General features: G+C 31.8%; 7 protein-coding genes and 4 long non-coding RNA genes across 11 annotated transcripts in view; 4 read left to right on the forward strand and 7 right to left on the reverse strand.

Moving 5' to 3' along the window:
* The window catches only part of LOC139504036 (uncharacterized), a 6,801-nt gene extending 3,487 nt beyond the window's left edge, over positions 1-3,314 (reverse strand). Inside the window, exon 1 of the mRNA XM_071294092.1 lies at positions 2,915-3,314. Within this exon, the coding sequence (XP_071150193.1) occupies positions 2,915-3,314 (400 nt within the window). The remainder of the gene's footprint in view (positions 1-2,914) is intronic.
* Positions 3,315-6,192: 2,878 nt separating this feature from the next.
* Positions 6,193-8,160, forward strand: LOC139504037 (uncharacterized). Its single transcript, XM_071294093.1, has one exon. The coding sequence runs from the start codon at positions 6,193-6,195 to the stop codon at positions 8,158-8,160; it is 1,968 nt and encodes a 655-aa protein (XP_071150194.1).
* Positions 8,161-17,500: 9,340 nt separating this feature from the next.
* Positions 17,501-58,923, forward strand: LOC139503607 (zinc metalloproteinase nas-13-like). Its single transcript, XM_071293416.1, has 15 exons — positions 17,501-17,664; positions 19,731-19,785; positions 20,093-20,198; positions 21,673-21,776; positions 22,541-22,661; positions 23,564-23,630; positions 24,434-24,637; positions 25,358-25,484; positions 52,713-52,889; positions 53,516-53,707; positions 54,267-54,419; positions 54,901-55,035; positions 56,063-56,188; positions 57,303-57,422; positions 58,674-58,923. The coding sequence occupies exons 1-14, from the start codon at positions 17,614-17,616 to the stop codon at positions 57,416-57,418; spliced, it is 1,734 nt and encodes a 577-aa protein (XP_071149517.1). The 5' UTR covers positions 17,501-17,613; the 3' UTR covers positions 57,419-57,422; positions 58,674-58,923.
* Positions 27,409-32,022, reverse strand: LOC139503608 (uncharacterized). Its single transcript, XR_011659142.1, has 3 exons — positions 31,918-32,022; positions 28,155-28,242; positions 27,409-27,521 (listed from the first exon to the last, which is right to left on the reverse strand). It is a non-coding gene; the product is annotated as an uncharacterized lncRNA (long non-coding RNA).
* A 1,266-nt stretch (positions 58,924-60,189) lies between the features above and the next one.
* On the reverse strand, positions 60,190-64,822 carry LOC139502453 (uncharacterized). The gene is made up of 3 exons (XR_011658849.1): positions 64,788-64,822; positions 62,076-62,195; positions 60,190-60,364 (listed from the first exon to the last, which is right to left on the reverse strand). It is a non-coding gene; the product is annotated as an uncharacterized lncRNA (long non-coding RNA).
* Positions 64,822-69,236, reverse strand: LOC139502454 (uncharacterized). Its single transcript, XR_011658850.1, has 3 exons — positions 66,989-69,236; positions 65,582-65,620; positions 64,822-64,916 (listed from the first exon to the last, which is right to left on the reverse strand). It is a non-coding gene; the product is annotated as an uncharacterized lncRNA (long non-coding RNA).
* Positions 69,237-75,580: 6,344 nt separating this feature from the next.
* Positions 75,581-83,102, reverse strand: LOC139504038 (uncharacterized). Its single transcript, XM_071294094.1, has 4 exons — positions 83,000-83,102; positions 81,880-82,112; positions 77,754-77,873; positions 75,581-75,687 (listed from the first exon to the last, which is right to left on the reverse strand). The coding sequence occupies exons 1-4, from the start codon at positions 83,100-83,102 to the stop codon at positions 75,601-75,603; spliced, it is 543 nt and encodes a 180-aa protein (XP_071150195.1). The 3' UTR covers positions 75,581-75,600.
* Positions 83,103-85,053: 1,951 nt separating this feature from the next.
* On the reverse strand, positions 85,054-92,070 carry LOC139502455 (uncharacterized). Its single transcript, XR_011658851.1, has 3 exons — positions 91,921-92,070; positions 87,557-87,626; positions 85,054-85,129 (listed from the first exon to the last, which is right to left on the reverse strand). It is a non-coding gene; the product is annotated as an uncharacterized lncRNA (long non-coding RNA).
* Positions 92,071-93,483: 1,413 nt separating this feature from the next.
* LOC139502456 (uncharacterized) lies at positions 93,484-102,879 on the reverse strand. The gene is made up of 7 exons (XM_071291931.1): positions 102,796-102,879; positions 101,468-101,522; positions 100,638-100,733; positions 99,496-99,537; positions 95,753-96,027; positions 95,083-95,205; positions 93,484-93,595 (listed from the first exon to the last, which is right to left on the reverse strand). The coding sequence occupies exons 1-7, from the start codon at positions 102,796-102,798 to the stop codon at positions 93,506-93,508; spliced, it is 684 nt and encodes a 227-aa protein (XP_071148032.1). The 5' UTR covers positions 102,799-102,879; the 3' UTR covers positions 93,484-93,505.
* Positions 102,880-123,276: 20,397 nt separating this feature from the next.
* On the forward strand, positions 123,277-126,140 carry LOC139502457 (BTB and MATH domain-containing protein 38-like). Its single transcript, XM_071291932.1, has 2 exons — positions 123,277-123,639; positions 124,914-126,140. Exons 1-2 carry the CDS (start codon positions 123,351-123,353, stop codon positions 125,153-125,155), a joined length of 531 nt encoding a protein of 176 aa, XP_071148033.1. The 5' UTR covers positions 123,277-123,350; the 3' UTR covers positions 125,156-126,140.
* Positions 126,141-130,021: 3,881 nt separating this feature from the next.
* LOC139504039 (BTB and MATH domain-containing protein 38-like) lies at positions 130,022-131,443 on the forward strand. The gene is made up of 2 exons (XM_071294095.1): positions 130,022-130,436; positions 130,992-131,443. Exons 1-2 carry the CDS (start codon positions 130,022-130,024, stop codon positions 131,441-131,443), a joined length of 867 nt encoding a protein of 288 aa, XP_071150196.1.
* Positions 131,444-144,179: the final 12,736 nt, after the last annotated feature.

Raw genomic sequence — 144,179 nt, forward strand, 5'->3', positions numbered from 1 at the left:
AGTGTGTTCAGACTTCTCTGACGACAGCAAACGTGATACAATTATCAATTTGAAATTTTGTTAACTGTGCATTTGCATTCAGGAATCGCAATCAAATTTATTCGTTCATAGTGTGTTAATTTACGTTTTTGATGAGTTAAGCCTTCCAATTGATATTTTATTGTTTGGTTTGCTATGTTCTGATGCTATGCTATTGTTTCAGAAAAGGGTGAAGGTTTGGTATCATTCAAACGTTTAATCCCGCTGCATATGTTTGCACCTCTCCTAAGTCAGGAATCTGTCTACAGTAGTTGTTGTTTGTTTATGTAATTTATACGTGTTTCTCGTTTCTCATCTTTTTATATAGATTTGGATTTGGATTAAGTGTGTGAATGGTTTTACACTAATTAATTTGGGAACCTTTATAGCTTTTTGTTTGGTATGAGCCAAGGCTCTGTGTTGAAGGCTGTACATTGACCTATAATGGTTTACTTTTATAAATTGTTATTTGGATGGAGAGTTGTCTCATTTGCACTCACATCACATCTTCCTATATCTATATAAATTAGAAAGATCATATAATAGGGAACAGACAGAATACGGACAACAGAAGCATAGACTGAAAAACATAATTAATATAGGTGGGTAAAAAAAAATTAATGATGCAAACACTTGTTATATTCCATACACATTAATGATCTGATTGCTTTGATAAACTTATTGATGGGATATAGAGATAGAGGATGTTTTTTTATAACTGAACTGAAGAAAGCACATGTAAATTCTGATCTGAGAGAAGGAAATCATAGATTTTTTTGTTGAAGGATTCTTGCCCTAAAATGCGAGTGTCAATGTTACCCCCCACCCCCCCCCCCCCCCCCCCCCCCCACCCCAATTGCTCATTGTCCCAGGTCAATAACTAAAAAATATTGTTTTTCTTTTATAATATGTTATAAATTGATATTTTAGCAAAATAGAGTTTGATTTCTTGCGATTATAACCCTTTTTTGTAATAACAAAAACAGTGCAATAATTTCTGAATTGACAGAATATTTACTTATTTATGAAAAGGAATAGTACTGTAAACACTTACTGGTGAAAGCTAAATTATCAGATTCTTCTGCCTTTGAAATTCCTGTTTCTGTTGTAAATAGTCTTTCTGAACTGTGGTAAAATTTTCCTAAAACATTATGAAAATAATGAAAACAAAAATATAAATTGTAAACTTATTTTTGTGGTTGTTATTTTTGTAAAGAATTATGCCCAAGCCAAGTGCTAGGGACTCTTTGGATGAACAGCAGTGGAAAAAACGCTATTTCTTTGCTTTTTGTGTGTTTTTTGGCTGTGCATGAACTAATTTTGTGTCAATGATGGATACATGTACCCCATATCCTTTGTTTTTATATAAATGTAACCAGGCATATTATAACTAGAAATCCACACAAAAAAATACCACAAAAATACTTAGGACAAAAAAAGGTCTAAACAAGAGGTGCACAATGACATTATAATAAAATTTCATAAATTCAATCAGCCTGTTCAGGAACTGCATAGTCGGAAAAAAAGGACAAACCTATTTTAAAACAGACAGTTCATTTATAAATATGTTTTGGTGTTTAGTATGATGTCAATTTTCAGTAACTAGTACACAACTTTTGAGGACCACCAAGTTCAGGATTTTCTCGCTGCGTAGAAGACCTATTGGTGACCTTTGGCTGTTGGTTGCTCTTTGGTTGGGTTATTGTCTCATTGACATATATTCCACATTTCCATACTAAATTTAAACCCCATCTCTATATATATATATTCTTGAATATGTACCTTGCCCACTTCAAGAAGTAAGGAGTACACTTAGGCACATTTATTTTTACTTCATCTACAAGCATGAACATACCAATATCGGTTATCAAAGCCTGCTTGCTGTCTTGAGATACAGGATACTTTCTGATGCACGAGTAACATATTCCTAAAAGAAAGAGAAATAATTTACAATGATGCATGTATATATGTATATTATAAATATTACACATAGTACCCAAAGATAAGTAGGTATTGCAGACAAAGAATTTTAATAAAAATGTAGTAATTCTAAAACAGATGTCCTCCACTTAGTACATGTACATGTAATTTAAACTTTAATAATAATTGTAGGCTGGAAAGACAAAATACAAACTTTGTCTCAAGTCATTTTTGAGTTAAAACAATTCATACCATAACATCATGTACAGTGACTAAAATTATTATTTTATATAGGGACCTTAAGCTTGTACATGTAGATCATGTACAAATGAAAAAATTTTGATAATTAAAATGTGTATTTACATTTTTCTAGTTCGACTCATAATATAGTCATATTTGTAAATTCAATATTTCTTAAAGTGCCCTGTGGAAGTCAAATCATGCTAAATGTGTGTAACATTTGGTAAACTTCTTTGTGATTGTTGACTAAATTTTGACAGGAAAATTTGATTCATATGGCAGATTTTGTTATCAATATTAATTGATGGCTTATAGAACTTTCATCACAGTTGTTGTGAGTCAGTTTTCAAATGATTCTGCTCTGACCAGTGCTCAGTCTATATAACACCTGCAGTGAGGTGATAGTTTCTGTTGATCTGTGTCAGTGTTATCATGTACATGTACATTTGTACCAATCTGTGTTGACATACATGACATATGCATAGTAATTATAGCCACACCCCTCCCCCCAAAAAAAAAATAATAAAAAACCCACCACCACCACAAACAAATTGTCTAAGAGTATCTCCCATATATTTTTTTACGCATGACATTGATGTTTTGTAAGAATTTTATTTCATCGAGTATTTCATATGAAGTGCATGTACATGTATAACACCCTCCCCCTCCCCCTTTTCCATACAAAGTTTTATCTAAAGAAATTTTATCACTTTTAAATCATACTAGAAATTTTTACCTGAACCAACTGGCAGAGATATTCTCTTTGTCATCCATAGCTCTTTGCATACTGATGCTGGTATGCCTCTGTTTGGTTTTGCAACACTCTGGTCTGGATGTGTAGGTGACTGACACTTTCTCGTTTGACGCCTCCAATATATTCCAAAATCATCCCTGTGTTTCGGGCATATGTAAATGTCACATGAAGAACAGTCTATTGAAAATATCCCACTTCTGTACAATATTAAAAGCCCTTCTGGTAGTTCATAGTCCGTGGAGTTACGTAAATGGGTACTTGTGGGTTTGTCACATTTGGTTATAGGGATACACGGGACATTTGAAGCATAATGTAATGATTGACCACATTCAGATTTATAAGCAAATGTACATTTCATTTCATTCTTTTTCTCATACTGCATAGTTATGCATTAATTACATATTTACAGATTGTCCATGAAATAATACAGCAGAAGATGTGGTTCCATTTTGTCTCCAATGTAAACATTAAAGAGTACAATCAGGGGAGGTAAATCAATCTTTTACTGGGGCACCATGAAGGTTTATTCTTATTTTTTGTACAGACAGAAATTAAAGAATAAGTTTGAAATTATAATTAAATCAAATATATCTACCAAATAAATATTTGAAATTAAAACTGTTATAAATTTCCTAATAAAAACTATAGTATATGAATATTGGATTAAGATAGGAAAAATATTTTGATAATTAAATTTATCTAAAACCCTTGAATTTCTCAATTTTGACTTTAAAAAAACAATATTGTGTTTAAAATTTTTTCCTTCAATTATTTCTATATACCACTAATTTTAAGATAAAATTGAGGAGTTCGTTGACAAGTAAATAGTATATTCTGCCTGGAATTCTTCTTTTTTTTTCGTTAAAATTTGTGATTTTTTGACATGCTCAAAATGTCATTAAAACTTATTTGCAAAGCAAAAGCTTAGAGATTCTGAAGATATCAACCTTATGAAACATAAAAAGCACAACAGAAACAAAATTCAAGTGTTATCTTGCAAATTGTTAACTTCTAAAAACAGTAAGCAGCTTCAACCTCTCTGTACCAATCATTTTCCAAAAGTTGGCATGATGCCAATTCATAACATTTGACGGTAAAAACCATTTTTATGCAGTTGAAAACATGTTTAACTTGCATTCTGTCAAAGAAAATTACTACATTTGCTATATAAATGACAAAAAAAACTATTACAAAGATGGCCATTTTTTCATTAGAAAATGCTTGTGCCAATGCTTGAATGTGTTCTAAAAATAGAATTGCTTATTTCTAAAAATAGAATCAAATATTTGCACTTTTGATGGTTTTCACAGAGTCCCTACATGGTAGCCTTCCAGATACATGTCACATAACATTATATTTCGAAACTAGCTTCCGGACGATTTCTGGCATATTGCATGGTTTTCTCATGGACAAGCTCTTAAGAAAAGCTATATTCCCATGAAAATCATAAATTCAGAATTCCCATATTCATGAATTTCTTTAAGGTAGCATATATCCTTCCAATATTTTGATTTAATGATTCCCGTACAATTCTTTACACTTTGGTCAGTAATTCGAATAGTTAACTCTTAAATCTTTAGAATTGCAACTTTAGAATAGGACGTATTTTGATCGGCCCTTGACTCGCTCTTAACATCCGTTCATTTGTCTAGTTAAACTCTTTTAAAAATATTATTAAATAAACAGCTGTATCATGTGTACATCAGAAAAATATTTTACTTTTTATTTCATTCTTTTCCCCAATACAAGTTAAGCTGATTAAACTGAAACTGAAATTTGATCTGAAGTCAGCCAAAAAAAGTATTGTACTTGGTGCCCGATTATATAAAAAAAAGAAAAACGAAGATTTCAAAGAAAGATTATAGAAAATTTCAGCATAAAGTACCAATGATATTTCGAGGAAATGGGGATAGTCAGAAAGTAAATAATAGAAATTATTTTCCTCATTGTTTTCCTGAAATTGCTAAATAAAATATAAAATCTCCTATTTTTGGTTTCGGTTTTAAAGTTTTAACTTCTTCAATTGTTTCATTGTTTAAAAGCACTTTCATTTATCTTCCTCATCTCGAAAGAAATACAAGGCTTTATTTAGTTTTATAAGTTCATGCATTTTTTTTCTTTTCTCTATCGATTTATGAATTTCGATCAGCGATATACTACTGTTGCCTTTATATATCATCGAATCACTTACTTTCAAAACATTGATACAATAGTTATTATATAGTTTGAGTGAAGTTGTTGTCTAAGGTTCAGTTGATTTTACGAATTATTTCAAACTGAAATAGACAATAATAAATAGGAAAATGGCATAGGAATACTCAAAGGTAAAACATTTATAAATAATTACTATTTTAATGTTAATACTTTAGACCAATGGCAGATAAATAGAAATTGCACATATTAGGAAACATATTATCGTAAAAAGGGAATAAAACAGTGAAGGCCTGACAATCCTGCTTCACTGATCTGGATCTATAACCTATGTGGAACGCTATCAATCTGTGTCAATCTACTGGATCCACTGATCTGGATCTATAACCTAAGTGGATCGCTATCAATCTGTGTCAATAAACTGGATCGATATTCATAAATTATAATTTACAATTTTTAATCCATACATAATTTTGGACTTTTAAAACGTCTCTGGACTTCTATTTTAAAACATGAATATGATTTTTTTCTACTGAAAATAATGCAAGAAACATTTTTTTGTTCTTATCTTTTGTTGATGTTTTTTTTTATTCTATTTTTTTTTTTATCTATTTGGGTTTGTTTTTTTTTGGGGGGGGGGGGGTGCTCTCATTCAGTCAGGTACATTACTTAAACAAGTTATTACTTTAAAGTGTAATATATTGAATTGCAACATTAACCATGACGGCAGGTGGTTTTGTAGATACTGTTTAACATTAGAATATTAACCTCAGGCAACCAAATAAAAAACAAGTAAAAAAGTTAAAAGTACGTAAATGAAAAACTATCTAGAGAGTGGACTGCTGAAAAAGTCCGCTCTTTGTGGTATCAAGCCACGATTTCAGATGAGTTTCAAGGCAGGAATGTGTCGAACAATTCATAGATAAAGTCGAAACTATACAAAGTTCAAAACAGGAAATCGCTTAGGTGGGAAATTTTTTGTCAGTTCCTTAACTAGTTAATGTACAAAGTAGATATATTTTTTTCTGGTATAACTTAATAAAGAGGTAACTCTCATCCTAACTAAATAGTGATTTCATTTGTAGACTGAAATGCAGAAAATTGTGAGTATGACTGCAGATAAATGTGAATCATTGCATTTTTACAAATATTTGTGTCAAAAGATTGGATCGGAGGAGGATGTGAGAAATAGAAGATTAGCTTACTGTATTTCTGACATATTAGAAATATCAGAGGATGGCAAAATATATAGCGGAAGTAAAGCTGAAGGACTTGATTTGAAAGGCAGTGATTTGGATGTTATGTTTATTGATACTAATTATAAGGTGTATGAATCAGAAACTGAAGTCATTTTGGATGGTCTGACAATTCCCTTAATTATGAATACCGAGGAGACCCAACCATGTTTTACACAATTACGTCTTCTAAATTTTCATCGACCGCATCAAAATTTCAAATACATGTGGCAAAAAAGTCACCTTGGATATATGCTTTCAAGTGAAGAGTATAAACAGGTCAATTTGCCGTTACTTCCTTCTTTATACAGATGGGGAAATAAATGGCGAATTCATGGTCCATGTTTATCAGATAATAATGAGCAACTAGATCTCGCACATTGTCTTAAATGTGACAAATGGATATTTAAAGCACAGCCATGGATTATAAGACCACGTAAAGCATGGCCTTTACCTGAAATAATTTCTAAAATAATATCTTTTGGAGTGCTGTTTGTTCCAATTGGCTGTAAAGGTTCTGTAAATGAAAATCTGGAATGGCGAATTTCATTTTCTGTTGCAGAAAAGCTTCTTATATTTTCTTTCAATCATACACAATTATTTTGTTATGCTCTGTTAAAAATCTTGCTGAAGGAAATAGTAGAGAAACATGAATATTTGAAGGGTTTATTGTGTTCATATTTCTTAAAAACATTGTTATTTTGGATTTCAGAAGAAACAGATCCAAATGTATGGCGACCAGATAATATCATACCATGTTTTATGGCATGTCTACAAAGATTAATGTACTGTGTAAGATATTCAATCTTGTTACATTATTTCATTCCTGACAATAACTTATTCTGCTCACGATTCAATGTTATAAACAAAGAAAAATTAGAAACCATACTTAAGAATTTATATGAACAAAGAATAAATTGTTTTGCTTCTTCTGAGACTTTGAAATATTATGAAAGACACACCTGCAATATCACTGAATCTTTCACAAGTGAAAATTTCATCAAAATTAGACGAAACGGACCGTCATTTTTAGGTTATGCAAACATGAAGATAGTACTATATCATTGTCTACATTATTCCAGAACTGACTCATCTAGAGATTTATTAGCTTTATATTTATCAAAAGCTTGTCAGTCTGCTCCAGATGCTTCAAAATATGGATGTAGCCCAGAAAACAAACAGCAATACTACAAGTACAAATATGATCGTAGCCATTTATTGATAGGTGTACATTCAGACGCAGTATCAGGATGGCTGACATTGGCTTCTTTCTTCTATGTTCATAAAAGATACGTTGACTCATTAAGGGTAATAAATTATGCATTGCAGAAATACACAGACGAGAAAATATTTACTGGATTAAGCACATTTTTGTTAACATTTATCCAAAAACAAAAGTATAAAATGAATCTGATGGACAAGGAGTACACACTTATTCAAAAACAAGTGCTGAATCTAATGAAGAAAGAAACAAATTATACAGTTTTAAAAGCTATAACAATTGAAGCTTTAATGTTTAACTCAGGGTCGTTAATAATTCCACAAGAATTACAACTAGTAGCCGAAGAACTTCATTTTTATCATCCCTTACCTTTTGCTTATTTCCTGAGCTTCTTATGTTATTATCAGCTACATGACAGTAAATCATGTAGACATTATTTACAACAACTTACATCTATAATTTCAATATGTTTTGATAGTACACCATTTGCCTTTTTGAGTACACCGATCATGTGTGGAATAGCTCACACGTTGATAGGTGAGACATACTTTGCTAAACAAATATTTCAATCAGTAATTGATAAAGCGCCAAGGTTATCTTGGTTATCTAGTGTTGTGTAACATTGAAAAGTCAATTTAGATGTAAACTTTCAATTGTATAGTTTCGTTTTTCAGAGAGTCTATTTAAATTATACATCATAAATCATGATCTCCTAACATCATAAATTATAGGAAGTATTCAGATTCCTGTGTATCATAATAATACATATTATAGGAAAGACTTTATAGTTGTTAATTTACTCTTATTATTAAATAAAGGCTATCTATAACACTGACAGTCCTTAACTAAAAATGCAAAAAGATGAATTGAGAAAACTGAAGGTTTATAGCTGGAAATTTCATATTAAACTTATTTTTGTTGTTGTTGTTGTTGTTGTAGAATTGATTCTTCGCCAATCTTGATAGAACTGGTCATTTACAAGAAGTTAAGGATTGCTCTTGTTTTTGACTTTTTGTCAGATATTAAAAATCCTTTGATGTATTGGTGTAGTAGCAATAGAAATTTTGTCCTTGTTATTTTTCATAGTTTTTGAAAGAAAAAAGGTACCAATGTCAAATGTATGAAAAATATAGAGAGGTTCATTTCCCGCCAAATTTTCATTCTCAAAAATATGGATACGGAACTTTCATTTTTTTTTTTTGCCTTTTAAGTTCTGTTTTATATACTATCAATTTATGACAGTCTTTTTTTAAGCTCGGTAATAACTGTTACCTTTTCACAGCAATTGTTTCTTTTTTATTGCTTTTTTGTAGGCCATTGTTCATATTAGTTATATAGCAGAAGCATGGTGTTTATAAGGTTTTTCAAATATACTATTCTTCCTTTTTCAACAGATAGGCCTCTGTTTAGTTAAAAATTATCAAACTTCTATTTATGTGTGATGTGTAAATAAGCAGGCTTTGCTGTTATTATAATAATCCTGCTCAAATTGGTCAGTGCTTTAGTTTGTAACCCCGATTTTGTTTTTTTTTCCATGGATTTATGAGTTTTGAACAGCGGTATAAACTGTTTACTACTTTTGCCTTTATTCGTTGGGAGGCATTATACGCAGTCTTTGCCGTAATAACTCAACTTTCGTCACCTGTGAAAGTTTAGAAATGTACTAGTTCATGTAGCAAATTACTATTTTTTAGAAGCATATCTATGTTGTAAATACCTAACCTACGTCATTTTTGAAATTTTAGAATTGTACAAGCGTTGTTGGGTTTTAATTGTGTACATTTAAAGATTGTTGTAGTTAAATTAGAATAGATTGATATGATTCATATTACAACACAAGCATACTGATGAAGCCGAAATATTTGCAAACACGATCTTCGTATATTACCATCTTATATAAGTACCGTTGTGCAAATCTTTAGACTTATATATATATTTGGCATAACTTTTTTCATTTGGCATATCTTTGTAATCTTTGCACCGTGTTTGGAAATTTTAAAATTGTATCAGCGTCTGTGGTGTTCACTTAAATTGTATAAATTTCCAGATTTAGAAAAAGTTTCTCAGTTTGAATATATTTACATGATTCGTTTGCCATCGTGCTATTATTGAAGAAGGATATCTGTTATCCGCAATATCTAATATTTGTTCATTTTTATAGTTATTCAATGGTGATGTTGTACCCTTTTTGACTTGTTATATATTATATTTTGTAGTGTGCAGAATCATATTACATGATCCATCGCCCTGTAAGAATGATCGTTGACTATTTATTCAGTCATTATATATATATATATATATATCCAGTGGACATGTATATTGTATGGTTTGTCACTTGTTTAGACTTGTTTGTAAAATATACTTATTTCTAGTGACTGTATAATGAAATGAATCATGATCCTATATCATATATAAAATTTGTTGAGTTAGATTGCTGACAAATAATAAATACATTGTGTATGAAAATAATAATATAACATCTACACACGCTTAAAAAAACACGTGTCTCATGTCTATCTCTAGATTCACCTTCCGTGACAAGGTAACACTACGACTATTGAAGTTATATTTTTATATAGCGGATGTGGTCGAGTGGTCTAGAGCGCTGGACATGAGGCTAAGCGAATGGTGCTGTAGTGTATCAAAGGTGTGAGTTCGAATCCCGCTGAGGGACGGACAAAAATTTGTCAGTATAAAATCTAACTCTAACACTGTTTGGTGTAATTTTCAGACTTATATATATATATATTCATTAAATAAAATAATAAAATAAGTAAAAAGACACATTAGTTATCCTGAAGAGTCCCAATGGAAGGATGAAATCGATAGAATGGAACTGTTAACTTTTTACTTATTTTATTATTTTATTTAATGAATATATATATCTGCACATGTGAAAATTATTTTTACGCCTCTCTCTCTCTATATATATATAACTCGTCTAAACATCAACCCAACAATGTTAGATCTGTAAATTTGCTTTCGCAAATTTTTGGTTCTTCCCTCGTCGGGATTCGAACCCATGCTACTGTGATATCGTGACATCAAATCGCCTGCACTGCAGCCGTCCCGCTAGACCACACGACCACCTGGTCTCTCATAAAAAGAGCTTTCGCTGGCCGTGTGTTACCTTTCCTCGTCAGTTTTAATCTAGCGGCGTACTACAGTACATGATATATAAGGCATGAAGATATTATTATATTATATATATACGAGTCTAAATTGAAAACTACGTTCAAACCTATGATTGCATTGGATAAAAACCGCAATTTTTATACGGGTGCATGTAAAACAAATTTCGTTGTAGAAGGGTCTAAATACAGCACAAACAACATTTTTCTAAAGACCAAAAAAGTGAAAAAGTATATTTAAACAAAACGCATTTGACTAACAGGTCGAACAACTGATGTTCTTTAACCTTGCTGACTGCCATTGGCGATTGCCAAATAAAATTGATCACTAGATGTAACAAAATGGATATATTTTATTACAAGTGTCTGATGCTAAGTACATATTTTTCCATATAGTGTTGATGTATGTGGGTATGGAAAAAAGGTAAAGTTGAATCTCTTTATTTAAAATAAATCAATTTAAATTGAAAAAAATCAAGAAAGAGCTCTAAGATTCATTTATGACGATTATGATAGTCCTTACGAAAAACTGCTAGAAAAATCTAAATTACCATCTTTAAAAATAAGAAGAATAAATACAATTGCAATAGAAACATTCAAAATAATTCACAAAATTAGTATGAGCTACCTTCATGATTTGATTGATATAAAAATTAACAAGTATGATTTAAGATCACAGGAAACAGCAGAACTAGAAGTTCGAACTACTAAGTATGGCTTAAGATCGTTTCGCTATAATGCTGCACACATCTGGAATCAGCTACCGAACCATTGTCGAATGGAAACATCTTTTAACCAATTCAAAAAATATGTACAAACATGGGAACTAAGTAACAGCTCAAGCCAGTGCATGCGTATAGTGTTTATGCCTGTTTCATTTTACTTTTATTTTTTGTGAGACTATATAATTTGTGCAATCTTGTTATTAACGTGTGCGATGTTTTAAGTGTACTATGTTTTTAACTTATATATGTCATTTGTGGTATCTTACTATGCATTATATGTTTAAAATTGTGTTGTTTTCATGACTTTTGTATGTGTGTATTGTATTTTGTTATTAAGTCGATTTGAATGAAAATGTGGGGTATATGTCAATGAGACAGCAATCTACCGGAACCTCCAACAAATATGACTTTCAATGGAAATGTGGAGTAAAGTCAATTAGTTATAAGTTAATGAGATAACAACTTCCAAAAACCTCATACCAATAAACATGATTAAGTTATGAATTGAAAAGTCGGCAACCAATATATTGATGCATGAAATTGTTTGGTGTGAACAAAAACATTACAGCAATCATGAATTTACCTGAACCTCCCTAAGCATACTACAAGTATTATGAGAAAAAAGGGTTATGTATGGTACGAATCAAATAGCCAACAACCTACAAAAAGTTTCTACAAATATGACTTTTAATGACGACGAGGATGTAAAACCACAAAAAAAACTTAAAGTCGAGGTAATTTCAAAATGGAAATGCTGGCTATACTTCAATTGGAAAACAACCTTCTTGAACAATCAACAAATACTGCAATGAAATCAGAATAGAAATATGAGGTATGATTATATGAAACAGTATACAAATAAGAACATGTGGTAGGATTGCCAACAAGAAAACTATCCACCAAAGTTCAAAGGAAGTGGATATAAGCAACCACATTATAAGCAACCATACGGTTTTCATCAATGTGGTCGGACATAAAAAGATATGAAAAATATGAAACTATTCAATTTAAAAAACAGCAACCTCCAACAAACTACAACTGATGGCGAAAAAAGGAACGGTGGTATGTAATCAATAAGAAAGCAAGCTACCAAAAACTAAAACTAGTATGACTAAAAAATAGTTTATGAGCCAGCAACCTACATTTTTTTAAATAAAATTTCTAAGATTCGAACCCATCTGTATACCACAAGTATCCAAAGTTCTCAATATGTAGCTTTAACATTTGGAAATACAATAATTGATCTGTAGTGAAATGGTGCATCTAATATTCTTGTTTATACGTTTTCAGGGGAAAAAAAGGCTTGAACGTAAAAAGGTGAACCCGATTTTCTTTTTGTTACGATTACTGCCTGTTTTTGTTGGTCCTCCTCTCTTCCCCTAAAATGAGAATCACATAAAATGCACATTAGTCTTGTATGATTTTTAATTTTAGTTTCTTGTGTATAATTCGGAGTTTAGTCTGACGTCCATTATCACTGAACAAGTAACTTATTTGTTTAGGGGCCAGCTGAAGGACTCCTCCGGGTGCTGGAGTTTCTCACAGCATTGAAGACCCATTGGTCGCCTTCGGCTGTTGTCTGCTGTGCCTCTATGATCGGGTTGTTGTCTCTTTGACACATTTCCCATTTCCATCTCATTTTATTTAAAAAGAATCAATCAGTATGATTCTTATATTAGTAGAAAATGGTTGGAATATCACAATTCATCATTATTTAAACAATTCTAAAACTGTTAAGAACAATCAGGGAGTTCAAGCTCGTGATCATGCATTGAATATCTTCTAGTTGAAGAGTTATAAAGAGGACACTGACATATAAAATGTTTTTCGCCTTCAACTTTATCTAAGGTGCATTTTTTACATAATCTTTGTGACTTATCTATATAGGTTTTAGCATATCTGTCTGTCTCTACTTTTAGGGGATGTGAACTTATTCTGATCTTGCACAGTGCTTGTCTACCTTTAAATTCTTTTAATTGCAGATATCTTTCTTTACCAAAAAAATGTTTAATTGAAAAATAGGTCAAGAGTTGACCTCTACCTGATTTAACAGTATTTTCTCTAAATTATTTCCAATGATTATCAGTCTATGGAAGAAGCGATTCGATAAAAACTTTTCTGATATCAATGCAACGAGCGATATTGTCTTATATCAACGAGTTGCATTGTTGGAAATTTCAGACGAATGTTAGCATTTGTACGAAGAAGGCAGATTTCTCGGTATAAAGTAATTACTCTTTTCTTAAAACAGGGTGACATTTAACACGACATACGTCTGCTGTATAATTTACATCAATTATTTTATTTAATAACAAGCAATGCAAGATGTATTGAACGAGAAAATTGAATTGTTGAATAAATGCAACATAAATGCACGATTTATCATTTGTAGATGTACACATTCAATAAATATCACGTAGCAAATTCAGTGGAATGCAATTGAGATGAATTCAATTATTTGCTAAGCCAAAATCACATAATTATATAAGATTTTGAAACCTTGTTCATAATTTATTTCAAGTACATATAACCAATAGTTTGAACGGAAGTACGGGATATATGAGTATCACGAGTGCATGAAAGTCTGTATGTGGTTGTTTTGTCTCACGCATTTAAACTACATCAACTTATTCAGTTGAATAGAAAATATATATACCACAATTCCTAAAAAGTTATAAAATCATAGAACAAATAAATTGAATTGGTGTACAGTTTCGTGTATCAAACAAATAGTGTACTCCGGTAAAATTGGCTACGTACATCATTGGCATTCAAACGGATTGTCATCTTATGGGAATAACGAAAAGATGTAAAACTGTCAAATTCGGCTGTCAAAGAAGGAACTATTATAATTAACCAGGAACATATATAATGATATACTGTTCCCAGAATTAACCAAGAGCAAAAATTGTCTAAAAGTAGACTGTTGAATGTCTGAAAGTACCTAGGGACCGGTCATTTTTTATCTGCAGGGGGTCGGCAAAAGTACGTGAGGTTAGAGGGGTTATGAAAAAATTGAATCTGATAGAGGGGGTCATTCTTTTTCAGGTTGTTCAAGTAGGGGGTCATGATTTTATTGGCAATTATGGATTCATTGATCACCATATACATGTACCATGGCCATAGACTATACATGACTGTATAGTTTTTGGACCCTTCGCAGCTAACTTGTCTCCTAGTTTGACTCTTTCACAAATATCAAACTGTCACTATCAGTGATCTAGCTAGACCTAGTCACTTTACTGTTTGACTAATTTTATTGTCAAATGACTAATGAATATTACCAAAAAATGTGCAAAATTGTTTTTCCTAGCCACGATGTTATAGGAATAGACTATATAAAGTTGGTTTCATAATCCTGACACCACCACAGCAAAAGTAGACGATGTGACACCATTTTTATTTTTCAAGATGAACTCATGTATTTTACAGACTGTTGTTTTAAGTGTACACAAAAATTATAGAGACATTTTCAAAGCATTTTCTTCTTATTTTTATTTCATATCTTAAATATACCTCATATAAATATAAATAGATATATGAATGATTTGTTCATTGTTGAAGACCCCCCATCTTCTGTCAGAGTAGAGAGCGACAATGTGGAAAAGAATCATTTATAATAACAGATTCTTGTTTAACGCGGAGTAACTCTGATCGTTCGATATTGTGAGCCAATTCACAGTTACTTTGTCCCCACTATCTCCAATGTAGCTGGTCTGTGTTTAAGAAATAAAAGACCCTAATCCGGACATTCTGATATTAACGGACTTAAATTTGGTAGGACAAAAATGCATCTCGATTATTATGGGGTGTACATTGCATGCTGCAAATAAAACGATTAACAGAGTGGGAAACAAATTGCCTTTATGATACATGAATCTACATGATACATATTATAAACGACAAACATTAAAAGACTATAGAAAGTAAGAACCAAAAACACTTAAAATATCAAAAATAAGAAGATGTTGTATAATTGCTAATGAGACAACTGTCCAAAAGAGACCAAACGGCACAAAAATCAACTACTATGTGTCACCGTATCGCCTTCAAAATGAGCGAAACTCATACAGCATAGTCAGCTATAAAAGTCCTCGAAATGACAAATGTAAAAAAAGCTGCATCAATCGGATACTTTGATGACTAACTATAATCCTTCTTATGTGGTATTAAATGCCATTTATGCTTTAAAGCAAAATATAGACATCTGTAGTCGAATCTATATAGTTGTAATTTATTTGAAAAAAAAGATCTGATTAAATTATCCACTGATGTGAGATATTTAAAAAAAAAAGATCTTTTTCCTGAGGCCACACATGTATATGACAGGCGTTGAACAAATTATCTAAATGTTCGTTTGAAAGGATAATTATTTGGAATGAGCAATTTAGGAAATTTTGGTAATGTTGAAGTACTGGACATTAAACGCAATTTGGAATAATTTAAAATTATTAACTTCATTAGACATGGGACATTTGATGGTAATTTAACTTTTAATTGCACGTACATAGCAGGTGCCCTGTCATACATGTTTTGACAACTGAGGTGCCAAAAAGGGGACGTTTCGTTTAATTGGTTTAAGTATTGGACATTTAAGTGACATTTACGATAAGTGCATGATAAATTTCATCCTACGTGCGACCTTTAGCGATAATCAAAGTTTTTAACTTGGTTCCCATTACGACCGTAAGGCTGACTTTTAATTTCATTGGTTTTAAGGGCTGAACATTAAGCGTAATTTTTCTCTTCCTACATGTAACCTGAGGAGGTAATCATATTTTAAATTGTCATTTCATCATTCATGATTGAGAAAGACAAGAGATGTGTTTCTTTGCGGTCGATTCAAGTACTAGATATTCATTTCATGTAACTAAACTTGGGGATATTTAAAAAAAACTAATTAATAAAATATCTGATATTCAACATTAATGAATTAAAATAGAAAAAAATGGGGACACTTTGGTTGTTTACAATACCGGAAATGCTGGGGTTTTATCAGCTAGACATCCAGATATTAACCGAATAACTGTTTGGTTTACTTAGATGTTACTATAGAAAGGAGGCAAATGACAATGACTAACCAGTAACACCGAAACACAAAGTCACTTCAGATGATCATGTTATCTACAGTTCAACCTGATGTGGCGTAAAATTAACATCGAAAACGAAAGGATACAAAAGACTATTAACAGAATTGAGATATGTTGACAGACTTATATAAAAATAAAAATAAAAGATGTGGTACAAAATGTATGATTGTCAATGAGACAATTTTCCACAAGAGACCAAAATGACACAGAAAGTAACAACTATAGGTCCCCGTACGGCCTTCAACAATGAGCAAAGCCTATACTGCAAAGTCAGATATAAAAGACCCCGAAATGACGATGTAAAACAATTCAAACAAAAAAACTAACGGCCTAAGTTATGTAGCATGAATCGGGAAGTTCGATACATACATACTGTTTGTTATGAGTCTTGATGACTTCATCGGTTTACATTATAGCGAACGCCAGGCTACAATGTATGTGACACACTTTGAACCTTACAATCAAACGTTTATAAGCCGATCGTCCGGGATGGTTTTTTTTCTCATTATTGAAGGCCGTACGGTTTCCTATAAATGCTTACGCCCACCTCTTATGAACTCGTGTGGATAGTTGTCGTATTGAAAATCATAACGAATTTTCATAAAGAAATGAAATGTCCTTAATTGCATGATCAGTTTTTGGAATCAGTTTCAATTCAGTGGCTGGTTTTAGGGGGAGGGTCAGAGGCCCCAGGGACCCCAGGGTATATGGTCCTCCTTCTTGAAATACATGTACGGTTAAGGCATCGAGTTTTTCCATCTGCGGATGTTGATTTTCTGTCACCCTTTCGAAATCATTTAATTTACATAAAACTATCATTTTTTTGCCTTTTTTTTCATAGCTACATGTACATGTATAAGCCTAGTGTGTTTTCTATCGAAAACGCATACTTCGATTGTACATACATGTAGTATATATATGTGGGAGTGTGTAATGTCACCCGGTGCTGTGATAATTTGTTTAGCCGTAACCTCGGGCATTAAGGATGATTACGATAATTGCCCCAATCTCAGTAGTTATCAAAGTATGGACTAGGTGATTAAAAGTATGAAGTAACCATTTGATCTCAACTTTAAAACCTATCATCATCATTGATCTCATCAGTTGAGAAAAAAGTGTCCGCGAGTATGCATGTTGAACGTGCGTGTGCGTTGATTCTGACCTTGGTGAATAGTTTGGTAAGATATTTTACTTATATATTTAATTCAATATTTTTTTTTATTTAAATTTTAAACTTATTTTTTATGACAGCTTTTACTTTGAACTGCTTTTTGATATATTTTTTTCTTTTTCTTTTTCTTTTTTCTTTTTATTGTTATTGTCCCTGAAAGAAAGTTTAATAGCTAAATGTAAAAAAAATACGAATGAAGGCAGGGGGAAATGGAGTATAAGGCACAGAAAACAAATTAATTGATTAAAGAAAACACTGTGTTCTTATTTTTTCTTCTTTCCGTTTTGGGTTTGGTTTTTGTTTTAATTAGTTTCGGTTTTCTTAATAGCTTAGTTTCTTTTTTTTTCTTTTTGTTTGTGGAGAAAGAGGTGGGGGTTAGGGCGGAGGGGGTTATATTCGTCAACTTGTTATAATTTCATTATTGCGTATGTTAGTTTGGTAATTTCATGATTTTTAAAACGTGACAACTCGAATGTGCCAGTTATACTACATACATTTCGATTTCTTGATTGGTTTATTATTAATATCCTGCGAAAAATATTTGATTCATGTACATTTAAATGACGAACCAATTTATGAAATATCTGTCACAATTAAACATCATAATAAGTCAACAAACGGAATTAGGATAGAGTCGTGCCACTCTGACGGGAAAGAGGTTCTAATTCATATACCCCGGGACCATATCTTTAAATTTATTAAAAACTTTTAAGACAAAGAGCGATTAATACATATTTTCTGGTAAGTTGTCTATTATGAAAAGTCGAGACTCACTGTGTACATTTTGTAAAATGCATCCGGAACTACATATATAGGTGTTCAAAAATGAAAGAAAAAAAATCTTTAATTTCTGCAAGTTTGTTTTTTTGCAATATACTAGACTTAAGTGTAAGCTTAGGTCTATGGCCTAAATTATAGTGTAAAGGAGTTGAAATCTATTTTTTTTTTCAATAAGCACGTTGAAGTTACAGCCATACATTGGTATCTTGCTTTGCGTGAAAAGATGGACGCACTTCACGCCTAAGTACATGTAATATAGTTGTAAAACCCGAAAATCGCATGTTTTAATACCAATGTAAAGAATTCTTTTGGTGACTTTTGGTGACCTTCTGCTGTTGTTTTTTTTATATGGTCGGGTTGTTGTCTCTTGGACACATTCCCCCTTTCCATTCTCAATTTTATTATTTGTGTTTCATTAAATTGATTGTGTGTTCGATGGTAATATAATGTCATAATCTTAATCGTTCTGAAGAAGATAGTATACATGGATACTATGCCGTGAGATTAATTTTCAAAGATTAGAAATCTTTTATCGCAAATTTATTTTTAAATTTAACAAAACAAAGAATTAAGATAACATAATAATGATTTAAACAGCAATGTTTTCTTCAATGATTTCGTTTTAAAATAGGGAAATTTTCAAAACGTGTTTTAACCTTTTTCATATATTCGTTGTATTTCATTCCAATATGTATACCGTAAGGTATTACCATTATTTTGTATAACTCTTATAAAGATACCTAATCAAAAACGACTGAACAAAACTTGTTAGTATACATGCATGTGTAGGTAATTACAGGATTTTTAAAACGTGACAACTAGAATGTGCCAGTTTCAATACATACATTTCGATTCATTGAATGTTTTTTCATTAATGTCCAGCGACAAATATTTGATACATGTACTGTAACATTTAAATGGCGAAACAATTTATGATGTATTTGTCACATTTAAACATCAAAATAAGTCAACGAACAGAATTAGGATAGAATCGTGTCACTCTAACGAGAAACAGGTACAAATTGATATATATATACTGAATTTGGAAATGAACATTTATTTTCGCGGTAATTCGGATTTATACCTATCGAGACTCGAGAATTTGTGATTAATTTTACAATATCCGGAAAATAATATTTCATTTTTTCTGGAATTAGGAATGATAATCCTCCTACCAATCGTCGTTTTTTTTATTGAGCTTAATGATCTTATCACATATATACAGTTGTACGTGTTGTAATAAGGGAAATTGTAAAAACTGTATTTTTTAATCTATTAATTAATTATTTACAGTTTGTTGTGTATGGACAAGATATTAATGATCTAATTGAGTCGGCAGCTAATTCAAGTAAGTTTGAATGTCCCTCTGGTATCTTTCGCCCCTCTTTTGTTTTCATCACATTCAGTATCAAATATTAAAAACAGAACAGAACTTATACGACGCTCATTTTTCTGATTCTCTCTTTACTAGACAACAAAGTTTTCAAGTAAAACTATAATTTGTTTGTTAATACCATTTTTATTCAATAAGTTTCTTGTATGCAATATATGGTAGCATAATTCAGAGATTTAACTTACATTTACTTAAATATTATGTTGCTACCTCCTAATCATGTAAAATTTTTGTAGTTAGTAGACCTGTGGTTTTGTTGTAGGTGACGAATTCAATTTCTTCTATGATGCTAGTGGTGAAAATACTGTTATAAAATATGAGTTAGATATCCTTGCCTATATCGATAAATGGAGTGAGGAGCAGGATATGTAAGTGTTGTAATCTTATAGTCATATGAAACCTCAAATTAAAAACAAAATGCATATGTTTTTTATAACTAAATGGATAGTTGTCATTATTATGTACATATACTTTTTTTTTTTTTTAAACAAAATGACCATTATACGATAGTTTTGCGTACGAAATGATTAAATCGTGCACAGGAGACTAAGTTTATGATATAAACATGCATTGGTTTAAGAATTGGATAAACATTATTTTTCACCAGTCACTCGTTTCATATGACATTAAGACATATTCCATTGTGTAGTGTAGTAAAATTTGTATGCATGCCCTTTTGTGTGCTGTTACACCATGATTGTCTAAGTTAAAAAGGGATGGAATGAGGAAGGTACTCTCTATAAAATATTTTATACAATGTATGCCTTCAAGTTGTCAAATAGCGACTTGGTACTAGTATTGGTGGTTTGGCGCCAGATAGTTCAACTACGCAACATGTAATAGAAAAACAAAGGATAAGGGTCAAATTTGCCATGACACAAAATCAGTAAATTCACAGCAACAAAACAAAAAAAAACACACACAGAAAGACAAAGAATGTTCGAAGTTTCAGCCTATGGGTCATTAGCTGTCATTTATTGCTGTTTTATGTCATATAATTGATTTTTTTTTGTACATAAATCAGGCCGTTACTTTTCTCGTTCTCCATTTTCGTTTGCTATGCGGTGTGGGTTTTCCCGTTCTTAAATGCCGTATGGAGACCCATATTAACCAACTTCTACGTAATTTTGGTATCTGTTTCTCGTTTTGTATATATGACCGTTGGTTCCCCTGTTTGAATGATTAAACACTAGTAACTATTGATATGACCCTAGGCTCCTTGTTTAAGACCGTACTCTGACCTATAATGGTTAAACGTTACTTTCACATAGTGTGATGGAAAGTTGTCTCATTGGCACTCACACCACGTCTTCTAATGTCTATTTACCCAGTCCACTCATATTCTCTTTTATTGCGATTGAATCATCCATTGAGTATTTCCTATTTAATAGTTGTTATCATCATGGATCGTCATATACCTGTGTACACATCAGTGTATACCCTTGTATATCTGCCATTTAAATTATGTAAAATGCTGCATAGAAAATTTTATACTAAAACCAATACAACATGTTTCAGAATAGTTTATGTATTTAAGTTTATTACAAACCAGGATATGAATGCTTTGAGAATCTAGCACAAATAAATGTACTTATACGTGTGAAATTCATTGGACATATTTACCTTAGCAGTGTTTGGCACAATTTTTTTGAATTTTGGGTCCTAAATGCTTTTCAACTTTGGCCTTATAACTGTTTTCATATGAGCGTCATTGATGAGTCTTGTGTAGACGAAACGTGTGTCTGGTGTATCACATTATAAGCCTGGTACCTTTGATAACTATTTCCAATGATATGTAAACTGATCTAATAATCCAAATTAAACAATCCTTGTTTCTTTAAGGATGGCAGCTGGAGGTAATTCAATAAAAAAGAGAAATGCTCTACGAAACACTAACCGTAGATGGACTTCAAATACAATTCCCTATGAAATAAATGGTTATTTTTGTAAGTATTTATGCATTATGAAATATCTAACCATTTTAGATACCTAATTAACTAGTAAATAAAAAATATATAAAAAATAAAACAACATTGCCTAATATTAAAGCCTGTTTATATCATTGCTATTTGCAATACATGTATATGCTGTTTTCTGTTCTTTGATGGGGTTGTTGTCTCTTTGACACATTCCCAATTTCCATTGTTAATTTTTATGTGATCTATACATGTAAGTGTGTGATTTAGAAACAGACGTTCCAAAGTAATTTCTATTTGTGCTATACAGAAACTCACAGTTTGCATGTTACGAAGAATCAAACTTCTGGATCCGCAAAATTCCATTATAAGTTGCTGTCATACACAATGAGATTAACATGTAAATGTCTCTTTTTAATTGCGATGTTCGATAAGAGATATATGATGTAAAATAACAAAAAGTAAAATCACATAAGTACCGAAATCATAGGAAAATTCGAAACGGAAAGTCCCTAATCAATTGGTAAAATCAAATGGCAAAATCATATGATAAAACACATCAAACGAATAGACAACAACTGTCACATTCCTGTCTTGGTACAGGCGTTTTCAAATGTAGAAAATGGTGGCTTGAAGCTGGTTTTATACCGCTAAACCTCTCACTTGTATGACAGTGGCATCAAATTCCCTTATATTAACAACGATGCGTGAACAAAACAGACATAATAGGTAAAATTGTTAAAATAGGGGTACAGAAGTCATTACTATGTCACAAAACATTATCAATATTTTAGCTTCCAATGACCGACGACAGATCACTGCTGCTATGAATGATTACAACACGTATACTTGTTTAAAATTTAGACCAGCAACCTATAACGACAGAAACAAAATCAGAATCCAAAATGGAGGAGGGTTTGTTATATTATTTTATTTATTAGATTTAGATACTCTTGTTATTCTATTTTTAAATTAGTTTCTGTTTTATACCAACATATTATACATAGAGCGTAGTTTAATATAAAGAATTACACCAAAAATGACAACTTTCTATTGACTAGAATAATTGCTTGAAATTGTGCATTCTCCACGGCTATTTGGAGCAGGGACTTTCTATACTAAGAAGAATAGTTATACTTAGTATAGAAAGTCCCTGTTTGGGGGCATCACCTTTGTTTCTCTTTTACCATTTAAACATACATAAGTATTCATTTTAAAGTACATACCTGCTTCTCTGTATATCTATGTCATGTTATGTTTTGTTGTTGTTGTTGTTAGTATTTAGGATTAAATGTGACATGTATTTGTTGTGTATATATATGTCATGTTATGTTTAATTTGTTGTTGTTGTTAGTATTTAGGATTAAATGTGACATGTATTTGTTGTGTATATATATGTCATGTTATGTTTTGTTGTTGTTGTTAGTATTTAGGATTAAATGTGACATGTATTTGTTGTGTATATCTATGTCATGTTATGTTTTGTTGTTGTTGTTAGTATTTAGGATTAAATGTGACATGTATTTGTTGAATTATGAAAACCTGGTATTTTTTTCCGATAAAAGAAAAACAAGGGATATTGAATGTCTATCAATGACTTAAAATCAGTACAGTACAGCAAAACAAAAATACCAAAAAAGCAAAGAAACGGCGCTTTTATTGCTGGTCTTCGTCTCAAAGCCACAATGAGGCTTTCAATAGTCATAATGAGGCTTTCAATAGTCACAATGAGGCTTTCAATAGTCACAATGAGGCTTTCAATAGTCACATACATTTAATATATCTACTGTATTATTAATTGTTTAGATTTTTTACAGCTGTTCGTCCTTTGTTGGCATGCAAGGAGGTGCACAAACTGTTTCATTAGCCTCCGGTTGTAGGATAGTAAGTTTATTTATTTCATTACTTCATATGATTTTTTTTTTAAACATTTGATTAATATTGTGTAGATATACATGTAAGCAAGAAAAAAAAATTGTGTTTTTAAATATTATCTTTATTAAATAACTTCACTTATTTTTATTGCTTCATACGTGATTTTTTTTTATTATTTGCTATAATATTGTGTAGATATAAGCAAGACAAACCATTTTTTGTGTTTTGAAATACTATCTTCATTAAATAACTTCACGTCTAGGATGAAGTTCCTCACTTTTTGGTCATTTGAATGGTACAATTATTTTAAAACCTTTATGTCCGTTCTTTTTCAATACATAATTTGTCATGAAAAATCCAATGCATGTGTTATATTAAAATTTTGTCTTTGGCAATTCATAATTTTACTATAACAACTGTTATAGTAAAACTATGAATTGCCAAAGATAGTAAAATTATGAATTGCCAAAGACAAAATTTTAATACAACACATGCATTGAATTTTTCAAAAAAAAACATAGGACAAATGTACAGTTTTTCAACGTATGTTTTAAAACGCAGGTACATGTAGAACAAAATAAAATTATTTTGTAACCTATATGTCTGTTATTTTTCGATATATAATTTGTAACAAAAAATCCCATGCGTGCGTTATAAACAAAGGACAAATGTACAGTTTTTCAGCGTACGTTTAAAAACATTAGAACAAAAACACCAAGACAACCGCTTAGTGGTTGATTCTTATCTTATTGACGGTGAATTATTATGGAAAATTATAATTCTTTTCTAGCGTTCTGAATTATTTATTTCAGAAACGTATTATAATACACGAGCTAGGTCATGCTGCAGGTTTCCACCACGAGCAGACGAGACCAGATCGGGATCAATATATATCTCTCAGACTAAACAACGTACCGCCTTCCGTCAGATATAACTTCCAAAAGTATACATGGAGCATTATTAACGCATACGATGTACCATACGATTATTACAGTGTAATGCATTATGGGAGAAAGGTATTTTTGTTTAAAAAATGATTTTTATGGTGTTGTGTTTTTAAATGATATAACTACGAATGTATCTATCAGATTTTAGAAAATTTTGAAAGTGGATGTAACAATTATAGGCAACCGTACGACCTCAAACAATTGACACCCCCTCGTCCCCCAGTTCAAATGAAGTGGAATTTACCAAAAATAGTCTAGACACTAATACAGCATTCAAAAATGCGTAAAATCAATATCGTATAGTCTGCTATAAGAGGTCCCGAGATGAAAATTTTGGAACGAGAAAACTAGCGGCCTAATCTATAGCAAAACAATCTAGATAACAAGTAAAACAGACATGAACCAACGACCACCTCTATATACTAATCGCTCTTTTTTTTACATAGTAAAGATTCGGTGACCTGTTGAGGACCGAGACTCGAACTATTAACGGTCACCAGCTTATACTGTAATGTCTTAACGGCCACTTAATAAAACTATTCGAAAGCGACTCTAACTACTCGGGTGAAATAAGACAGTTAGCGCGCAAATATTCAGGTAAAGTTAATTATAGAAACAAAGATCCAAAGACTTTTAAAATGTTTTATGCTAACAAACACATTGCAATAAAAATGGTCGATACTTTTTGTTTAAGAACTTAAATTAGGTGTGAAATCTAAGTATAAATGTTTATAGATTTAGTGAAAAAGCGAGCTTCTTATTCACTTTAAAAATGTTTATTCATTTCAGGCATTTTCACACAATGGATACGACACTATCATACCAAAAGATTCAAAATTTCTAAACGTTATTGGAAAAAGCCCTGGATTCAGTTTTAGTGACGTTAAACTGTTGAATATTATGTACAAATGTGGAGGTATGTCATTGAATAGTGATTCTGAAAACAAAATGTTGAAATTGAGAATGGAAATGGGGAATGTGTCAAAAGAGACAACAACCCGATCAAAGAGCAGATACCAACCGAAGATCACCGATGTAGTTTCATGTGTAGTATACATTTAACACTGTGCGGGACAAATTTGCCATTCCGGTATCGGCAAATCTGACTTTGTCGGTTTACAAGATATCAAAAAAAAAATTTGCCCAGTGATAGATTATTGAAAAATTAAAAAAATGCCATATGTCCCAACTTGTCACTGTTGTCACTCTTGTCACTGCAGCTGATTAAAAGTACATTTCCCATGGGAAATTTGATAATTCCCATGGGAATATTAGAATTTCCCATGGGAACATTGGAAGTTCCCATGGGAAAAATTACTTTTCCCATGGGAAGTTTAGAGTTCCCATAGGAACTTTAAAGTTCCCATGGGAAAAGATGAATACAAAAAGTTCCCATGGGAATTAATTCTTCCCATGGGAACAAATTTTCTTCCCATGGGAACAATTTTTCTTCCCATGGGAACAAATCTTCTTCCCATGGGAACAATTTTTCTTCCCATGGGAACAATTTTTTTTCACATAGGAACAATTTTTCTTCCCATGGGAACATACTATATTACAATACAAACATTATTTTCCATTTGAATTTTTTTCTTCAGAAAAATTACAATTTGTTGCAAATACTGGATATATGAGAATAAAAGAGAATATACTTCTGCCTTAGCTGGATGGAAAGCTGTAGGGCATAACACATTTTTGGAACCTTGTAAAACATCTCAGAAAAGCAGATTTGTCTCCGGGACAAGTTTGCAATTCCGCTGAGTGCAAAAGTTGTTCACCTTAATTTTTGGAGTTAAGTCAAAATGAAGTTGATAACTTGGTTGGTATTGGTTCCCTGATATTTGTCCTAAAATTGTTTGGCTCTAGCACCACTGTTATGCCCCTTTTTTCAACAATTTCCTTAGAGGAATAGTTGTTTTCCTCAAGGGAAATCAAATTTCCCTAAAGGAAAAAGATTTTTCCTCAAAGGGAAATTGTTTTTTCCTCAAGGGAAATTGTTTTTTCAAGGGAAAAAGATTTCCTTCAAGACAACAAATTTCCTCTAATGAAATCATTGTTCTTCAAATTTCCTCTAAAGAAATTTCTGAACATCAAATTTCCCTTATTTGTTCTTGTTAAACATTTCTTCGCTATACCATGTATACAAACAGTATGAATATAATTATTACAAGACTGTATAGTTGATGCAAATGATATTCAAAACTTTCATAAATGTTTGACTCAACATTTTAATGACATTGAAAATTGATAAAGTCTGACTGTTTAGATCTAGGTATTGTTCATACTTTTTATAAAATTTAACTATGATTTATAAAAAAAATTTGTAGCAAATGATTCTGTTTTCTTTGTAATTGTTTCAATGCAATACATTAATAAGCAACCAATTTGAACATGTTGAATGTCATACCATTTGTGGTGTTCTAAAGAATTTGTTTATATATTTGCAGATTAAATAATAAAATATACACTTTTTGTGTTATTTTAAATTAAAATTTTCTTCTGTTTCAGCTTGTGTACAGTTTTCAATCCACTACGTAAGAATTCAGTGAATACATTATTCCATTCACTTTATAACATTTTCCTTCAATTCTAAGAGAAAACATTTTTGCAAATTGTTCTTCGATGATCTTCTTCCGTATATTTGATATGAGGGAGCGATATAAATGAGTGGATAAAACTGGTGTTCCTTTGTTCTGCATTCTCCTTTCTTTCGAATAATATACATAATATGTTGTTGCTTTTATGCAATAGTGTTTTTGTGTATCTATGATAGAACTCCATTTTGTTTATATTGGCATTATCATTAATGATGAAATTTCCTGTTTCTTTTTTGCAGGAAAGCACACATTCCAGTTCAAATTAATCCAATTATGCACTTTGTAAATAAATTTCAACTTTAAGTTTCCTCTTCAGTAATGACCTATTGATCATGAAAACCAAGATGTCTGATCACCTATAAATACACAAAATAAACAAATAAAATGTTATAAATGGAGAGAGAAACAGCAATAAATGTTTTTCATATGTATCTTTCTTTATTAAAATTCATTAAGTAAACTTGAACCTTGCGAAAAATAATTAGCTGTGATGTAAGACTAGAAAGTATAAAACGCAAAATAAAGTAGTCGCGAAAAATTAGTTGATTTACATTAGTCCAGTCTGTGTTTGCAGGAAATTTACATCATAGGTTGCCATATTCCTATTGTGCCTGTCCAAAGTTCAGAGCCTGTAGTTTTTGTAAGTTTAGTCTGACACTAAAATTTAGTGGTTGTTGTTGTTGTTGTTTCATACCGGTTATATTCATTTTTTGTAATTTATTTTGTAATAAACTAGGCAATTAGTTTTACAGTTTGGACATGTTGGATTGTTTCAATTTTTCATATTTGGGTCTTTTATAGCTGCCTTCTTTGACTATAGGGTATGGATTTTCTCATTATTGAAGGTCGTCACAGGCCTACAATTGCTTTCTTAAAGCCATGATAGTTTTCATATTTTATAATATACCACATCTTTTAATTTTTATAGTAATCATGATTATCATCTTTCAAGTTCAACAACTTTAAAAAATAAATAAAAGTCGCCTTACCATTTAGGTTTAGTTTGCTTCTGCAAATTTTAAATTGCCTATCATTTCTGCTGTTTATAATTTCTCTGTATCTTCTATAGTTCTTGTCCTATACATAAAAGAGTAAAAGTTATTATTGAATGGCATCTTGCATCAATATTTTTTTTTGCTGTTTAATGTACATGATGTATATTAATGTGTGTTTAATAAGAAGAGTGCACACGCTGAAATGTCTCGCCTTCTTTTACTAATCATTGATAATATGTTGATAGTCCTAAGTATAAAGCTTTATCACAACTGTCACATAAACTTAACATTAACCAAGATAAATAAATAAAGACTAATGAACCATGAGAATGAGGTCAATGTCAGATGAACCATGCCAGGCAGACATATACAGCTAACAAGGCTTCAATTGCAATGCAACAATTATAGTTGACCTATTACTTATAGTTTAAGAAAAATAGACCAAATCACAAAAACACTGATCAATGAACCGTGAAAATGAGATCAAGGTCAAATAAAACCTGTGCCACTGACATATAGATAAAAAAATATTTCTATACACCAAATACAGTTGACCTATGGCTTATAGTATTTAATAGATAAAGACCAAAACTCAAAAACTTAATTTTGACCACTGAACCATGAAAATGAGGTCAAGGTCAGATGACATCATCCCACTAGACATGTACACCTTACAATCATTTCATACAACAAATATAGTAGACCTATTGCATAAAGTATGAGAAAAACAGACCAAAACACAAAAACTTAACTATAACCACTGAACCATGAAAATTGTCATAAATAGCATAGACACCTCTTAGTTTTGAGAACAACATGCGTTAATTGTGCAAGTATAATCATGATAATCATTGATAAATCATGCACAAGATTGACTTTTTTTAAAAAGCCTATATATTGAAATTTTCTGAAAATATTGCATGCATTTATTAATATGACCAATTTCAAGAAATGCGCAAAGATGTGAGATGATTTATATAATTGTAATTTCAGGAATTTACAGTAAAGGCTTTCATCCCCACTGCATTTGCACTTTTCCCACGTCAGGAGCCAGAAGTTATGGCCTTTGTGACCTTTGTATGATTTTTATTTTAGTTTCTTTTTTAATATCAAAGAGTTTAATATGACGTCCATTATCACTCAACTAGTATACATTTTTGTTTAATGGCAAGCTAAAGCATGCCTCACAGGCAGGGATCCAGGAGGGTCTGAGGGTTGGACATGTTGGAACCCCCCTTTCTACATTGTTCTTTATTGGACGATCAATGCATTTGAATTTTAAAATTAACACCATTCGAACGTAAATATATTTCAAAATTAAGATGCTGCAATGTACAATCCCAGTAGAGCTGGGAAGATGGTATAAGTCATTCCAAAAGAAGAAAGGACATGCAATCTGTGTTTAACTGCAATTGGCAATGAATTCCATTAATTTATTTGAATGCAATTCTTTATTAGTTAAAAAATATCAGAAATCAGCATATTCCAGAGTACTATGTGAAATATCAGAATTAAGCAAAAATGAAAGGACTAACTGTCATTGACAAATATTAACTTATTCTATATTCATTTCAAAGTTAACTAAAATATTATAATGTTAAAATATTATAATATAAAGTAATTTTCCATATTTTTTATTTCTAAGTTTTTTTGTTTTTTTTTAATTGTATGTGATTGTATTTTGTAATTTACCTCTTGTTTCACATGTCAATGTGACGGAGTGTTTTTCAAATAAAGCATATTGTATTGTATTGTATTGAATGGGGACATGTAGTTGGACCCCCCCCCCCCCCCCATTTGTCTTTGGTTAGGAACCCCTCCTCGGGTTGTGTGATTTTCTCGTTGCATTGAAGACCCATTGGTGCCTTTTGGCTGCTATCTGCTCTTTGGTCTTTTGATACATTCCCCATTTACATTTCGATTTTATATGCAGTTCTATTATAAATGTTAGACTTCTTGTTGATTTGGTTTCACATTTCGGCTTCGTCAGAGGAAAGCGTTCCAGAAATAAAAATAGCCTAGCAAAACGTCATAATTATTTGGACTAGATTTTCACCACCATCAACATTGTAAAGCTTGTCGTCTCACTGTGGAAGAAATAAGTTCGGCGCGTTTACAAAAATATAATTGTCTGTGCTGACAGTACGGGGCGCCGAATGGGACTCTTGTGGTTTTGTACAAAATTCAATTCTGTCATAACAAAATCATTTTTGTCTTACAAAACTATGTGCTACAGACTTGTTTTGTGAGAACTTCAATTTTGTGATGACAAAATTCATTTGTGTAGACAAAATTCATTTTTGTAGACAAAATTCATTTTTGTAGACAAAATTCATATTTGTCATGACAAAAGTCAATTTTGTCTAAAAGGTATGCAAATATAAACATATTTGCATACAAAATTGACTTTTGTTACCTGATATGGAAATTAAATCACAAAAGTTAATTGTGTGAGGTAAGATTCAATTTTGTGAGACAAAATTGACTTTTGTGAGACAAAATTAACTTTTGTGAGACAAAATTGACTTTTGTGAGACAAAATTGATTTTTGTGAGACAAAATTCAATTTTGTGAGACAAAATTCAATTTTGTCAATTTTGTTGAGACAAAAGTCAATTTTGTTAATTTTGTTGAGACAAAAGTCAATTCTGTCAATTTTGTTGAGACAAAAATCAATTTTGTTGAGACAAAAATCAATTTTGTTGAGACAAAAGTAAATTTTGTTAATTTTGTTGAGACAAAAGTCAATTTTGTTAATTTTGTTGAGACAAAAGTCAATTTTGTTAATTTTGTTGAGACAAAAGTCAATTTTGTCAATTTTGTTGAGACAAAAGTCAATTTTGTCAATTTTGTTGAGACAAAAGTCAATTTTGTGACGACAAAATTCATTTTTGTGACGACAAAATTCAATTTTGTAACAACAAAATTGACTTTTATGAGACAAAATTGACTTTCGTGAGACAAAATTGACTTTCGTGAGACAAAAATCTATTTTGTTGAGACAAAATTCAATTTTGTTGAGACAAAATTCAATTTTGTCAATTTTGTTGAGACAAAAGTCAATTTTGTCAATTTTGTTGAGACAAAAGTCAATTTTGTCTCACAAAAGTCAATTTTGTCAATTTGGTTGCGACAAAAGTCAATTTTGTCAATTTTGTTGAGACAAAAGTCAATTTTATCAATTTTGTTGAGACAAAAGTCAATTTTGTCTCACAAAAGTCAATTTTGTCAATTTGGTTGAGACAAAAGTCAATTTTGTCAATTTTGTTGAGACAAAAGTCAATTTTGTCAATTTTGTTGAGACAAAATTCAATTTTGTCAATTTTGTTGAGACAAAAGTCAATTTTGTCAATTTTGTTGAGACAAAAGTCAATTTTGTCAATTTTGTTGAGACAAAATTCATTTTTGTCAATTTTGTGTAACAAAAGTCGATTTTGTATGCAAATTAGTTCACAGAAACCAAACTAAACTAATTTGAATACAAAATTGACTTTTGTCGCCCAATTTTCAAATTAGGTAACAAAATTCAAGTCTGTGTAACAAAAATGAATTTTGTCATGACAAAAGTGACTTTTGTCCGCTGATAGATAATTTTGTATGACAAAATTTTAAATTTGTAGTATGATACAAATTTTGTTAAACTGAACTTATTTTTGTTGAACAAAAGTCACTTTTGTCCGTACAAAATTGAATTTTGAGTACAAAACCACAAGAGTCCCATTCGGCGCCCCGTAGACAGGGGAGTGTGTGTGCATACCATTATTTAAATTTTCTAAACCTTCTTTTTCAATATTTTGTGCATTTCTTGGTAATATACTGTCAGACCTCGAGTGCTGCTTTACAAAAACGATCAACTTACAAGTAATGTAGGGGAAGGAAACTAGCTAAAAAGACCAAAAATAAGCCACAACTAATGGGATCTCATTGGGGGTTCTGTTCACGGATCTCGCTTTATAGTTACTATTTATTTTTTTTAGATTCCCGCATCCCGCTTACACTATGTAAGTAAACAATTCTAATATTTTTGTAATTTCCTATGTCCCGCTAAACTTCATTTCCAGTTTTCACGGCACAATAATTTGACTATTAGTGACACTAAGTAGGCCTACTGTGGTATTTTCAGTGGGTATTTTACCAATAAGGCCATATATTTCGGTGTGTAGAAATACCGCAAAGGAATTCTTAATGGCGCTGACTAAGAAGAAAGTTTTTGCATTAAGGACACCAGAGACATATATACACATGTGTATATGTCTCTGAGGACACTAAAACGATGTTTTAAGATCACAGAGAATATGGATATATAGGAGGATATGATTAAATACCTCATATCTGTAAAGTTAGGTATCAATAGATATTGTAATTTCGGTTGTAATTTTGAAGTTAAATGACTTTTTAATCAACGCGTGCCACTCGGCACGTGACCAACGGCTTATTGCAAATTCACTAATCATCATGTTCAATCAACCTAATCCAATACACAATTGTCTTTTTATCGTCACTTATTGATTAATTAATGGTTGTTGTTGAATAAACCTAACGGTTTAGCGTGGTAAAATTTCAAGTTTATGAAAGAAAAATAAAAAAAAAAAATGAATTTTGTGTTTTAAAACTTTGCCTTTGTTATATTTTGTTTTTAAGGAAATTGCTATGCAAGTTTTTTTTTAAATTAAAGAAACCTATTTTGAGATACAAATTGAGACAAAAATGCTTTTGAGATTTCGTTTCCTTGTTAACAACACAAGAGTTTACATATATTATCATTATACCTTGAATGAGTGACATATGCATGAGAGTATGTGGTGTCCGTGGGTTTCTTCAAAATCCGATTACAGAAGTAATATAGAAAAACTCCAAGAGGTAAAATTATATTACGTTTTAAAAAGAGACTATAAATCATAACTGTCTCCTATGAACAATAACTTTAAAACTGATGTCAATGCTTTTTTTTAACAATTCATCTTTATTTCAACAATTGAAGATGAATACCATTTTATTTTATAATGTAATAAGCATCGTGATGTAAGAAATATAATTCACAATGTGTAGGCGCGAATCTAGAGCTTGAAGCGGAGGTTTGGGGGAGGGGGTACGTGATAAATGTTTAGAATACTAGATAAGTTTTCTTGTTATATAAAACCATATGTTTTTCAATAAATGGCAAACTTTTTGTTCATCCGGCATATGGTTACTCTAAATAAACTTTTGATTAGTTTAATTATTTGATTACAGATCGTATCTACCCGTTTTGCAATTGCTGTATCACCCTAAATGAGGCTAATAAAGATATGTATAATAAAATATAGAGGTAGCAGTCTTGGATTGTCTTAATTAAATCCTTTGATCCTCTAATTATCAAGTTATCCTCTGGCCAATGTAATTATGACTTGTGTATATTTAAAGAAGTTACTATATATATCTTTATTCTCATAAAGCAAATGCATTACATCGGTACAGAGATAACAAATACAACAATAAATATTTACAATATGTACAAAACAAGCGAGAGATGTTACAAAAGTTACAAGCCAGGAGTACAAGCACGGGCCGACAAACACAAGTATTTATATTTTCTATAAAAAAAACAAAGCTTCTTCAGAACTGGTTTTCTTGTACTTGACATAACTTCAGAGAATTTAACTGTATTTTGCCGTTTTGTAAAATATGCAGTTAAAAACTCTTTTCGTTTTTGATTGAAAAATTTGCATTCAAATATAAAATGATATTCGTCACCTATTTGTCGATTGTTACATAGACTGCAAAAGCGGTTTTCTCTGATTACGTTTTGCCATCTTCCTGTTTCAATCGGCAACTTAGTATTAGTCGTTTGAAACCGACAAAAAACAATAGCGTCTTTGAAGTCCAAAATATTAAAATATTCTTCAATTTCAAGTTTTTCTTAAAATTTTTGTAGTTTATACCTTTTGACGAATTTTGAATGAGGGAATTCCAGTTTTGAATATATTGATCTAGCAATCTCTGCTTTATGACAGTTTTTAACCATTCTTTATTAACAAAATTTTGTGACTCCCATATGTTTGAGAAACCACAATCTTGAAATATTTTTTGTATAAACAAGATCCATTTTATCTGGTTATTATGTAGCGACAACGTGTCACCCTATTCAATATATAGTAAAGATAACATTAAAAAATATTTTAAGATTTTCAAGCGGTGTGGTTGGGTGTCACGTTGACAGGGGGGGGGGGGGCTGGGTTCACCTTAATTATGATTAAAACATGTTTTTTGTACTGCCTCTAATCAACAGAAACTAAAATCTCATTAAAAATGAAAAATCAGAATATATTTTAATATAAAATTTGTAGAACAGAACTTAAGTATCCCATAAAACATAATGAATCATTATGTATACATGCAGAGACCAAAGCAGCAAAGATATAGTCAATAGAATCTATTTGCATTTGCCTATGTTCTATCCTTATAAAACCTTGCTGTGAGGCATGGTCCCGGACATCAGAAAAATGAATGAAGTATTGGCAACTGGACGTTAAGCAACCAAATATAAATCCTCACTTTTCCGTGAAGTGTTCACAATTATTTGTCTTTTTAAAATTAAAAGGATTAAAAATTCCCAAACTGAAAAGAGTTGAAAATACTTTATTACTTTAGAAGTAAAAATTATAACAGACAGAATAAATACGGCAGAAACAAACAAATAGGAAAAAAATAGAGAACAATTTAAAATACCATATATACATGTTTAAACAGTATACTAGCAGATTATGAACGGGTCAAGGTTGAGCGAACGTGAATTTCTACCTATTACACTAAAAAGGTGACAATCAATTTTTTTAGGCACGTGTGTCGAATACACATTCGATAACTTTCTAATTAAAAAAAGGTATAATTGTAAAATTTAAAATTATGAATTTTTAAAAAGTCTATTTTTATATGCCATGTCCTTTGTAACAGTTGTATCATTCCATCAGGTCCTTAGTGCACATTTTTGTTCTTAGTGCACTAAGGAGATCCTTTGCGGTATTACTACGGACCCCATATATTTGAAGCTGTTCAAAATACTGTACATTATAGGTACGTGTATCAGATTGAACAATAATTGTCATATATATAAAAAGAATAGGTAATCTGGTATGAAATATGTCCACTGGAACGACCGTGCAAGTGCTATATATATATTATAGCCAGTCAAGGTCGTTAAAAACTTCCATTTGTTGTTGTCCACTGAAAATAAGCTCTTGAATACACGAATCCCCGTTTTATTAATGCCAAATTTATTTGTTAGTATTTCTTATTCTTTTTCTTATGATTTTATCATATTTTTTTTGTGAAATTTTCTGTGTGGTTGAACATGAAATTGCCTCCGATGCTACAAAGAAAATTTGTTTAATGTCAAATGTTGCAATATATGCTAAGTATTACACGTGGACAGGATGTTCCCCAAAAAATAAGTTATACACACCCCAAGGGTACACGCTAGTGTCATATGGAAAATTACTGGGTCACCTGTAAGATGGTAATCAGCCATGCAACTAATCAGGTTACTTAACTGACCATGTCACTTCAATTTAAAGTTTATCGGTAGATCAAAATGATAAATTCGTTTTAATTAAGCATTTCAGATCTAAAGGATTTATCATTATAATGAAGTGAAATAATTAAACCATATCGTATTATTTTCAAAAGATTATTTATTTTCATATTTTTTTTATCTATGCCGGGAAAGAATTGAAAACTGTATTTATAATTTTTAAATTTATTTTATAAAAAAATCCGTGTAGGTCTCATGGAATGGAACCCACGCATTCCTACTTAAGATTTATAAAGGAGTAGGTTCGGTAAGACCCCATTTTCGGCCCCAAAATATAGCAGTTTTACTAAATTGTATAGTACTAGAACCGAACACCTGTTTTGGGATATATATACATAACGTGACGGTACCCAAATTGCACCTATTTTGACAGTTTTTTCAACTACGTATTTTTATGATCAAGACAAAAAAAATCATTTTGTGTTTATTTTGTAGCCGTATCCTTCTTTATTATATTGGTACACCAATTTGATTTTCAATCCATATGGAATCATAGAAAAATTAGTCTGAACTAACCTCCAAACCATCAATGATTCTGTTATGAGGAGTACCCAAATTGCATCCATGCTTAAATTCGCATCGTCAAAAGTCGAATAACAGAGCTTTTGTTTAATTTTTTCAAATATTTTGAACAATTGGATATTTTTCCATGCTTACTCTTCATTTTTTAAGAAATGGTTACTTGAAACATATTGTATTTGCTAATTTTAAACAGATAACGTTTTGATGACGTCGCATGGCGACGTTTCGGTACGTTTTGCTTTTTCAGAGCCAGTCTGTGATAAAACCATGCAAAATGGTCCAAATCCAAAATATTCCAATCAGACTGATATTTTGTATTTTAAATACCTTATATGTAATAACTATTTGTGCAAAATATTTTGAAAAAATATTCAGCCATTATTTGTGTATGCCGAACATTCGATAATTGTCTATTTCTGTACTGACAAATGGCCATTTCAAGCCTATTTTAGGGTATTTTGACCTGATTTTTTTTTTGTTTTGTAGAAAAAATACAGCTTAATGATAACAAATATCTTAAATAACAACTTAAAATGAAAGGAAATTATGATAATTCAAAAAGTTGTGAGATCTCTCAATACCCCTACTAACAGGTTGAAATTGCATGGTTTTGAAAAAGTGCCGATTCAGCAAAATTTGTATATTTTTAAAGGCTTGAATCATGTAAGATCATGTTTTATTTTCAATAAAATGTAATATTTCATGAAGCTTATATATTTATCTACAAAATGCAAGAAAATGGTGCTCGGCAAGTGATACCTTCTTACGAGAAAATAATAATTAAAGATAGGCGTGATGGCCATTTTGCCGATTTTTTGATTTTTTTATCTGTTTCATTAGAAACTTTTTAAAAGTATGTAATAGTCAAACTATAAGAAAAATAATGACTGAACTAATGTTTACTGGTTATATTAATTGAATAAACCAAGTTTAACTTAGTTTAAATTATAAAATATACTAAAGGAGTAAACCCGGGAAAACCGCTTTTTTGCATTTTTTGCCCCTAAACTGAGCATTTTTACCATATGTTTAAAATCTTAACTTATTCAAAAGTAAATTACTTTAGTAACTTAAAATGGGCTGTTTTATTTACAATACTATGCACACTCATCAGGTAATATCATCATGAGTTCTTCACAATTTTAGCATTTTATAATAGTCTAGTTTTTAGACGCTTTTTTGTCTAAATTCAAAGTGGCCACAATTGAGTTCAGTTTTAAATTTTTAAAACATGTTGTATTTGATAATGATTCATAAAACTGTTTAACATATAAGAGATAGAGACTCAACATGAATGCAACCCCTTGCAAGTTAGACAAAAATACTATCATAAAAGTACTAAAAATTCTAAGCACGTCTCCTTCAGATGAAATCGGGGTATTTTCTTTTCTAAATTAGTATGAAAATGTAGACAAAATTGTACAAACTGCGCAGCCTTGTACATGTACATCCATGTTATCTATTTCCAGAAAAGAGGAAGATTTAATAGTTTTGTGAATTTCATAGAATTGTGCCTCTTACCTAGAAAAGTGCTATATTTTGTATATTGTGATAAAGCTTTATGTCAAATATAAAGAGACTACTCTGAGTAGTTCCTGATAAAACTGGAACTGAAATTTTGTGACGCTGACATGAACCAGTTCGTTATCCCTATGTCAATTCTGGGAGAACAGTGGACATAGCAGTAATGTTAAGTTTCCTACTAGAATGTAATCTCTAGCAATTTGAGGCTTTGGGAATAAGACATGTAAAATACAGATGGCCTATTACTACCAGCTGAGACAAACACAAATATTTCAAATTGCAATAAAATTTATTTCATAACCACATGTAATAACCAGATACTCCGCAGGGTGCAGCTTTATACGACCGCAGAGGTCGAACCCTGAACAGTTGGGGCAAAGTATAGACACAACCTTTAAGCTTGATATAGCTCTGAATTTGGATTGTGATTAAATAGTTGACACAACAGAATGAGTGTGGTCTAAGAACTTAAACTTAAAAACTTTAAAAAATTTAATTTGACATTTACCTATTATGGTCCAATATCCAAAATCTAAATACATGGTTAGATTCAGCATATCATAGAACCCCAAGAATTCAATTTTTGATGCAATCAAATAATGTTCAATTTTAGACCCCATTAGACTTCAATGTGGACCAATTTGATAACCGGGCCCAAATATTAAAAATCTAAATACATGGTTAGATTCAACATATTGAAGAACCCCATTTATTCAATTTTGTTGAAATCAAACAAAGTTTAATTTTGGACCCCGATTTAGACCAACTTGAAAACTGGGCCCATAATAAAAAATCTTAGAACATTTTTAGATTCAGCATTATCAAAGAACCCCAAGAATTAAATTTTTGTTAAAATCAAAATAAGTTTTATTTTGGATCCTTTGGACCTTAATATAAACCAATTTGAAAACAGGACCAAAAATTAAGAATATAAATTCACTGTTAGATTTGGCATATCAAAGAACCCCAATAATTCATTTTTTTATGAAATCAAACAGTTTAATTTTGGACCTTTTTGGTCCCTAATGTTGGGACCAAAACTCCCAAAATCAATCCCAACCTTTCTTTTATGGTCATAAACCTTGTGTTTAAATTTCATAGATTTCTATTTACTTATACTAAAGTTATAGTGCGAAAACCAAATATCTTTGGATGACGAAGACGATGTCAACGGCAACGTCATACCAATATACGACCAACATTTTTCATTTTTTTGCGGTTGTATAAAAACAAATATACACAGATAAATGGTTAAACTGTTGAGCAGACATACAATTACCCGGGCACGTCCACTTGCATTTTTGTCCATCTGATGAGTTAAGCCTTTTTCAACTGATTTTTATAATTCGTTCTTATGTTTTACTGTTATACCACTGTCCTAGGTTAGGGGGAGGGTTGGGATCCCCCGCTAACATGTGTAACCCCGCTACATTATTTATGTATGTGCCTGTCCCAAGTCAGGAGCCTGTAATTCAGTGGTAGTCGTTTGTTTATGTGTAACATATTTGTTTTTCATTCATTTTTTATATACATAAGGCCTTTAGTTTTCTCATTTGAATTGTTTTACATTGTCTTATCGGGGCCTTTTATAGCTGACTATGCGGTATGGGCTTCGCTCATTGTTTAAGGCTGTACGGTGACCTTTAGTTGTTAATGTCTGTGTCATTTTGGTCTCTTGTGGACAGTTGTCTCATTGGCAATCATGCCACATCTTCTTTTTAATATTGTCATTAAATGGTAAGATTTTACTGTTTATATACATGTAATATTATGGTGGTCTACCGTAAAAAAAAAACCCCGTGCAAAATGGTCTAAATACAAGTGTTTAGTAATGAATGAACATGATGAAGGTATTAGCAAAAAAAGTAAGTTTGATAGATCTGAAAAAATTTAACATAATAAAGTCATCAATATCTATTTTAACTAAATATTAAAATTTTGCAGCATAAGAACTTTTTTGGATAAAAAAAAGCATTCTGTGAGTAATACATGACACTACATAGTCCCCAACCCGTTACAAATTCATTGTAATGGAACAAAATTTTAACTTGATCTATAATTTGTCATGGTGTAAACTACATAAAAAAATCGAGACAAAATCTTCAAGCAAAACAACAAAAAAACTTGTTGAATTCTGACTATCTAAGTGAATTTCCTATGTCCAAAGACCACAACTCTGCACACAAATATCAGACTGGAACAAACCTGAATCACTAAATACCAAAGAAAAGGAAAAACATTCAAAATGTCATTTTGTCTTTAAAAAAATGAGTTATTTCCGTTTGAACAGAAATCTTCTAATGAATAAGTATTTCATCAAAAATTTAATTCTAGAGAAAGGGCTTCAACTGAACAAAGAGAAAAGCTTAAAGCGTGAATAATGAATTCGACCTGTAACTTGTCATGATAAATCAATAAACCAAATATCAAATCAAAATCTACAAGCACACAAAGTCTTGATTTGCCGAAATGACAGATAGACAGACTGACAGACAGACAAACGCAGTGCAAACCTAAGTCCACTTAGACGTTAGCCGTTAGGGGACTTAAAATCAAAATCTCAAAGTATCAACAAACAGGAAAGAGATGTTCTTTGGAGGGGAAACATTCAAGATAATTTTGGAAAAGCTTTCGATTTTTGAAAAAGTAGGGTCACCTCAAATGTCTTTGTTTTATCTTTATTTAATCTGAGATATAAATCAAAAACTTTTATATGGCACATTATATATGCACATATAAACTTTTTTCGTAGATGAAAAAAAATGGCCACATTTTTTACATACGCTCTAATAGACACAGATTTCGAATCTAGACACTCAATGAGTTATTGCCCCTATAATTGGTTGCATTCCAATCAAAAGTTTCAAAGAGGAAGATTTTTTGAAGTACAAGTATGTTCACAACTCTTTTTCATATAACAAGCTTTTTAAAAGACTGTCATCAAATGAAAGTATATGAAAATCAGGTGCTCCGTAGGGCGCAGCTTTATACAACCGCGGTGGTTGGACCCTGAACAGTTGGGGCAAATTAAAGTTGGTCACAATGTTCAAGCTTGATGCTGTCTGAATTTGGATTGTGATTGCATTTTTGACAAAATAAAGGTTTTTGTTACAAAATAAATGTGGTCAAAGATCAACAAATCTATTGTACAATACTGTGCAATTGAAGATTTCTTCTTGAAAATTTTCAAAATTTGAAATTTGAAAAATTTTGAAAAAAAAAAGAAATCCCTTAATTTTTTTTTTACAACCCCCCCCCCCCCCCCCCATTTATTGATATCCCCTTTAAGGAATAACCCTTAAACACAATCCCATCCTTTCCTTAAGTATAGAACCTTGTAGTACAATTACAGAGAGATCCATATACTAAAACCCAAGTTATTCTTTAGAAACTAGAAACATGCTTCTTTTTGGCCCTTTTTGGCCCCTTATTCCTACATATTTTGGACAATTAATCCAAAACTAAATCACAGCCTCCCCTTTGTTATATGGAGCATTGTGGTACAATTTGAGAGAGATCAATACAATTACACACAAGTTATTGTCTTGAAACTAGAAAAATGCTTGTTTTTTGGCCCCTTTTTGGCCCTTAATTCCTAACTTTGAACCCATGACCCATTTAAATGAATCCAAACCTTCTACCTGTGGTTTTAAACATTGTGATACAATATCAGAGCAATTGAAATACTTATACACAAGTCATTATCCTTAAACTATAAAATGCTTGTTTTGGGCCCCTTCTGGGCCCTTAATTCCTAAACGGTTGGGACCATCATCCCCAAAATCGATCCAAACCTTCCTTTTGTGGTATTGAACCTTCTGAAAAAAAATCATAAAGATCTATACACTTAAACCAAAGTTATTGTGCGGAATATAAGTCTACTTTGGTCAGTTTTAGTTAAAATATTAAGGGGCAAAAACTATTACAATTGGTGCATTTTATAGATATTTGGGAGCATTTTTTTACCAATTTCCCAATATTTGCCAGGCTTAATTTTTTTACTTGTCTTAGAACTGATATGCACCTTTAAAAAAATCCTAAAAGTTGAAAAAAATAAATATGATCTTGAGAGAAAACACCTACTGAGTACATGTACTGCATGCAAGTTATCTAATACATCTGTTGCACGAACCTCTCTGGCAACCTGCCAAAAGGTAAAAAAAATGTCAAAATGCATTTTTTCTTTTTTTTTTATAATGTTCTTTGCAAAATATACCAAGATAATGCTATATTTAAGAGATATATCAATTATCCAGACCTTTAAAAAGTACCTAAATATGGTGATTTTTTTTGCATTTTTTTTTAATAATTCACAAATATGCAAATAAGGCTGTTAAATGAAAAATAGGGTGAATTTACAAAAAAAAAATTTTGTATCTTAACTCCTAAATACCCAAAGATTTTGGAAATATATATAATGTTGCCCAGTTATAACTACCAATTTGGACGAAATTTGAGATTTTGCATGGTTTTATGGCAGACTGGCTCTTCAGTAAACACTTCATCTGTTGATAAATACTGTGAACGTTTTTGTGTATATCAAAATATTTTTACCTATGTTGAACGACGTGCATAGTATAAAATCATAAAAATACAAATTGTTTAGTCTCTAGGAAATCTTGTAAGATTTCTGCTGCTATTTTTGCTAAATAGGTGCAATTTGGGTACTCGGTGCAATTTGGGTACCGTTACGTTATAGTTAATTTACCGTAAATAACTGCGAGAAAATGAATAATACACAAGTTGATAATTGTCTCTTCTCTGCTCATTAATTTGCATGCAATATTTTCTCTGATTTACTTGTGAGATCACCGACACTAATAATAATTACCTAAAAAAAATAGGGTGCTCCGTACTGGGAAGATCATATCGGATCCTATCAATTTATTGGTTCCATTCCCCCAATTAAATGAGTCTACACGTCTCCCTTAGAAAAAATGCCTTGCAATGCGTCTGAACTACTAAGTACTTCCATATAATTTCGAAAACAGATAATAATCTATTTCACTGGATGAGATTGGGCTGACGAATTTTTAAATGGAAATGTATTAATTTTTATTTATAGCACAAGTTTTACAAGGCAAGATTATTCACCCTGTTCGCCCTACAAATCAAATGGTTGCCTCCTTACACCTACACGAGCTAAAACATATACATATGAACATTTGATATCATTTATTTTGTGTGACAACTCTTCACCAATGACCTGAGTGAAAGGTTGACATGGGCAGATCCAGAAATTTCCATTTTTTTAATTTTTGTTGTTTTTTTTTTTGGGGGGGGGGGGGGCAGAGGGGGATGCTTGCTCCAGTCATGCTTCAGTGATTCCCTATATAATCAACAAAATATTTCACACCAAAAAAGGGGGGGGGGGCGTTGCTTTCGCCTTAATAAGAAATCTCTGTTTTCAGGCATAGGCTCATATAAATTTGCCTTTTGAAGAACTGAAATAAATATGAAACGGCTAATGAGTTTTCAGATGCTTTACATTAAAATACATCATGTACATACATGTGACATACACAATTATATATAAATGTAGAATCAAATCTTGATAAATGTATGTAGTTGAAATTGTTAGCTTTAAACATTAAAAAAATGAACTCCCTTAAAGTTTAAACACAATTAAGAATGACCATGTACATGATGTACATGTAGTCTGTAATGTATGCCATTGCCATGAAGCTAGATCATTGTAGGTAAACTGTCATCTATTCCCTTAAATCTTTGTCCCCAGTCACCCCAAGTTTGATTTAAATTAGGGAGCTTCCATTTGATTTTTAGGGGAAAGGGGGGGGGGGCTAGGATGAAATTTGAAAAAAATAGGCAGAACAGGAGTTTTGAGAAGAAAAAAAAAGGCAGGATGAGACACTAGCAAAAAAAAAAGTCAGGACGACAATTTTGGTAAAAAAAGTCAGGATAAACTAAAAAAAGAAAGGCAGGAAAGAACAGAGTGAAAAATAAAAAGGCAGGACAGAGATTACAGCTAAAAAAAAAATGCAGGATAAAATTTTTCATCCTAGCCCCCCCCTTAAAAATCAAATGGTAGCTCCCTTAGTCAAGTATATATATCTACTCTATTAGGTCTCTAGTTTGGATAGTGTATAACTTGCAAATTAAAATCATACTCCTTCCAAATTTCTTTCTTTAAAATATTATGGATGAAATAGCAAGTAAAGAATGAAATTAAATTGGATGAAATGTGTCAATTTTTGGGAGAGATCCGTTTGCGCCAAAATGCGTCCTTTTGCGCCACAACTTTTTTTCTCCAATGCTACGTTTGCCCCACCTGTTTTAAAATTACATGGTATCATTTGCGCCAAAAATAAAATATACGATTGCGCCAATTTAAAGAAAAATGACTTCCCTCTTCCTTTATCCTGGCTTGGGACCGGCAGTTTTCACTGACAGAGTTAAAGTCATTTTAAGTCATTTAATGTATAAAACTATGTACAGTCGGACATCATATATGTTTAAGAATATATTTAATGTAAGTTGTAGCTTGAAATTTTACTATATTGTCCAAAAACACAAACATGGAAGGGTGGGATGAGTACAAGAGTTCATTATAATTCTTATGGAATGCCTCTGCTCCATTATTAGTCCGTCTTGCTTCTATTTTCTTGTCTTTTGGCATATCCTGTATCAAATCTTCAGCAAAGCAATTACCTACTTCATCTGGGTTCAGAAAAGCTAATCCAAAAAAAATGGTGTAACCACTTGCTAACATCACTGCCAACTTTTGTATACTCTTTTGCTAGTCTAAGATTTTGTATTTTACGCCACCATGCCTGGCCAAGGTGAAAACGACATGCCTTGAAAAACTCTTTAACGACAACGTGCATTCTCTCCTCAAAATCTACACGATCACTATCATTATTTTGAATATGTGTTCAGGTAAATTGGCGCAAATGAGTTCCGAAAACTGGCGCAATTGATACATTTGAAATTTTTTTTTTGGCGCAAATGATACCCCTGAAAAACAGTAATTGGCGCAAAAGGAGTGCTGCCCAATTTTTTTGGTAAAGTAGTATGTCTGAAGTTGTCAAACTTAATGATAGACCCTTCAGGGGCGGATCCAGTCATTTTAAAAAGGGGTTTCCTAACCCAGGACAAAAAGGGGGGGGGGGGTAATTACATGTCCCCATTCAAATGCATTGATAGTCCAAAAAAGGGGGGTCTTTGACACATTCCCCATTCCCATTCTCAATTTTATCATGTAGTCGTCGTAGTCCGAAGACACTTAGTTTTCGCATAATTACTTTTAGTATAAGTTTAGAAATTACATGAATTAGGGGCCAAAAGGGGCCAATATTAAACTTTGTTTGATTTTATAGAAAATTGAATTATTGGGGTTCTTTGATATATATTTATTCCAAATTAACTTTGTATTTAGATTCCTAGTTTTTTGGTCCTGTTTAAATTGGTCTATCTTAAGGTTCAAAGGGTCCAAAATTAAACTTATTTTGATTTTAATAATATTTAAATTCTTGGTGTTCTTTAATCATGTTAATATGCTGAATCTGAATATTTACTTAGATTTTTAGTTTGGGCCCAAATTTCAAGTTGGTCCAAATTGGGGTCCAATATTTTACTTTGTTTGATTTCAAAAAAATTGAATATATATATATGGGGTTCTTTGATATGCTGAATCTAACCATTCATTTAGATTTTTGAAATTTTGGCCCGTTAACAAATTGGTCCACATTGAGATCTAAATATGCTAAAGGGTCCAAAATTGAACTTTATTTGATTTCATCAAATAATGAATTATTTGGGTTCTTTGATCATGTTGATATGCTGCATCTAACCATATATTAAGATTTTGAATATTGGACCATTTTAGAGGTTAATTGTCAATTTAAAATTTTTAAGTACTTGGACCACATTCATTCAATGTCAGAAACCTATGCTGCATCAACTATTGAATCACAATCCAAATTTACAATTCAGAGTTGTATCCATAAAATTGAGAATGGAAATGGGGAATTTGTCAAAGAGACAACAACCCGACCAAATAAAAAAACAACAGCAGAAGGTCACCAACAGGTCTTTAATGTAGCGAGAAATTCCCGCACCCGGAAGCGTCCTTCAGCTGGCCCCTAAACAAATATATACTAGTTCAGTGATAATGAACGCCATACTAATTTCCAAAGTGTACACAAGAAACTAAAATTAAAATAAAACAAGACTTACAAAGGCCAGAGGCTCCTGACTTGGGACAGGCGCAAAATGCGGCGGGGTTAAACATGTTTGTGAGATCTCAACCTCCCCCTATACCTCTAACCAATGTAGAAAAGTTTGAATTGAATGTTGTGTCCATACTTGCTCCAACTGTTCAGGGTTTAAAGTGTACGTTTGTATCAAGCTGAGCCATGCATAGCATTCTTATTGGTTATTTATATATTAATTTGAAATTTTGATGAGTTAGACACATACAGATTATACTGTAAACAATATTTCAGAGTTTAACGTAGTCAAGCAAAACAAATCATAGAGGAATAGTTGAATCATGTTTTTGTTGTCCAATGAAAAATTAGTACGAACACCAAGAAAAAGTATGGGAATGTTTGTTTTTTAAACTATTGACCAGGGTGAAAGTCTTTGAAAGTCATGACTGACCAAAAGTTTGTGAAATGAAATAGCACAAATATTCCATTCTTATTAAATATTATTGTATATAAAGAAAATACTGATGTTTAATAATAGTTTTTACCCTTTTTATGTTTTATAGGACAAGAAATAAAGAAAAATAATGAAAAATATAAACAGTTTCAATAGAAATGAGCGACAAAACAAGATAAACAGAATACAACAAGGCCTAAATGGTAAGACCACTTCTATATTCTGTAAATTCAGAAATTATTGCTTGCATTTATTATTTTTCAGGGAATGGACAACTTATTGTGATTACAAAAAAAATCTGCATCAATTATATATACATGATATATATATATGTTTCTGTTATCAAAATATGATTTCTTATTTTTGCGATACTCACCCAGTCACATTAATCGCATTACTAAAAACCTCTGGATAATTTCTGAATTACAGTAATAAACGTGATAAAAGTAATTGCCTTTGAATGATGACTCTTATAAAAATAAGAAGATGTGGTATGGTAAATGAGTGACTTATCCACCAGAGTTCAAAGAAGTGGATGCAAGAAATTAAAGGCCAATGCTGGGCTGGCCTTCAATAATGAGACAACACTTCCTTTATAGGTCAGCCAATAAAGATCCCAACATGAAAAGATTTAAACAATCCAATTTAGTTCAACATGTTCAAAAACAATAACAATTAATAAAAAAATATCATGTCTGTGAGCACTCAACCTCTTACCTGACCATAATATAGGACAGTGGTTCAAATAACACAGCATATGAACATTCTATAACAACTTTTGCAAGTGGCTAAACTTTAAATATCACTGCAAGGCACTAAACAACGAATATTTAATCTTGGACACAAAGCACTGAGATAAGAGAACTCATATAAAGCATGACAAGTAAGAATATCAAATGAAAGTTTCTCAAATGTTAAAGTCATATGAAACGAGTGAGTGATGAAAAATAAAGTTTGTCCAACTTTTGAACCAATGCATGTATACATCATAAACTTAGTCCTCTGTGCACGATTTTATCATTATTTTCACAAGTATATCATATAAATCGTCAATTTTTTTTTCTCTCTGTTTGTTATGATTTAACAAATAATGCTGCTCATTAAATGCCGTGTTTTGAAGCTGAGTTTTACCGATTGCCACCTTATAGTAAACAAATCACAAAAAGCATGGGTATTGAGCACGTGTTTAACATGTATAATCAGCTATTTGTTTATTTCAATGACAGATCCTTGCATATTGTGGTCACCGGATTTTTACGAGGAGGGTTACGCTCGGGTCACTATGTTACTATGGAAAATATGTATCGGCGAATTGCTTCCTGAAAGCAAGCAATTAAAAATAAGTAAACTTCTTCTAAATGTGGACAAATTAAAGAATTTTCCTCAGAAAAAAGTTGCATAATGAAAACTATCCATTTAGTTATAAAAAACATAATTATTATACATATTTTTTTTTAATTTGAGGTTTCTTATGACTAATTAAAACATGATAAAATAAGCCTATTTATATTGCTGTTTTTTTCTCCATTTATCATGTTTATAACTTCTTTTTTTTATTTTGTGTATTTATAGGTCAGATATCTTGGTTTTTATGATCATCGTCAGGTCCTACAAGTCTATACTGAAGAGGAAACTTATTTGTTAATACTTTTCTACATAATGTGCTAATTGGATTAATTTATGTGAAATGAACTCAATTGTGTGTTTTTCTGGAAAAAGAAATAGAAAAAATTCTACAAAATTGCTATAAACAAAATGGAGTACTATCAAAGATGCACAAGGACACAATGGTGTAAAATGTAACAACCTACATATTCACTGATGGATTATGGAGAAATTAAGAAAAAAAATAGTATCTTTGTCATGTTTGTTGTAGAAATAAACAAATGCGTTATCCATTCATGTACATAATATTATGTACATGGCTCTCCATCATATCAAATATACAGAGAAGATGTTTGAAGAACAAGTTGCCAAAATTTATTCAACCAATTGAAGGAAGATGTCTTGTGAATGGAATTATTTATGCACTGAACTGTTATGTAGGGGGTAGAATAATTATACACAGCAGCTGAAACAGATGACAAGTTAATTTGACATGAAAAGTGTTTATTTTATATAATCTTTTGTATCAACATGATCAATAATTCAGTCTAGGAGAAAATATATTTATACTGTTTGTCAATGTTTGTACTGTTATGAAATTTTTATAGAGGAAAAACATTTCCTTAAGGGAAATTTGATGTTCAGAAATTTCCTTAGAGGAAATTTGAAGAACAATGATTTCCTTAGAGGAAATTTCCTCAAAGGAAAATTTGAAGCGGCAAATTTCCTCAAAAGAAAAAGAATTTCCTCAAAGGAAATAATTATGCAGCAAATTCCCTAAGGGAAATCTTTTTCCCTTGAGGAAAACTCTTTTTCCTCTGAGGAAATTGTTGAAAAAAGGGGCATTACTTTTTCAACAGTGGTGCTAGAGCCAAACATATTTAGGACAAATATCAGAGAAACCAATACTAATCAAGTTATCAACTTCATTTTGACTTAACTCCAAAAATTAAGGTGACAACTTTTGCACTCAGCGGAATTGCAAACTTGTCCCGGATACTGTTAATATTCTTATACAAGACCTGTTTATTTTCTCTTGCTTATGACCTTAGATATATTATTAATGCTGTATGTTTATGCTTATGACCTTAGATATATTATTGCTGTATGTTAATGCTTATGAAGTTAGATATATTATTGCTGCATGTTTATACTTTTGACCTTAGATACATTATTGCTGTATGTTGATTGTCACTTGCTTATGACCTTAGATATATTATTGCTGCATGTTTTTTTTTAAATGCTTATGACCTTAGATACATTATTGCTGTATGTTGATTGTCACTTGCTTATGACCTTAGATATATTATTGCTGCATGTTTTTTTTTTAAATGCTTATGACCTTAGATACATTATTGCTGTATGTTGATTGTCACTTGCTTATGACCTTAGATATATTATTGCTGCATGTTTATGCTTATGACCTTAGATATACTACTGCTGTATGTTGATTGTCTTTTGCTTATGACCTTAGACATGTTAGATATACTATTGCTGTACGTTGATTGTCTTTTGCTTATGACCTTAGATATACAATGTATAATATTGCTGCATGTTTATGCTTATGACCTTAGATATATTATTGCTGTATGTTTATTGTCACTTGCTTATGACCTTAGATATATTATTCATGTTATTTGTGCAGGTTTATTGACACTTGCTTAAGTTATTTTATTGCTGTTTGTTTAATTTTCTGTTTTTGTTTCACACATTTTACTTGATGGTGTTATCTCAGTGAAAGATGAAATATTAAAACACAAGTGCCTTATTTGTTATACCAATTGTAATGTTTTGTCTTTTTGAAAATGATATTCTCAAATGTACATAACTTAAATTAAGAAGTGTTGAAATTAAGTAAGGATATGGTATGTGATTGCCAATGAGACAACTAAAAACCAGAGATAAAGGTATTTTCAGCCAGTGACTGAACAGCCGTCAACAATGAGCAAGACCTATCAACATTTAAATGTCTGCATGAAAAAAACACAAAAACATTCAAATGGATAAACATAAGACACTGTGTGCAATGGTGTGAAAGCTATATATATGCAAAACTATATACTGAAAATTCAGAAATTATTGCTAGCAATTGTAAGTGCGATTTTTCTCAATTTCATCATTTTTTTGTGTGCAAAATTTAGAATAATCCTGTTTAGTTCATAAAAAATTTCAATATGCAAGTGTATATTATTGTGATTATAACCCTGTCACTATTTTCACAATAATAAAAACAGCAATAATTTCTGAATTTATAGTAGTTAAATTTTTGACACATAGTGATTTACTTTCAATTCAGCATGCCTAGACAAAAATCGTAGAACACACAATTATATATTTCTACAATTAAGATTCAAAGAAATACTTGTACCCATAATAACTTAGTCCGTTTTGTGAAATTGCTTCACTCATGCAATTAGAGGATTTTTTTATGTTTTCTTTTTAGTTATATCACTTCCCATGTGAACAATTATTGTTCCCATGGGAAAACATATTGTTCCCAAGGGAAAAATTATTGTAGATAAAATAAGCCTATTTATATTGCTGTTTTTTTCTCCATTTATCATGTTTATAACTTCTTTTTTTTATTTTGTGTATTTATAGGTCAGATATCTTGGTTTTTATGATCATCGTCAGGTCCTACAAGTCTATACTGAAGAGGAAACTTATTTGTTAATACTTTTCTACATAATGTGCTAATTGGATTAATTTATGTGAAATGAACTCAATTGTGTGTTTTTCTGGAAAAAGAAATAGAAAAAATTCTACAAAATTGCTATAAACAAAATGGAGTACTATCAAAGATGCACAAGGACACAATGGTGTAAAATGTAACAACCTACATATTCACTGATGGATTATGGAGAAATTAAGAAAAAAAATAGTATCTTTGTCATGTTTGTTGTAGAAATAAACAAATGCGTTATCCATTCATGTACATAATATTATGTACATGGCTCTCCATCATATCAAATATACAGAGAAGATGTTTGAAGAACAAGTTGCCAAAATTTATTCAACCAATTGAAGGAAGATGTCTTGTGAATGGAATTATTTATGCACTGAACTGTTATGTAGGGGGTAGAATAATTATACACAGCAGCTGAAACAGATGACAAGTTAATTTGACATGAAAAGTGTTTATTTTATATAATCTTTTGTATCAACATGATCAATAATTCAGTCTAGGAGAAAATATATTTATACTGTTTGTCAATGTTTGTACTGTTATGAAATTTTTATAGAGGAAAAACATTTCCTTAAGGGAAATTTGATGTTCAGAAATTTCCTTAGAGGAAATTTGAAGAACAATGATTTCCTTAGAGGAAATTTCCTCAAAGGAAAATTTGAAGCGGCAAATTTCCTCAAAAGAAAAAGAATTTCCTCAAAGGAAATAATTATGCAGCAAATTCCCTAAGGGAAATCTTTTTCCCTTGAGGAAAACTCTTTTTCCTCTGAGGAAATTGTTGAAAAAAGGGGCATTACTTTTTCAACAGTGGTGCTAGAGCCAAACATATTTAGGACAAATATCAGAGAAACCAATACTAATCAAGTTATCAACTTCATTTTGACTTAACTCCAAAAATTAAGGTGACAACTTTTGCACTCAGCGGAATTGCAAACTTGTCCCGGATACTGTTAATATTCTTATACAAGACCTGTTTATTTTCTCTTGCTTATGACCTTAGATATATTATTAATGCTGTATGTTTATGACCTTAGATATATTATTAATGCTGTATGTTTATGCTTATGACCTTAGATATATTATTGCTGTATGTTAATGCTTATGAAGTTAGATATATTATTGCTGCATGTTTATACTTTTGACCTTAGATACATTATTGCTGTATGTTGATTGTCACTTGCTTATGACCTTAGATATATTATTGCTGCATGTTTTTTTTTAAATGCTTATGACCTTAGATACATTATTGCTGTATGTTGATTGTCACTTGCTTATGACCTTAGATATATTATTGCTGCATGTTTTTTTTTTAAATGCTTATGACCTTAGATACATTATTGCTGTATGTTGATTGTCACTTGCTTATGACCTTAGATATATTATTGGTCTAAAAGTAATTTTTCCCATGGGAACTTCCAATGTTCCCATGGGAAATTCTAATATTCCCATGGGAATTATCAAATTTCCCATGGGAAATGTACTTTTAATCAGCTGCAGTGACAAGAGTGACAACAGTGACAAGTTGGGACATATGGCATTTTTTTAATTTTTCAATAATCTATCACTGGGCAAATTTTTTTTTTGATATCTTGTAAACCGACAAAGTCAGATTTGCCGATACCGGAATGGCAAATTTGTCCCGCACAGTGTTTTTTATTTCTTCCGGTGTTACTGTATTTTCAGTTTTAATTATTCAAATTTCCGATTTTCGAGTTTGCGTTTAGCAGACTCGCATATGTAGTAGTCTAAAAAAAATGAACAAATTCCGGACAAACATCGAGTGGCTGTATGATTATAAGCCGGTTGTTTTATGTCCAGTGGCAAATATTTCATACTTGTTTAACAATGGGGAAAAATTATGAAAAATCTAGATTAACAGGGCACTTAAATACAGAAATTAGAAAGTACAAAAACAAAATGTAACAGAAAACAAAAAAAAGGTAAAAAAATAGTGGTCAATTTATCAAAGATTATATGAATGATGTAACCCCTTCCAGATCCTCTTTTATGTCATTTACAGCCAGTTGTGGTAACAAGAAATGTCCTGGTAACGGATTCGTTGGTAAGGACTGTAAATGCTATTGTCCAGGAAATCCAGTTAAACTTTGTTCCGGTGGTGGTGGAGGCGGTGGAGGAGGAGGGGGAGGCGGCGGTGGTGGTGGCGGCGGAGGCGGCGGTGGAGGCGGTGGCGGTTCAAGTGAGTTCCTTTTTTTACTTTTCTATTCTATCTGATTAAATGTTGTTGGTGAACATTTTGTCAGAAAAAAAAAAAGAAATGACAAATGAAAAAGTCAATTGAAAATCAATTTCACATGTTTGAATTGATTGCATAATAAAGATTCCTGAAACCCAAAACAAGAAAGGCGTTGCAGTTTTATATTGAAAATATGTCTTATATGTACCATGTATAGTATACATGTATATAATGTTAAAAATACACTATCATTAACACAGAAATTTTTCATTAAAGAAAGAGAAACGAATTCTTATTTCCAGCATGTGATACATGTACGTATTCCAGACACGCTGTCGAGATTTACGCTTACTTTATAATTAAATTCAAAAGTGCACGTGAAAGACAGATGAACAAGCTTATACGACATGTATGTTGTTTTCCAAACTGTAAAATGTTTCAGTGACCAACAAGACAGAACCTATAGTATATATCATAAATGAATTTATTTACTTTTTTCCAACTTTTCTTCCAAAATTTGTAAGTTCTTAACATGTTTGTATATTGATAAATGAACGGATTAGATCCAGAAACCCAACAAAAAAAAAAGGAATGTGATGTTTCATTCTGTTTATAACAACCATTTTTAGCTTGCAAAGATGATAACACGAACTGTGATTACTGGCAGAAGCGAGGAGAATGTACAAAGAGCTCTAAATATATGTCAGTTAATTGTAAGAAATCTTGCAACAAGTGTGGTGGAGGAGGTGGCGGTGGTGGTGGCGGTGGTGGTGGTGGCGGTGGTGGCGGTGGCGGTGGCGGTGGAGGAGGTGGTACCGGAGGTAAGTACTCACCATACATTTCACATAGAATAATGAGAACCTTAATGATGAACATCAACAAAAAAATAAATTGTTCAGTGTCAATTTTATTCTTATTTGTGATTTTTAAACCTCCATCAAAGCTATTTTTATAACTAAACGCGGGTTATCTAGTGTGCACACCATTTTTTATGTTATTTCTTCATAGACTTAAAAAAATATTACTTACAGTCATTCCTTAAATGAACTCGATCTTTTTATTTATTATTTACTTATACTAATAACTTCTTATAGAAAGATGAGTTATAATTGTCACATAAAATGTTCTATATCATGATAGGCGGATCCAGGTGGGTCGGGGCGGGCCCACCCTTTTATTTTATTTTACCAAATGGGGAAAATTCGGTTGCTTATAGAGGGAATCACTGATGTATGACTGGGGCGCCCCTCCCTTTTTTTTTTAGGTCAGTCAATGCCCCCCCTCTCGCATCTTATAAAAAGTTCTGGATCCGCCACTGTATATTATTGATTTAAGCTAAACAATATCAATTTAACCTAGTATTTAAATAAACTTGAACAGGATCATGCACAGATAAAAGTACCAGTTGTGCTTACTGGGCAAGGACAGGTGAATGCACGAAGAATCCGAATTATATGTTGACTAACTGTAAAAAATCTTGTAATAAATGTGGAGGAGGAGGAGGGAGTGGTGGTGGTGGTAGCGGAGGAGGAGGTTTGTACAAGATAAGGATTACAACACTGTCATCATCATCATTTAATTTGATTTTGATTTTTTGTGTTTTAACGCCAAATTTAAGCACCGCTTTTGTGACATTTCGTGGCGGGTAGTTTTTATAGGTGGATGAAGCCGGAGTTGCCCGGAGAAAAGCACCAACCTTCGAATTTAATTTAATATGAAATTTTATGCTGTTGATACATGTATGTGAACTGGTTTTTTTTGTTTTTTTTATTGAAAAAATTTAATATGTTTATGTGATGAATTGTGTGTGGGGGGGGGGGGGGGCGGGTAGGTTTGGGGCGTTTACTCTAAATTGTGGGAAGAAAGTTTGAGCTGGAGTATATTTTTGGGATAAGAATAAAGAAATCTTACAGACTGTCTTCCAATTTTTTTGTTTTTCGAAAATAAGATGGAATAATTGAAAAACACAGGGGACTATATCCGAATGAATATAAACCAATACTCTTTATTTCAGGATGTAAGGACAGTAATAATAATTGTGCGTCATGGGCCAGGAGGGGAGAATGTAGGAGAAACCCAGCTTATATGTTAAAGTACTGTAAGAAATCGTGTAACCAATGTGCAAGTAGTAGTGACACAGACACAACGGGTAAGACTATATGTCTGTATTATAATTTATTACAAAATGTACTTTTTTGTCTTTTATGTCTGAATCTGACACAAATTTGAATGTTAACATCGGCCCAGTAATCAGAGCTTCTGTGTTGACAAGAATTATCATTGATATGTCCGTAGGTATAAATGAAGAATGTGTTTTATTTCCATTAAATGGGCAGAAAAGTAGCATAGTACAATATAAAAATATATATTTATGACAATAACAAGACAAGAACAACAAAAAAACAACAATAGTCTAGTATACATACAAAGAAAGGAAAACGCATTTTGAACATCATAATTAAAATACACAATATATAAATATTTCCTCCTTCTCAGGTACTACCCAACATGAAAAAAGTCATAAAATAAATTGGCAATGTATAGGATATTTAACTTAACTATAAATAAACCGTTAACTGTACAAATCTTGAATTTATCGAAATACTAAGGATTTTCTACCAAAATAATAAAATTGAGAATGGACTACCTTGACAAAACCTTTCGGAAGTGATGTGTCATCAGTGTCCTTAAAGTCATATCCGTCTAGCTGGTTATTTTTAAAAGTGTATCCACCACATATTTATGTTATTTCGAATAGACAGAAACATATTTAAGTCATACCTTATAATTTGATTCTAAATTCCATCTGTTAAAAGTAAATTTTGCGAGAGAAAAAACGTTTGTGATAAAACTAAGAAAAATAAATGCCAAATTAAGGATTTATAACTACATGTACATTTTAAATAGCAAAGTTAAACTGTCATCACTGTACAAATGTACAAATATCTAAGTTTTTAGGAGACAAGGGAGGCTAAAAAAAGTTTTATTTCATATCTTCTGGAAAAAAGGATATCTTACGACTAACACACATCAAAAATGTATTGCCTCTTAAGTGAGCGTTCCTAATGTGTTCCATTCTATTGTAGCTCTCCATATGTTGAAATATTGTTAATCGAGTCAAAATCGGGAGTTATAGCAAATGAAGTGGTCTAAAACAATGTTGATCTTATTTTCAGCACAATGTGAAGACCATAATAAGTATTGTCTATCTTGGGCCTCAACTGGTGAATGTACTAGAAATCCAGCATACATGTTAGAATCTTGTGCAAAATCCTGCAATGCTTGCGATAAAGTCTCACACGGTAAGGTCAAGCTTTCTCAATACATATCTGATTTAATCATGTTAGGATAAAAGAGAGCCGAAAGATACTAAAGGATCATTCAAACTCATAATAATACACAAAACACAATATATAACACTAAAGACTGAGCAGCACAAACCCTACAGAGAACATGGGGTAATCTCCAGAAGGGTAAGCAGATTCTGCTCCTCCATATGGCACTCGTCGTGTTATTGATGCTCGTCTAATTCGGTAGGTCACATTCGGGAAAAAGGGTCGGGATTATAGTTACGACATTAGGAAAATATGCGCTGTCATCTGTAAAAGTGATTCCATAACGGTCAACAAATTCGTGATGGCGTGCATAAAATTTATTATAGGATGAATTTGTTTTAGAATGGCCCTGTTCAAGAAAAGAAGGACGAAAGATACCAAAGGAACAGTCAAACTCATAAATCTAAAACAAACTGACAACGCCATGGCTAAAAATGAAAAAGACGAACAAACAACAGCACACATGACACAACATAGAAAACTAAAGAATAAACAACACGAACCAACTTGTCCAAAAATCAATAGATTGCAGATTTTGTAATCTATTGCATATATTGTTGTAGGTCATTCAACATTTGGTACTTACATTTCAATATCGATGTTTTCCATTTTCCGTGTTTTGTCTCAATCAATGAAAAACATCTTCCTCATTTGATTTATTTTCGTAAATCTAACGGTCAGCATGACAAGTTGATTTGACTGATTTGTGAAGGAATTGGTGCCTCTATATCTCCGATATTGTAATGTTTTGATCTTTTGTCCTATCAATACAAACTCATGAAGAAGGAAACTTATTCCAGTAACTAACTGACATTTGACAACAATTGCTTGTTAAATTAATGTGGACAAATTTAAGATTGAAGTCGTAAAACTTCGGTCCGTGCTCGAGTACAAAAAGCATGCTCGAAAAATGAAATCCAGCATTTTGATTGGTTGATTTTGGAGCATGAATACAAAAAACTTACTCTAAATTTTAATGAGTTCAAGGCCTGACTGTACTTTATTTTTATTCTTTCTGTACATTGTTTCTAATTGAATAACTAATTTGCGATGGTTTAATCATTATTGTTATATTGTTCAGCTCCTGTTTGTCATGATTTGAATAACAGCTGTAATATCTGGGCCCAAACAGGCTACTGTGGTAGTTACGCTCCATATATGTCTACTAACTGTAAAATGTCATGTGGATTGTGTTGAAAACGTACGTATTTTAAAATGTGTTATTTACATAAAGGTCTTCCTTGTTTGTATTCGTTAATTTTTTCTCTATCATTTATATTTTAGCTCCTCATTATTTTATATATTTTTTTTTAATCCATTTTTCTCAATTTTTTCGATTTTATGGCTAATTATTCGCTGTTTTATAACTCCCCATCTACACCATTTTACATTACATGATTTGTTTTTCTAAATCAAACTTTGATAATTATATCCGACAGTGATTATGTACTATGTTGTATTTGCCATGAGCATACAGTTTGTTACTGGCGTGATCTTCAAGGAGTTTGCACCAGATGAAAAGAAAATGAAAAGTGTTTACGTTTGAAAGTATCTAAATGATCCAAACTGAAGTCAAACACTTTTTAAAGTCACATGGGCTTGAAACGTTACTTTAATTACGTTATATTTTTGTTATGAACGTCAAGTTTACTGATTGCAACTTGATCTAATAGTGCGCATACTCAATGTCGGTGAGTTCATTTAAAATTTCACTGCCTTTATATATGTCGTGCGTCTGAAGAGCTTTTCGGGTTTTGCCACCACCAGGAACGACCAAACCTAAATATTAGCTAGTCAAAGATGTATAAATATCTTAAAACGTAATGCGCTAAATAACACAAACGGACATAAAGAGCCATTGGAATAACTTGCGCCGTATAATGTAAAATTATGGTAGTCACTATATTTTTTTTGAACTTCTCTTGAACTGAATTTTAATGTGCGTATTGTTATGCGTTTACTTTTCTACATTGGTTAGAGGTATAGGGGGAGGGTTGAGATCTCACAAACATGTTTAACCCCGCCGCATTTTTGCGCCTGTCCCAAGTCAGGAGCCTCTGGCCTTTGTTAGTCTTGTATTATTTTAATTTTAGTTTCTTGTGTACAATTTGGAAATTAGTATGGCGTTCATTATCACTGGACTAGTATATATTTGTTCAGGGGCCAGCTGAAGGACGCCTCCGGGTGCGGGAATTTCTCGCTACATTGAAGACCTGTTGGTGACCCTCTGCTGTTGTTTTTTATTTGGTCGGGTTGTTGTCTCTTTGACACATTCCCCATTTCCATTCTCAATTTTATATTGTATTGTTATCCGCTCTTCTGTATGATTTTTGTATCTTTGACTTATTTTACATTTCAATTCTCAATTTTATTGTTACATTTCAATTCTCAATTTTCTGTTAAAAATATATTATTTGTTTCAATACTTAAACAAACTCTTGTTTCTTTACAGGTTGTTTTCACCTTCTTGCATAAACATGAAGTTTACAACAAGAATGAGTTTAATATCACGATGTCGTCGAAAAACATTTTTTTTTAAATTCTAGTGTATTGAATCTATTGCTTATCTTTCAAATTGTGTCACTATTCATGTTTCATGACATACTTCGCATAATTGTGTATTCTCATTTTCAATTCATAATCATGGTTTCAATTGTAATACATGTATCATTCAAATTAAAAGGCTGTATAATTCTGTACAACATTTGTCTGAGTTTTTTTTCTTTTCTGGCAATTATACAAAAAAAAAGCAATCCACGTCAACCTTTTTCTTATTTATTTTTACGTTATTTTGCAAATAGCGAAAAAAGAGGGACAAAAGATACCAGAGGAAGCTTCAAACTCATAGATCGAAAATGAGCAAACAACGTCATGGCTAAAAACGAAAAAGACACACATATAAATAATATTACAGAGGACACACCATAGAAAGCTAGAGATTAAGCAACATGAACCGCTCTAAAACTGGGAGTGATCTCAGTAGCCCAAGAAGGGTAAGCAGACTAGTCGCCTTAGAAGTATTCGGATCACACCTTCATAATTGTATATTCCACTAAACATATTTTAAATTATACAAGTGACACATACAGAACATTTCTTTATATACCCTATTATGTATATTTGAAAAAATAGAATAACAAAAATTACTATCTCCAAAGTAATTCAAAACGGAGGAGTCCATGAAACTAACAAAACCACACGTTATCAATCGACGAACGAGTGAAAAACAACTGACATATTCCTGACTTGCTACATATATTTCTTAAGGTGGTACCTAACACTTTCACTAAAATAAATTTGGCTCGTTTAATTTTCATAATATTTTGACAAAGTATTTACTTTGACCCTTTTACAAAAATAGAAAAAATAAAATTTTTTGAACCAACCGTTTTGTCAGAAAAATTACACTGGTTATATAGTAGTTTGACAAACACCAATTTTGATCATTGAGATGCTTATTATTCCCTTTACAACACAACGTAATTAAAACGTTAAGCTGATTTTACAGATTTATCTCCCTGTAGTGTTAGGTACCACCCTAAGAGAATAGTGGGATAAACTTGGTTTATAATTGTTTTTGACTATAGTTACCAGGAGGCAGTGCAGCTAACATGCAAATTGAAGGAATCGAGCAATAACCACAAAAAAAAAACACCAGAAAACGTACTCTAAGATTTGTACTGTTTGTCATTTGTTGTTAGTTTATACTTTGTGTCGACTTAATGAGTTGTGCTCTTTTCAACTTTTTAAAGTTTGTTCTTGTGTTGTTCTATAATGCCACTGCCCCTTATTATGAAGTCGGGGAGAGGGGGTTGGCGATAGACATCAATCTTGATTGACTTAGATTGCTAGGGTACTCCGGCATAATAGACCAATAAAATCTGTCTGTATACTTGCACTGTAAGTGACTATGTGTATTTGCTATAACAGGAGCTCTCTTTAAGGTGTTTAAAATGAGGTCAACAATATTAAACAAATTAATAACATTTGATTTCCTCTTAGTTAATTTTGTTGATGAAATAAAATCTGACATATTGAAAACATTCTGTAAGTTTAACTCCATGTCAGCACGTGTATTCTGTCTATTTGCGTTGGATTCAGATGCTTCACCACTGGGGTTGTATCGCATTCCTGATGGAAATACTGAAGAAGAAAAATCATAAATTTCAACACAGGCGGATATCTAGTTTGCATCAGACAATAATAATGAAGCTTTATATTGTAAAGGTTGCACTAATTTGTAAATACAGCTGTTTCTCAAAACACGACTCTTTTGGGGAGTAATAGAATATTCATAGAAAGTTAATTTTTTTTTACATACTGGTTCCCAGTTATGCTCTCTGTGTTCCATATCGCAGAGACAGAACTTGGGAATGTTACCAGTAAATAAACACGTGCATATTGTTTACATTGAAATCTGTGGTAACCTTTCATTCGAGGTAGGGGTAGTTAAGAAAATTAGTGTAAGTTTAAACTCTGAGAAGTTCAGGGCATATAAACGTTGAAAATATGCCGCACAGCCCTATATTTTGACCTTTGAAAAAAATTGTGGTGCATATGAACTTTTAATTCTAGGATAAGATTTTTTTTTCAAAACTTCATAGTAAAAGTGGTACAGTTTTTAGCCGTAAAAGGAGTTCCTATGGGAAATTGCATTGTCAATATTTACAGAAATGCAACCTAAAGGGAACCAACTTATTACGTTATCGTATTCACATTGTTTACATTATTTGCTGTTATATATTGCTTGTATTTATTTAAATTAGGAACATATTTCATAATACAATTGTATTTCAGGCTCACCTTTGGAATTACTTTTTCTTATTTTGTTGCTTTTTTTAAAATAAGATCATCATTGGTTGATAAGTTTTTGTTTTTCTAATAGTTTGTCCTCGAGCGTTAATAAATTGTTATTTTTGTCAAAATGCGCAATTCATATGGTGCAGTAACGTTATTACCGTCAATGTTCTCTTATCAGTTGTTATAGTCATTGATTTTGTTTATGTACTATACCTAAATTATAAACTGGGTCGATGCCTCTGCTGGTGGACTATTAGTCCCCGAGAGTATCACCAGCCCAGTAGCATCACTGAAGAGACATGTATTGTCGAAATGCGCATCTGGTGCAAGAAAATTGATACCGTTAATTTTATTATAGTTAAAAAAAGGCTCAACGATCAAATGTCTAGAAAGCTTAACGATCAAATATTCACTTAGTTTTTATCTAATGACAATTAACACTTCACAATAATTGGTTTGTAATTAAAAGTGTTATTTTGTTGTTGAGGTAACGAGAATAAACATATAGATACTTTTTTTTTAAATTTTGGGTCGCCAATGATCTTTAACTTTGTACTTGTTGGCTTTATAACTATTTTGATCTGAGCGTCATTGGTGAGACGTATGTAGACGAGACAAACGTATGGTGTATCAAATTATAAACCTGGTACCTTTGATAACTATAAGCATGTAGAAATAACCCGTTGTAATGTTTATTTGTGTATTTTTCCTGAATGTTCTTGCATTTATTTGTACTGTAGTCCTGTCATGTGATGTTGTCATTTTAATGTTATATTTAACATTTACTTAACGAGCGACGTTTGGCTAGACGCAAAATCAGGTTCAATATACCATTTGTTTTCCTAAAATGTCCTATACCAAGTGAGGAAAATGGCCATTGTTATATTTTAGTTCGTTTCTGTGTTGTGTTTTTGTTATTTCGTAGTTCTCCTGTTATACTTGATGCGTTTCCCTCAGTTTTAGCTTGTAACCCCGATTTTTTGTTCTCAATAGATTTATGACTTTTGAACAGTGGTATACTACTGTTGCCTTTATTTATATATATGTCACATACCCTTATCTCATTTCCATCACATGATATAAGTATACCTGCCCGTCTTACATTTCCAAGATGGTAGAATATTGGTATGTAGGGTTTAGCTGAGTGTGAGCATGTGCCACTACTTAACAGAACCTGTAAAAAAAGACATTTCATCACAACAGGATATGAATAACGTGATGTGACAAGAACATTTCGAAATGGTTTTAGTTAAAAAGATTTAACGAACGCTTTCTTTTCTTATTTCATGACAAATTAATGAGCCATCTCCCTGTAACACAGTCAGTTATACGTCTTAATAAACAATCAAAACTGGAACTTCTTATCAGCGGGTTACATTGTGCTTGCTATCATTGACATTGCAGTATTATTCATTGGTTTTTTGTCAGCATTTTTCTCTCCTTGCAGATCCTACTGAGACTCTGTAAAACGCGTACGTCACCAGTGACTGAGTAGAAAGTTGCCGAACCAGTGGTATGTCAGAGAACTTCTCGCCCTTTTTCTTTAAAAGGTCACCGGAAGGTACCAAGACATTGTTGATAAATATTCCATATCAATTTCACAAATAAAACACCATGGTCTTGAAGTATCGATTCTGGATACTGACATTTTCCATCATCTTAATAACGTATTGTAGTATTTTATATTTGTCTTTATTACCTTTTACTGTTTTGTCTGTTTTGGTGATATCTATGTAACATGACTCTGTACTTATACATCCCACCATTGCGCTGTTGTTGTATTCTTGGCTTTCATTTTTTTGATAATGTGCATTGTCTATATGATTTTTATGTTTCTTTGATACATATGACGTGGTTCTGTATCCCGTCATTGTGTTATTGTGCTATTTTAAATTGTTTGTATTCTTTTCATTTTTTTGGGAATGTTTTTGTCTTTATTCCTTTTTATGTCTATTTTTTTTTCAAGATAAAACATGTGAAATTACATAATACAGGCGATTTAATCATAATGCTATAATAAGATATAAACATTACAATTGATTTTTTTAATTAAATGCTGCTTTTAACAATTGCAACTTCTGATCCATTATATTGTGCATTTTGTATAGGGGTTTAGAAACACACAGGGTATTTTTCTATACGAATCCAATACTTTATACATTCTATCCCACCATAGGTTGTGGGCAATATGCTCTTACATCTACATTTGTATATATAGTATTTGAATAACAACAAGATATTATTAACTGTTTTATGTCTATTTGATACATATGACTTGGCTCTGTACTTATACATCCCGTCATTTAGGATATAACTGTATTGTATTTTAATCTCCGATGGCATCCATTTGGGGATTTGATTGTCGCAAAATAAGTTTACTGGCGACGCGTTAGCCGAGCAAATCCCCAATTGATGCCATCGGAGCTTAAAATACAATATTGTTATCTCCATTCTAATGAAACTGACAGAAAACAACGTATATTCAAAATATGTTATATGTCGTCTGCTCTTGCGCGTACGTCCCTTAGCATCAATTGTCAATTGATGCCATGTAAATAAGTGGCGTTATCCAATCAAAATGAACGTTACAAACGTTGTTGCATTAAAATGTGTTATTTAGCTACGGTTTATATTATTGTATTCTTGACTTTAATGTATGCTAATGTGCTTTGTCTATATACCTTTCTGTGCTTTTTTGTAACATATTTGTTTGTTTTTATAGTAATAAAGATTATAACAGAATGTTGACAGCTGTACCCTAATTTTTGACATTTTTACTTATTATTGTTGTGTTAACACATAGTTGTCAAATGGAATTTGATACGCCTGTCATACAAGTCAGATATAAAACCAGGTTAATCTATCATTTTCTACCAAGTTAGGAATATGACAGTTGTTATCCATTTGTTTGATGTGTTAAAGCTTTTGAATTTTCCATTTGTTAAGGGCCTTTCTGTATCGAATTTTCCTTTTCCTTTTTATAGTCTTATATACCAAAGTTGAAGTGCGTTTTGCCTGAGCTGATGTTTACTATACGTACTGTAAATAATAAGTTGTTAAAACCCATGAAATATGCATGACATAAACATTGGTTTATTCAGTCATTTCTCATTGGTTCTACTTCTATTCTTTTTATTTATTTATTTAGTTTCATTGACTAGTGATCACCGCTGTTAAAAACTTCACAGGTGTTTGTAAAATTTGCATGAAAGTAAAGAAACATCTCAATATTTTGAAAATCGTATATTTCGCGCGAGATATATATAACACTGTTTCTCTGAGTTTATTTTCAAAACTTTACGGCCGTACGCCCAAAATCTCAATGTAACCCCGCAACAATTTTCGCAGAGACAACATAGATAACTGAACAGTTATCCACATAAAAATCAGATCCTGTTCGAGATCTGCTTATCTTAGGTAAATGCTTTTTTTCAATTCTATTTATCGATCATCTAGTCAATAAGACCTTCAATTTCTTCACCATAATTGATTTATCACTCCATAAGTAAAAGAGGGACGAAATATACCAGTGGGAGAGTCAAACTCATAGATAGAAAATAAACTGACAACGCTATAGCTAAAAATAAAAAAACAAACAGACAAACAAACAAACAAATAAAAGTACAGAAGACACAACATAGAAAACTAAAGACTTAGCAACACGAACCCCATCAAAAACTGGGGGTGATCCCATGTGCTCCGGAAGAGTAAGCAGACCCTGCTCCACACGTGGAACGCGTCGTGTTGCTTATGTTAATTAAGTTACCTGTTCTCCTTCAATTCAATTTGCACTGCTAGGTGACAGCGTCGAATATTTTCACAATATCGCATAGACTGGTTTGTGGCTCAATTGTAGTTAAAGGAACATGAGAAGTAATTGGTGGGTTTGTTTTATCTTCAATAAAATGTAAAAACAATATACATGAAATAATGTTGTTTCCAGTGGAAGTCTTAAAGCACACTGCCCATTTGAAACGTGGTATGTGTACACAAGGCGTATTGTTTACATCTTTGAAAAAATAATCAATTGTTTAACATGTATTCAATTCTAAATTAAAAAGTTGATAAATAGCTGCGATTGTTTCCAGTAAAATCGCGGTATCTATTAATAATCAATGTTCAAAATTTCAACTAAACTTGTTACAAACAAAGTCAATGTGACAAAGACACGGCTTTAGCTTGTCTTGTTAAATCAGTTTCACCTATCATTTTCTATCCCGGGAAATGCATGTACCAAATCACGAAAATGACAGTTTTCATGGACTTCACATTTTTCAAATTACTGACGAGTTTTGAAATTTGTGTTTTACTATTTTAACACAGTGATACCACTTGGATTTTTGCAAGTAATGAAATCACTGGTTCAATTGATGTTTTTGAAAAACAAATCATTATAAATCTAAACCGACCGTTTACAGTTTCACACTTACGGTAAATATATCGAAAACAATCGAGCATATATGAATTACTAGTAATAATAATTAGTTGCAAAATTGTCATTACTCATGATCAATTAATAACAGAATATATATATTAGTTAAAGTTTTCATAAAAACTTACCAGGGCATTGTATACCACAATGTCTACAGTTCTTACATTCTGAAAAAGGGAAGTTAAATTAGTAAAATGTAATGTGTTTAGTTCCTTTACAAATGTTAACTTCTTATATCAACCTTGATGTATGCAACGTCTTCTTCATCGGTTAATTTGTCACTAACCCTCTATCTACTGTAAAAAATCACAAAAATACTGAACTCCGAGGAAAATTCAAAACGTAAAGTCTTATACCAGTTTTATAATATGGTATGCTAGCCGCGAGTTTCGTCAATATAATCTCAATTTGACAATTGGGAGTAGAAAAAGTTAAAGTTGTGTATAATGTATGTAGTTAATGGAATAAGTGACAACTCAACATAAGGGATTTAGATCTAGCAATGCTATTAATTGCTCACAATGTATACACGATAGTCAAACTTAATGTTAGAAATTATTTTGAATTAAGGAATGTATCTCCCTCTTGCAAAGCTCTGATTCCTTGCCCGGCTTTGGCTATACTTATTGTACCTTTTTGGATTTTAGCTCTTCATTTTTATAATAAACTTTTGATCTTCGAATATTTTGGCCTAGAGCATCACTGAAGAGACATTTTTTTGTCGAAATACGCATCTGGTGCAGAAAAGTTGATAACGTTAATGTTACTAATCATTTTTAACTGACATAAAATTTTAATCTGGTTTTAGGAATTTACATTTACTTCAAAGAGATAAAGATAAAAAGGGTGAACATTATGACCAACACCTAAACAAGAAAGTTAAATAAATTTTGTTGTCCATTATCAAGGAAAAAGGTAAGATATAACATGCACTAAGGACTTAATAAAAGTTATAAGTATAAAATCGACCTTTATTCGCGAAAACAGAACGGAACCGAATGATCTAAAAAGTAAAATAACAAAAATACTGAACTCCATGGAAACTTTAAATGGAAAGTTGAAAAAAATAAACGTTCGTGTTTACCTATTATGTCTGTGTGTCTTATTACACATTGTTGTCAATATAATTTTCGACATCAGAAAATGCCTGTTACAAATCAGTAATATGACAAGTGTTATCCATTCGTTTGATGTGTTTGGGCTCTTCAATGGTTTTGATTGATGTTCAAAGTACCTGCATGATGTTCGCGGTCACGACATAAGATAAACGTATCTAAATAGACTATTTTCATACTACCGACTTTTGACTTCAGAGTATTATTTTTTCGACAGGCTTACCTTGTATCTGGTTGGACATCCTGGTACTTTGTTTTATGTTTTCATTATACGAAAAAAAATCGGAAAAACAGTAAACTTTTCTCCCAAAGTGCACATGTTGTATGTTTTATTTTACTTCTTTTGGTTGCTCTTCCTTGACTGAGTATTAGGATGTCTAACCACAGATTGATCATAATTACAATGAAAGATAAACATACCAGCTGAATGGTGGTGATTACAATGGCAGTCATAACAAGTTTGCCATGTATCCGATCCTCTTGAACAGTCATTGTGTTGATGATTATGACCTCAATGAAATAAAAATGCATCATGTCGTTATATATTGGTTTAGGTTGACAACGTATAATTATGTAAAACAAGAATAAAAACTGATTGGTCAAGCCGATAGAGAATTACTCTATACAAATCCCTTTAAAATTAAAATATGACTTGGAAACTTTAGTAAAAGTCAGATGTTCATATTGGATTACTATTTAAAAACAATCATATGGCATAGTTTTGTCTACAGAAAGTTGTGCATAGGGAAACAATGTATATGATGCACGCTTTAATACACAAAACATATGTTTCAAACAAGATGACATCTAATAAACTAAGTACACAATTGTATAAATAATTGAATATATGGAGATCTTGGGTGAGGTTTTAAATTTCTGAATTTTCTGACATGTTTGAATATCATCTATGATTTAGCCAATTGTTGTCCATTCCTTAAATTTAAGCATGTATTATTCGTTTGCTATTATATCATTTTTAATTGATATATTTGTTGATCTATTTCTATTTTTTGTTAAAGTAGTAAAAGTAGAAGTAATTAGATTGTTCCAATGTTATTTTTGCATACTTAAAGTGTTTTATACAATAAAATTAATTGTACATATTGTAGAGAAATAAGAAACATATTATGATTCGTAATGAGGTAAATAACATTACTGCCGGCGAGGTCTACTAACGGTATAGAACACAGAAGAGTGAACAAAACAATGTATCTCATCTAAAATGGACAGAAATATTCAAAAGATAACAGTTATTAAAATACATAATATGTTTACTAATTGCTTAATTGTGTTCTTGTTTTGTGGATATATTTCAAATGAACTAAGTATTTTTTTGTACTATTCCTTAAATAATACAAAATAAAACTATGTCCCGATAAATTAAATCAGTCCGTTGTCACTTTTAGTGTCAGTGTCACGTCATAAGCTTAGTCTAGACAAAAGCAGTGTATTTATGTATGAATACACATAGTTTATCTAAAAGATATCACGCATACGTTACTTTTGAAAGATGCCGTAGTACGTATTATTTTTGTAATAAACTTTGGTACTTGTTCCTACATATATATTTAACATTTAGGAAAAGTGTATACTTTTCAACATGGCAGTCTTCATGTATACCCCTAATTTCACAAGTGCACTGCTGTAAATTAATGTAAATTCTGGTTTCTATTTATTTTCTTGTTGTTATGAGGACTCTGTTTTTGTCCGTCGTTATTGTTATTAAAACTAACAGTTCGAATTAGTTTTGGACAGTTTGACTTCGACACAGTCATAATATTTCAACCTTAAATTGTTTTGAACAGATTAAATGTTCGGCCGTAAAACAGCGTCTCTCTGTAGTTCTATAGATGTATTACTGCTAGAAAAAGGTTTCTCCGGTGAATATCATATGAAGGGTAAAACTTACAGTAGGGATGAATCAATATGTTCCAATAAACGCTTTAAAAATTTTCTAGTGTCTAAAATCACAAATTTGATTTTGATATCTTGTAGGAACCAGTTTGCTGACGACGCGATTTTCAATGTATGATAAGCCGGAATGTATCACGTTCCACATTATAACTGTGTCACTGTTTCATTGTAGGTTAAAGTTTACTCTACTTCATTATCCAAGTAAAAACATTTAAAACACAACTGAATTATCTTTGTAAAAACACTGAACAATAAACAGGTAAAGCATTAATGTTGTGACTAAATGGCTGTTAATGTCATTTATATTTGTGTTTCTATTTTTCGTGGACTGTAAAAAAGTATTATTTTGTTGTCGACATTTAATTTCGTGGTTTTGCCGAATTTTGCATAAATGACTATGAAAAGAGTTAACACTCATTAACGTACCTTAATAATTTCAAAGAAATTCATGATAATTGGTACAGCCTATGGTTTAAACTTCCCCTAAAAATGTACACCATTGAATTTATGCACCATTACCATGATTCTCTATTACACTCCTCCACCTTGCATCATGCATATACAATCGTACCACACACCATTGTATCGTATTCTTTTCGCCTTTCCCCGTCTTGTTTGAATCATACACGACACAACATTTCTAAATAAAACCTGAACTAAAACCATAGCAACAAACAACATCCAATAGTCAACCCAATTTAAAATGGCATACATTTAGGTAGAGCATAGGTATAAGTTTCCCGAGATAGATTTTTTTTATACTTTGCTAAAATGAAAATTTTTCTATGCTCTTTTCAAAAATATAATAAAAAGGATGGGTCACAGTGCTATTTTTCAAGCCCTGAGTCTTTGATAATTGTCTAAATTTGCTTAGAATGATCATTCAAAAACACAGTTTTGTGCATACAAAAAATTACATGAGATAGAATTTTGAAACAAATTGTGAGAAGATAGGTTTTATAATATATTTTAAGAAAATGAAAAGTAAAAATGATGTCACCGAACTTGTTTTCTTGCTACATGTAAAGATTAAACATTTCCCTATTAGACCAGTATACATTTTTTTTAATGAAAGAGTTATCTCCCCTTAAATGACGCAGTTGAACAAAATTGATTTTAACACACATATGTTTGGTATTTGTTTGAATATTTTGAATAATGCAATAAATCAGCAAGTTTTCGTCATATAAATATACAGTCTAACCAATACAATTGCACAGCTGTCTAAAATTTGCAGATTTGGGCAAATAACTAGACTGATTGTGTACTGCGATAGTAGAATTCAATATGGCGGTATACCATGAATCTACCTTAAAGACTTTTGTAGTTTATCGGAAAAATGAAGCAACAAAAGAATAAAGCAATATAGTCACATTGATGACACCACTATTACTGAACTAGTGGTTAATTCGAACACTAAATGTCTCTTTAGATCCTAACATTGGAGAGTTGATGATCCAGAAAAAGATCAAAAGTAAGGTCAAACATATACAAGCAGGATTTGATATGCATGAAGAGAAACACTTTTAAATCGATCTAAATGGTTGGAAATATTTTAACAGCACATTTCAATAATACAATATCAATATTTTGGTACCTGTGTTGAATTGAGTCATATAATTATACTCTGCTTATAGTTTTTGTAATTTATTTTAGAATTCAAATATTTAGTTGGACGGCAAGCGCGCGATCCAACAATCTGACAATTTTCCAACTTTGCCAACGATCCAACATTGACGTAATTCGACACCTGTTAGTCAGTTCTGCTTAAACTTTTGTTTATTACAGTTAGTATTTTATTTGCTCGTTATTTATTTTATTCAAAATGGTTAATTTTTCTTAGAAACTTCATTTTTTAAAGGTTAAATTGTAAAGGAAAATAAGTAAATTTAGCGTTTTTAAAGTTTAAAAGAAATATTTCATTTTAGCGGACTCTTTGGAGCCGGACTTCTATAGTTTTGATCATTTGCTTTAAGTATTTTATTCTTTTGGTATATTTAAAGTTATTTAAAATTGTTTAGAATATCTTTTGGGTAAATTATATTATCATTGCTGGCAAAGCTTTATTACTAGTTTATCTTTTAAAGTTAGGATTATTGAAATTGTTCATTGAAGTTCATGTTTATTGTTAACGTTTGTCTTTTTGTAATAAATAGGATTAAATAGGAAAACATTTGGCAATTAAGGGATAATTTCCTAAAGGTCTGGAAATTATAATAAACAATACAGTTTATGTATGGTATAAACTGTATTTCATTGTTAGTTATTCAGGAAAGGTTCTGAATACAACTAATAATAACAAACATTTTTTATGTAACTGGTGAGGTATCAGTTACAACTATATACAAAAATGTCAGAAAGAGGTATTCTGATTAAATTCACTTGAAGTTAGGATTTTCTCTTAAGTAATTTATGTTCTTAGATAGCAAAACTCAGCCTTTTTATGTATTTTTCTGACACACCAACATATTATCTCTTGAGTGTAGAGATAAATTAATAAATATCTCTTGAGTGTAGAGATAAATAAGAAAATATCTCTTTAGTGTAGAGATAAATTACTACGTGTATTATACTGAATAGATTCTTGTCATATCTTGAATACAAATGAAAATACATGATTCTTGAAATGAATAAAATATAGAAACTTATTTACATGACTTTTAGCAAATGCCTATACTGACCAGCTCATATCTTGTCATACTGACTTTGTTATTTACAAACTACTCATAAACTTAGAGTAAAAACTTTTGGGTCTAAGCATTTCAAGCCCCTGCCCGCTACAATACCATTATGAACAAACAGTCAGAGATATTGGGACAATTTATATATATAACGAGAAATGCATATAAAGATGTTATTTATACATACTTTGTAATGGTAATTGTCAGTTTTCCTATCGAAAGTCGGTGGTTTTCTACGGGAATTCAGGATTCTCCACCATAAAAACTGGTCCCCACGAAATAGCCTAAATTAATGGTTTTACCATTTATTCAATAACAACTTAAATTAATATTATACTTTGTGAATTCAAACTCTATCTATTGTTTTTGTATTCAACGACTTTTAAGTATTACACAATCCACGTGAAATGCATCCCTATCGTATATAATCAGTAAATTACTCAAAATCATATTCAGTGTATATAAAGTGCGAATCCAGTCAGTTCATTTTCACTGTTGTATGCGAGTATGTTCATTGTAGAATAAAGGATCACGGGAAAACTTTATTTGTTTACGTTTTGAAAATACCAAAATAATTGATTTGAAACTAAATTTTAACATATTTTCATTATGATGTGTCTTTTTAATGTATAATAACAGTATTAAAGTTCATATATGTGTTATAAAAGCAACATAACATAGAATATCAGTTATTAAAAGCGATCCATTTTCACTATAGATGCGATGAATTATCACTGTATGGCATTCATTTCTGATGTAGAATTTTCGAAAATGCGATGAATTTTTATTGTAGATTAATGTAATAATTAGACTTGCAACAAATGAAAAACTAATTTGATTACTTTAATATTTATATATATTTATAACTTGTGTCTATAGAAACTGGCTGGCCATTTATACGTTTTCCCACAGTATTGACATGTGTGAACTGTATTGCCATGTTTCCCCGCAATGTTTTTTTTTCGGTTCGTATATTGCTATGATGTCGTTATCGTCTGCGTCGTCCGAAGACCCATTTGGTTTCCGGACAACTTTAATTTAAGTGAATGGATCTATATAAATTTTAAAGAAGATTCAATACCACAAAAAGAAAGTTGGGATAATGTTGGGGATGATGGTTCCAACCGTTTACGAAAAAGGGGCATACAAGAAGCATGTTTTTAGTTTCAGGATAATTACTTGTGTATACGAATTTTTATTGTTCTGAAATTGTACCACAGTGTTCAATACCACAAGTAGAATGTTAGGATTCATTTTGGGGTAATGGTACTAACAGTTTAGGAATGAAGGAACAAAAAGGGACAAAAAACAATCATGTTTGTAGTTTCCGGATAATTACTTGTGTGTACGTTTTTGGATCTTTTTCGCATTGTACGACAAACCACAATGTCACAAAGGGAAGATTGGGATTTGGTTCGGGGATAATTGCCCCAAACATGCAGAAATTAGGGGCAAAAGAAATGACAAAACAAACATTTTTCTAGTTTCCAGATAATATCTTGTGTTCCAGTGTATGGACCTCTCTAAAATTGTACTACCACAGAGGTCGAACCCTGAACAGTTTGGTGGGGTTCGTGTTGTTTATTCTTTAGTTTTCTATGTTGTGTAGTGTGTGCTGTTGTGTGTTTGTCTTTTTCATTTTTAGCCATGGTGTTGTCAGTTTGTTTTAGATTTATGAGTTTGACTGTCCCTTTGGTATTTTTCATCCCTCGTTTGTGGTACATGTAAGTATGTACACAACATTCAAGCTAGACTTAGTTTTGATGAAATAAAAAAAAATTGTTGAATTTCGGACCCTTTGGGCCTCAGTGTGGACCATTTCAATAACTTGGCCCAAAAAAAACAAAATTCAAAATATAATAACACGGTAAGATTCAGTATTCCAAAAAAAACCAAATATTCAACTGTTGATGAAATCCAAAAGAATTTAGTTTGGACCCCACAAACTTGTTAAATGGGCCAAAAATTAAAACAATAATGATAAACACAATCATGTATGGATTCAGCCTACCAAAGAACCTCAAATTTTAATTTGGACCCTGTGGGCCAATTTAAAACCGGACCCAAAATAAAAAAATATTACTTCAAAACCTCATTGAAATTGGTGATGAAATCAGTGATGAAGTTTCAATGCATTGGATAAAGATAACTACACTTTAAATAAAGATTCTGATGAATTATAAAAAATTCTATGACATGCTTCTTCTGATTGGTAAATAGACCCATACTCGAAATCCAATGATAAAATTTGTTTGCATATGCGTATAATGACTACTGCAGAAACATGAATTTTATCAAATTGGCATGCATTTGAAAATATTTTGCATTAATCTAAAAACACTTTCAACTCTGAAATGATCCACATATTGTTATATAATGACAACGATGTGTTTTATTTGAAATAAATATTAATTCTATTGAATTTATTGGAGTGTTTAATCAAACTTTTCATCTCAAAGTCAACACTATCAAATCCTTTTCTTACTTTAATTATTGTTTGAGCAAATCGGCTGAATTTTGAATTTAATGCATAAAAATTAATAAAATTCATACAGTGAAAATGCACCGCATATACAATACTAATGAATCGCTCTACAGTGAAAATGAAAGTAAAGTATCATTATTCAACAGTAAACATGACTCGCATAAAGATAGCATGATAGTGGAATTCAATACAATATGGACAAACTGAATAACAAAAGCTATTCTACGTCATACAACATTAATACTTGTGTTGTAATGAATATTTTTTTTGCAACTACGTCTTTCCTGCTAGTTTTTAATCACCTGCACGATTTGTTTGTATAACGTCCTAAATATTCACCTATTTCGGTATATATTTCACGTATGGATGGCTCTCGGCGCGATAAAAACCCGTTCCCATCTCTTATTTTGTATAACTTGTATTATTTATTACTAAATATAATACATGTGAACAATTTTCTTTATTTTATTCTAAAATCATATTTTTTTCGTCTGTTTATTTACCATTCTACATCAGAAATGCATGGCATATACAGTGAAAATGGTATTTTAGGATCCGCACTTTACATACACTGATATTGCATCCACATATTGAATCTGTAAATTACACACAAGATAATATTTTGCCGTGGAATCTGTTGTCTGCTTGAAAAAGTTTTAGTTTTAAAGGACAAACATGCTGCAAAATTTGGAATCCAACGGAAAAAGTTGTCAAACGATTATAGACATTTTTGTATTTTGATAATATTTATTTAATCTAAAATTACTAAAAAAAATCTAGCTTGGAGAAAATATGCTACAATGATTGCTTTTCATGCAATTTTCGTTTTACTTAAGAATTACTAGATTTGTAAATAGAAAGAATTTTTTTTTGTTACCTTTTGAAAATACATACTGTTTACAGACCTTTCCATTTATATATATTTTCCACAAAACTGGTTCAACCAGTAATTGTTGACCTGTGTTCGGATATACACAAGACATTTTTTCTTGATCCTAGATAAGTTAGTTGTTTGATATAATATATTTACTGAGTGTGTTTTATTAAAAAAAAATGGTTGAAAGATACCAGAGGGACATTCAAACTCAAAAACAAACTTACAACGCCATGGCTAAATACGAAAAAAACAAAGACAAACAATAGTTCACAAAACACAGAAAAATATGGTCTGAGCAACAGCAATCCTACTAAATACTGGGGTAATCTCATGTGCTCCGGAAGGGTAATCTGATCCTGTGTTTATGTGGCACCCGTCTTGTTGCTCATGGCAATAGAAACCAGGCAATTATTTTTGATCGGTAGGTCACATTCGGGAAAAGGAGACGGGAAATTAGTAACGATATTTTGAACATATCCGTTATATCTGTGAAACCGATATCCTATAACGCTCAACCTACTCGTGAAAGCGTCCATCAAACTTACAAAGGAATGATATCAACTTCAACACTTTGAATTGTTAGCTTCCTTGTGAACAGCAACCATCTACCAAAGAAACCATGATAGAAAATACAAGCCCTTAGATACTCTGTATATATTATGTTGGCTGCTTGTATTTTGCTACATAGAAAATGAAAGTTAACAACTGATTTCTGTTTCCAACCGACCCTCATTGTCAAGTTTTAAGTCAAGATAGCGGAAATTTTAGTAAAAAGGATACTGCTGACTCCTTTTTCTATCTTTCTAAGCAATTCCTATTTTATTGTACCCATGGGAATGTCGTTTGTTTCTTTAAAAACACGTCCTCAAAACATAATGATGTTACAATGTCATGAAAATTTCGCCGAGTCTGAATTGATATGTGGAGTACTACATTCGTTATCAGAGAGTTCATTATATATGAGCACTGTTATTCCCGCTATTTATTCAAAAGGTATTCTGAAATGCATAACCGAGAACAATACAATCGTTTCTTATACAATAAACGTGAACGTATGTACTACTTTGCTTTTATTCTAAGTCCATGTTAACACATGTACCCTCTCGATGCCATTTGAATTCACATAAACCACTGGAGTTGTATCACATTTTTGATAGAAATACTGTCAAATAAAAAAACATATGGTTAAAGTAGAAACCAGAATATAAGATTTTCAATTGTTTAATTTATTGATCTTTCAAGGTAAAAGTCCTCTCCATTTTTTTTCTTTGACGAAGATAATTTTCATCTATGGTTATTTAGTGAAGCGCTGTGTGAAACGGGGTTGCCACCAAGTAGGAATTCTTTCACTGTTTATTTCTTTAGATCTTTAACATGAGCTGTTTTATCAAAAGCTCGTCAATAAAATGGGAGGTGCGTGTCACATTTTAAAACATACTTTTAACATCTGTAATTGCGTATCACATCCATACCACATGAGTCCACTTACCCCGATAAAATAGATTGAATTAAACAACAATACAAAGACAATGGTTAGATATTGATTATGGTGTAAAGTTTACATATTACATATAATGATGTTCAATTATTCTCCATTTATACTAGTAGTTCTTACAACTGTTGTTTTTTTCTGACGAAAAGTATGACAAGTCAGTACCCTATCTTTTCGAATAAAACATCTTTTATTCGGATTTGATGTGATATATTTTTTTAAACCCCATCATCTATACATGTTTTATCAACATTTGCATTTGAAATAAAGATATTTGATTTTGTTTAAGGATGTACGAATTAAAAAAATCTAGAATTTAAAAATGATGCATAGGTCAGGAGAGCATTATTTAAGAAACAAATAAGTTTAAAATATCGTAGGTTATGGAACTCCTTTTAACAGTATTTGACTTTTTTTAAATGGCGGGAAAAGGCTGACTCAAACTTTAAACTTGAATCAAGCATTGACATTATTTGGGTTTCAAAACGTATGTAAAAAAAATCTAGAATCTGATTAAATTTTGGTAATGACATTGCATGAGCTATTGAAGTCTTCTATTAAAGGAAAGGCGGGTGATAATTGTTTACCCTGTCCCAAGTCAGGAATATGACAGTAGTTATTCATTTGTTTGATGTGTTTAAGCCTTTGATTTTGCCATTTTATAAGAGACTTTCCGTTTTGAATTTTCTCCTAAATTCAGTATTTTTGTGATTTTATTTTTTACCCTATATAGTATGAAAAACTCAAGGAGTACGGAAATTTGACAAGCATTCCTAATCCTGAACGAAAACATTCTTAAACTACTGTAGAAATTATTTATTGTTTAGCTGGAGCTGAATAAGTTACATTTCGATAGTATATATTATGTTCCGAAAATCTAAGTCTTATTTTTAAAAGCAGCTATATTTAGAATTAAATGAATAGACCACTTCCGAGTTTGTAGGTCACCGGAAAACAACGCGTCAATTATGAACGCCTTAATGACGTCATTTGTCAGATAGAGGGTTCGCCCATATCCCTGCACTGGTAACGTTCATCAAGAGTCTTAGTGATCGTCATCGTGCAGGATTAACTAGAAATACAGTTTATTCTGTGCAATATAGCATGATCGCTTTCCAACCACTTGCTCAACATGGGAACAGAAGTGACGATGCCTCGCAAGAATGATGTTCACTAAAACCAAGTTTTTGGCGGAAATGCATCGAACTCGAATGTTTTCAATGAGGAGCAAAAATACAAAAGTTTTTAAATATAAACAAAAAGTAAGTTTGCCAAATAATACACTTTTTCCGTGCATTATTTGTTTGCTCAGTGTTCCAAGCCGCATTTTGACTTAATGAGGAATTATTATTATAGATAAAGCAAGGTGCTTTGGATTTTTTCTGTGATTGTAAATTGTTTGTCAGCTCGATGAATCGAAACACAAAGCAAATGGTTATCAAGAGAGATAACTATATATTTTCATCATTTTTTTTCGGTGAATATATTCGTTCTTTATATGGGATTCAAGCGTCACTGACAAGTCTGTTTGTAGAAAATCTTTCGTCTGGCGTACACACTTATAAACCTGGTATATCTGATGAGCTATTTTAATATTCTTATTTTCGCTTAAATTGATATAATGTATTATCTTATTTACATGTATTTGTTTCCAAACAATATGTAACTTGTTGTACATTTTGATTTAATATTTAACTGTTGAAAATTACGTTTTGTGTAACAATGTAATAACCTACCCGTATTTCACTTCCGCTACATGATATAAGTATGCCTGCAAGTCTAACATTATCCTGATGGTAAAATATTGGCGTATATGGTTTTGCTGATTCTGAGCATGTGCCATCCCTAAAAAGAACCTGGTAATAGTAAAAGTATATAATTGACATTTTTTAATCATGTTTATTGAAAAAAGCACAAAAACAATAAGACATTTATAAAGTAGATAAACATATACATCATTTTAAAATCATTCAAACTTTAATGTCCAACTTGATTGAAACATTAAGGTGAAAAGTGAAATAACGAAAATACTGAACTCTACGGTTAATTCGAAACTGAAAGCCCCTCATCAAATGGCAAAATCTAAATAAATTGAGAATGGAAATAGGAAATATGTCATATTCATATAATCATAGTACCATATAAGATCGTATGAAAATAAAGATACTACACATAGTGTACCGAAAAATTAACGGAAATAATTGCTAGCATGTTCTACAATTATTGATTAATTAAATCTATACTATTAAACGAGAACACCTCATTTTGGGTGTCGCTTCTCTTCTTTCCACAATAAATTAATCAACACGCCTCTGTGTCCTATAGGTACAGTGCATAGTCACATTTGTCATCCATTTATATGATTATTCAGATTGAGTTATTTTGGGAGAAAAACGAGAAAAAAGGCATCCGGATATTGTCCCGTCATTGGACGAAATTTTAAGTCAGATTAGACTTCCGGTTTGCGTTTTTCTGTATACTTTGAACATACATATACTACAAATAAAGTGTATTTAAATTCTATCTGCTATCATTTTCAAGTTTACTATCCACTGCGGTCACAGAGTTTATTAAATGGAGAGGGTCTGCATACTATATCAATTGACCACCATAAATCGATTAGTAATCAAACGAGAAAACTAGCGGCCATACTTATGTACAAAAAATGAACGAAAAACAAATATGTAACACATAAACAAACGAAAACCACTGAATTACAGGTTCCTTACTTAAATGTTCATAACATACTAAATGTATGTTCATATTGAAATTGATAGAAAACCAAAAAATTGGGAATTTTGGAAATGAAGGAGGAGAGATAAAAAAAAACATTAACCAATAACCAATAACCTATGAATCATGATACATTTGCTAAAATTCTCCAGTCATTCAATATTTTACAAAATTCTTCCAACAACACTTTACATACTTTATACTACGCTCTGAATGCCCGCGATTTCGCGGGTGTGTTCTAGTGTATTATATGTTACTATCTATGAAAAGAGAGACAGCATTGACTTCATAAGAAATTCCCTGTCCCAAGTCAGGAATATGAAAGTTGTTATCCATTTGTTTGATGTGTTTGAGCTTTTGATTTTGCCATTTGCTTATGGCTTTCCGTTTAAAAAAAATCTCGAAGTTTGGTATATTCATTATAATAATATCACTTTTTACTGTTTCTGGTGCTTTTTTACTGTATACCTAAGGATCAATTTGAATACAAGTTTATTGCAAATGTTGGATGTTAGTTGAATATAAGTAGAACATTGTTTGTTTTGTTTTAAAAAAATGTATCTTAAGGTGTCACCTAACACTACAGGGAGATAACTCTGTTAAAATCAGTTAAACATTTTAATCACGTTGTTTTGTTCAGGAAATATTCATGATATTATGTTTTCAATGATCAAAATCACTGTTTGTCAAACTGCTATATATCAAATGAAATTTTCCGAAAAAGGGTTTGGTTCAAGTTTTTTGAAATTTTAGAGTTTTGTCAAAGGATCAAAGTTGATCTTTTGTCAAAGTATTATGAAAATTTAAAGAGTCAAATCATTTTTAGTCAGGGTGTTTGGTTCCACCTTTAAAACTCTTCTTATGAAACTTTATTTATTTCGTCCCTCTTTTATTTGTAAATTTGACCCGACATTTAAAATTCGTCATCATGATCATAACGAATGAAGAAATAAAATGCTGCATCCAAACTAATTAAACCTAAAAACAAACAAAAAACCACCTGATTTCGATTTGATATTGATTTGAAATTAACTATTTACAAACATTTGAATTTTTCAAAATGCTTAGCATTTTCTACCTAAAGAAATGATTATCTTAGGCTGTACTTGGCAAAACTTGTAAAATCTTGTGTATATGAGACGCACACTGTTAATCCTAGTATCTATGTTGATTTTTGTTCACAAACAATAATTTCGCCTTTACGCAGTTTGCCACTTAATCCAAGGGTCTTATTGTTGGTACAGTGTAACTTTTCAAACCGACTAACTAGGGGACTTGGAGAAAATGTCGGATTCAGCAGGGTGTCGGAATACTCAGGTTTTTTCTGCAAGGGTGGACATATTTTGGGACCATGAAAATGTGTCGGTTTAAGCAGGATGTTGGAATATTCAGGTATCTGACTAGGCAGGTTACACTGCAAAAGGAATCCACATATATCTTATATTCAATTTATTGGTTGTTACTATCATGATTATAGTAAAGTAGAATGATTAGTTTTATTTTGTCATATTATTTTGTTTATTTTATATTTTATTCTGTTTGCACCGCAGCAGAATTTCTAGTAGTAAGTCTTGCGTGTTTAATACAATTATGGTAAAATACAACTATTGAGAGTACTGTGATAAAGATTGATTTAAGAAAACGACTTGTATTCATTCAAAAAATATGAATTTCGCTATCACAAATCATGTATAGCATCGGAACTAAACACATTTATTTAAAAACCAGTTGTTGGCATGACACGGGTTATGTTCTTCTTATATATGTTATGATGGTATGATACTAAACCCCTCACGGGACGGATTGTGCCTGATATTCATATGATGAAGACATAATCTTTCAATCAGTTTAATTGAAGTCTGGAGCTGGCATGTCAGTTAACTGCTAGTAGTCTGATGTTATTTATGTAATATTGTCATTTTGTTTATTTTCTTTGGTTACATCTTCTGACATCAGACTCGGACTTCTCTTGAACTGAATTTTAATGTGCGTATTGTTATGCGTTTACTTTTCTGCATTGGCTAGAGGTATAGGAGGAGGGTTGAGATTTTTGCGCCTGTCCCAAGTCAGGAGCCTCTGGCCTTTGTTAGTCTTGTATTATTTTTAATTTTAGTTTCTTGTGTACAATTTGGAGTTTAGTATGGCGTTCATTATCACTGAACTAGTATATATATTTGTTTAGGGGCCAGCTGAAGGACGCCTCCGGGTGCTGGAATTTCTCGCTGCATTGAAGACCTGTTGGTGACCTTCTGCTGTTGTCTTCTCTATGGTCGGGTTGTTTTCTCTTTGACACATTACCTATTTCCATTCTCAATTATACCTAAGACTTGTTTAAGGTAGCACAATACAAAGATTTTTTTACTTCCAATCACTAACCTTTGAAATGCTGTAACTTTCTTTTAAATGCATAGAAAATAATAAAAGAGGTATATATAAAGAGATAAAAGATCAATCTTTTAAATGGATGCAATATTTTTATTATGCAATCATTATGTAATCAATTATTATGTAATTAGTGGCAAAATATGGGTAAGTTCACTTCAATGAATTTAGCTCTATCATCTCTTTAACTATACAGAAAATTTTAACGAAATCTTAATCAACACATTATGGGCTTCAAAAGCGTGTCTCAGATTGTCTCTATAGTATTCCATTCTCTCATAAATCTCTAATTAGTGTAAACATCCTAACCACATAAACGAAGATAATGGTTAATTAGGTGTAAAATTTGTTCTATTCATTCTATCTGAAATCTGAGACACCCTTTTGTAGATAATTGCCATAGGAACAACATATAATAAAATCAACCCTCTAGGGATACTTATGCAGAAGCTAATTACATTTGAAAGTGGAAATTTGGTGAAAAATATTTTAGACACAGTTAACATTATAATTGGTTACATAATTGTTGCATAATACTAACATTGCATTAAGGTGAAAGAAAAATCTGTTAGCTATCCAAAACTACCACTTTTATAAATTTTCAAGCATTTTTAAGAAAGTTACAGCGTTTTAAAACTTGGGAGTTGGAGTTATAAAATCTTTGTATTGTGCTACCTTAAGATTGTAAAACTTACTACTTTTCATTTTACCGATAATTTGCAATTTTGTTTAATACATGTGGAATACCTGTTCTCCCTCGATCCACCTAGCACTCTCAGGAGCGTTGCACAGTGTCATAACTAGAGCATCGTTACCATGGCGGCCCTTGCCATTCAGACATGTTGTAGCATTCACATTCTCGACAAACTGGTTTCTGGCAACAGCGTCAAAAATTGCAACAATGTCACATGTACTAGAATGTGGTTTACTTGTGGTTATAGGTGAACCAGTCACGACTGGTAACGGTGCATTCGTGTGAACTTAAATACAAAGGGTGTAAATAAAGTATGTAAAAAGATTAATAAGTTAGCCCATTTTTATTGTATAAATTACGTCTACAGTAGGTCACCGATATTTATATCTCGTTGACTGATAAAGGTAACGGACACAAACTGAGCATGACCACAAAACGAAGCAATACCTGGCGCAACGATAGTTTTAGCGTCTCATGCTATGCCTGCATCATCATGCACATTCACAATCAGTCAAAATGTTACAATCGGGATAAGGACACAATCAGTACATTTACAGATCAGACGTCTTTGAATGTGGTTGTTAAACTTGATAGATGCTTTTGTGTGCTTCTTTGTTAAATATTTTTTTTTTGGTTGTCTAATTGAGATTGGGACACGGTGATGACTGCAGTACCCTTATTATAACAGTTTTAAATATTATGTCTGTTTTGTTCACGCATCGTTGTAAATGAAATGGAATTTGATGCGATTGTCATACAAGTGAGAGGTTAAGTGCTATAAAACAAGATTCAATCCACCATTTTCTACATTTGAAAATGCCTGTACCAAGTCAGGAATATGACAGTTGTTGTCCATTCGTTTTATGTGTTTTATCATTTGATTTTGCCATTTGATTAGGGACTTTCCGTTTTGAATTTTCCTCGGAGTTCAGTATTGTTATTTTACTTTTTTCTATGTATGTTGAATTGTCGTTTGTTTCTGTTGCACTTCAGTGTTCTATTGTTTCGTTGTTTTCCTCTTATAGTTGATGTGTTTCCCTAGGTTTTGTTTGTAACCGGATAATGGTTACACGCCTCTTTGTTTTAAAGATTTATTAATAATCAATTGTACAATAGTCATTATCAATTAATTAAAGAATATTGTATCTTGTTTAAAGTCTGAATAAAACTTACCATCGCATTGAATATGACAGTGTCTGCAGTGTTCACATCCTGAAAAGGGGAGAAAATTAGTAAATAGGAATGTCTTTAGTTCCTCCACAAATATTAACTTCATTATGAAAGTCTTTTAGCTGTACATTTGTGGATTGAGACTTAGACAGAAAACATCTATCTACTGAAAAAAACATCAGATATACCAGTCGTATAATTTGGTACGCCAACCGCGAGGGTCGTCCATTTATTACTCAATATGACAATTGAGAGTGGATAAAGTTAAAGTTATGTATATGTATTTAGTTTATGAAATGATTTACTCATAAGTGATAAACATCATTGCCCACAATGTATACACGATAATGAAACTTACGCATTTATAACGGGCATAACATTTGAATCTGGTTTTGAGAATTCACATTTACTTCAATAAATAAACAAAAAAAATGATTGATTGTTGTATGATAAGATATAGAGTAAATACTATTCATGTTATTATCAACACGGAAACAGAAAGTTAAACAAATCTTGTTTTTGCCTCATCTAGGAAAAACGGGGTTTATAAAAGTTATAATTATAAAACCTACGAATATCCCGAAATATAGAAATTAACCGAAAATCCTAAAAAGTAAAAAAAACAAAAATTCCGAACTCCAAGGCAAATTCAAACGGACAGTTCCAAAATAAAAGTTCGTTTTTTTACTTTAATGTCTGTTTGTTTTTTCACACTGTTGTCACTATAAAGAAATTTTATACGACGACTGCAATACAAGTGAGAGGTTTAGCTAGCTATAAAACACGTCTACTCCATCATTTGCTTTATCAGAAAATGTCTGTTTTAAGTTAGGAATATGACAGTTGTTTTCCATTCGTTTGATGTGTTTGCACTTTTCATTTTGCCATTTCATTAGGGACTTTCCGTTATGAATTTTTCTCAGAGTTCGATATTTTTGTTTTGCACTTTATACCTGTATGATGTTAATGTTTAAGATTAGTATGTTTGCAATAGTAGATACACATAACAAAATGATGCTCATGTTTACAAAGGCAGACAAATATACAATTTGAGTGTTGTCCTTGGTTCTTTTCCGTTTAATTTGTTTTAGTAGATTGTTTGTTTTGTTATAAATTTTGGCGTTGATATTTTCATTAGATTTTTTTGTTCATGTTGGAGCCTTTAATAGGTGACTACATGGATAAGGCTTTTCTTATCGTTAAAGGCCATACGATTGGATATGATTGCGTGCGTCAACTTATTCGAATTCTAGTGGATAGTTGTCTCATTGACACTCGTATCACATCTCCTTATTTGTATACAGAATGATGGTCATGGTTACAGAGACAGATATTATTTTGACTGATGTTCATAGAACCTGTATGATGTTCGGGTTACCGATGTCAGATAAACGTGTCTAAATTATGTATTTATTAACTATCAATATCACATTGGTTTATTGTTATATTGGGAACATATGTTCATGTTTAGAATAATATTTAAATTATTTTAGCATAACAATAGGTCACCTTGACTAAGTTAAGAGTTTAAATATTTTTATATGATAGCACGGACTACTTATTCTCGGTATAAGTAAACTCATCATCAATACCAAGATTATTTTTTTTTTGTATTTGCGCCAGTCGCGCTTTAGTTTACATTGAAAATATCTATTCATAGTTTGCCCATTCGAAGCTCAGTCTTGGTGCAGTAAGGTTTACCCCGTTCTATCCCATCCTGTGAATTTTTCTGTATTATTTTTAATTATTAAAAACGCCATTTTCTGCAGATCTTGAAAGAACATTATGTAAATATTGTTTTATGATATGAAAAAGTTATGCTTCAATATTTTTCTTTGTAGATATGTTCGTATGCTGCAGCAGACTTAGTGTGCGGGCAAATTTATTGATGACAGTTGTATTATTGAAAAAATAAAACGTTGCTGCACTCGTCTAGACGAGCTGTTTCCCATAGTTATGTTTTGAGTTTTTGTTCATTAATACTTTATTTGCGTTTTAGGCTACTAGTAAAAAAATAAGTGCAATTATGTTCCTGTTTACAACGGCAGATAAACATACCTATTGATGAATAATGGTGATGATTACATTTGCAGTGATAACAAGTTCGCCATGTATCCGATCCTTTTGAACAGTCTAAATAAAATAAAAATGTGTCATTTCGTTAGATATTGGTTTAGGTTGACAATAATAAATACTGATGGGTGTAAGCCGAAAGAGTATCACACATAAACATATACTCTATTCAAATCCTTTTCAAATTCTAATATGACTTAGAAAGTTTAATAAAAATAAGATGTTCACATGGACTACTATTTACAAACAATCAGTTGGCCTATGTCAGAAAAAAACAAAAAGTTATGTCTACAAAATGATGTACATGAGGAAACAATGTCTGCACATGGTGAACGCTTTCATAACATATATAGATATAAGAAGATGAGGTATGAGTGCTAATGAGACAACTCTCCATCCAAGTCACTATTTATAAAAGTAAACTATTATAGGTAAAAGTACGGTCTTCGACACAGAGTCATGGCTCACACCGAACAGCAAGCTATAAAGGGCCCCAAAATTACTATTGTAAAACCATTCAAACAGGAAAACTAACGGTCTAATCTATATAAAAACGAGAAACGAGAAACACTATTTCAACATAGTATAAATAAATTAAAGGTTTGAATGCAAACTATGTCAAAACCACGAAATCAGATATCCTCGAATATACAAGATAAGTAAGCTTGACCAAATTGGTATCAAAAAATAATTGAATCAATAGTTTATTCAAAATGTTCAATTACATTAAAGACACAAATTGATATAACTATAATATTTAATATACTAGTTATGCAATACTTAATTAACTAGAACTGTTTTTTATGGCCATCATGTTTTATACATATTATATTATTTTATTTATTTGAAATAGATTTGATGTACATAGACAGATTGTGCTTTGTCTTATTAGGTGTGCCCTGGATTGCACTTGATAATTTATCACCGAGTTCATTTATAAGATTTTAGTTTAAAGTCATAAGAAACCTCAAATTAAAAAAAATATGCATATGTTTTTTATAACTAAATGGATAGTTTTCATTATACAACTTATGTACATATACTTTTTCTGAGGAAAATTCTTTAATTTGTCAACATTTAGAAGAAGTTTACTTATTTTTAATTGCTTCCTTCCAGGAAGCAATTCGCCGACATATTTTCCGTATGCATAGTGACCTGAGCGTACCCTCCTCGTAAAAATCCGGTGATCGCGATACGCATGGATCTTTCATTAAAATAAACAAGTATCTGATTGTACATGTTAAACACGTGCTCAATACCCATGCTTTTTGTTATTTATTTACTATAAGGTGACAATCGGTAAACTTCGGCTTCAAAACACGGCATTTAATAAGCAGCCATATTTGTTAAATCATAATGGACAGAGAGAAAAAAAAATTGACGATTATAAGATATATTTGCGTAAAAAATGAGAAACTCGTGCACAGAGGACTAAGTTTATGAAATTTACATTCATTGGTTCAAGAATTGGATAAACATTATTTTTCACCACTCACGTACACGATTTATTTGTTTTACAGTTTGATCAAGAAGAAATGCCGACATAGCTAGATATTACAGTTAATTATCTAATTACTTACACAATTCTATAATAATATTCTTGTAATTGCAATGCAATACATCAAATTACATAATAACAAACCTGATCTTGAACTTTATAACTTTTTTAGAAATATGCTTGTGATGTCACTTTTTTGGCGTTTATCCGGTCGTGTGAAAGGGAATGCGTGGTTCTGTTGTGCTGTTTTTATGTGTTGTCTTAGGTTGTTTTACGTGTTCGTTTTTGCTCTGTGGTTAACATGTCGAAATGCACTATTGTTTATTTGTATATTTCTCTGTCCTCAATGTTCATGCAGTTGTATGTACTGTGTTCTTGTCATGCAATGTTGTCATTTTAGTGTTGTATTTAACATTATCATAACAGCGCGAGGTTTGGCTAGCCACAAAACCAGGTTCAATCCATCATTTTTTTCTTAAAATGTCCTGTACCAAGTCCAGAAAATGGCCGTTGTTATCTAATAGTTCGTTTCTGTGTGTGTGTGTTGCATTTTCGTTTGTTTTTTGTTGCACTTCAGTGTTGCAGTTGTTTCGTTGTTTTCCTATAAAAGTTGATGTGTTTCCCTCGGTTTTAGTTTGTAACTCGGATTTGTTTTCTCTCATTCGATGTATGACTTCCGAACAGCGGTATCTTAGTGTTACCTTAATTTGCCAAGTTCTTGTTTTCATTGACTGCCCTACAAATCATATAACAGATCGGAGTCCTGTCGAAATATAGTCCTTGAAATGTGGCATCTATGTTTTTTCTCATACCAAAATCATGTGATATATATAGAGATACTTTTTTTATGCATGACATTGATCATCACACAGAGATTTATTATCTTTTAGGATAGATTGATTTTCTACGTTTTAGAGGATAGATGAGATAAATGTGTCTTTTCGTGTTACTTCTAAAATTGTATTAATAAAACGTTGTATTATAGTTACCAAGAAAAAATAGATCTGCTTCTTTCACATGAATGACATATAACAAAGCCAGAAGTACAAATTTTCTCATCTGAAATTGAAATAAAATTACTATGACATAGCAAACGTGTTCTTCCTTCGTTGCTTTATTTTAGGGGCTCTTGTATTGAGGATGATTTGGGAGGGGAAAGTTTTTTTTTTTCTCTCATAACAAAAACAAGGAAAGACGGAAACAAAGTAACATAAAGAGACAAAGAAGTTGATTAGAAATCTTTTATTTTGCTTTATTCTTAATCCTTAGTCAAACTGTAGTTAAAAACAGCCTATCTGAGCATTATGCGACTTGTATTAAAAATTTCACAGCTCAATTTAAACTGACTGTAATGTATGACTTTAATAGAAAATACTTGAAAATTTCATTTTGGGCTACAGGAACATAAACTTTCAATATCAAGATCATTGTTTGCTGATTTTTTCTTGTTTGTTCTACTTCTTTAAAGACTTTCAACAATTTTTGCAATGAATTTAGTAAAAAATCCAAGGTATTGAAGTGTCATGGAATATTGACCCCCCTTTTTTTCATCTGGTGTCAGTAAAGTACTACAAATTGATCAAAAGTGCAGTCATGGTCATTTAACTGTGTTTATTTACATCAGTTAATAAAATTTAAGATAAAAAAAAATCATTTAGAATAATAAATGGTGCTTTTGTGAGTTTCTGCAGTGCTTACACTAGGCTATGCTATCTGTCAAGTACATAGTATGACGCAATGCTATAAGGGCTAAAAATCAAATAATTTCATTAAATCTGCATGACAAAATTTTGTTGGGGGTAGTAAACAACTTATGTTTCAATGTTTAACACCACAGAATAACTTTCTGTTCATTTATAACATTATTTAGGACATTTTTTATATAAAAGCATATTGTCAGGATGGGAAAAGCTAAAAATAGCACAAACTCAAGTTTTAGGCTCTAAATTTGCAATATGTGACATTTTGCCCCCCAAAAGATTGAAATGTGGCTACTATTATCTCAAATGATCAGTTAAGACAAAAAAAAAACAATTGTTTTCTGATTTTGATGTTTCACCGCATTTTGCTTAAAGGTGTCATACCACCAATTAAAAGTCCCTATCTGTTCAACCAAATTTTGCAATTTTCACAGCTTTCTAAATATTTTACCTTAAGTTTAACTTCATAGAAACTAGGTATATCCTGAATTGTACAGGTGTCACCTTTCTGCATGCCAATTTTCAACATACGTTCAAAATCATATAAGAAAGCAGAGAGCTTCCGAAAGGAGGTACCACTAAAAATAACCCCTGGTTTTCTTGAAATCTTAAATTAGTATACTATGGAGCGCATTCATCCTCAATTTTTAATGCAAACTCATAGACAGGTAAATTTTGGCTCAAAATGGTCTTAATATATTTCTCTTTCAACAAAACTTTCATTTTTGCAAATTTGTTGGTTAGTTTAGGTGAACAATGACATCAAATGCACTATTTTTTGTCCGAGTAGGCCTACTTTCACATACGTTCTAAATTTGAGGGAGTAATTGGTGGTATGACACCTAAATGTATTTCATATCTTAATGATGTTCGACGCTTGGAGAAAGGGCTTTTTAAAAGGTAGATCTATGTTTGTTAAATTATCTATATATCTATTATAGACTCGAGAAAATCTTTCTGTGATTTACTGTATATACAACTGGTTTTGTTGAATACTTTATGTTACCCTCATGTTGTCCGTTGGCTACTGTTTTGTTGAACACTGTATGCCCTCATGGTGTCTATTTTGGTTATATATAAAACCAAGTTTAATCCACCATTTATTACATAAGGATATGTCTGTACCATGTAAGGAATATTACAGTTGTTTTACATTCGTTTGATGTGTTTGAGCTTTTGATTTTGCCATTCGGAAAGGGACTTTGTGATGTTGCCCTCACGGTGCCTGTTGGCTACTGTTGTTGTATGGTTGGTGTCTCATTGGGGTATTCCCACCATCTCCAAAATCTCACAGTATATTTTATATGTTGTGTACAGTGGAATTATGGTCCTGTGCACATTAAACGTTACGTACTTTAAACCTATTTTTAATTACTTACATGTGATAAACACTGTTTTCACATTAGGGAGCTACCATTTTATTTGTATGGGGGAGGGGATAGAAAAAAAGGAAGGACAGGAGTTTTTAGTACTACAAAAAAGCATGATGAGCAACTTGGCAAAAAATCATGATAAACTAATAAAAAGAAGGCAGGACCGAATAGAGTGAAAAAAAGATGCAGGACAAGGATTACAACTAAAAAAATGCAGGACAAAATTTTCATCCTTGGCAGCTTGATCCCTGTTTGTAAAGTTGGCTGGTTGTGTCTGTTTGGTTTTGTCTACCTATTTTTATTTTTATTTGTCAATACAATGGAACTATAAAAACCAAGCTGTTGTATAAGTGGGAGGTAATTTAGAGTTACATGTATAGTCGCCGTCAGCTGAAATTCGTAGCGGTTATCAGTAAAAATAATCTAAACTATCAATCGCGTTCACTCGAGATATAGTTTTTCACATTCCATTCATAAATCGCAAAAAGAAAAACCACTACTGACCTACCTTTTAAGTGATCGCACTGTAATAATCCTGACCTTCACTTTTTCATAGACGATTTTGAATGGTGGAATCAGCCATTGTTTTTACCGGAAGTGTTTCCGTGGAGTTCAATTTCATAAAATTTGCATAAAGCGCGGGAAAACTTATCACATCAATGAAAGGAACATTTCAGGAAACTGCGTACAGTGACGAATGTCAAATGTGAACAAATGATCCTCATAGAAACGAAGATGGCGGAATTACAATGGGAAATATTCTGGAAAATGTGAAGGTCAGGATTATTACAGTGCGATCACTTAAAAGGTAGGTCAGTAGTGGTTTTTCTTTTTGCGATTTATGAATGGAATGTGAAAAACTATATTCGAGTGAACGCGATTGATAGTTTAGATTATTTTTACCGATAACCGCTACGAATTTCAGCTGACGGCGACTATAGCTATAACACCAGGATTAACCCACTTTTTCTTCAACGATGCCAGTACCAAGTCAGAAATTTGACATCTATTTTATATTCGTTCCAAAGGTTGTTTAAGTCTAACGTTCGATTTTGGTGAGTCTTGTGGACTTCCCCTGTTTTTTTCCTCGATTTGTTTATTTACTTTTAAACATAGAATTGGATCGAATTTTTCCATTGTAACTTCTTTAGGAGATAACTGTTTGAAAACAGTACTTCTGATTGGAGTACTTTGAAATTGAAAACTATTATTTGAAATAAACAGAGGCATAAACAACATAAGCATAAGTGAAATAGATAGGTTGAAATGGTTAGGTTATTTGATTAAACGCAGATTTAATGCATTTTTTTCTCATTTATATGTTTAGTATGACGTCCATTTTCACTGAATTAATACACATTTTTGTTTAGGGGCCAGCTAAAGTCCGCCTCCGGGTGCGGGATTTTCTCGCGGTGTTGAAGACTCAGTGGTGGCCTTCGGCTGTTTTTTTCTCTTTTTTCGGGTTGTTGTCTCTTTGACACATTCCCCCGATTTCAATTCTCTATTTCATTGATTGTGTCATGAATGGTTACCCATATCTTTTCTTTTCAATTACATTTAGTTTACGCGTTTAAGACACCACATCGAGTTTAGCTTAACGTGAATACACCTACAGTTGTGTTCGTGTTTTCGTTTGCATTTATATGATTACTTCCAGCTTTCATTTCTACAGTAGTTGCATATATGTGTTTAAACTTTTCTTAAATCCATCCTACATAAAAACAAAATCGGAGTGATTGCCATTAAGTAAAATTGAGAATGGAAATGGGGAAATTAAGGCTCATTTGGAAGACAATTGACATATAATAGAAGTTAGCAACTATTTTCCCCGTACGGTCTTTAGAAATAAGAAAACCCCATTCAGATAGAAAACCAAAATGCCCAAAATGAGAAATGCAAAACAATTCAAACGACAAAACTGTCTGCCTGAATTGAAAGAATAGATCCGTGGGTTTTTTTTTTGGTTTTTCTTGTTGTCGTTATGGATGTGCATGCATATAATTTGCTTTATTCTATTGATTTTGTTTTGTATTTGGTACATGTATGTGTTTCTTTCTTTGTTTTTCTTTCTAAAGTTAAGTTTTCTTTTTCTTTCTTTGTTTTTCTTTCTTTGTTTTTCTTTCTTTGTTTTTCTTTCTTTCTGAAGTTTGATTTTCTTTTTCTTTCTTTATAACGTTAAGTTTTCTTTCTTTTTCTTTCTTTATAACGTTAAGTTTAGTTTTCTTTTGCTTCATTTTTTATTTTTTTTGTCGTAAAGCAGAGTAAATAAAGAATACCTACTGTAACGGTGAATGAATTAAATCCAATGGATATGTAGTAGTGTTACATGTAACTTTAATCACAAAGTTTGATGACAAAAATAATGGACCAAATTAGCTAAGAACGTGACTACCAGTGTTAGATAAAAGAAATGGTATCACGTTTTGTAGTAAACATTGGGCACAAGTTCATTTTTAATCATTAGGTCAGATCCGTTCATGTTACTGTGTTATTGACCTAAGTAAACATTACAAATAGTTCAATTGAGTTTGCACAAATATCTAAAAACTTGAAAGTGTTAAAGTAATACTGCTGGACGAATCGAATAAAATATAATGGCAATGAGACAGTTGCATATACCATCAAAAGGCATCCAGTTAAAAGCGTTCTGTCTTCCAAACCCGACATATTTTTATTCTAGAAAACTCCAAAACGTCTGAAGTCTTAAATATATGACTAAATAAACAGATGCCTCTGTCTATAAATGTTCGTATTTGAAATACCTATTTACTTATTTGTTCCTTGCTTGTGTCCTTCGTGTACTTTTTTTTCGGTCTGATTGTACTTATCAACTATGGTATCAGAATTGTATTTAAGCTTGTTTAAACGTCAATTATGGATTAGCCAAATAATACATACTACAAAAATAATATACGGTCTTCAACCACTGTCTGGCGTCTTAAATATAATACTTCGAATTCATTAATTTTTGTGGGTACTCATTTTAAGTGGATTGAGGATAACCTGCATTGTCGTGTAATTTGATATCTTGTTTGGTTTTGGCCAAAGTCTGCATATATACTCAATAATATGGACAATGAGACATTACAATTTGTGGTTCGATCACCTTTACCAATGACATCCACGAAAGTTGATATCCAAAGAATAATAATGAAATCATTGTATATCAATTAAGCTATAAATCGTCAGTACTATAACAATGTTATTCAACCGAAACTTTCTAAATTATGTTAGTTCCACAAAATTGAAATATATATTATAACAAAGGTTGTCATGACGTTTGGTATCAATATACGTTTTTTTTCTGGAAATATAGTCATCTGAAATAATGGAGCGTTTGATCTTAATTCTAATAATAATATGTGTTAAATGTAATAAGATACTAAAAGTAACTACATTTATAACATAGGAAAAAACGTCTAATGAAGGGTTACTTTGTTTCTACAAGAATTTCGTTGCAGGAGACACAAAACAGAATAAGGGGAACACACTTGACCCGAAACATAACGATAAAAACGGTAGTAGATTTAAAAAGTGAAAACGCTATATTCATTTGTTATTAAATTATGATTTTGTTTAATTGTTGTGTTTTACAAATTTAGTTGCCATCTGATTTACAATTAAACTATGATTTTGTTTAATTTTTGTGTTTTACAAATTCAGTTCCCATTAATTTAAATTCAGGACAATCAAGAGCATGAAGTTTGAACGTAGATTTAATGTCTGTTTTTAAATACTGTTTAACGATCGACAGGTTTTAATTGTTTTGGTTTACTATGCTAAAAGATATGACTCCCATGCTTTATATCTAGATATTTTTCAAGTTCTTAAATAATGAAAAACTACACTTTGAATTTGTCTTTAATCAAGTCCATGTTAGTATATATATTTTATCGAGTGGTTCTGATTCAACATGCCTAACTTCTGGAGTAGTATCGCATTCTTGATGGAAAACCTATTAAAACAAAATAACAAAGATAAAATAATATAAAACATTAATTTGATTTGATTAGATTTTTGGTGTTTTAACGCCGCTTTTAAGCACTGCATTTATGCTATTTCGAGGTGGCTAGTTTTATTGGTGGATGAATCCGGAGTGCCATGAGAAAACTACCGACCTTCGTTAAGGTTCATCATAAGGAATTGAAAAATATGGCCGTGTTTACACCTCCAAAATTACTATGAGTACAGACAAACTGGTACATTCAGGAAAGTTTTAAGGCATGGCAGGAACTAGATATATAAAAGTGATATGAAGTCTACGTTTCAGAAAATTAAAAACTTACCTGGATTTTGATGTTCATTTTTTTTCCAGTCTGCAGAAGATAGCAAAATAAACAAACACCCGAGTTTCATTTGATACGGTCCACTCAGTTACACAGTTTAAACCTGTTAAATCACCTATTGTTTACAGGTGTCTATTGTCCATCTATTGTCCATTTAAATCAATACTACTCACAACATTGATTATATGAGGGGAGCTTGTCAATCGTTTTCACTACTTAGTTAATTTTTGCACCTTCTGCAGGAACGAAAAAAAATGGATAGCAAAATCTAGAAAAGTTTATAATTTTCTGAAACATAAAATGCATTTAAAATTTATATATCTAGTTCCTGCCATCCCTTAAAACTGTTGCAGGTGTATAGGTTAGTCTGTACTCAGAGTAAAATTTGGGGTGTAAATACGGCCATTTTAGTCAAAAGGTTATGATGAACCTTAAGAAATCTGACAATCCTAATCAATTAAGATTGGAGTCGAGTGCACCCGCAAGAGCGGGATTCGAACTCACAACCTCAGTGTTGACTGGCTTATAACTACTGAGACCACTCAGAGAGTTGTCTCATTGGCACTCATACAACATCTTCCTATATCTATAACATGTTTAATGCCTCCACATTTCCCCGCATGTTCCTAGTCAGGAATCTCTGAACTTTTGGTTATTTTTTCGTATTGGTTCATTTATAATTAATATTTTTAATGGAGTTAAAATGACGTCCATTTTCGCTGAACTAGCACCCACTTTGATTTCGAAGCTAGCTGGAGCCCGCCTCCAGGTGCGAGATTTTCTTGCTATTTTGCAGACCCATTGATGGTCTTGGTCTCTTTCCTTCTCTTTGGTCGGTTTGTTTATTATTTGACACATTCACCGTGTCAACTCTCAATTTGACCATGCACTGTAAATACTTACATATGTACTGGTCCAAGCGGTGAGTTTTCTCATTAGAAATTATAACGCATCTTCTAATTTTTATTTTGTAATATTTATTATTGTTTTACTTTTTAAACAAAACAATATATATTATTCGTTTTCTCAAGATATGAACGACCTTTAAAATAAAACTTATGGGTTATTTATACTGATCAAAATCAATCGCGTTGCTTCTACAAGAAAGAAATGTTGTACATGGCATGAAGAGAAAAATGTCAAGTTTAATACTTACCTTTATTTCATTTCCATCACATGATATAAGTATGCCTGCTTGTCTTACATTTCTCCGTGGATGATAAAATACAGGTGTGTATGGTTTAGCTAATCCTGAGCACGTGCCATTCCTTAAAAGTACCTGTAAAAGTTAAGTTATTAAAAAAGAAAATGCTGTATGAAAACTATCAAATAAACCAAATACACGCATAGACCTACTAGTATTTATTTCACAGATAACGACATTACTACAATCCGGTACAATTAGAGTTATCACTGGGTGTGTATTTACACGAGCAACTTTGTGTACCCTTCCAGAGAACCCGACACTACCCCCCCCCCTCCCCTTCCCCCCTTTCCGGTTTTTGAGTAGGCTCTTACTGCTCAGTCTTTAATTTACTGTGTTGTGTTTTGTGTACTGTTGTTATGTATTTTGGTCGTTTTTCGTTTTTTTCGAAGGCATGGTCAGATTGTTTTCGATTAATGAGTTAAAATATCCCTTTGATATCTTTTGCTTCTATCTTGAAGTATTAGCTTAAAACCGTAATATTTTATTTCAAAATGAATAATTTAACGAGATTTGTTAAACTTATTATGGCAAATTCTGAATGACTAACATACGGATATTTCACGTGATCACTTTGTCTTGATCATTAATTGTTTGTATTTTACAGTCCATTATGAATTACCTGTTCGCCTTCAATCCATTTAGAACTGACAGGGGCGTTGCAAAGTGTCATAACTAAAGCATCGCTATCATGTCGGCCATCGTTAGCACATTGTGCAGCTCGTGAGTTATTGACAAATAGATTTCTTGCAACGGCATCAAAAACAGCAACGATGTCGCATGTGCTTGTATGTGGCGCATGAGTAACAACTGGTGCATGCGTATTATGTGGTGCATGAGTTGCGTGTGGAGCATGAGTAATATGAGGTGCATGAGTCTTTGGCGCTTCAGTTTGTTCTAAAACGGAAAGACAAAACTACTTTATGATATGAGTTAACTTTTTATCTATTATATCTTATCTCTGGAAAGAAATCTACAATAGAATACAACTTCATATAACACAAGATACCCAACTAGCATTTCTGAGAAATACAATAAATACTCGGTCGTACACTACCGTCATATTTTGATCCGCGAATGATTCCGATAATAGACATATGCGTGTTATACACCATTGTGTAGATAGTTTAAAATAAATTTAGTTTCAGTCGGATAGACAAACGAGGAGTCTAAATATGACGGAAGTTTTCAATGGAGAATCATAAATCAATCTGTTTATAGTTATCATGTATAACTTTAATCAGAGACAAGACATAGTGATTGTTGCACATGTTATGTATAACCAAGTATAAAGGAAAACTATTTCAGATACCAGTGTCTGTGAGTTTATACAATCTGCTTAAATTTCAATGTTAGTCCTTATAATATCATACCAGTGTTTTCTTGTTTACAATGTATACAAAATACGAAGGTGTATTTATGTCAGGATCAAATTTTAGAACCGGAATGAAGCTACAATGTAGTTCTACATGTATTTAGTCAGATACCTTATTCTATCATTACAACTACTGTCTGTTGTGAAGAACTAGAAACACGCAATATAGACCATGTGTATGGCTTTATGATCAAAATAGAGATCCTGTGTAAAAAGTAAAATCACAAAAATACTGAACTCAGAGAAAAATCAATTCGGAAAGTCCATAATCACATGGCAAAATCAAATAACAAAACGCATCAAAAACGAATGGACAAGAACTGTCATATTCCTGACTTGGTACAGGCATTTTCAAATGTAGAAAATGGTGGATTGAACCTGGTTTTATAGCTAGCTAAACCTCTCACTTGTATGACAGTCGCATCAAATTCCATTACATAGTCACCGATGCGTGAACAAACAAACAGACATAATAGGTAAAAATGTCAAAAATAGGGGTACAGCAGTCACCATTGTGTTATCGGTAAACGGAAAAAAAGTCACAGGAAAAAAAGTCACAGGATAAAAAGTCACAATACCCCTAGGAAAAAAAGTCACAGGAAAAAAAGTCACAAGAAAAAAAGTCACAGGAAAAAAAGTCACAATTTGTTTAAGTAAACTAATTTGTCAGAAATATGTTGGAATGCATGTGAAAAAGTCACTATGTACATGTATGCAATAAATAATTAAACTGGAGTTTTTGAATGCATTGAAAAAAAGTCATAATATATTTGTACTGGATTACTTATTTAAGTTATGTTAGTGGTTAATTTTTAAAAACTATAAAGGAATTATATATATACTTATAAAAATGTATTGGAATAAATAATGTTCTTTTTTTTCAAAATTGACTTTTTAACTAATTGTGTCCTTTAATTTGATATTGAGCGTAAGTTGTATTTCATTGATATGGCTTCATACGAAGACAGGAAATGAAAGGTTTATAAAGGGGGAAGGGCACCCGGGGAAAGGTGCCACAAGAAGCCACACATCAATATCAACAGTCCCTAGACATATAAATATATATGAATACTAAGCTATTATTAATGGCAATGAGTTGTTTGTTTAACACTAAATTACAGAATACTTATCTTTATAAAAATAAAAAAAACATGTGGTCAAGTTATATACTGTATTCAAAATGAAGAAAATTGTTGCTGTTAAACTCATATCTCTTTCATAAGAGATATAAACAAAAATAATTACAACAAATCCTTGAAAACATGTATCAATAGTACACCAGCATGTACATGTTCCATTTAAATGTTTTGAATTTATATCTAAATTTCCAAAGCTAGTCGTATAAAATGAATTAAAAAATGTCTATTTCCAAATAAAATATCTATTGGGAATGTTTCCCAATATATTCATATATATATATGCGGCCTTATGACCATTTCCATAAAAAATACAAATTGGGAATGTTTCTCCTGTTTATACATGTATGTGCAGACCATATGACTATTTCATACAAAAATATATATTGTGACTTTTTTTCCTGTGACTTTTTTTCCTGTGACCTTTTTTCCTGTGACTTTTTTTCCGTGACTTTTTTTCCGTGATTTTTTTTCCTGTGACTTTTTTTCCTACATTCGTGTTATCATCTTAATCACTATAAAAACAACAAATGTAACGAAGAAGCACAAAAAGGCATACATCAAATTAACATCCTCATTTTGATTATATTATACGATTATATTTGTCTATGTAAAATGCACCCATCAAGGAAGGAGGGTATGGGTACTGGTGTAAAATTGCGCGTTTGAAATTCGCACAGGTAGACATGAAATAATTTTGTCGTTCAAAGTATGACGGGATGCACAAATACAGTCACGCAAAATAGATATAGCAAACACTGACTTAGCAGTTAAAGTAATAATAATAAATAAAATAATAGTGTGGTTCAAAGTATGACCTGATACATAAGTACAGAGTCACGTTAAATGTATATCACAAAAAAAGTTGGTTAACAGTAAAAGTAATATTAATGAATAAAATAATTTTGTCATTCAAAGTATGACAAGATACATAGGTACAGAGTCACATCATAAAATAATTTTGTCATTCAAAGTATGACAAGATACATAGGTACAGAGTCATATCATAAAATAATTTTGTCGTTCAAAGTATGATGGGATATATAAGCACAGAGTTACGTCAAAAGGATATCTCTAAAAACAGACAACAGTAAAAGTAATATTAATAAAGACAAATAAAAGAATAATATAACACGTAATTAAGATGATAAACAACGTCAGTACGCAAAATCTATACTTCAAGACCATCGTGTATTATTTGTGAAGTTGATACGGAATATTTATCAACAAGTTCTGGGTACCTTCCGATGAACTTTTTTAGAAAAAGAACGAGACGTTCTTTGACATACCCCTGGTTCATCAACTTTCTGCTCAGACATTGGTGACGTTTTACAAAGTCTGAGTAGGAGCTGCAAGCTCTTGAATACCGAATAAGTTGGGAAATGTATATTCCATATGCAGGTGAAGTTGGTATGTTGCTACTAAGGTGAGGGAAATTGATAATTTCAAAATCAAAATCGTCTCGTTTGTCATAGATTCTGGTACTAAGATGACTGTGTATGTCAAATTCGAGGTATAAGTCTAAAAATGAGGCGGATGAAGCCGTGTCTGTTGTCTCTTTAATTTCTAGTTCTGGTGGATATATTAATGGAACCCAATCAGAAAAGTTTGGATTGTTAATGGAAAGAACATCATCAATATATCTGAAAGTGAAATTAAATAACCTGGCTTCTGGTAAATAAAAGCTTTGAGAACAAAGATTTGACAACACTTAGTTTTATTTCTATTCGATGTTTATAACATAAGCCAATAAAATTTTAGCCTTCAAATTTTTCAAGGTGAGCAATAATCCGATGAAGCACCATCAGTCAGATTGTGTGTATAATAAGGAGACTGTGGCATAAATATACTCACCATCACAGCTCAGATCTTTACATCTATGGCAATCTAAACACTCTACAGAAATGAATTAAATAATGAATGAAAACACTTCAAATTTCAAGTTATTAAAATCGTGACATAAATCTTAAGTGAATTTATTTTCCTCGTTTATAGCGGTCAGAATCAATTTAATATTTTGATATGAGCGTCACTGATGAGTCTTATGTAGACGAAACGCGCGTCTGGCGTACTAAATTATAATCCTGGTACCTTTGATAACTATTAAGTGATGAACTTAAAAAAATCAATTGATGAACTGACAGAATCAATTGTCTTAGACTGATTATATTAATTCATAGACGCACCAGAATCTGTTCTAGATAAGAACTTCCATCAACGGTTCTTGATTTGAACCGCGTCCGTCAGGAACTGTTCTAACTATTTATATGTTCTAGATCAGTTGCATTCCGATTTTAAGAGGAGGTTGAGCTGGTTCAAGCTGTATCTCATATATACCTTATAAACCGCTCATCATTGAAATGTAAAAGCAATATATTTAGTTTTTTTTCTAGCAATTTACTTTATAAGACAGTTGTTTTTCTCTTTTGAATTATTTCCAGTTTGATTCGAATCTTTGTTACATGTAATAGGTATAAGATTGGTTTAAGGGCCGGCTGAAGGACGCCTCCGGGTGCGGGAATTTCTCGCTACATTGAAGACCTGTTGGTGACCTTCTGCTGTTGTTTTTTTATTTGGTCGGGTTGTTGTCTCTTTGACACATTCCCCATTTCCATTCTCAACTTTATTGGTTGTTTTTGTGGATCCCGACAAGAAATTTATTTTTGAAATTTGCATCTGTGGATTTTTATGAAACTGTTACATGCATTTTTTTAATTTGTATACCGTACTCTAAATATAATATATGATCTTGGTCCATTGTTGAAGGCCATGCAATGACTTGTTATTATCTACATCCTTGGCAAAGGAATGTTTTTTTAATTGACCAATCATATCACATCTTCTAATTGACCAATCATATCACATCTTCTAATTGACCAATCATATCACATCTTCAAATTGACCAATCATATCACATCTTTTAATTAACCAATCATATCACATCTTTTAATTGACCAATCATATCACATCTTCCAATGTCTATGTTATGTACATACCTAAATGTTGTTCATGCTTACAGATACACCCGTAGCATTTTTGCCAACGCCGTTCTCCCTCTTTACAGCTGTTATCAAATATAAACCTTTTGATCCCTTAGAAATAAAATTAACGACTTAATCATGTTTTCAATCATACATATTCTGCATTCGTATCAACTCGGCCGATTCCGTACCCTCATCTCACGATAAAAGGGAAGTAACGGATTCTACCGAGGACTGCCGAATGATATTCTGTTAAGAGGAACACGACTTGTTCTTATATTTGGTCCGAGGACACAGTTATTCATAGGGCATTTCTTTAAAACAAAAACAAAATTAAAAAAAATCCTCCTGCACTTTCTTGATATTATTTTTACAGTGTTGTATTACTTTTGGAACCAATGAGAACAAACTAAAAGAAAATATCAGATCTAACTCTTTATATTGAAAATGTTATCTTATAGGGGTCTCAAAATCTTTTGACAGCTTCCGAAGTTCTAACCTTTTAAACCTTTTTCAACTGGACCAAATCACTACTTTACTTTAAAAGAGGGACGAAAGATACCAAAGGGACAGTCAAACTCATAAATCTAAAACAAACTGACAACTTTAAAATTCGTGACCTATTTTGATTTTCAGTGTAATTTTATTCCCCCCTCCCCTCACTTGCTATTTAATGCATAAATCATGGATAAATAAATTTGGAAGTTACACACTGCAACACACTGTCAACACTAGGACAAAGAACGTTACTGTGGTCTTGGACCATCTACATCATGCAAATACAACATTAATAGTTTATATATTATTGATTATGGTTTAAAATTTATAAAAGTTTTCAAACTTACCTACGGTTTCGTGTACAAAACATAAAACAGCCAACACAAATAGAGTATTTTTCATCTAAAGAGAAAAGGTAAATAGTTTCAGAGTTTTTCCCCTTCAAATTGAGATTTGTTATTCACGGTTACTTATTCTATATGTATGTATATGATTCACATTGAAAATATTTGGGAGCAATTCTTGTCCACATGTTTAGTATCCCTGTAAATAGCAGGGCTGAAATGAATAAAACCATTCAAGATATCCAATCGTATATGCTAGTTTATCGTAGAGCATGTAGAATAAACAGCTGCGTCACGAGTGCATGATATGCCCGTCGTTTTGTGTGACTGTGAAGTGTTATGCAATAATCATAAAAAGTTTCTGAGTAACGGCGCGACATGTGACCCCCCTTTTTTTCTTAAAAAAATTACTCTAAAAAAAAATTTGAATCATCACCAAAAATTATACAGATCTTTAGAAAAATATAAGTAAGAAGTGTGTAAAGTTTTTATAAATAATCATAACTTGTTTTTGAGATACGGCGCTGTTTTAGTTACAAAGTCCCGTAACTCAAAACGTTTTAATCTGATTTTTGCCAAAAAGTATACAGATCGTAAAAGACATTTATGTTAAATTTCGTGAAAATTTGATAAGTTGTTCTCAAGATACGGTGCGGCATGTTTACGCCGGACAGACACGCGAACAATTGTCCGTAACGATCTGAAAAAAAACAAGTTATCCCCCTAGCACTTGTTAAGCAGAAATTAAATAAACAGTCTTATGTGTTTTAAACAGTTCGCAGTACTTCATGCTTGTATTGCAGTTATTCTATACTACATGTATCAGAAACAAAAGATTTTTTGCTAAATCCCTGTAATATTTACAAGTTTTATTACAACAGGTTAACGTTAAGAAAACAAAAGTTATGGTATTTCACATGAGGTAAACAAAACATAAGTGATCACAACCTGCAATATTCATGCATGTTTATAGATATTTTTCTTAAATAATCATGTAGATATATCTTGCTACTTTATCAGCTGTGTTATATTAGCAAATATTGGCATTGACTGATTTATCATGCATAATTTGTTGTGGACTTAAGCGATGTTGTGGACTTTAGAGGAATTGTGGACTTTAATGGTGTCACAATGCTATTACACATAACACTTATATCGAACCAAAAAAAATGTTGTACATTTATTGGTAAACATCAACACATATAGATACCAAGTTTAACAAGTCATTCAAAACTTAGCTTTTTTTTCAATGAAAAAAAAAATATATTTACGTGAAGAGAGTTTCTGAGGAAAATAATATGATTTAATTGATCTTAAAACTGTTGACTTACCATAATGCCGTAATATGGATTTTAATATTTAACTACGCTTAACAGTAATTTCGTGTCGTAGTTCTATCTATGTATATAATGAATATCACATATATAGTTCCTCATTATATATGTACCTACAAGAATGTCCTTCAACGTGACTTTGAAGGTTAGATAAGTCTTAAGGTTTGTCACGTTCGGTAAATTAAGTTTAATTGTGGTCATCTATTTGGTACCGACACATCTTAAGTACATGTGTATTTCCTGCTTTCTTTTTATACATGCTACATGTAAATACTAATGAAGTAGCTATGGTTAAAACTGAAGAGTAACTGAATTTGCTTAGCAATGATATATTACATGGAAAGCTTATCATTTTTCAGTTTTTTATCAAGTTAGATGAGCTAAGTTACATGTATGTAATTCATAGCCATGGACTGATAAAAAAAATAAAATCGCAGCATAATTCTAAAGAATTGAACTATCTAAATCAAAGCACTGTTAGCGTTGTTGGTAGTTAATCGAAAACCAAGGCAAAAGTAATAAGGGAAATTGTGGTTCGATTAAAACAGCTTATAAAAAATCTTAATAGATATAGGAAGATGTGGTGTGAGTGCCAATGAGACAACTCTCCATACAAATAACAATTTAAAAAGTAAACCATTATAGGTTAAAGTACGGCCTTCAACACGGAGCCTTAGCTCACACCGAACAACAAGCTATAAAGGGCCCCAAAATTACTAGTGTAAAACCATTCAAACGGGAAAACCAACGGTCTAATCTATATTAACAAAACGAGAAACGAGAAACACGTATATATTACATAAACAAACGACAACTACTGTACATCAGATTCCTGACTTAGGACAGGTGCAAACATTTGCAGCGGGATTAAACGTTTTAATGGATCCAAACCTTCTCCCTTTTTCTGAAACAATAGCATAACATCACAACAAAGAAAAACATACGATAAAATATCAATTGGCAGACTTAACTCAATCAAAAAACGTATGATTAAACAATGAACGAATAAATTTGATCTGAAGTACACTTTACTGTTTTAAGCTATCCTACATACCTTTTTTCACTACAATACAAGTGCCATTTGTTTTCAGAAGTCTATTACCGGAGTTTACTTTAAAATGTGTTACATTTTTCTATGATTCAATGTCTAAGAAGACGCAAGCCCACGATAAGACTACTGGGACCACTTTCACAGAATAGTTTAGGAGAACTTTGAAACGAGTGAGTGGTCAACAATAATGTTTATCCAATTTTTGAAACAATGCATGCATATATCATAAACTTAGTCCTCTGTGCACGAATTTATCATTTATTACGCAAATATATCGTTTAATCGTCAATTTGTTTTCACTCTGTATGTTATGATTTAACAAATATGGCTGCTCATTAAACATGTTAAATGCCGTGTTTTGAAGCCGAAGTTTACCGATTGCCACCTTATAGTAATCAAATTACAAAACGCATGGGTATTGAGCACGTGTTTAACATGTACATTCAGATAATTATTTTAATAACAGATCCATGGCTATTGCGATCACCGGATTTTTACGAGGAGGGTTACGCTCAGGTCACTATGCATACAGAAATTATGTCGAAGGAAGCAATTAAAAATAATTACATTTCTTATAAATGTGAACAAATTAAAGAATTTTCATAAAATAAAGTATATTTACATAAGTTGCATAATGAAAAAACGATCTATTTAGTTATAAAAAAACATATGCATATTTTTTTTGATTTGAGGTTTCTTATGACTTTCAATATGTATTAAGATATTGAACTGGGCCATTTATTTTTTCTTGTTAAATATTATTACGTTTGTCATTTCGGGGCCTTTTTTAGCTGACTTTTCAGTATGGAGTTTTCTCATTGTTGGGGACCGTACGGTGACGTGTATTTGATATTTTATGTGTTATTTAGTCTTTTTTGAAGAGTTGTTTCATTGGCAATCATACCATATCTTCATTTTATATTAGTTTGCTCAACGTAATTTGATTTGACTGGGCCAGTCATATAATAAAATAGTATTACATAAAAGGGTATAAATGGAAATAAACAATCGTTGCTTCCATAGTTTTTATCCGCTTCGATGATCTAGATAGTTTCAGCTGTTTACAATTTAAAAGCCATTGTACCAGCAGAAAATAATTTATTTTCTCAATGTCGGGTTTTTCCATAGATTGTATAAACGCTGGCGGGGTTTACTTTACTTAGTCTTCTCCAACCTGTTTAATCTTCTCATAAAGAATTAAAATGACATCTTATTGATTTGTTTAAAATTAGAATGAGGTAAACCAACTGACCTCAATATAAGATTTTAATTTAATAATAATAATAATAATTTATTTTATTAAAGTATCACATACTTGTCTACACATTTGTTTACAGATTATATTATACAGTGAAACCTGTTCAAATCAAACCTCTTCGGGACTTAAGATTTTGTTCGGTTTTGGCTGATGTTCGGTTATATCAGGTTCAGAACCCACATAATGTGAGATGGTGGTGCGTAAGAACATGTTTGGTTTATACAGGATTTTGGTTAATACAGGATTCGGTTTAGTCAGGTTTCACTGTATACATTCGACAATAATAAAATAAGACAAATACCCAGCCTAGATATATTTATGATAAACTATTATATATCTAATACGTTTATCAAGCAGGCAATGTATCAATTATAATACTTCATACCAAAATGTCTGAAGTCTAATTCATTTTTTAGACCATTTTTCTTTGTCCCTTATTCTTTATTTTTTATATTTTAACACCTCGTCATTTAATATACTTTTTAATTTGGGCTTTATTCTGCACCTTTGTCTATAAATTTCCATTCTATGGACCCCGTCCAGACCCTTATGCAGGCATTGGTCTTACATCTCTCAAAGTGTTTCGCAGCTTAACAAATTTTCCAAAGGAGTAGGTTCAGTAAGACCACTTTTTGGCCCCAAAATATAGCAGTTTTAGAATATTGTGAAAATGTAATCTTTAAGCTAAATTTTGGGAAGTAAAATGCTTTTGCTACTTAAATATGAGCTGTTTTTGACAAAACAATGCACAAATATCGCGTTCTAGCATCATTAAGTCAAGCTAAATTACTGAAATCTTCAAAATTTTAGCATTTTGGTTAATTTTTAGACGATTTCCGTCTAAAATGGAAGTGGCCGCATTCGTGTTCATTCATAATATTAAAAAGTAAGTTGTATTTGATGGAAATACAAAACATATATAAAGGTTGAGGATGAACACGGATGCGGCCACTTTCATTTTTGACAAAAACCATCTGAAAAGTTACATTTTTTGGCATATTTGATAAAGTTTTCATATTTAAGATTGAATCAGAGCGTTTTGATGACTAAATCAGTTAAAACCTTTTACATTAACTAATCGAATCAATTAAAATAGACAATCTAGTGTTTAAAAAGTTTCCAAAAACTTTCGTTAGATGAACCTGAAATTTGAGGCCAAAATCGGCTCTTACCGGACCTACTCCTTTTGAAAGCAGAGAAAAAAGTAGGTTTATAAGTTATTATTTCAGTCACAGACCATAGACATTTGTCTCAGAATTTGCAATTAAGCCTCAATTTTCAGTATCCATATTGCCATCTTTTAAAGTCATGTTGACGAAACGGATTTTAAGTCTTTCAGTTATGACCCGTCCTTATTCATGTTATTACAACGGTCACCATGAATGTTGGATAATACTGTTGAGAGCAGACGTGAAATTTTATAGAGATAATTCTTCAACATCTTTGACATTGCTTTGTCAAATTTGTTACAGGAATCCAAGTATGTCCTATTAAGCGGTTTTCTGTTCGTTGCCATGACATCTGTGGGAGACATTGTCCCTTATTTTGTATATAAGTGATTTAATATATATTTAGATTTTTTTAATACTTTAATGACAGGCTAATCGAGTGAGTGTGTGTTCGTATGTTTTATTGCATTGTATTTATTGTTTTGGGGAGGTTAACTTTTTGGTAGTTAAAACCACAATGACCAGGCTAGGAAACTGGGAAGGCAAAAGCTCACATTAAATCTGTACTGATACAGTGTGATAAATGTCCTCCTTAACACAATGACCCGTGATAATGCTTTTATTATAGAAAGAAGATAACACACATAACATAACACACATAACATAACACACATACATGAGACATATTCTATTTGCATTGGTATCGGATTCAGATTCGACCCGGAACTTTTTTATTGGCAATATCATTAATTATTTGGATAACAGAAGGGCCTAGACTGGTGTAATTCAACAACATTGTAATATATGTTAAATGTAAAGTTATATTTTTGTATTCAACATGTTTACGTCATGACGGCTAACAAATTGAACCTCTTCATTTTATCATAATTATAGTTATTATATAGTTATAATAGTTTGTATCCGCAGAAAAGGGGAAAAGTTTCAGTTCTATTCAAAAGCATGTTTCGTTTTCCGATACGAGCAAAGTTCTTCTTAAAGACCGTCCTTTCATAATAGAAAAAAAATATAGGATATCCGTTCATGACACAAAATCATATGTACAGCAAAATAAAGGAACACAAAAACGACTTTACACAATAGATAGTAAATAAACTCTCAATGCCATTTTACTTTGTCATGAAAGCTGCGATTACATATCTTTCCAATCTGGTTAGCTGGGATAAACCATGTCTTTTAAACAACACTTTAATAACAAGAAACAAAAAGAATGCATTTTTTCATGCAGACTATCAGAGCTGGCATGAAATGTATATTGTATATACATGTGTAAAAATACATATGTGAAATACAAGTATATTCCAAGAAATATGTCAACTATAAAGCAAAAAAGGTCCTAATCTCTATAAATGTATGTATTTATCCGACACCTCGTCGCCCATGAAAAACTTTAAAAAAAAAAGGTTCATGTTAAACCGTGTACAACTACAGATAATAAACCGCCAACAAATACCGTCCTTAAAAACGGTTCTGTAGGTATTCACCACTTCATCTTTATCATATATATTTATTATTTAGTCATTTTATAAAATTTACGGTTTTCAAACGTGTGAGTTATACTAAATGATAAGGATTTTTTTATACAGACAGAAACCCCTAGCTGTATTAGGTACAACTTTTTGAAACTTTCGGTCCTCAGTGCTTTTCAACTTTGTACTTGTTTTGGCTTTCGAACTTTTTTCATCTGAGCGTCGCTGGTTAGTTTTGTGTGGACGAAACGCACGTCTGACGTGTTAAATGTTAAACCTGGTACCTTTTATTAACTATTATTAGTGTGTTTCTCTGTCCTATATATTCTCCCATTTATTTGCATTGTAGTCCTTTCATTTAAAGTTGTCATTTTAATGTTATATTTGACAGTGCCATAGAAGAAATTTTGCATGCCACAAAACCAGGTTTAACCCAACATTTAAGAAAAAAAATAATTTGTTTTGTACCAAGTTAGGAAAATGGCCATTGTCATAATATGAGGAAGGCGCTACCTTTAATGCCAGCTTTATACTAAGACAATGTCCTATCATCTATTGATTGATTGTTCGTTGTTTAACGTCCAGTGGAAAACATTTCATGCATGTTCAGAACGAATGTCCTAGGTTACATTAACGTATTGTTTAGGTCTAAAATAAAATTACAAGTTCAGATGGATAATATTAAGGGAACGAAAACATTGAACTTGAAAAGGCATGAAAGGTTATGGTATTTTTCCTGAAAAAAATTATTCTTATGCTCAAATTGATGAATAAAAAACATGTTCAAGCATAGGACAAACGAAATATTTGGAATCCAGATCTTCACCAAAAAAGATTTTATTTTTCAGATATTACAAAATAAATTTAACTTTTATTTAATGAATGGCTATCATTTATTTTGAATTTATTGAACCATAAAACTAATTTTTGACTCTTCACATTGAATAATCCGCGAAGCGAATTATGTAAAATGTGAAGAGTCAAAAATTAGTTTTATGGTTCAATAAAATGAAAATAAATCATTGACATTCATTATAAATAAATTTCCATCAAAAATAAGGCTCAAAGAACTTTTTATATTATTTATCTTGATAATAACAACGTACATACATGTTGTCGTATGAATACACAACGTCCGAGTGAGCGTGTCGCCATCAAAATTGACAACATTGAAAATAAAACTAATAATTTAAACCAATCAGAAGACAGTAAATACACAAAATATATTTATATATCTAAAAACATAAAAACTTCCCATGTCAGTCTGTACACAGTAGTTTTTAAGGTGATTATAAGGCCGTAATTGCCAATTTGTTACAATAAACCTTAATAATAGTGTTATATTTTGACTAAATAATTTTAATTGATAGCACTGAAGGGCTTTGTTAAAAAACAATCTGACTCGAATAAAAACATTTGTTTTTTCTGATCCTCTTCAGTTTGTGAGTTCTACATCAATTTCATGTACTATTTCAGAGTCAGTTTTATGTCATTTCTTGCATATATTTTTTCTGTTATAATATATGTACATGATGTAGCTTACTTTTCAAGTTTTTATATGACAGCAAAATAAAATTGAGAATGGAAATGTGAAATACAAGCATGTCAAAAATTTGCTTTTGAATACTGCTTAATCATGTCATAGTTGTTTTCAAGAAGACACATTTGGTTTCCAGACAATAACTTGAGTATAAGTGAATGGATCTCTATGAAATTTTACTAGGAGGTCAATACACTAAAGAAAGATTATAATTGATTTTGAGGTTATGGTACAACATTATTGGGGGTGTTTTTTCTTCAAAAAATTACCTTATTTACATTGATTATACGCTATTCGTAAATATAGATGCAACAAATTCTGATTTGGCAGGAGATGCACACAAAATAGGATGTTTTAATTATTTTATCTGTATTATAAATTGGTTTATTTTTGCTATGATATGTACTTCTTGATAATCATGATAATGTTGATGTGAGTATCATGATAAAGAAAATATAGCTGGTAAGTATATACAATGTACTCACAAATGACGTGCACCAGTGTGAGGACAGAGGATCTTCTTTCCCTTTAATTCCAAAAATTGCACATGATTTTGTTTTCTCACAGAAACACATGAGTTAGTTGGAAAATAAAACACTTGTCATTGTTTGAAATTTTCAGTAGTTAAAATTTAGTTTAGCTTGTTTGAATGTTTCACTGATTGTGTGAAAACTTGAACAGAAAATGTACAAAACATTTAATAAAATTGCATTATCTGCAGAATTATTGATAACTTTCCTCACAATATATTCACAAGGACATAGAACTAACATATTGTCCATGCTATTCTGATCTGAGTTTTTATTTATACATACATACTGGCATGGCTGGTGCTGTTTCAAGTTGTCTTCATTTTCAGTTTCTTGAGAAGTATTTGTTTAACCTGTTCAGTCACTACAAAGTGTTACAATTCTTATTTAGACGCAACACATAAATAGTGACCAAAAAGGTACTGTTTTCACATGAGAGAAGCTAGAAAAAAATTAAATGTACACATTTTCAATATTTTTGTTGGACTTACTATCATATGAAATTAAGGAGATATGTAGTTAGAGACTTTTGCTGAATAGAAATATGTGGGTTCACCTGATTCCTGTTTTCAAATTAGTCCATATTGAAGTTTAAAGGATCCAAAATTAAAATACGTTTGATTTAACTGACATAAAAAATTGGTGTTTTTTATATGCTAAATATACATCTTTGGTCGTATCAGGCTGTGCTTGTCAAGCATTTTATTACCTTTTGCTTTGTAATTTTTTTTTAATAAATTTGTAGTTCTGTTGTGAAGTTGCTTAAACATGAGAATACCCAAGTTGCACCTAAATTGTCATTTTTTTACCAACTTTTTTATTGAACCAGGCAAAAGTTTATTCTTTGCTTATTTTGTAGACTATCCTTGTTTACAATATAGTTACATCAATTTAATTTTGAGTCCATGTAGAGTCATTGAAAAGTGGGTTTGAAATCACATCCAAACAATCCATGATACTGTAATGAGGTCAGTACTCAAATTCCATACATCATTACATGTATGGATAATTTCAAATCCTTAAAACTGGGATATAAACAGAGATTTTGATCTATTTCTTCGAATATTTGGAACAATTTGACATTATTCTATGCTTTAACTATTATTTTTTTAAGAAAGGAATGCTGGAATGCTGGTAACAAATTTGGTTTATTTGCTCATTTTAAAAAGGTGATAAGGTAATTTCACATGAATCATGATGAAAGAAAAATTGTAAGATTTTGCAGGTTTTTTTTGGCTAAAAAGGTGCAATTTGGTTATTGTGTACAATTTTGGTACTGTGATGTTATAATATTTATAACCATTTATAATATTTATAACCATTTTAATATGGGTATTGCTAAAAAGGTTGAAATGTGAACCTGATAGTGATATAGTGATAAGTACTTGGTAGAGTGAAAATGTTTTGATCTGACAGGTTTAAACATATGCAGGTGACTGCTGCAGCTTGAATTTTAGACTACCAAGTAACATGCCCTGTGTATATATACCTATCAAAGTCATGGTATTCTCATGGGTTATCATAACAACTCCATCTTCCAATAAAATTCAATTTGGACAATATAGGAGCATACAATATATACAGTAGTGAGTTCTAAATGTACTACTCAGACTCAAGTCTGATTGAGCTTATAGAGAGAAAACAAAACAGTTTCAATCTCCTGGGACTGTATATAACTAAGGTGTGACATAATAAATGAAAAGATGTGTTGAGAGTTTGCCAAAGGAAGTACAGAATTAGAAGATTGTGAATTATTTTAATAGTTTTTATGTTTTAAACTTTTGTTAAGTTTTGAATTAGCCTGTGACCTACCATAGGATCCAGAGGGGGGATGGTCTTTTTCTTGGGAAAAAATTGTTGATAATAGCCTTAGGGAATCACTGAAGCATGCCTAGAGTGACCCGTCTTTTGTTCCTGCCTGATAATGACCACAATCAACGAGCTGATTATTATGCCGTGGTTTATTTGCACACACAGACCCATCCCCCCCCAAAAAAAACAGGGGGCCCTCCTTATGGAAAATGCAGGATTCGTCATTGACTATACATAAATAACCGTGATCACATTCAACAGTATAATTATCAGTGTTTCTTGATGTAAGGAATAATGTGGCAGATGAACATAAGTAGTCATGGTCAACCAGTGCACTGGAGTTTACCCGCATGCCGCATTTTATGTAAAAAAATCTGAATGTATGCCTGCAGAGATTTTTTCTGTGTTCCCATGGCTGGACGGAACTTTTACGCTAAATATGTTATCGAAATGTATGATTTTGTGACTTTTAAATGAAGTACCTGTGCTTATATAGGTAATTTGTTTTGACCTCACAGATCATGGAATGTTGAAGCAGACGAAACATGGCGTCAGATGTTGTTGTCCTAACTTCGTTAATTTCCGTGGTGCAATAAAATTTAAATAAGCTACACAAGTTACCAAGCATTCTGAATTCTTGTTTTATCAAACAAATAAAAAATCATGTCGTATTTAAAATCGAAATTATTCCGATCTGTCCCGTTTTTTCAAGATCGCGTTGAAACGTTAAATTCGGCCGCCATTAAAAAAAATTATCGTACGAGATTTTACGAGAGATGGGTCGTGTAGAGAGAGTTATCGTTCTTTATTCCAAATCATAAGTGCCAGCTAAAGCTGGCATATTCTAGTTCGTTTCTGTGTATGTTACATTTAAATGTTGTGTTTCTGTATGTGTCGTTATTCTCCACTTATATTTGATGCGCTCTCCTAAGTCTTAATTTGTAACCCGAAATTGTTTTTATCTCAATCGATTTATGAATTTCAAACAGCGGTATACTACTTTTGCCTTTATTTAGACAACATTTTATTGCGATTCTACGAAACGCGAAAAAAAAATATAGCATTATATTACTGAACATTAATGGTGCAAACCGTTTTGATAACGTTGGATATGCAGTTTTACCAAAGCACAATAATGCCACCATGTATATGTAATAAGTTAGCATTGATAATCTGATGTGCATAGCGTCGTATAATTATGCTCAAATAAACTATGTATCTAATATTTTCATTTGTTATAACCTGCTTATTTGTTGTACTGTAACACCGCTGTCTAAGGATAAGGGGAGGGTTGGGCGCCTGATAACATGTTTAACCCCGCCATATTCTGGGTGTTCCTGTCTTAAGACAGGAACCTGTTATTTGGTTATTAGCGTTAGTTGCTGTATACCATATTTGTTCTTTGTTACTCATTGATACGTTGGTTTTCTCGTTTGAATTGTTTTACATTAATTTTGTAGTTTCGGAACCTTTTGTAGCTGACTATGCGGTATGGGTTTTACTCTTTTGTTTAAGGCTGTACGGGGATCTATATGTTGTTATATTCTGTTTCGTTTGTCTGTCTTAGAGAGTTATCTTTATGATGATGTTGAATTTACAAGTATATAAAATATTCGATTGATTTAAAACACCGTTGTTTATGTTTAATTTTAAACTTTCGCGTCATTCTTTAATAGTTGTAAAACTTCAACGATGGGATGGAAGACGACAAGTACGTTAAAATGTATTTATGTAATAATAAATAATCAGGAATGCGCATGCAAGATCTTTTCTTTAGTATTACAGTTGATATATACAAGGTATTTGTTTAACTAACTTTAAATAACAAATATGTACATTTAATCCACAGCCAAAAGGTGAATTTAAAGTCCCACTTAGTCAAATACACTCGTTATTTGCTATTGTATAGTCTCCACTGCGTTAGTGTCTTTCACACAAAATACAAGTATTTAAAAATCAATATTGTATGTTTTTAATATCCTGGTTTGTAGCTAGGTGTAATATCAACAAATAATAGTTTGAAAAAATGACTTAAAGGTTCTGAAGGTAAATATTAACACGTTTAGTTATTGTTTTTAAAAAATACCTGCAGCTTGTACTTGTATATTGCACAAAAACATAGGTTTTTTGTTACAATTGCTTCAGTCTTTCATTAGCATAAGCTAGTATATTATAGTGTATAGTATTTCGTTGTTGAATGCATTGTTTTGATTGTTTCTATGTAATAAAACCAATGCTTACTTACCGTCAGATGATCTGTAAATAGAAAGCTCGGGGATGTGCAATGCAAACATATTATTTTACGTTAGTTAAAGACGTAAAAAAAATCCCAAGGGACAATACACATGATAAAAATACTTATTCAGAACGAAAAAGGACGGGGAGAAAATAAACGAAAAACAACGATACACTACGCAGAAAAAGTTTTGAAGAACACATTCCAATCAAATCTCCGAGGGAGAACTTATGTCATTGTGCCAAAGAAAAGTTGACAGTACCTAATCAACTTATGTTCTAATATTAATAGAGAAAACAACACAAGCGACATAAGTATCTACTTTATACGTTAAATGTTACTTAACAATGGTATTTGTACGTATGAAGCGTAAACTTCATGTTATTTATACCTTCCAAGCGTCATTTCAACATACATTATACATATGAAAGTGAAAATTAATAATTTGGATTGTCTTTCTTTTCCCAAAATCATGTTTAGACCGTTAAACAGGTGAAAACGTACATTTATTAAGCATTGACTTTGCATACGTAAGTCCGTGATTGTTTTTACAGATTCATATTTTTTTTGACAGTAAGCTAAAAGATACGATTTTTATAGAAAAAATGAAATATATCAGTATCTTTTAATTTAAGGTGTCATATTTGATACATTTTTTTCCAAATTGATTTGTTAAAGTTTTCGGTGAAGACGACATTTGTATCTTTACAGTTGTTATGTTAATGCGCAATGTTATTTATCAACCGATGGACACTTATTTAGATTACTAGAAGATCTTTGTAGAGTCCCTAGTCATCAATTCAATTTTTTTAAATGCGTTGCAGCGCATACTACAGGAAATCGAACAAACTTTGAACTTTATGCAAGGATATAAATCAAGATATTAAAATTATAAGGAGTCAAAACAGATAAAAGGAAATGTAGCTGATGACTTCAATTTTATTTTTTTCCTCTTTGAAAGTTTATTCTCTTTCATGCAGAAAGAGCAAGAGTCATTACAACATATGTAAAGTAAATTTGAGGAAATTTCAGTCATACACTGGTACACACGATTTCATACTACATTCATTTATTTTATAGTCTGAGTAAAGCCGTTTTTAATTAATATTCTATAGTCCGTCTTTTCTGTTTGTAATATTAATATACTGCTGGTACAGTGCTGTATCAGGTTAAGGGTTAAGGTTGGTCCCTGTTAAAACGTTCAAATCCGCTGCATATATTCCTAAGTCAGGAATTTAATTCAGGAACAGTGCTTGTCGTTTGTTGGTATGTTTGATAAATGTTTCTCGTTTTGGCAAATAGATTAGAGCGTCGGTTTTCCTGTTTGAATTGTGATACAAAATATTAATGGTCATTTTGGGGCCCTTTATAGCTTGCTCTTATGCTCATTGTATTCTGCTGTTGCTTGGGATAGTTATGATGTTGCTGTTAATTTGCTGCTTTAAATAATCAAATAAAAGAAATCACATTCAAACTCATTGCATGATTTTTTTTTCTTTATTTATATGTTTATGAATTTAAAGAAAAATCCCCTCTGTTCGTTCTTTCCTCAAGCAACAGCAGCAGCATAACTACTTAGGAAGTGAAATGAGTACGACAAAAGTTGCAGGAGCATTGAAAAAAGTTTATTATGGAGAGTTGTCTCATTGGCACTCACACCACATCTTCCTATATCTATTAAAAAAATCTTAATATGAGTATTTTAAGCAGCAGCAACAACAACTCTCTATCCTCGACTAGCGGCAGCAGCAAAACACACACAAGAAGGTAGTGAGCACAAGAGCTGTAGAGGAAGTAAAAGCATTACATGGAAACACCTTGTATCTGTATATGACTCAACATGAAGCAACATCAGCAGCGGCAATACTTTAAAGTGTGAAATGAGCACTACTACACTAGGCCGATATTTAATTACACAACTTGAAAACGTCACAGAAAGCACCCAAATTAGAATTTTAACGTATCAATATAAATAAAAAGATGTGGTGTGAGTGCCAATGAGACCATTTAACATCATAGTCAAGTCCATATATGAATTTGAGAACGCTGACCTTACAGAAAGCACCCCAACCCGTAAAGCCCTGTCTCGTAGTTGCAACGTTATAACGTCCAACATTGATCGATTCTGTTCCGGAACTATTTTAACTTACTCCATCTTCTAGTAAAGAGTTGGCCTGAGCTGGAACTTGCAGTGATTTTGCATTGTAACCCAAGATAAAAAAAAAACAAAAAAACACCTAGAACTATTTCTATACAAATCTACCCATCCGAGAAGTTTAGAACCAAAAAGGCGGAAAGATGTTGAGACTCCCAATCGGCACTCCAGGGACGATAAAAAAAGACTAACATCGACTGTATAACGTAATCCAACATTGAAGTTTAAATATATCTTCTCACAGATAAGATGAAGTCTGTTTTCCTACAGATTCAATTTAGTTTCGCGAAATGTTGCAAAATTCTGAAGCGCAAATTCAATAGATATAGGAAGATGTGGTGTGAGTGCCAATGAGACAACTCTCCATCCAAATAACAATTTAAAAAGTAAACCATTATAGGTTAAAGTACGGCCTTCAACACGGAGCCTTGGCTCACACCGAATGCATGATTTATCGAAAAACCTTTTGAAATTAAATGATGATGTTAGTACTCTTATCATGGTAGACCAGTTGCCGCATCACAATGTAAGTGGTATATTCACATCACCTAATGTCATGCATCTGATATTTCAGGAAGCTACCATTTGATTTTAGGAAGGGGGGGGGGGGGCTACGATAAAAAAATTGTGTCCTGCATTTTTTTTAAGTTGTAATTTCTGTCCTGCGTCCTGCATTTTTATTTTATTTGGTCCTGTTTTTTTTTGCCCAGTTGCTCATCCGGCCTTTTTTTCAAACGAAACTCATGTCCTGTATTTTTTAAATCAAAATTTCTGTCCTGCCTTGTTTTTTAAATTTCATCTAACCGGAACTTGTACAACCTTATCTAAAAAAAAATCTAATGATGAAACAAATGTTTTAAGCTCTTTGATGAAACAAATGTGTAATGCTCTTTGATAAAACAAATGTTTTAATCTCATAGGTTAAATCCGTTTACATGGTGTCAATAAGGGGGTATAAAAGCGTCAAAAGGGTGATATGAATAAAACAAAAAGTCATTTATATCACAGAAAACTATTTCTTTTAGGAAATTGTTGTTTAAAAACAAATTACATTTTTGCTTCGTATCACTAATTTCCAATTAATTCTTATCTGTCAAGTTCGTAATCCAGTCGTATCTTTATTAGTTACGACAACAATTACATGAACCGTAAATGAATTGTAGTCTAGGCATTTTATCTGCAATATAGTAATATGCATTTTCTACACAAAATGTAAAGCTCTGGATCGACTCAGTTTTGAAGAGACCAATAACTGTGATAGACTCATTTTTTAAAGATGAACAATAAATGACTAAAATCCTAATTAATGTACAAAAAAATGAACGAAAAACAAATATGTAACACGGCACCAAACGACTACCACTGAATTACAGGCTCTAGACTTGGGTATAGGCACATATGTAAGTAAAACGGGGTTAAACATGTTAGCGGAGTTCCAATCCTCCCCCTAAACTGGAACAGTGGTGTTATAGTACAATATAAGAACGAAATGTAAAAATAATTTGAAAAAGGCTTATCTGTAGATATTCGGTCCTAGATACCTTTTGGGAACCCGCAAATATATTTGCTTTTCTCTTTATTTTATAGCAACGTTATGTTACATTTTTATATATGACGTTTAAAACCAAGACGCAAATATAGGCTGATTAAGGAGGTTTGCTACACAGTTTTTAGACATTTTGTCAGATTTTCGCAATCCTCTGGTTTTACCCTTCAATGTGCCTCGAATTTTTTTGCCCATTAACCCCCTTTTATTCATATTTTCATAACATATATTTAAATAAGCCATTTTTCAAAATCTTATAAAATCCTTGTTATTTTTCATAGTTGTTTTAAATAGATTGTGGCCAATGTAAAATGAATGAAAAGTCTAGAGAAAAGTGTTTCCCGCCAAATTTTCAACGACTTATATCTCGAAAACATGCAAACGGACCGTCCATTTTTTTTCTGCTTTTATAGTTTTTTTAATTGTATACTATCAATTTATAAAAGTCTTTTAAAAAGCTTGTTATTTTAAAATAGAGTAGCAATCATCCTTAAGTTTAACTTGGGTTAATTAAACTAAATCGATTTGTGTGGGACTTGTGCTTAATTATCTAAAAAACATTTTATTGATTGATATACATGTAGATCGTTACTCATCTAGTGTTGACTGGTTATACAAGTTCCTGACCTGTGAAGTGGAGCTGTAGGAGACTTTATTATATTTGTTTGACTGTCTACCGGGTGGTCTTGTCTGTCTGTCTGTCTGTCTGTCTGTCTGTCTGTCTGTCTGTCTGTCTGTCTGTCTGTCTGGCTGGCTGTCTGTCTGTCTGTCTGGTCATGTCTGTCTGTCTGTCTGATTGGTGGTCTAGTCTGGTTGTCTTGTCTATCTGGTTGTCTAGTATGTCTGTCTGTCTGGTGATATTGTCTATCTGTCAGTTTATCTGGTGTTGTTGTCCGTCTGTCTGTTTATCTGGTGTGTCTGTCTGTCTGGTGGTCTTGTCTGTCTGTCTGTCTGTCTGTCTGTCTGTCTGTGTCTCTTTGGTGGTCTTGTTTGTGTGTCTGTCTGGTGGTGTTTTTTTTATGTCGGTCTGTCTCTCTGATGGTCTTGTCGGTCTGATGGTCTTATCTGTCTGTATATCTGTCTTTCTGGTGGTATTGTCTGGCTGGCAAATGTACATGATTAAATCCAGATTAAGTTCGAATTTGTTTGGGTCTTATGAGTTTGACCGTGTTATTCTTTATATGTTGGATACAATCCACGAGCCTGTGTCCACACTTATTTCATTCGATATTTCATAAACGTGTTTGCAAGAAGTTCTTCCCCCAAAAAAACCTTCGTTACTTATGTGTTCAACCTTACTGTAGATACTTGTTTAAAGAGATGTTTGGTACAATATAACCAGGAGATTGCCACTCAGATGTTCCGTTAATTTTCTTTCTAATTTTGACATCATAGAAGGAACGCACAATCTTTTTATTTGTTTAAAAATTTGGTGCGGAGGGGCATTTTATTTCGTACAGACAATTTGATGAAGTATATATGAAGCATAAAGAATAAAACTTTAAAAAAATCCTTTGTTTAACCAAAAAAGATGAATGGTCGATATCTAACAATATAAACAATCAGATAGCTAACTACAAGGGGGAGTAATGTTGATTTTAAGCAACTATTGGTTACCGTATAACCTTCATTATTGAGCTTAAGTCCAGACCCAGGGCTCAATTTCAGATTGCATTAATTATGTACTGACGACAATAAACAAACAAGAACTATCTTGAAATAAGATATACGACACATGTATAATGATTATGTTGGCGTGAAGTTTTTATCAACCATAAATATTCATCTTTCGATTTTTTTATATAATTTCACACATGGTGATTCTAACTTGACAATAAGGTTTATCTGACGGGGTTAAAAAAAACTTCAAAATACTATTTATGATAACTATACGCCATCATTAAATACTAAAAAAAAAAGCTAAACTGCTTTTTCAAGTTTAAGACGTGCATGCTAGCTTAAAGATCGACTAATTGTGCACTGACGAAATCTCTTTTTTGGAAAGGGAATTAAAACGAGAAAGCAAACATGTGCAAATAAAACACAAATATTATAAGCTGCAATTTAGTCAAGCACTGAGAAGAATATGACCGAGCATAAATTATGGCGGTGGACAAACATGTTTACCGACCCAGAACTCTCTCCTAAGTTTAGAAAACGATGCAACAGCAGTCGGTAAAAATGAGTTTAAAAAGACAGTTGCAACAATTCACAATACATAACTCGTAAGAAATAGTCTAAGCTATGACATAGATTAACGATCTGAGATATTAAAGCCCGGGATGACTACGTATGAAAAAAAGGAAAGACGAAAACATTTCAAAAAAGACAACACCAGACCACAAAGCAGAATTAATGGCATTGGGCTGTATCTGTTTTTTGATCGGTTTGTTTCTATCAAACACGTACAGTATCAACCAACAAAAGATTGTTTAATTGTCCAATGTATTCATGATTCCCTAACTGAAAATAAACGTTTTCCACTAATGTTGTCTTAATTCAAATATCCTAATTAGACTAAGGAAAAATATGAAGATAAAGGCGAAATTATGGCTGAATGCATTCAGGAAAAAGGGAGACAATTCAATCTCAAATATAGTCTTAATTGTGATTTCTTACGTACACTTTATGTATGACGTTAGTAAAGTCAGATATCGAGAATTCTCTATAAATACATATGTTATAGTGATAAAAACATACTTGAATTACCTTCCTTTACCAGAAAATATAGGATAAAGGAATTAACTGCAAAATGCGTTATATACACATTTTGCAATTATTTTATTTATTCAGAAAATGTGACATACGTCAGTGGCGAATACAGTGGGCGAGAGCAGAGGGAATATGTCTCCCTAGTATTGATTGGAAAGAATATAGTTTAAGTCAAAATAACGTATAAAACATTATAAGATCGTTGTTCTTGAAATATAAGTTAACAACCGAGTATAGTAAGCTTTAATACGCACAGAAATGACAGATGACAAATTACAACGAGAAAACTAATGGCTGATTGATGAACAAAACTATAATTGAAAAATAACATGACATACAGCAACAAACCACAACCAGTGAATTGCATGCGTCTGACTTGGGACATGCACACATATAATGTGACCGGGTAATAACTTTGTTGGCGTTACCCTTCTCTCTTCCACACATTCTAAACGCTCTAATAACACACTCATCTTAAATCTGACAGTGGTGTTACAGAACAAAATTCGAACAAACTAAAATTAAAGGAAAACAGTAAAAAAAAAAGAAGATTTTTAAAGTTTGATTGACATGTACTTGATCCTTATCTTTTCAATTGAAAAAAAGTTTGATCTATATAATACTCGAGGTTAGAAATCAGAAAGGAACAAGATGTAAAGGGGTTTGTATCTTTTGCTTTTGTGAAGTCAATTATCACTAACTTACGCGACAATTCTTCAGATACTAAACTAAATGCATAAACTGATGGCCGAATGCATGCTTCACTTAACATTTGAGGAACACAAGCCTATTCCAATTGCGAAGCGTAAGGCTAATTGCTATACACATCCATGAAATCTCCGTTTATAAAATGCGAGTAATGATTGGATGTTTATCTTTTTTGTTTTGCACTAATATTCTTTCAAAACTTTACACTTGTAGCATCTGAAACTTATAACTTGCATATCTATAATAAGTTAACACATATAGAATTCCATAAGCTTAGTCTGTATGCAGCCATTTATTTATGACAATAACATGTCTGTATTTTATTTGAGTCTCACCTCTTATAAACATTTACATAATATTACAATTTCCAATATAAAACAAGAGCCACTCTAAAAAGAGTTATTAGGTACTACTAAAAATGGTATATACATTTACATATATATTTATATACACACACATAAAATATAAAACATAAAACAAATTAGAAGTATGCAAATTTTAAGAATATAATAAACATTTTCTTTTCAGTAAAATTTCATAGCAGATTTTGGCAGTATAAAACTTAACATGTTCATCATTAAATAACAATACAAATTTATCATCATCGGACATACTATTAAAATCATGACATAAAGAATTAGCATGACTAAACAACACAGCACGAAAATCTGCATATAGTGGACATTTCGATATTAAATGTTTGTCATCTTCAATGGTATCATTACAACTAAAACATATTCTTTCATTAATTCATTTTTTCAAAACTGTATGATTGTTTCCTTTCCACAAATATGTTACTAAAGACAAGTAATGGCGGTCCGTATGTTCATCCCCTGAAATAGCAATTGAACTATTTCACCTCTAATATAATAATCAAGCCTGCACTGTATCCAATAGAAGATTAGTTAGATAAACGGAGTATAAAGTCATTTAACTTTTCCTGGTTATCACTATTTAGTTTTTTTATGTTTAGAGGTCAAGACAAAAATATACTCTTAGCATGTTTGTTGAGGGTTTCCTACATTTTCTTTGCAACACTTCTTGATATAAAGAAAGTTTATAACTTTTTTTATTTATATTTATTAATTCAAGTCCTTTTGTAGTACCATGACAGCCCAAATTGTCTTTATTATTATATCTATGAACTATATTTGGGTTTATTACAGGTGTAATATCACCAAACCACGGTACGTCATGACATCCGGTTGTATACGAAATAGGTCGAAAAGAATATTCCCTTTAATTTGACAGTTGTAAGTAATTAACCCTACATTTTATCGAAGTACATCATTTCTGGATAATAAACATATATTTTGGGTATTTCAAATCACCATTATGTTTTTATTTTGGATTTTTATAGGATATTTTGAAAACTTGAGGTTATATGGTGACCCAACCTTGTATATAGGTTAACTAAGGGGGGACATGTGAATGGTTAACTTCAAATGATTGTTATTTTCTTATATGCAATGAAATGTTATGTGAAATTTTTTCTATGGTACTGGACAGGATAAAACTTTTTTTTTGCCAAGTATTTCTTTATTTGAAATAAAGATAAATGCTGCACATTTTTTTTTAACAAAGATTAAAAGCGGAAAATATATGGTAATTTTACACCTACAATGTATGATTAATTGGCATAACCCCTTTTATAATTTTCAGTGTTAGATATTTCCATTGTCATATAGATATAGGAAGATGTGGTGTGAGTGCCAATGAGACAACTCTCCATCCAAATAACAATTTAAAAAGTAAACCATTATAGGTTAAAGTACGGCCTTCAACACGGAGCCTTGGCTCACACCGAACAACAAGCTATAAAGGGCCCCAAAATTACTAGTGTAAAACCATTCAAACGGGAAAACCAACGGTCTAATCTATATAAACAAAACGAGAAACGAGAAACACGTATATATTACATAAACAAACGACATCTACTGTACATCAGATTCCTGACTTATGACAGGTGCAAACATTTGCATGTATAACAATGTCTATGCCTGATGTTTTCTAACAGAACTTCTTCATTTTTTCATCTTAGCTTCATTTCGTTTATTGGATGCACATAACGAATGACTAATCTTTATATTTAAGTAGTCTTGCTATTAATCACAAATAATTAAATTTTGACAAGTTTTGTTTCGCGTTTGACATTAATCGATATAACGGGAAAATACAAAATAGGGGTTCTATTTCAATAGTATAATTTAACCATATATTTATCAACCCTTGTATAATACCTACTTCCACACATTTTTGTTCTTGTAGGTCGTTAACAAGAACGAATCTGAACGGTCAATTTAAAATAATTGAGAAGTCGGTAGTCACAAAAGTTTAACAAATAAACCATGGATGAAGTGTCAACTGATTCAGTGGAAGACTTAGAAAAGTTAACAAGTCGGGAGAAAAACTTAGCCTCACCTTTCAACGAACCAAATATCGCATTGGTTTTTGGTACAAGTAAGGTCTATGTACAAAGGGATCATCTGATAGACGTCTCGCCTGTGTTTGAAGCAATGATTAGTTCTAAATTTCTGGAAGGATCGTTAAAAGAAATACCTCTACCTGGTAAAAAACTAAGTCATTTTATTCATTTCCTACGTTATTTGTCTCCAGGATTCGAAGATGAGCTAACAGGTAAACACGGGTAATTTACTCACTTGGCCAATATCTATAATACTAAAATTACGAGGTCGAATTTGTCAGCCGTCATCACGTAAAAAGGACGATTCAAAGAATTCAACTTCATATATAACTAATATAGTACAAAGGTGTAGATTAAAAATTACACCACTCCAGGCCCTTTTGTTTTCCACGTAATTAATATTGCCAATAATTAAGAAGTTCTGGGTCGAGTCCGATACCGATACCAATGGTATATTCACCTGTTACTATTACCTTATCTGTACGTTCCGCATCTGACAGGCGCACCAACAAACGGTGTATTCAGGATTAATATGCTATATACACGGGTCATAATCACAGGGTTGACACTACTAAATTGTCAAATTGTTATCTATTGTAAATCTGGACTAAAAATAAGGCGTATAGGTACAGTTTTCAATTTGTTAGCGGGCATGACGTAAAACAGCGAGTCAAAGAATTGAACTTTATTTATAACTAATATAGGACAATGCTGTTGATTAAAAAATACTCCATTCCACGCCCTTTTGTTTTCCAAATAATTAATATTACCAAAAATTGATAAGTTACAGTTCGACGGGTTCAAACAGAAAGATTTGAAAGCAGAGAAAACTGTGTATCTTATAATCGGCATGACTTTATCAGATGACAATACTAATACTAAAATAAGGCTTGCGCATAGTTGTATACTTTTATTCAGTCACGGACCCGCGATATCACGGGTGTGTTCTAGTATTTACGAAAATGTAATAGCAATTACTTGGTTTTGTTAAAGTAAGGAATATGGCGGTTGTCGTTAGTACAAAAACTAATTAGAAATATTGAAACGTCTATGCATGTAGTTAAACTATCTCTTGAGAGACACTTGACACTAAGTCTTGTCTTTTAGTGTATGCTCTGTTTTATTTTTTTCAAACGTGCACGAAATATAATTATACAAAATAAATACAGGGATTTAGAAACAAGACAATCTTATATAAATACTTCTTCAAAAAAACTGTATGCTGTTTTGGAGATGTATATTGATAATGTGTGCCGACGGTTTTCTTGCATACTTTGTGTATGCTCAATAGATCTCTGATAAGTAAATGTATATCGTTTTCTCAATATACATGATATCAGTTATTGGGGTTTTTATACAGAATAAAACCATGTAACTGAACTACGAAAAAGAATGTCATCATTTTTTCAAATACATGTATGGTAATGCTTTAATTGTTTAATTGACATAGTTACATTAGTTTACTTTCTGTCTTTCTTTATTTCAGAAGACACTGTTCATCATATGTTACCTTTAGCTGAAGAATACCAAACTGATAATTTAAAGATAAGAATTGAAGAGTTCCTTATCAACAGTATTAGGTCTCAGTCAGATTCGATCACATCAGTACAAACTATCAAATATATTATTGAAGCGGAAAAGTATGAAATGAATGGCTACCTAAATGCTTGCATTGCTGTTGCATCTCGGAAAACGTTTAACAAATTAACAAGCTCTCCCAAATTTTAAGAAATATCTCAAAACACCCAGCTTAAAATTAGTCTTAAAAGGTGGAAAGATATAGATAAGATTTACAAAAAGGCCAACAGAGTAGACCCCAGGTCCGTAGCGTACAACGAGGATCAGAACGAACTATTTCAACCACTTAAACAAAGGAAATATCCAATATATATCAAAGATGTCGGTAAAGACTTGAAACCATACATGCAAGAGAACTAATTGTTGTTTCCAGTGTAGAAGAGAGACGAAGGATGAATTGACAACGCTGTGAAAAAAAAACAATAGTACAAAAAAAAAAAAAAAAGAGGATTGAGCAAAACGACCCCCCCAAAAAAAATAAACAAAAAAATAAACAAAAACAAACTGAGATTAATCTTAAGTTGCTTTGAAACGGTAAGCAGATAATGCTCCACATGTGTCGCTCGTGCTGTTGCTCATGTTTGAATAAACCAAGTAATTAATCTAATTCGGTATGTCCCATTTGGGAGAGGGGCACGGGATTGTATTAACCACGTTAAGAACATATCCACTCTTATCTGTGAAAAAGATGTTCTATGACTGTCAACCATTGATAAAGTCCGTAAAACTTACGAAGAGATAAATTAAACTTCACTTCTTGGTTTAATAACTTTCTTATTAGCAGCAAACCTCTATCAAGTAAATCATGATAAGACATAACAAGTCATGGAATATCGTATCAACTGGGATATATGTAAACACTGATGCAAGTGCTGCCGGAACATCAATCCATTGTAATTGAATGTGTCTAATCGCAATTTAAAACCAAAATATGAATTATGTCAGTTTCATATATATGTCAATGTGTTCTTAATATGATATAATTGATGATCAAAAGCTGTTACTACGGTTAAGCTTTTACAGTAAAGACATTTTTACTGAATATTCATTTTAAATATTTATGAAGTTTCAACTGAATAATATCAAAATGAAATATCTTGGAAAAAATAGCTTGATTATAGACCTATTTGATAGCATTGTAATTACACAATAATAAAGTAGTATGCATCCAATAGATTTAGTCTATAGACCCCATTAACAGAGGAAAAGCTCATCTTGTGCATTGCCAAATCAATACTTCAAGATGGCAACAGTACATGGTCTGTCTTGAAAATCGACATCTTAACAGTATCTCAGAACAAAAACAGAGAAGTGTCAACTTGTTTTTGACATGATAAAATGTTCTCAACTTGACTTTGTTAAATTAGGCAAGTATCTTAAAAGATTTTACCAGAAACTGAATACTAGTATTCAACCTGGAAGTTCAAACAAACGGCATATCAGTCTCTCAACATCTGTCGAAGCGGCGAATTGCCTTTTTCTAGTGGCATAATCTGAATATCTATATCAGTAACTAAGGGTTGTTTTTGTTCTATATTTGATAGATCGGATCAAAAGTAATAAAATATTTGAAAAAAAGAAATATTGTTCACATATTCATGATTAATAATTTAGACATGGATTATACAGTAAACAATATATTACACCAACCAATTTGGTGTAACAATTTTATAGGAATGATGCCTGTAAAAATGGTAAGTTATTCCAGTTCCTGGCGCTTCTTAAACCTAAACAGAATTAAGTGAACAACGACAATATACGTAATAGGCAATTGTGACAATATAGGATCCAGCAGCCAAAACTGTGTAAACATACATTACAAAATTATTGAACACTGAGGAAAATTCAAAAAGGAAAGTCCCTAATCAAATGGCAAAATCAAAAGCTTAAACACATCAAATGAATGGATAACAAATGTCATATTCCTGATTTGATACCTGATGTTATGGCTATCTAAACCTCCCACTTGTCACAAACGACTAACGTAATTAAATGATTGTAGATGCTCTGTATTTTGGATTTGTTATGTGTTGTGTACTGTTGTTTATCTATTAAAACTTTCATTTTTAACCATGGCGATGTCAGATAATTTTCCATCTTTGCCCTGGGTTTTTTTCCTGAATTCCTTGGCCTCCCAGTGTGAAGCTATACATTTCGTACGATATTCTATTTTTTACTATGATGATTTTGAATATTACTGATATTCCAATTTGTACTGTAACACATGCAGTGTAACAATTTGGTATTAGCAGGCATATACTTGGATGTGGAAATATGAATTGATTATAACACGCACACATCACGTCTTTTCATCTTTTTTTCTGACATAGTTATACTTGTTGTCAATGTTGAGATAACTGAATTGCGCTTTCTAATAGTAGTGCCTTTAATTTTAATTTTCCTTTCTTTAGGTCGACATGATCAAATGCATAAGTAAAAGTATATCTATGTGTTAACTTATTCCATCATGCGTAATGACCCATAATTAAATTACTTTAACAGATCTATTTAAATCATATCTATTTGTTAAATCTTTTTATTCAAAACATTTTCATGTGGTGTTTGTTTTGACTAATCGACAGTTTGTACCCATGTATAAAAACCTTATGCTTCAATAATTCTATTTTGAAGGTAAGTCTGTTTAAATAAATATGTACAGTTTATTTTAATAAAGAAAAGCACAAATTTAAAAACAAAATATCTTAGTACATATATTACAAAATACGTCATTAGTTGAAACTGAAACTCCATGTAAATTTATGCACTTTTCTGAATTTGAAATGAATGTCGACATATCTTCGACGGACAAAGGTAACCTACAAAATTTCGTACGGATATTTCTTCACAGAGTAAGAATATAATAAACAATTTTTCTTTCTTTTTAGTAAAATATCACAGAAGATTTTGGCAGTATAAAAGTAAACATTTTCATCTTCAAATAAAAATACAAATTTATCGTTATCTGACATACTATTAAAATCATAACAAAAAGAATTAGTATGACTAAACAACACAGCACGAAAATCTTCTCATAGTGGATATTTCAAAATTACATGTTTCTTATCTTCGACTGTATCATTACGACTAAAACATATTCTTTCATTAATTCATTTTTCAAAACTGTATGATCAATTTCTTTCCTCAAATATGTTACTTAAGACAAGTAATGACGGTCAATGGCCATTTGTTCAGCCCCTGAAATAGCAATTGAACTATTTAACCTAACATAATTACCAAGCCTGCACATTATCCAAGAGAAGATTAGTTCGATGCACGAAATAAAAAGTCAATTAACTTTCATGGTTATCACTAGTTTTTTTTTATGTTTAGAGGTCAAGACAAAATGTACTCTTTTCCTACATGTTCTATTATTAGTGTTTAATGCAACACATTTTTAAAGCAAATATTCTGCTTGTTGATTGCAGAATTTGTATAATCTGTTTACACATGACTTTAATACAAATGTACCAAGAACAATTCTTGCGATAAATTTTTTTTATAACTTTGATATATTTTTATTTACTCACGTCCCTTTGTAGGACCAAAAAACATGACTGCCTAAATTGTCTTTATTAAGAGAATGACGAAAGATACCAAAGGGACAGTCAAACTCATAAATCTTAAACAAACTGACAACGCCATGGCTAAAATGAAAAAGACAAACAGAAAAACAATAGTACACATGACACAACATAGAAAACTAAAGAATAAACAACACGAACCCCACCAAAACTAGGGGTGATCTCATGTGCTCCGGAAGGGTAAGCAAATCCTGCTCCGCATGTGGCACCCATTGGGTTGCTTATGTGATTACAAATACGGTAAATAGTCTAATTCGGTAGGTCACATTCATGAAAGGGAAGGGGATTGCAGTTACGACGTAAGGAACATATCTGATAACATTTTGTGAAACGGTTATTCCATAACGGTCAACAAACTCGTAATGGCGTCCGTAAAATTTACGAAGGGATGATTTCAACTTCACTATTCGGAACTCTTGGTTTAATAGCTTCTTAGTAGGCAGAAACCCTCTATCAAGATAATTATGAAAGGAAATGCAGCACGGGAATTAACCTTTTTATGAACTATATTTGGGGTTACTACAGGTGTTACACCACCAAGTTATGGTACGTCATGACATCCGGTTGTACATTGCATACGAAAATAGGTCGAAGAAAATATTCCCTTGACGACAGTAGTAGGTAATTAATCCTTCATTTTATTGAAGTAAAACAATTCTGGGTAATACACATAATTATATCTTGGGTATTTCAAATCCCCATTATGGTTTTATATTGGGTTTTTATAGAATATTTTGTAAACTTGAGGTTACATGGTGACTTAACTTTTTATACAGGATAAATAAGGGGGGACATTTGAATGTGTTACTTCCAATGAAGGTTATTTTCTTATATGGAATAAAATGTCATGTGATTTTTTTTCTATTGTACTGGACAGGATAAAACTTTATTTGTCCCAAGTATTTCTTTACTTGAAACAACGATAAATTCTGCACACTTTTTTAAACAAAGACTAATAGCGTAAAATCAATGGTTGTATTACACCAACAATGTATGATTAATAGGCATGGACTCCCCTTTTATAATTTTCTGTGTAAGATATTTCCATTGTTATATGCATGTGTAATAATGTCTATGTCTGATATTTTCCAACCGAAATTTTTCATTTGTTCATCTTAGCTTCATTTTGTTTATTTGATGCACATAACGAATGACTAATCTTTATATTTAAGTAGTCTTGCTTTTAATTACACATAATTAAATTTTGAACAGTTTTGTTTCACGTTTGAAATTACATGTATAAATGCATCGATATAACAGTAAAATACAAAAAAGGAGGTATATTCCAACAGAATCATTTAAGCATTTATCAGCCCTTGTGTAATACATACTTCCACACATTTTTGTTCTTGTAGGTCATTGACAAGAACGAGTCTGAACGTTCAATTTATATTAATTGAAAAGTCGGCTGTAACAAAAGTTAAACAAATAAACCATGGATGAAAGTATTTTGCCCAATAGACGCCGAAGACTGATAGCTGCGTTACCGGAAGAAGTGCCTCTCTCACTCATCAGACATGTCAGAGTAGCTTCTCATTTAAATGACTCAAGTTCTGATAGTGACGATGACGTTTCAACTGACTCAGTGAAAGACTTAGAAAGGTTAACAAGTCGGGAGAAAAACTTAGCCTCGCCTTTCAACGAACCCAATATCGCATTGGTTTTTGGTACAAGTAAGCTCTATGTACAACGGGATCATCTTATAAACGTCTCGCCTGTTTTTGAAGCAATGTTTAGTTCTAAATTTCTGGAAGGATCGTTAAAAGAAATACCTCTACCTGGTAAAAAACTAAGTCATTTTATTCATTTCCTACGTTATTTGTCACCAGGATTCGAAGATGCACTAACAGGTAAACACGGGTAGACTATCATTTTGCTCACCTGACCAATATACTTCGCAAAATGTAATAGCAATCACTTGGTGTTTACAACCAGATGTATATTTGTTAAAGTAAAGAATGTGGCGGTTGTAGTAAGCAAAAGACTAATAAAGTGTTAGTGCATATAGTTATACTTTCTTTAAGAGCCTGACACTGAGTCTTGTGTTTTAGTTTAAACAATATTGTTTTATTTTTTAAAAGTGCACGAAATATAATTATACAATATAAATACAGGGATTCGGAAACAAGAAAAAGTTATATAAGTCTGTATTTTAATCAAATTGTATGCTATTTTAGAGATGTATATTGATAATTAGTGTCGACCAGTTTCTTGCATGCTTTGTGTATACTCCACAGATCCTCTGATAAGTAAATATAACTTATTGGGGTTTTTATACAGATAAAAACAATACCACTGATATACGAAACAGAATATCTCATCATTCTTTCAAACACAAGTATGGTGATGCTGCAGTCTAATAGACATAGTGACATTTATTTACTTTCTTTCATTCTTTTTTTCAGAAGACGTTGTTCATCACATGTTACCTTTAGCTGATGAATACCAAACGGACGATTTAAAGAAAAGAATTGAAGAGTTCCTTATAACGGGTGTTAGGTCTGAATCAGATTCGATCACATCAGTACAAACTATCAAAAATATTCTGGAAGCAGAAAAGTACAAATTAAATGGCTACCTAAATGCTTGCATTGCTGTTGCATCTCGGAAAACGTTTACCAGATTGACAAGCTCTCCCAAATTCGAAGAAATATCTCAAAACACCCAGCTTAAGATTAGCCTTAAAAGGTGGGAAGATATAGATAAGATTTACAGAAAGGTCAACAAAGTAGACCCAATGTCCATAGCGTACAACGATGATCAGAACGAACTATTTCATCCACTTAAAAAAAGGAACTATCCAATATATATCAGAGATGTCGGTAAAGACTTGAAACCATACATGCAAGAGAACTAATTGTTGTTTCTATTGTAGAAGAGAGGCGAAGGACATTTGAACTCATACATCGAAAATGAATCGACAACGCCATCACTAAAAAATAAAACAAAACAAACAATAGTGTTATGATATTGTAATTATTGTATTTATTTATATTGGCCTAATTTGTGTTGTATGGCCTGATAGTTGTTTACCAAATAATTATATAACTATGCAGTTTAGAAATCACTGGAACAATCACAGATACTTATGGAATGATTGGAACTTTCTATTTGACGATTCCAGAATGATCCTTAAAAAAGATGCGTAATTTAAACTTCTACGTTATTCCAGAAACTTCCGTTGTAACTTTCCAGGATTTTCCACAATGTTCCATTATAGATTGTTCTAGAATTTTCCATGACAGTACTATATATACAGACACTAAAGTTAAACTCTCATAATTAAACTTGGACATAGACATTGATAGACATTAGTATTCACAGCATTTGGATTGACACTTTTATTCTACAAACAACATCATACTGAATTGTGACATTAGTAGTGAACGTAATATTCAAATTGGATTCCGAAAGATTTCCGGGTACAGATAAAGATAACAGATTGGACTCATATTTTGACAGTTAAGTTAATAGTAATATTTTTGTAATACCTTTTGTAAACTTTTGTATATTGAATATTGTTAAATTTTACTATTGATTTGTGTCTTTTGTTGGCTACAATTTAAAGGCGATTTCTGGCCGTAACAGAAATTGGGGGCTCGTCCGGGATCTTAAAATATTTATTCAAAATTTGTTTAGTATTTTAATTATAACTAGCCAACAAAATTCTACAAAATGGCATTTGATGCTGGTAATTTTTTGAAAACGCCAGACCTGGAGAGTTTTGATAATTTAAAGAAAGAGGAATAGGTGTTGCTTGCTAAACAACTGAAATTAGTTTTTAAAGTATCTATGAGAAAACAAATTATAAAAAATTTGGTTATAGACAAATTAGTTGACGCAGAAATTTTAGGTGAAGAGGCTCTTGATCTTAAGGTTGAAAATGTTGACGCCTTTAAATTAAAACAACTTGAATTAGAACATGAACTTAGATTAAAAGAACTGGAAATGAAGGAAAGATTGGAAATGGATAAACAAGAAAAAGAAGATGAATTAAAATTAAAACAAGACGAACTTAAATTAAAACAGGCAGAACTTGAAATGAGGGAAAGGCTGGAGATGGAGAAAATGAAAATTGAAATGGTCAAATAGAAAGCAACAATAAAGTCCAGCCAAAATCAGATTATTTTGATGCAGCAAAAAATATACGTTTGGTTCCAAAATTTTGTGAAAAAACAGTCGATAAATATTTTCCACAGTTTGAGAAAATTGCTAATAATTTGAAATGGCCAATGCCGTATTGGACTACGATGCTGCAAAGTGTTTTTGAGGGTAAGGCCGCTGAAATATATTCCGCACTTCCATCAGAAAAAAGTTCTGATTATGACACGGTAAAACAGGAAGTTTTGAAAGCTTATGAACTAGTACCAGAAGCATATAGACAGAAGTTTAGAACATATAAAAAATTTGATTCACAAACCTATGTGGAATTCGCTAGGGAAAAAGAAGATCTTTTTGATAAATGACTTACGTCAAAGAAAACAGATAACAATTTTGATAACCTAAGACAATTGATGTTATTAGAAGAGTTCAAACAATGTGTTCATTTAGACTTAAAAACACATTTAGACGACAAAACTGTTGAGTCAATACATGATGCAGCTGTTATTTCAGATAATTATACTCTTTCACATAAAAGAAGTTTCAAGGGTCAAAATGTAAATACTTCCAGTGGAAATTACAAAAATCAAAGCACTGAGCATACTGTTAGTAAGCCTGTACCACAGAATAAGAGTCAGTCCAGTTATAATATTTCTAGTCCAAAATTTGATACTTTTGAGAAGAAGTCACTGACTTGTGCTTATTGTAAGAAAATTGGTCACCTGATGGCTGATTGTTTTAGACTCCAGAAGAAGAATGAACGAGATAATAAGCCGAAGACCAGTGCTTGTACGACACCTTATATTACCAGTACATTGGAATGCCCTGCGCGTCAGGCTTTTAAGTCCAGTTTTTGTGATTACATGGAGGAATACAAACCCTTTATGTCTGATGGGTTTGTTTCTATTGTGATGATACCACTCTTCAGCCTATTAAGATTTTACGGGACACTGGAGCTTCTCAGACTTTATTGTTAGAAGGTGTGTTGCCTTTGTCCGAGAATACTTCTGTTGGTGCCTCCGTTTTGTTACAAGGTGTAGAGTTGGGTTGTATAGATGTTCCTCTCCATCGTATTTATCTGAAGTCAGATTTAATAACTGGACCAGTTGTTGTAGGTGTTCGTCCTAATCTCCCTGTTGAGGGTGTTACCTTATTGCTAGGAAATGATCTAGCTAGGTGAAACAGGAGGTGTTTGCTGAACCAATTGTTACCAGTGAACCGGTGGTGGATGTTAAATCACCTGCAGATGATGCTGAATTGTATCCAGCTTGTGTTGTTACTAGGGCGATGGCTAGAAAACAACAAAATGAGAATTTGCAAGAAGACAAGTTTGATTACATGGACCTTTCTGACACTTGCATAGCTGACATTGAAGGTCCTGGTAGCTCAGAAAAGGCCATAGTAAGACCACCTAGTGATAACAAGAATGTTATTATGCCATGGCCGGACGTAAACAGCCATTCATTAAATAGAAAGAACCTTTTCGACGAACAAAATAAAGACACTGAGGTTCTTCAACTCCGCAAGAGGGCCCAACCACTGGAGGAGGCAGAAAAAAAGGCTGAATGTTATTTCCATCAGGACGGCATTTTAATGAGGAAGTGGAGGCCTCCTGATGCTACCCCAGAGAAGGAATGGAGACTGGTATACCAAGTGGTGGTGCCTAAAGTTTATAGGCAAGAAATTATTGGTCTTGCCCATGACACCCCCTTGGCTGGACACTTAGGTATAAGGAAGACTTGCCTTAAGATCTTGCAGCATTTTTACTGGCCTAAACTTAGAAATGATGTTGCAGAATACTGCAAATCATGTCATATATGCCAGGTTGTTGGTAAACCTAACCAGAAAATACCACCAGCACCACTTCTGCCTATTCCAGCCTTTGACGAACCTTTCAGCAGAGTTCTAATTGACTGTGTTTTAGATTTTAAACATATTTTATTCATTAAGATATGAAAAGGATTGAGAAACAGGCACAGCCTATAAAAGCTCTCTCCATATTACATGTTCAAGGTATAACTCAATTATAACAACTGTATTTAAAATAATGCAATAGAGTGGAACATGCATGCTACTTATGAGCACACACGAGAAAATAAATGTTTACAGTGTTACTTACTAAATGCAAAGTATATTTTAAAAGTATATATAGGCAATTACTCATCATGTATTCAAGAACCTTGAAACATGCAAATATCCTTTATAAGTCATTAGATATATATATATATATGGCTTGAAAGAGACACTAAGCTTGCTTAGTGGATAAAATGAATTAATGTTTAAGTGGAGAAGAAAGAAAATAAAAAATAAAAATAAATGAAACAAAAAATAGGTAAGTTTTAAACAAAACGATGAGTGTCACTGATATATTTATGAACAGATTTAAAAATAGCAATATTCATATCATATGAAAATAATCTGTTTCCAAAAAGTAATAATTCAATATTTATATCAACATTATCAGCAATGGAGTTAATGGAATCAAGAAGGATCTGTCTTACATCATTGTACTTAGGGCAAATGAAAAAGAAATGTTTGTTATCCTCAACAGGGTGATTACAGTTTACACAAACAGTGTTCTCTGATAAGAACTGATTAAACAGATGAGATTTTAGGTTGCTAGCATTATTTCTGAGTTGACAATGACTTATATTAAGTTTCCTTATTCCATAGTTAAAAGGTTTAAAGATAGCATCAGTCTTATAAAACTTATCCAGTCCACTTCTAAATATACCCAAACTTGGGAATTTTTGTAAACTCAAAGGAAGACTATTCCAAAGTCTTATAGTGGAAGGAATGAAACTATTAAAATAAGAGCTAGTTCTAGCAAGAGGCGGATGAAAAGCGGTATTTTCATTCCTCAAAGTGTAGGGGGTTTGTCTGGGAAGATATGGCTGGACTAACTCATATAAGTATGCAGGTGTCATCCCATTTAATATTTTATAGAATAGTATAAGCTTATGTTTATTACGTCTATTCTTCAGAGTTTCTAAACCTAATTCAATATAAAGTTTTTGTCTGGAGGAATTACGTCGTAAGCCTGTAATAATTCTAGCGGCTTCTATCTGAATACTTTCAAGAAGCTCAGACTCGTGCTGGGAGCAATTGCCCCCATACAACATCGCCATACTCTAATATAGGTCTAATAAAAGCATAATAAATACGTATAAGTGAACTCCTATCTAATAAATGTTTGACTTGACGAAGCACAGATAGACGAGAGCATGCTTTTTTATAAATAATATCAATATGTGCGTTCCATGAAGCTGATGACTGAAATGTTATCCCAAGATGACAGTGAATATTTTTTTTCTCAACCTCTTCCCCATTTATCCCAAAAAATACAGGTGGGTGTTCCCTTTCCCTTCTAGTAAATACAATATTTTTAGTTTTCTTAGAGTTAAATTGAACAGCCCATGATTTTGCCCAATTTGAGATAACATCCAAGTCATCAGTCAAAGAAGCAGCTGCTACAGCAGGATCATCATCTACTATAACAAATAAAGAGGTGTCATCTGCAAAAAGTCTAATATCATTAGAAATGTCATTAACTATATCATTTATATAAATAAGAAACAGAAAGGGTCCTAAAACTGATCCCTGGGGGACACCTGCATGTATACTTCTTAGAGTTGACGAAAAACCTTCTGAAACGACCTTTTGTTGACGATCTGAAAGATAACTCTCTATCCAAGATAAGAGCTGATCATTAATGCCAGATTGTTTAAGTTTAAATAAAAGTCCTTTATGCCAAACTTTATCGAAAGCTCTAGATACATCACAAAATACAAACCTTACATCCCTCCCACTATCCATATTACTAATAATTTTATGATATATTTCAATTAACTGATTAACAGTTGAGTCACCTGGCTGGAAACCAGATTGAAACTTTGACAAAAGGTTATTACTTCTCATATAATTATACAAATGTTTAAATAGAACTTTTTCCATAATCTTACAAACAATACTAGTAACAGATATTGGACGATAGTTTAGAGCTGAATGTGGACTACCTTTTCCTTTAAAAATAGGATTAACATGTGCAATTTTCCATAACAGTGGAACCTGTTTAACTGATAGAGACATATTAAATAACTTAGTTAATGGTTTAGAAATAAAGCTAGCAACCTCTTTTAAAATTCTAGGACTGATACCGTCAGGTCCAGCAGGTTTGTTAACATTCAAGATTTTTAACTGATCTAAAATTTCTTTCTCAGTGATGACAAATTTATTTAAATGACATGGAGGAGGCTCATTATTATCAGGAATTTCTGGTTCTGTATCAATATTAGCTTTATTAGCAAATTGATTGTTCAGGATCTCTGATTTGTCCAATGGATGAATAAAAATTTGGCCATCATGTTCCAAAAAAGGGGGAGAATCTCTATTTTTGGTAAAATTTGATACAGACTTGGCAATGCGCCACCATTTACCAGAAGGAATATTTTTGTCAATAAGTTGAGATGTCAGTTTGCACTTATAATCTTCTTTTGACTTTCTAACTAAGCTGATAATTTCATTACGAATTTCTCTAAATTTTTTCCAGTGATCTGGATTATTTGAAGTTTTCGCTTTGTGGTGAATTCTATTACGATGTCTTATCTTGTTTCTTATTAAGTTGTTCATAAAAGGTTTATCATTTGGTCTTACTGTAATAGTTTTAGTAGGTATATATCTATTTACAGTACTTTCGAATGTTCTGACAAAGTTCATATAAACATCATTTATATTATTTGAATTAAAAACAACATCATCCCAGTCAGTATTGTTCAACTGGTTTTTTAAACCTTCATAATCTGCACGCTTAAAATCACGAATTTGTCTTTTAAACGAGTGTTGTTTAAAAGTTTTAAATGAAATTTCGACTGAAACAGGAGAATGAGTGCTGCATATCGGTGTAAGAACAGTTACTGAATTAATTAAGTTCTTGCGATTAGTCACACATAAATCAATACAAGTTCCAGTTTGGGTTGTAAAGTTGGTAGGCTCCCAAACAACATTTTCTAAGTTTAAACGGTTAAGTAACTTTTTAAAAGAGCTACTTGTGTTTGACATCATATCGCAATTGAAATCACCACAAAGGAAAATTGGCAAATTACAATCAAGTGCTTTATCTACTGACTCATTAAATAATTCCCATCTATTAGAATTTGAGTTGGGAGGCCGGTATAAAACACCAACTAAAAAATTTTCATTACTATAATTCCTCACTTCAACCCAAAGCAACTCAAGATTGCTTACAGATATGTCATTCTGTATAATAAAATGTAGACTATTTTTCACATAAATGGTCACACCTCCACCATGTCTATTTCTATCTAACCTAATAGGCTTATGAAACCCATTTAATTTAATTTGATCATCAGTAATTGACTTGTCAAGATGAGATTCTGATATACAAATAATGTCATAATCATGTAGTTCATTGTTAATGAGATCTAACTTAGGAAGTAAACTACACACATTATTGTGTACCATTTTCAAATTCTTTTTGTTACTCTGATCTGGACCTGGATTTTGCTCAATTCCAGCAACCAGTAGCAAAAACTGTATAATACTACTGAGGATAAAAACATTTTTTATGATTATAGGGGGGATTATGTAGTGATTAGTATTATAATTTACTAAGTTACAGATTAATGTTAAAAACATTGATCAGTCAAAACTATCAAAACTTATGATGAATATATAGTGAAACATAAGCACATGATGTAAACTTTGAACAGACCTTCGAAACCAAAAGCCGGCATATGCATTGATTGACAGGACACTCAAAACTAGACGAGATAAAGTACAAAACAAAATATACATGTACATAACATATATACAAAAAGAAAACATTGATAAATAACAAATGTTAACGATATCAATTATCACTTATATTGTGATACTGTAATACTATTGAACAAAGAATAATTTAGCAAGGTCTGTGTTCATGCAATAATCGGTATAATTGACTGTGTTGGACCTTTACCAAAGACCAAGACTGGAAATGCATATTTATTGACAATCATGTGTACATCTACCCGATTTCCTGAAGCTATTCCGCTCAGAAATATCAAGACACCTACTATCGTCAAAGCTTTGATCAAATTTTTCACATTAGTAGGACTTCCTAAGTCTATACAGTCCGACCAGGGATCAAATTTCATGTCAGGTTTATTTCAGCAAGTCGTATACCAGTTAGGGATTGCTCAGTACAGATCAAGTGCTTATCATCCATAATCTCAAGGTGCCTTAGAACGTTTTCATCAAACATTGAAGAACATGATTAGAACTTTTTGTCTTCAATTTGACAGAGACTGGGATGAAGAAGTTCACTTTCTACTTTTTGCGGTTCGAGAGGCTGTTCAAGAATCCCTTGGATTTAGTCCCTTTGAGTTGGTATTTGGTCATACTGTAAGGGGACCGTTAAAATTGATTAAGGAAAAGTGGCTTACTGAACATACTGACTTGAATCTTATAGACTATGTATCTAGATTCAAAGAAAAATTGTATACTGCTTGTCAATTGCAAATTGCTCAGAAAAACTTAAAAAATGTACAGAACAAGATGAAAATATGGTATGATAAAGATGCCAGGGACAGAGTTTTTGAGCCTGGTGATAAGGTACTTGTATTTCTGCCTGTCCCTGGACATCCTTTACAGGCTAAATATTGTGGTCCTTATACAATAGAGAGTCAAATTAATAATTTGAATTATATTGTAAAAACTCCAGGTCGGCGCAAACAAAATAGAGTGTGTCATATTAATATGTTAAAACCATATTTTGAGCGTACTAATGTATGTGATAGTAAACCAGTTGCCACTTTAGGCATGGTTCAATTTGAGAACAATCATGACAAACCAGATGTAATTGAACAACCTTTTAGTTCTAAATCTATGGAAGAGACAGTTAGATTGAAAAATTCAGAATTTTTGTCAAATTTAGACTCAAAAGTTGCACATCTGTCTTTTGATCGTAGAGAAGAAATAAAAACTTTGGTATTTTCTTTTAAAAATCTTTTTCCAGATGTGCCAAACAAAACCACTTCTGTTTGTCATGATGTTGATGTAGGCGATGCTTCTCTAATTAAGCAACATCCTTACGGGCGCAATCCACTCAAACTTGAAGTTATGAGAAAAGAAATTAAATATATGCTTGACAATGATATTATTGAGCCGAGTAACAATGAATGGAGCTCTCCTTGTCTCCTTGTGCCAAAACCAGATAAAACCTTTCGTTTCGTGACTGATTTCAGAAAAGTAAATTCAGTCTCAAAATCTGATTCCTATCCGATTCCAAGGATAAATGATTGTATTGACAACATTGGTCAGGCAAAATTTGTGAGCAAATTTGATTTGTTGAAAGGTGACTGACAAGTTCCATTGACACAGAGAGCTCGTGAAATATCAGCTTTTGTTACACCAGATGGCTTATTTCAATACACTGTAATGCCATTTGGCATGAAAATTGCTCCAGCTACATTTCAAAGAATGATCAATAATGTTATAAAAGATTTAGACTGTTGTTATGCTTATATTGATGATCTAATTGTATGCAGTGATAGCTGGGAACAGCATTTAACACATTTGTATGATACTTTTGATAGATTGTCAAAATCAAATTTGACTGTTAATCTTGGTAAAAGTGAATTTTGTCAGGCCACTGTTGATTATTTAGGGCATACAGTTGGCCAAGGTCAAGTAAAACCTATTATGGCTAAAGTGGAAGCTATTTCAACATTTCCTCCTCCTACAAAAAGAAAACAACTTATGAGATATTTAGGCATGATTGGATTTTACAGGAAATTCTGTTCAAATTTTGCTAATGTTGTTCAACCATTGACTCATCTTTTACGGAAAGATTCTAAATTTATCTGGAGTGAAAATTGTCAAAACGCTTTTGAAAATAGCAAATAACTTTTAATTTATAGCCCAGTTCTGATTACTCCAAACTTTGAAAAACAATTTAAACTTGCCGTTGATGCAAGCGATGTAGGCATTGGAGCTGTTTTATATCAAGAGACAAATGATAATGTCGAGAAACCTATATCATACTTTTCTAAGAAATTAGATAAACATGAGAAAAATTATTCAACTATTGAAAAAGAGTGTTTTGCAATGTTGTCAGCACTTCAACATTTTGATTTATATTTGAATCCAACTGTGCATCCTATTCTTGTTTATACTGATCATAATCCTCTCACCTTCATTCATAAAATGCATAAAACAACAAGAATCAGAGGTTGACTAGGTTGAGTTTATTGTTACAGGAATATGATGTAATTGTAAAACATATTAAGGGTAAAGATAATGTAATAGCAGATGCGTTATCTAGAGCTTATTAAATCAATTTGTATATATTATATATTTTTGTTCATATTATTCATGATAAATTTTTGTTACACTAAAACTTCTTTTAAGGGGGGATATTGTAATTATTGTATTTATTTATATTGGCCTAATTTGTGTTGTATGGCCTGATAGTTGTTTACCAAATAATTATATAACTATGCAGTTTAGAAATCACTAGAACAACCACAGATACTTATGGAATGATTGGAACTTTCTATTTGACGATTCCAGAATGATTCTTATAAAAGATGCGTAATTTAAACTTCTACGTTATTCCAGAAACTTCCGTTGTAACTCTCCAGGATTTTCCACAATGTTCCATTATAGAGTGTTCAAGAATTTTCCATGACAACACTATATATACAGACACTAAAGTTAAACTCTCATAATTAAACTTGGACATAGACATTGATAGACATTAGTATTCACAGCATTTGGATTGACACTTTTATTCTACAAACAACATCATACTGGATTGTGACATTAGTAGTGAACGTAATATTCAAATTGGATTCCGAAAGATTTCCGGATAACAGATTGGACTCATATTTTGACAGTTAAGTTAACAGTAATATTTGTGTAATACCTTTTGTACACTTTTGTATATTAAATATTGTTAAATTTTACTATTAATTTGTGTCTTTTGTTGGCTACAATTTAAAGGCGATTTCTGGCCGTAACAATAGTACATAAAACACAACATAAAAAGTTAGAGACTGAGCAACACGAACCCCACCAAAAACTGAGATTAATCTTAAGTGCTATGAAACGGTAAGCAGATGATGCTCAACATGTGTCGCTCGTGCTGTTGTTCATGTTTGTATAAACCCAGTGATAAATCTAATTCGGAATGTCCCATTTGGAAGAAGGGCACGGGATTGTATAAACCACATTAAGAACATATCATCTCTTATCTATGACAAAGATATTCTATAACTGTCAACCATTGATGACGTCCGTAAAACTCACGAAGGGATAAATCAAACTTCACTACTTGGTTTAATAACTTTCTTATTAGTAGCAAACCTCTATCACGTAAATCATGATAAGACATAACAAGTCATGGAATATCTTATCAACTGGGATATATGTAAACACTGATGCAAGTGCTGCAGGAACTTCAATACATTGTCATTGAATGTGTCTAATCGCAATTTAAAACCAAAAAAATGAATTACGTCAGTTTCATATATATGTCAATGTGTTCTTGATATAATATAAATAAAGGCAACAGTAGTATACCGCTGTTCAAAACTCAAAAATCCATGGACAAAAAACAAAATCGGGGTAAGAAACTAAAACCGAGAGAAAAGCATTAAATATAAGAGGAGAACAACGACACAACATCGAAACGCAACACACACAGAAACGGACCAAGCATCAGACAAAATCCGACGAGAATAACAAATATAACATCTAAACCAAATACATGAATTAGGGATAAACAAGTTCCGTGCCACGTCTTATCTTAATATCTCAAAAATAAGAGAAATCAAACGACACAACATTAAAATGCAACACACACAGAAACGAACAATAATATAACATCGGCCATCTTCTTGACTTGGTACAGGACATTTTTAAAGGGGAATAAAAATGGTGGGTTGAACCTGGTGTTGTGGCATGACAAACCTCGCACTTTAATGGCAAAGTTTAATATAACATTGAAATGACAACATAACATTACAGGACTACAATACAAATAAATAGGAGAACATATTAGACAAAGTAATACATGGTTAATAGATAACAAAACGAATCAGGTTTAAAATTCAATACGTCAAAAATGCGCCTCGTCAACACAATACTCATCAGTGACGCCCTGATATAAAAGATCGAAACTGAAAAAGAGTGCAAAGTTGTACAGTACTGAAGATAAACAGTTGAAAAAGGTTATGCCAAATACGGCGTAGGATAAGAACATCCTTATTATTTAGAACAATTTATGCTATTGTAAATAGTAAATTTTATTAAATGAATATGAAAGAGATATACATAATGAAACTGAAGTATTAACTAATTGAAAACTAAACCCGAATACATAATGCTAAGACCAACACATAATAGACACACCTGACTCAGTCAAGTCCTAAACGCAATAAATCATAATAATGACGTCACATACGACGACGAAAAGGCACGAACATTACGCCACATTTGAATTTATGAAATTTAGAAACAGCATGACGTCACATATGAAAAACTATAATTGATGGTCAAAAGCTGTTACTACGATTAAGCTTTAACAGTAAAGACATTTTTACTGAATATTCATTTTAAATATAAAGTTTCAACTGAATAATATCAAAATAAAATATCTTGGAAAAAATAGCATGATTATAGACCTTCTAGATAGCTTTGTAATCACACAAAAATAAAATAGTATGCATCCAATAGATTTAGTTTAAAGACCCCATTAACAGAGGGAAAGCTTCGTCTTGTGTACTCCCAAATCAATACTTCAAGATGGCAACTGTACATAAAAATCGCCATCTAAACAGTATCTCAGAACCAAAATAAATAAACGTGTTAACTTAAATAAGCAACACGAAGGATGGAAAATATCTACTTACTCTTTAAAGGACCCGACATTCCCACGCCCGTTTTTGTCAAAGTTCTTGTTGTTCTGCATTATAGTGTTCTATGTTTTTTTTTTCGAAAGATTAAGGATTTTCTTATTCCAGGCATAGATTACCTAAGCCGTACTTGGCACAACTGTTTGGAATTTCGGATCCTCAATCCTCAATGCTTGTCAACTTTGTACGTGTTTGGCTTTATAAATATTTCGATATGAGCGTCACTGATGAGTCTTATGCAGACGAAACGCGCGTCTGGCGTACTAAATTATAATCCTGATACCTATGATAACTATTATATGTTATGTTTTGTGTACTGTTGTTAATCTATTGGAATTTTCATTTTACCATCTATGCGTTTGAATCCCCTTTGGTTGCTGTTTTTTTCTTCCTTGAATCACGTCTGGTCATCTTTTTTACTGACTTAGTTATGCATGTTGTCAATGTTTAGGTCACTGAATTGCGCTTTCGAATGACCTAATATTAGTGATATTATTGAATATCTCATTTGACCTAAATATCACTTGATGTAAATTAACCAATTATCAGAATTGACGAACAGACGCCATTGACATG

Source organism: Mytilus edulis, chromosome 14 (genome assembly GCF_963676685.1).
Source record: "Mytilus edulis chromosome 14, xbMytEdul2.2, whole genome shotgun sequence".
Lineage (NCBI taxonomy): Eukaryota > Metazoa > Mollusca > Bivalvia > Mytilida > Mytilidae > Mytilus > Mytilus edulis.

Excerpts from the sequence above, each read along its gene's own strand:
- LOC139504037 (XM_071294093.1), top strand. The coding sequence starts at position 6,193 with ATGACTGCAGATAAATGTGAATCATTGCATTTTTACAAATATTTGTGT.
- LOC139503607 (XM_071293416.1), top strand. The coding sequence starts at position 17,614 with ATGCATGTTGAACGTGCGTGTGCGTTGATTCTGACCTTGGTGAATAGT. Across the intron at positions 25,485-52,712 it reads TATTATGTACAAATGTGGAG|CCAGTTGTGGTAACAAGAAA; the intron begins GTATGTCATTGA and ends TGTCATTTACAG. Across the intron at positions 56,189-57,302 it reads TTGCGATAAAGTCTCACACG|CTCCTGTTTGTCATGATTTG; the intron begins GTAAGGTCAAGC and ends TATATTGTTCAG.
- LOC139504038 (XM_071294094.1), bottom strand. The coding sequence starts at position 83,102 with ATGAAGTTAATATTTGTGGAGGAACTAAAGACATTCCTATTTACTAAT. Across the intron at positions 82,113-82,999 it reads CTGTCATATTCAATGCGATG|TTCACACGAATGCACCGTTA; the intron begins GTAAGTTTTATT and ends TTTGTATTTAAG. Across the intron at positions 77,874-81,879 it reads GGTGGATCGAGGGAGAACAG|GTTCTTTTTAGGGATGGCAC; the intron begins GTATTCCACATG and ends TACTATTACCAG.
- LOC139502456 (XM_071291931.1), bottom strand. Across the intron at positions 100,734-101,467 it reads TTTTGTACACGAAACCGTAG|GGATCAAAAGGTTTATATTT; the intron begins GTAAGTTTGAAA and ends TTTATTTCTAAG. Across the intron at positions 95,206-95,752 it reads AATGGATTGAAGGCGAACAG|GTACTTTTAAGGAATGGCAC; the intron begins GTAATTCATAAT and ends TAACTTTTACAG.
- LOC139502457 (XM_071291932.1), top strand. The coding sequence starts at position 123,351 with ATGGATGAAGTGTCAACTGATTCAGTGGAAGACTTAGAAAAGTTAACA. Across the intron at positions 123,640-124,913 it reads ATTCGAAGATGAGCTAACAG|AAGACACTGTTCATCATATG; the intron begins GTAAACACGGGT and ends TCTTTATTTCAG.
- LOC139504039 (XM_071294095.1), top strand. The coding sequence starts at position 130,022 with ATGGATGAAAGTATTTTGCCCAATAGACGCCGAAGACTGATAGCTGCG. Across the intron at positions 130,437-130,991 it reads ATTCGAAGATGCACTAACAG|AAGACGTTGTTCATCACATG; the intron begins GTAAACACGGGT and ends TCTTTTTTTCAG.